Raw genomic sequence first — 143,092 nt, 5'->3', positions numbered from 1 at the left:
ACATAAAGTTATAAATGAAAAAATTCGATACGATATTTATTTTTCTATCGATTTCTCCTTTTGATATTGGATCTTTGGTTGAAGTACCCGACCAGTGTTTTATTTGGGGTAATTTCTAGGCTTCGAATAGCGTAGACTTTACAACGCCATTGACCTTTAAATAGATAAAATTGATGGTTGGGTTTGGGTCCTTTCAAGGTCAAAGATTTTCCATTCGACTTGTTCACTTTCCTATGAAAATCGGACCCGTAGACAGGCCACGTACGGCCGGCGCTTTTTCAGAGGTCGCTATGCCTCGGCTCGATGGCCAGCGTCACCAAACTCACCATCGCCAAACACCTGACAATCGAGTCGTTGCCTATGTACGGAGTCATTAGCACTTTCGCCTCGCAACAAGAGGAGCCGGGTTTGATCCCAGCTTGTGGCCCTGGGTGAAAACTCATAACAAGAGGGCCTTCCCAAGGTTTTTCGATTTACCCATTCCATAAAAAGTAGTAAAGGCTAATTGTGATTGTAGGGAGCCATTGGTTGAAGGACTTTCCACAACTTCCTACGTATTGAATCCCAGCCACTTTAATTTATGGCATTGTAAGATTCGAACGGTCCTGACAACAGTGCCAGCTATACAGTATAGCGCTATCCTCGCGCGTCAGAAAACCGAGCAACGATGTCATGCATTACCACAAGCCTTCTATTTTGGAGAACCAAGGTGGACGAAGTATAATGTACTTGTAAAAGACGTCGGGAAGCAGAAATGGATGATGGAAAGCCCAAAATTCCGGTGAATAAAGGCGTCAAGTGATGCCTAACGGTCCATACCAGGAACCAGGATGAAATAACCATCATCACTATCCCCATTATGATTGAGTCCAAACGAATCAATGGCATTGTGAATGGCAAGAGCAATCAGACTATGATGAGTGGAGTTCACGGCTACGATATCTAATTCCAACGGTCTCAAAGGTAAATTGCTCTTATTTCGAGTTCGGTTGTCCTTTGCATTGCGAGGGCAATCGTTTAAAAATAATTTATTTCCTTTAAGGTACACTTTAAGAAATTACCGTAAATTCCACGGTCAAGTTACCCGCGTTCGACCGATTACCTAGTACAGAGAATCGCAATCGCCGTACAAGGAGGCAATGCAGAATCGGTTCTGAACACTTTTCCGCCGGGCTCCTCACTCGAGGAATGTTGGTTTTCTCTACCATCATTGCTTATATGTTGATTTTAAATAATATTTATTCGCACTGTATTTTGATATTGTTTCACTAGAATTTTGTAATGATATACTTATATTTTTAGGTAATATTAGAATTATATATTATATTACATTATTATTATTATTCAAATAACAGGTTTATTCTCTAAATTGCTTAGTATCTAACAAATAAAACCAGCATGTCAACTATAAAATCGTTTAATTTATTAATATTAAATTTCAAAAAAAATGGGAGCCAAGACTGTTTGCAAATAGCCACAGTTGCAGAAGAAGTTTTGTCTGAAAATAAAATAATTGTTTTATTTTTCACAGAGGGTCTTGTAATAATTACCAGATCTCTACTTTTAACAATCTTCCCTTTTGATCTCCAATTTTTCATTCAATAGACTAACCTCTTATTAAAAAAAAATATCTACCTTAGTTCCTAGTACCTCAAAAAATCAAATTAGAGAAAAAAGTGAAAAGGACAGACTTTAAATATACCAAATAATAAGTGAGAAAACTACACTATTTTAGTAAACTATAGGAGAGATATTAAAGAGTGACAAATGTAGAGAATGGGGCCAATTATAAAGGTACTTGTAGCTATATTTTATCTGTGAAACCATTTTTAACGGAAAGATAAAGTTTTTGTTTTAGTCACGTGTCCGGCTGTATCGTAAAATCTTCGATTTGTGCCGCATCTGGTTCAGAGGTGGTCGGTTACATTCACAGAAATAGAAATTACAAGCCTACTGAATCTAGATTATCTTTGGTACAGATGACGCAATGTCTGTGAAACAAACCGTTAGTGAAGAAAGAGAGCCAGTAGCATACTTATGAGTAATTATGTTACATATGCTGTCAGTAACGCTCTTTTTCTGCGCTAAAGAGAATTAAAACTTACTTACGAAATTCTACTGGGCAAGAAAGATTGGCCAATTTGGCAATAATACACATTGAATCAGTTGAAACGGAAAAGTGTGACTATAACGATGTTATTAATACATTTGTTAAATCGAAATGTAGAAAAAATTCAATTTAAAATATTCGAAAATAAATGTTACATTGTTATTTAGCTCTTTATTTGTAATCCTTTTAATCTTCTAGTCAATAATACTATATAAATATATATATTATATTAGCTTAAATCAAGGGTGTATTTATTTTTCCTCATGCCAAAGCAACTTAGCTGACCTAACACGGTTATTAAGTTTCACTCAGTGAGTTATTGAGTTAGTTTAATCCAAAGAAACGCTTTAATTAAATACCGTCGTCAGTCCAGTCTAAGTCGAGAAGACAATAGCATCAGAGAAATGATTTTAGCGACATGTTAAAGCACGGCCAACTTTGATCACGCGCTGTTCGAAATTCCGCGAGCAAGGATTTTCCCCCCTATAAACTGTACTATAACGTGTAGGAGTTCAGCGCCACGCAGCCACGCTCGGTTTTTATATTTACTTCAATGTAAAAACTATTCTAAAAATAATATGCCGCTAGGGGCGCTCACGTCATACACATCTTTTGCTCATAGGTTAACACAGAAACGTCAACGAATGAGATGGCCGCTGTAGCGCGAGAGATCAAAGTTGGCCGTGGTTAAAGTAACGTCTGTTCGCGTCATTACTCGAGCACTTGTAACCTTTGTAATAGTAAGTAAATTGATATTCTATTTTCGCTTCTAAATTATAAATCATGATTAAATTACGAAATATTTTTTCTTAAAAGTATTTATATTGTACCTTGATTTTAACTATAACTTATTTAGCGTATATCATGTACGCTATGTACTAACGTCGTAAGTTTATATACTCTTCTTATAACAATAGCAGAATTTTTCAATCTTGGTGCAACCGAACCGTAAAGGTCCGTAAATTGGGGTCGACCGCACTAATTTTATCACATGTTTTAATTATTAGCGTAAAAAAAGGTATATATACTTTCATTTGTTTTTGTAATATCCAAACATTTAATTAGTTGTTTCGTTCGAAGTGTTAAGCCATGGGTGACTACACTAAAAGTAAACAAATTTAACTCAATAGTTTAAAAGAAAGACCCAGCGCCGTAACCTAGCCTTAAAATTTGAGTAGAGCACTAGTAGGGCACTGTTTTTAGTATGAGCGAGCGAGGCGCTCCGCAATGTATATTTTTAAATTGATGAAAATTAGAATGTTTTAATCTGTCGTCTAATGCTCAATGGGCAGTCGATCAGAGCCTGTAACGAGTGACGGGGGCCCCGTTTGTGTTAGATTTACTGCAAGTTTGCACTCGGAACGAGCGCATGGAGGCGACCATGATGGTTGCGATGGTTCGACAAATATTTCACATTTATAGTTATTTATATTTTTTTTAATTTATTTATTTATATTGCTAATTGCTAATTTTTTTGAACGAAAAAATTAAATTTTATAATATTAAAATAAAAATGCGTTCTACTGAAAAACTTTAATGATCAACAAAATATCTGGGTAGGGCACTTTCCTCAGATTTCAATTTCATCTCAAAATTCTAGGTAGGGCACTTAAAATTCCAGGTAGGGCACGGCCCGAGTGCCCCCCCTGGTTACGGCCCTGGAAAGACCACAGAGTCTGAGATCGAGTCAATAGAAATTGAAAAGTCATTTATAGCTACGCCACAACCAAATGCGACATAACACTACCATTAGAAATGTTTAAATGTGCAGACACATATATTAACTAGTTTTTAGAACAATCCGAAATAGACAAACTAAAATTAAACTATCCAAAATGACCGTGCCCTTATAGTCCGTGAGCCAGGTGCCTAAAATCGACCATTCGACAATAAATCTTCTGACCAAAGGAAAATATAATTTCTGTGTAAAGTAGTGTATCAGGAGTCAGGAACCGTTTGCCGGCGCCCTCTAGCGCCCAGCTGTTAAAAATGGCGCCCCATTAAAGATGGCGTTGGAAACATATCTTCAAACGTTCGTATCTCAGTCGCCTAATATTGCAGCTCAACGTGCAGTACCTTAAATTACAGATATTAATATATTCTTCAATTTATGTTTTGTACATATTTATCGTTAATAGATTAGTTTGTCTGTTAAATTCAAAAAACCAAATTTTTACTCCGTTATACATCTACGTTTGGCTTCCCCAGTACTAAACAGCGCCACCTAGATTTTTATTAACGAATACAATGTATTCTGTATCTAATTATCTTTATTTTAAGGTATTTCACTAGTCGCTAGTGTACTTATTAGTGGTGCTACGATAATAAAAGTCAAAGGGGGATGGCCGAATTTCGCTTTCGCGACCCGAAAGAGAAGCCATCTGAAACCTTCCAGAGAGACGGCGGAAAAACTATACGGACGGGTCTAAGTTAAACAGTTTTAAGGGAGGTTTGGACAAGTACCAATCGGACATTTGAGGAGTGTAGTCGTAAAATTACGACAATTATAGGGGGGGGGGGGGGGTCGGAGAGGTGAGACAAAAAGGAGTTCAAAGGGCGTGGTTCGTTTCGCAGCTCTTTTTGCCAAAACTAATATTATTTTGAAAAACTATTACACGCGCAGATAGTCTCTCATAGTATGTGTCAAGGTTGGGGTCATTATTTTAGTAAACCTTTTGTTGTGAAATATAAATATTATGTTTAATAAAAGTTAAGTTTAATAATGTTAAAAAAATATAGAAAAGAAAGTGGACAGCGCAGAGAAACATGCGTACTTTGCAATATAGAATCGCCTTCACAGGAGCTTACCCGCCCTCAAGACGAACGGTCATGGAAATCTCTTTGTGGTGTGGCTAAGATTAGGAACTTTGAACCGCTCCTTCGCTTAGCTAATGACGACACAACGCTATTTAGCGAGATATACTACCATCGCAATTGCAGAAACAAGTTTACGTCTAAAATAACTTTAGGTAAATTCGAAAAACTAAATCAAGACCCATCAACTTCGGCGGAAGTTGACGATTCGAGACGTTCTTCGAGGCAAGGTCCATCACACTCTCGAGTTTATGAAAAGGTTTGCATATTTTGTCATAAAACGTCGAAGTATATTAAAGGGACTAACACTCGAGAACCGCTAATACAGTCTGTAGACTTAAGAGCAGACCAAACGCTCAGAAAGACGGCAATAGAACAATGTGATGAAAGACTAATAGCGATAACCTCACGAGACATAGTGGCTGCAGAAGCTCACTATCATAAGTCGTGTTACAAATACTATACAAGCTGGAAACCAAAAAATCAAGATGCTCAACTGGATTCAGAAGAGGCAGATCGATACAAAAGTATTGAAAACAAAGCTTTCGCGGAACTGTTTCACGATCTACGCCATGAAATATTCGTAAGAAGACCAATTTGTTCTCTGCATGACCTTACCAAAAGGGTTATATTATCTATGGGTAATAACGGAGTAGCTGATCATGAAGTATCTGACTCGACTAAGAATAACCTGCGCCGAAAAATTGAAATTGAGTTTGGAGAGTCCATAATATTTTTTAACGTTAACAGAAGAATTTACGTACGACAAGACTGTCTATCGCTTGACTCGCTCTCAGAGTCGTACGTTCGTTTAATGTTAAATTACGAAGCGAGAGTGGAAGCGAAGGAATCGCTATCTTTAACTCGCGGAGCAGCTTTAGCACTTCGAGAAAACATTAAAAATACTGTCCAAGAACAAAAATGGCCTCCTCATCCCAAAGAACTGTCTTCGGAGTACTTAAATATACCTACAAACCTTACCGATTTTCTTAATAATTTGATTGGCGGTAAAAAGTTAACGTATTCGGATCGTATCTACAGGGTCTCCTGGTCGATAGCCCAAGACATTATTTACGCTGTTAGTTCCGGCCAGGTAAACACGCCAAAGCATATTCTACTTCCATGGGTCGTGAAAACGTTAACAGGGAATGTTGAGTTGCTAAAAATAATCAATCGACTTGGCCATTCTTGTTCCTATTCAAGGCTAGAAGAAATAGATACATCATTATGTATCGAGAAGCTAGATAATTTCGAAAGAGAATTAGTACCGCTTTCCTACAAAATACACCCCAATGTTCCTACAGTATTAGCATTTGATAACATTGATCGTCAGGAAGAAGTTTTGAGCGGAGCCGGTACTTCCCACCGCGTAAATGGAATAATTGTTCAACGTCAATCTCTAACGTGCAATCCTTCGTTGCCAATAACCAATGTAAGTAAGAAAGACAAGAAACGTACTATTCCATTCTACGATAACCCTCTTGAAGCTTACGTAGTTTCTAAAAGAAAAGGCCCTCCTCCTATAGTCCCGAACGATCATTCTGAGCGCACAATTGTCGCATCTAATCAAGCTTACTTTCGAGATTTAATTTGGGTTATCTCGAGAAATTCAAATTCGCCAGATCAAAAGCTAAGCTCTTGGACTGGATTTAATATTTTAGTTCGAAAATCAATGTTAGTGACGGCTGATTCAGTAGGCTACTTGCCCACAATCAACGCCCCAGCAACAGATATGTCGACAGTTCAGGAAATCGTGCGCTACTGTCTTCGTATTAAATCTACTTTGAATCTGAAGAGCATAGCCGTGGTCTGCGACCAAGCGCTATATGCGAAAGTGGCGGAAATAGTTTGGATAAACGAAGAAATGTTTAAAGATGTAACTTTGATGATGGGAAACTTTCATACAATATGCAATTTTATGTCTGTGATTGGCAAAATGTTTGGTGATGCCGGACTACGTGATCTGGCCGTGGAATCTGGAGTTATAGCTGAAGGCTCCATTACTAAGGTACTGGAAGGTAAACATTACAACAGATCCGTACGTTTTCATAAACTTACCTTTGAAGCGTTAATGAGACTAGCTTGGAAAGCTTTCGTTGTGTGGTTTGAAAACGAAGGTCAGCAACCCGATAAAATGCAAGAAGCCACGAATGTATTCCAAGAACTTCAGATGGACCCATCTCCAAATACCTACGAGTCTATAGTAGTAAACGAGTCCTGCGAATTAATTATTAATAAATTCATTGAATTTATTAGTATCTTGCGAAACGAGAGAGGCCCTCTGGCAAAATTCTGGATGACCTACGTAGATATGGTTGCCATTTTACTACGACTCCTTCGGGCTGACAGAGAAGGTAATTGGTATCTGCATCTATCCGCGATCCGAGAAATCATTCCATGGATATTTGCCATGGATAAACCTAACTATTCTCGTTATTTACCTGTCTATTACTGCCAAATGACTCAGTTCAATAAAACGTTTCCGGAATTGTTTGAACATTTTTACGACGGCGGATTTTCAGTTCAGCTTCGGCCAAACAACCCGTTTGCCCGAATCGCTATTGACCAGGCTACCGAAGAGACAGTTAATAAAGATACTCAAACTGCTGGTGGAACTCGAGGTTTTAGTCTCAAACCTGGAACAGTTTCCCGTTATTACCTCACTGCCGAATTCAGAGCAGATGCGTTGAGACAGTTGAGAGAACAAATCGCTCTACAAGAACCAGGAATATCTCACCCAGATTTGGGAAAAAGTCGAATAAAAAGGGATGAAGAAGACGTTTCTTCTATCGTCGAGTTACTAGAGAGTAACTGGACCAATCCTTTTGGCGGCGTTGCATGCGACATCGTAAGTCTTTCTACTGGTGCGGCAGCAACGAGTGAGGTTTCTAAAGACCTTCTTTCCGCTGGGAGAAAAGGCGAAGAAGCTTACCAATTATTTTTGGAAAATCGATTGAAAACCAGAACCGGATTTCACGACCCCATCAAAAAGCTAAATTTAAAAACATTCAGCTCGATGAAAAAGAACATTTTTAAGGGAAAAAATAAAGACATTGTTCTTAAATCTGACCATAGACTTTTCGCAAATATGGTTTTAATAGCTGATAACCGAAAACTTAATATGCAAGAAGTTTTTAGTCATCCATTGGGCCCTTTGCCCTGGACTCTAGCAAATCCGGATGGCACTCTCAAAAAGACCAACAAAGCTGCTCTGGGGAAGTATCTAGAAGACAAAGTAGCTCCAGCTGAAGTAATACATTCAACGAATGCTTCACTAATTGATGCAATGGCCCTTATCCAGAAACTTCAAGGGGAGAACCATACGTTCGAAGAGCTGTCCAACCACATTTTCAAACAAATTCTTCACGTTGCTAAAAACAGCAAACGGATAGACGTAGTATTCGACGTCTATAGAGAGCGTTCTATTAAGAACGCGGAGAGAGTAAATAGAGGATCTGGGGAGAGTTTGTCCTTTAGCCAAATTCGACCTAGTCACAAAATTAAAAACTGGAGGCGCCTTTTGTTATGTACCGAAACCAAAAACAATTTAATAAAATTTTTAACGGAAAGCTGGAAAGATCAAAATCGAAGAGAATTGCTCGGAGACGTAGTTATGTACGTCACATGCTTAGACAAATGCCTTAAAATAACAAAACACGATATAAAAGAGATCGAGGAACTGGGATGTAGTCACGAGGAAGCTGATACACGCCTTCTTTTACACGCTCAACACGCTTCCAAAAATTATTCAACTTTAATATGCATTTCCGATGATACCGACGTTCTGGTTTTATTTCTCACTTTCTCCTCTCAGATAAAATCAAATGTTTTTATCAGAAGAGGAACTCGGGCTCGCGTGAGAATGGTGGATATTACAAAGATATCCAACGCTATCGGAAATGAACTTTGCGAAGCTCTACTTGGTTTACATTGCTTTACTGGATGTGATACCGTAAGTTCAATGGCTGGTCAGGGGAAATTGAAAGCGCTCAAAATTATTTCCAAAAATGAGAAGCTAAGGTCCGTCGTTACTGGTCTTGGAGACAACTGGAACATTTCTGAAGAAACAGTAGCGGGAATAGAAGAGCTAACTTGTCAAGTGTATTGTAGTAACACAAAAATAAAAAAAGTCAATACACTTCGATATCAAATCTTCAAAGCTAAAAAGGGTAACTTGGAATCGGGACAGCTGCCACCTTGTCTAGATACATTACAGCAACACACTCGTCGAGCAAATTATCAAGCTGGTATTTGGAAACGAAGCCTTGAAAATTTTCCTGATATTCCTAACCCGACAAATGGCCATGGTTGGATATGTGACGAAGAAGGAAATCTGGAAATAAATTGGATGACAGGTTTACCAGCCCCAGAGACGGTTTTAAGTCTTATGGCTTGCAAATGCTCCAGAATATGTAAACCAACGGAATGTACATGCATTTTAAACGGACTGAAGTGTACATCAGCGTGTAAATTGGCAAACTGTTCGAACGTGGTGGATGATGTTGAAGTCGATTTCATAAGTCATGAAGACAGTGACTCATGCAACAGCGATGAGGACTAATTAGATTGTACTTTAAATATTATATACTGTATATTCATAAATTTAAAATATATAATATATTTAAAATTTCGTTCCTAAAATGGGTGTATTTTTTTATTTTTCACATTTCAATAGAGCGACATTCTGCCATCCCCCTTTGACTTTTATTATCGTAGCACCACTAATAAGTACACTAGCGACTAGTGAAATACCTTAAAATAAAGATAATAAGATACAGAATACATTGTATTCGTTAATAAAAATCTAGGTGGCGCTGTTTAGTACTGGGGAAGCCAAACGTAGATGTATAACGGAGTAAAAATGTGGTTTTTTGAATTTAACAGACAAACTAATCTATTAACGATAAATATGTACAAAACATAAATTGAAGAATATATTAATATCTGTAATTTAAGGTACTGCACGTTGAGCTGCAATATTAGGCGACTAAGATACGACCGTTTGAAGATATGTTTCCCACGCCATCTTTAATGGGGCGCCATTTTTAACAGCTGGGCGCTAGAGGGCGCCGGCAAACGGTTTCTGACTCCTGATACACTACTGTATACAGAAATAATATTTTCGTTTGGTCAGAAAATTTATTGTCGAATTTTCACCTGGCTCACGGACTATTATAGATTTCTATAATTATAGGCTTCGGGCTTAGAAAAGATAGCGCCATCTACTTTATTACCAGTCAACTATTTGTTGAAAATAGATACTATATCAGATGACTTTTGAATATGAATGTTCATAAGCTGAGACGTTTAGCTTTTATATCAAGATAATTTTGAATGAACAGAGTGACAGCTTTCACACATTCGATATAAAACTCAGTCGGTAGGCGGCGATACTTCTGACCAAAGTTTAAACTACGCACGACGCCTATAGTAAAGCCCAGTTTTAAGTAGGAAGTTCTAGCTTTCAGAACAACATAAATACGGCAGATTTACAAACTAAAAAGTCCAAGAGATTTGTTATTAAAATAGCGATAAATTTCAAAAATTAAAAGATGGCAGCTATAGCTGAAAAGTTAATTGGGCGTAAAATCTGAAAAACAAAACTTTTGATTTAAGTTATAGACTATTATAAACTTGGTCTATGGACCTAGCTAGGAGCAACAAACACAAGGAGAACGCAGCTAGCCTTTAAACACGCTAACTCAGTGTTGTGTACTCATTGGACGAGCCTTTAAGCTGAACGTTTTACGGGCGGGGAGGAAGACAATTTCCAAATTTTCCCTTCCGACGGCAGCAGGCGCTAACCTTACCTCCCCTTTTTGGATGCGCTCCTTTGTAAAGGTTTCTCTACGTTACTAGCTATAGTTATTAACATAAGCCTATCATAGCGTCCCATAAGTAAGCGCTTGCATAGAGCCCCATGTTTAAGGCATTGTCCATGCGAATGAACGTACCACGATAGGGCAGTAGCTACATCTAAAATATTATCTTACTTGGTAGAGCAGCCACGCTCGGGTTGATAAATGCCACACAAAACGCGTCTAAATCTCGCATTTGAAAAATAAATACCTTCAGAAACACAACTCGTATTTCTAATAGCCAGATTTAGGTTCTGATGAATCATTTTGCAAAAATAAGTCTTAATTTTAAGTTTTAAAGTGGTAAAATTGTGAATTAGCCTTGGCTGCGGTGCTAAGGGCTCGCGGCGGAGTTTTCTCCCGCGTGGTTCTAAGTTTAAAAACGTTCGCGCACGGCTTGCGCGCATCGATTTCAGAAATGCATAGTTGAGTATGTAGCCACTAGGAGGTGCAGATTTTGAATACCTACCCCTTAATAAACGGGTATGTGATCGCCAAACCTTGGACGAATAAATACCAAACATTTGGTCTAGACCTTTGCTTATGGGGACCTTATGATAGGCTTATGTTATTGAAGATAGAGAGCGCGTGCTAGACTCGATAAAGATTTTGATGTTTGAAGCCCACGTGGGAAACGGGCGTGCCAATAAAGTATTAAAAAGCTTAAGCAATTGACGTAGAGAAAAATATTATATACTTCAATTTTTTTATGGTTTTATTTTATGGAAATACCTACAATCGAAACATAAATTTTTATTTAAATAGATATTTCTATAAAATAAAATGAATAGAAATAAAATATAATATGTAGCTCTTTCGTCACAAGACACAGCCTTATTAGTAATTATGTTTTTCGCACGTGCGATTTGGACGCGCGCTAGAAAAACCTATATTCCTCGGATCTGAGGCGCGCACTCTAAGACTTGATATGTAAAAGTTAAAGACTGTCCGTTCGGTTACAGTAATTTCTTAGAGTGTAGGTCCTACGAAACGTTGTATTACCAAAAAGAAGCCGATACCTTCAACTAGGACGGCGGTTGTAGTTCTGGTAGGACGAAGAAATACAAGACAGTTCACCCAGCGTCTTCGAGGTTGATTAGGAGAGCTTGGCTCGCGGTGGTTACTAAGTCGTCAAAATCCTAAAGTCTCCAAGTCAAGGTGTCTATTTCAATTGGTGCGCGAAGGGAAAGAGCCAGTTATGCAAGTGGTCAAGGATATAACTAAGCCAGGAAAAGGCGGCTCCCGTCAAGAACCGGGTTGTGAAGGAAGTTGTCAAAGGAAACGCGCAAATAATTTACGAAATGGACGATAATAGTGCCAAGACCTCTCCCAAAGTCAATTATCGATTTGTAAGCGCCGACGGTGACGACGACCAGAACGACTTAAGTAGCGGTGTCACGATGGTTACTATCTCCAAGGGTAAAGGTGTAAAACAGAAAATGACGATAGTCATGATACTGACGAGAAGAGACACATGAATCCCAACCAAATGACGAACATTATACATAAGACTGACTAGGCTGAAGCCTATTGGCCCACTAAGAGCCGACGCCAAGCAGGGGCCCATGCATAACAAGATTGAGGGGGAGGTTGAGGGGCCATGTGATGAATATGATGGGTATGAGACCAATGATTGCCATCTGTGGCCCGAATAATATGAACAACATGATGAAAATGAAGATGATGCCAGCTATGATCATGCAAATGTGAAATAATCAAATGACCCAAGGTAGTCCTTGGTGAGGGGTCCACGGCCGAATACGGACATGCAAGTGCTACCCAACATGAGAGGCATGCACCTCAACATTATTTTCATGAGAGGCAACCCCAACATATGATAAACCTGACGAAAATGATGAATGTGGGTGGAAGAAGGTATTCCAGAAAAACGAATATGTATTTCGGAAACCCAATGAATGCTAGCGGTTCCATAATGATGTCCAGATCACCTAGTTTGATCTTTCTGCTGATGAGATTGATATGGCCACACATGACGTCATCTTTAACCTTTCCTTCCAGAATCCCCATAAATAGCTCGTTATCGGCCAATCCCCGACGCTTGGCCACGGCTGACCTAGGAGCTACTGGCACAATAAGATAGCCCGTAATGGTATCGTACTTTCATAAATCGGGAGAAGAAAATCAAAACGTTGGTACGTGGTTTTCTTTATTGGCTGGCCCTGTTTTTTTGAATGAGGTTATTTGCTACGTTATTCTCTTTGCTTATCTAAATCGACTTTCGAAAATCTTTCAAATAGAGATATATGATACATAAACGGCCATTATTCACTTAAGGATTATCGCTAAAACAGAAATGTATTTATTTATACGTTAGGGAGAATAGCCACTTTGAGAAGATCTGCCGGCCCCATGATCTAGTTTCTCTTGGCGTCAAAGGGGCAAAGGAAAAACGTACCCGAAATCGCGTCGAAAAACATAAGCTCTAAGGAACCAATGAGATACGAAGCTAACTTAATTTCTTAGGGGGAAGGAGCTTACTTGTCGATCATGAGGGGATTGGAAGCCACTCTCAAAATGCTCTCAACAATGTCATTCTCCCTTAGTATAAAGAAATACATTTTTGCTAAAGCTAAAGTGGTAGAAACCAATTTTTAACATCCCGCCTGCGTCTAATAGCGCGTAGATAGATACACCAAATCGGGGAAGGGTATTTTTGGAGACAAATCTGTTTCCTTCGAGAGAGCTGGCGCTGTACTTAACGCTTTTTATTTCAAGCGTGAAACGTCGAGGCACCAGAAAGGTTTCCTCTCACAATATAGCTGCGAATAATTATAATAGCTAAGACGCCTTCCAACCCGGACGTTTGCAGCGTGTAGTTATAGACACATTCTACTTTGAGGAATATAATAAAATGGACGATCTAGTCACAGACTACAGCAGTAACGTCGATTCGTCGACAAAACCTGATTCAAAGGGCAGTTTTCTCGTGGACCCTTTTTGCGATCCCGAAAAACCGTTACGAATCAGTTTCCAGGACGTCTGTTCCGCGGCTTACAAAATTAAAGATGGAATCAAGAAAACACCCTGTTCGGTAAGTACGCCGCTTTTCGATGAAGTTAACGATCTTACTGAAGCTAGTATTTAACTCGTGTCGCTTTAATAGCCCTCCCACATGTCCGCGATTGTGGACTGCGATATCTATTTCAAGAAGGACTTCCTACAATACACAGGAAGGTATTCCTTATGCGCTTATTATCAGAGCTAAGTCGTAACCAACGATCTCGTTATTTCAGTTTCAAAGAAAGGGGAGCCAGGTATACCTTAATGAATCTGAATGAGGTATATATTTGGTAATTTAATATTGGTGGTAAAGAGTGACCTTGTTTTATTTCCAAGTCTCAAAGACACGTGGGGGTTATCGCGGCGTCGGCTGGTAACCACGCTTTGGCCCTGTCGTACCATGGTAAAACCCTCGGGATTCCCGTCACTGTCGTGATGCCCATAGTGGCTCCTTTGATGAAAGTTCAAATGTGTCGTCAGTACGGAGCCAACGTCATCGTCAAGGGCGCTCATATCGGTGAGGTAAGTTTCGAGTTTTCACTTGTTAACTTGACCAGAACGATCGATATACGTTTCGTGATGTCATTTACGAAATGATTTGGCAGTCCAATAGTTATGAAATATCGATGAAGTAACTAAAATAGTTCTTTTGCCATTTCCTTTTTTCGTGGGCGCTTGTCATTGATAATAGGCCAAAGATTACGCCATGATGCTGGTGGGAGAACACGAATATGTTTACATTAACGGGTGAGTATGGGCTATAATTTGCGATCCCTTTCTGGAAGCCTTGACACCTGTCTTTCCATTCTATTCATCGCTGCAAATGGTTAATTTAACAAGCGCACGTATACTCTCGGTCGATAAAGTTTTTTCTTTGCCCTTTTACCTTCCCTTAATCCTGTCCGTAATTAGATTTTTTCACTGAGATCTTGACCTTTTTACTTTGGTTTTGTGTCTGGCATTGTTGAAGATACGACCACCCTCACATCATCGCCGGGCAGGGTACCATGGGCTTGGAGATTATTGAGCAAGTACCCGACTTGGATGCCGTGATTGTTCCTATAGGGGGAGGTGGTTTAATAGCTGGCGTCTCCTTAGCCGTCAAGAATCTCAATCGGGATGTCCTTGTCATTGTAAATGTCGTATATTTGACTTATTAATGTTACTCTTAGACTTTATGGCTTCATTCCGACAATAGGGCGTAGAATCTGAGAGATGCGCGGGTTTTAAAGCTGCCATGGAAGCCGGAAAACCCGTAATTGTCTCGGCAAAATCGACACTGGCCGATGGTAAATCCTGAAAAAATTATCGGTGTGGTTCGTGCGGGGGGCTTTAATTTTAACAATTTCCGTTTGTACCTTTTCCGGTTGCGCCAGGACTGGCAGTTCCCTTGGTCGGCGTGAACGCATTCGAGACGGCTCGATCTCTGATAGACCGAATCGTTGTCGTCAAGTGAGATATTTTATATTCGGATTGTCGTGATAAAATCCATCATCGACCGCGGCTCAAATTGCTGTTTTAAAATATAACTTCATAACGCTTTGGATTAGTACTATTATTTGCTAGCTGCTGCGATTCCCACAGCTCAACAAACACGTGCTCTAGAACATTTTAAACTGTTATCTTTGGAATTTGGTAGATACAATTGTTTTTTTTTTTTTTTTTTTTTTTTTCAGAGAAGAGCACATAGCGTTGGCCATATTGCGTTTGGTAGAAATGGAAAAGGCCGTAGTGGAAGGGGCGGGAGCTTGTGGCCTGGCCGCCATCTTAGCCGGCCTTTTACCAGAGTTGAAAGGCAAAAAGTTGGTTAAATTCTAATAGATGTATCTATTTCAGTTGACCACTATCTCTTTTAATTTGTCCCAGGGTGATCGTTCCTCTTTGCGGGGGTAACATTGACACCACTGTCCTTGGCCGTTGTCTAGATCGGGGTTTGGCAGTCGATGGTCGACTAATTAAGTTTACCGTCCGCTTGAGTGACCGACCTGGAGGCGTGGCCGAACTGACCAGGCTTATCGCTAATTTAGGTGTCAGGTACTTAATATGGCCTTTTTACTTAACTCGTATACGGCGTAACAGACAGTTTCGTGTTTATCATTCCAGTATAAAAGATATGATACACGAAAGAGCGTGGCTTCGATCGGAGATATTTTCAGTCGAGGTAAGACGTCTCTTCCCACCAAAACAAAATTTAAAATTTCATTTTCATAGTTGTTCGGCCGAAAAGTATATTACATTTGAAAATTTATTGATTTAAGAGTTACTATACAACTATTATGTTACGTGCACGCGCGAACTGTATGTTTTAGCTCGAAAATCAATATCTTAACGTCAACGTAACTTTTCATGTATAACACTATTTGGAATCGATAATACTGAACAATTTGACAGGCTTTTGAATGGTCCTACAGTGATGATTTTGAAACTTTACTACAGGTCAAGGTGGTATGCGAAACGAAAGGACGGGATCACGCCAAGGAGTTGGAAAGAGCGTTGAGATCCCACTACGACCATGTCCGATTTGTCTGCGCCCCTGTTAACGAAGAGTCGGCCCTCTCTTTTTAAATCTCACTCTGGAAATTCGTTTTCTATCAATTGCAAATATTGAGTTGCTAAAAATAAAGAATATTTCAATTTCCCGATGTTAAAATTGAATCAAAACAGTTGGGCATTTTTAAAAAAATGTTCTCAGCTCATAAGTGGCTTTTCAGAGAGGATCTGATAATACCGCTCTCGTGTCCGCTCTGATTTTTGTGATTAATACTAGCTCATATTAGCTCTCGCTCTAGACTGTCTAATTATTTTAGCGAGAGATGGGCTCTTCTTTGAGCTCGGCTCACTTACATATTTAAAGAGCTCTCAGCTCCCGTGGCGCCGATCCCATGGGGGCGGCGGGGCCGAAGCCCCCATTTAGAAAAATCAATGGGGGCTTTGCCCCAATTGGTAAAACCGCCGATGTAAAAGGCCGATTACTTTTAAGCATCCGTAGCAATAAAGTGTGGCCAGCAGCCTCATTCCAAGTTTATTAGTGAGCTTCGGCCCCTATTGGGAAAAAAAGCTATCGGCGCCACTGCTCAGCTCTTCTGATCTTACAACCAAGCGAATATTTGGCGTGTTCCGTTACCTCTCATTAACAACTAAATAAATTATCCGCTCAATTTAACTGCAAAAACTCCAACTGGCTCCAGAATGAGCGGAGCCCACCCAATATTGGTTTTAAAATAGTTTTCAACGGGCATTAGTTTTCAGCGGAAAGTCAGCAAATACTCCGTGAAATGAATTTTGATCTACTAGTAACTTTCAGCCTTGAAAGACTTAATTCGAGAATTCCATGTTGATTTTGTTCGTGCTCAAACATTTCGTCCAGAGGTTTGCAAACTTTCTCAACCAGTAATTTAAATATCGTTATTTCTAACGCTTCATTTGAAATTCATTTATTAGCCCGGGCGCTCGCGTCGAAAAAGTTAGACCGACATCAACCAAAGGTATGAAAGTTTTAGGATCATTACAGGTTTTATAAATTTTATGAGTGCCCAAGGAATATGATGAAGTTTTAAAATGTAAAAATCAAGACCTGTTTTATCAATTATTTGGGCACCCAAAAAGTTTGGGGACCTTTTTTGAAAATGAAAATTTTAAATCAATACCGGCTTTATCAATTATATGCGCGCCCAAGAAATCTAGGGAAATTTTCTAACAATTTTAAATTTAAAAAAAGACAGGTTTTATCAAATTTGTAGGCATCCTAACAAAGAAATTCGCGAAAGCATGGTTTAATAAAAAATTACGAGTGACTTTATTAACCAAATATAATATAATATAATATATATATATTATTATTATTATTATTATTATTATTATTATTATATACCCATTTTCAAACGGAAGGATTTACGCTAAACCGTAATAATTGCAGTATTACTAGACTATTGTGAATAAAGAGTGAAATAATGAAAACTACTATTGTACAATAAAACGAGATTTAATGAAAAGACCGCTACGGCCGTTTCGACGTCCAAATCGACGTCGTCGGGTCGGCTGGCCGATACAATAGACCGTACGGTACTTTTCATTAAATCTCGTTTTATTGTACAATAGTGGTTTTCATTATTTAATTCTATACACTTAAAGTAAAATTTAATAAAAGTTCTGCTACTACATGGAGGTTAATCAAATAAAATCACTCGATACATATACACAAGACTATATGCATTTTAATACCATTATACTCATTATTATTCTAAAAGTCTGGAACTTTTATTACAAAAGGAATTTTTCTTCCTGGTAGAAAAAAAAACAGTGAATTATTTTTCGACACCGCCAGAGGTCCATAAGGCAGACTAGGCAAAGTGCCTAGAGCCTACGATTCCATAAAATAGGGCCTACGTAGGTCCGAAAAGACGGTAATTGAGATTTTTGCCTAAGGCCTACTGAAGGGTTAAAACGGCGATGCAGAGGTGAGAGTGCTGAAATAACCATCCCAGTAGAAGAAAGTCGATAAATGGCCATTTTTAATAGTTAATTAGCCCTCCAACTTGACCACTTAGCAACAACAAACGGACAGATTTTAGTTCCCCATATAGAAGCTTTTCGCCTTGAAACGTCGTTGGGTCTTTAAAAGTTAAGTTAATTTCGGAATATTAAAATACCTTAAATTATTAAAGTAAGAAATTATGAAATACATATTAATATTTAACATATTACGTCCGCTAATATGCCAGTATTAATTAATAAAACTGTTTTTTATTATTTTTTCGCTCCATTAACAAAGTTTATCCAGTCAAGCTCGTAGCTCGATATTGGGCGTATTAAATTACGCTTGAAATTATTAAAAATAGAAAATGTTGGAACGACTTATGACTTTTTCTATTATCCGCGACTTTTGAAACAAGGACAGAGATGCGTGCTCTTTATTATTATATAGGTCTAACAATTGTAAGTGGAAAAAGGTTTTGTCGTCGCGCATGACACTTTCCCACGGACAGAAATCGTCCAAATGTAAGGAAACCGCAATTTAGGAAATTTTCGAGCTTGTAGCGTTGTACCAACGCGCTTAGATTTTTCTATCTCTTTCCACTAATTAAAATTTGATTAGCTCGTAGCCGCAAGTACCAATGCTCGATCGGATCTGGAAAACGTTCAATGTTTCCATAAAAAACGTAAGATTTTAATCAGCGAACAAAAACCGATCGTCAACGTCAAAGATTTAATTGTTTTTGGCAGAATCCTTTTACTAACATGCCCGTCAAAGCTGACGGAACTTTAGGCGAGGCTTACGGATTGGAATTCAACTTGTTGCAAACTTTGGCTGATACGTTAAAATTTAAGTGAGATTATTTTCCTCTATATTTAGTAGGGCATTAGTAGAAGATATCTAGTTTTTTCAGGGTAAACTTTTTCGCTTCCGTCGACGGGGAATGGGGGAGGAATTACGGTAACGGCTCTTGGAGTGGCGCTTTGGGTATGGTACAAAGAAATGTAATTACTCTTCGTTCAGATCCTAACCTTCTAATGGTAAACCTCGCATTCAATTAACCTTTATTTGTCCACAGCAATGTGATTTCTCAATTTGTTACTTATCACCGTCTCATAAGCGTCTTCAATGTAAGTTTCAATATTCATTTTTGGTATTCTACCTTTCACGATATACTTATTGTTTCTTCCGTAGTTTTCGATTTCTCTGACCCGTATTCGGACGACAATATTGTCTTCGTTACTAAAGCCCCGGATTTGCTAAGCACAGAAGGGATATACTTCATGAAACCTTTTACTTTCTGGGTACTTTAGTCTATTTTGAAATAAAAATTAGTGTCTTCGAACATAGGTCAACAGACTCGGGCTCACCCGAGCTCAATTTGAGACCGAGCTCAGTATTTTAAATATTGTGAGCCTGAGACGAGACCAATAAGATTTCATGTTAAAACCGAGCCCGAGCTGAGATATTGTGGAACGCGTATTGTAACTAATGAGCCCGAGCTTGAGCCCCCGTTAAAATACAAATTACTTCGAGCTCGAGCTTGAACCCATTTCTTGATTCACATTACTTGGGGCTCGAGCCCGAGACCGTTATTAAAAATTAACGTACTAAGAGCTCAACCTTGAGCTCGACATAATACTTGAGCCCGAGCTCTAGCCTGATTTTGGTAGTTTTCATATCTGAAGTGAGCCCGAACTCAACTCACGATTATGATTGAGCCCGAGCCGGAAACCGATTTGAATACTGTTTTCGTATCTGAGGATGAGCTCGATCTCCTTCCAATTCGTGATATTGCTTAGCCCTAAGCCCACGTTCGAAATTTATTTTGGCAAAAAATGCGTTAGAAGCTAGCGTGGCCTGCACTCTTAAAAAGGTTAGGTTTTTTAACCCAAAATGGGTTAAAATTCAGCCCAAACCTGGGTCCGTATTTACCCAGCCCAAAATTTGGGTTGTTTAGACTCAACCCATTAAAGGTTAAAAATTCAACTTGATTTTGGGTTGAAATCTACCCCGCCTTGGGTTGAAATCTACCCCGCCTTGGGATGAAATCTACCCCGCCTTGGGATGAAATCTACCCCGCCTTGGGATGAAATCTACCCCGCCTTGGGATGAAATCTACCCCGCCTTGGGATGAAATCTACCCCGCCTTGGGATGAAATCTACCCCGCCTTGGGATGAAATCTACCCCGCCTTGGGTTGAAATCTACCCCGCCTTGGGTTGAAATCTACCCCGCCTTGGGTTGAAATCTACCCCGCCTTGGGTTGAAATCTACCCCGCCTTGGGTTGAAATCTACCCCGCCTTGGGTTGAAATCTACCCCGCCTTGGGATGAAATCTACCCCGCCTTGGGATGAAATCTACCCCGCCTTGGGTTGAAATCTACCCCGCCTTGGGTTGAAATCTACCCCGCCTTGGGATGAAATCTACCCCGCCTTGGGATGAAATCTACCCCGCCTTGGGATGAAATCTACCCCGCCTTGGGATGAAATCTACCCCGCCTTGGGATGAAATCTACCCCGCCTTGGGATGAAATCTACCCCGCCTTGGGATGAAATCTACCCCGCCTTGGGATGAAATCTACCCCGCCTTGGGATGAAATCTACCCCGCCTTGGGTTGAAATCTACCCCGCCTTGGGTTGAAATCTACCCCGCCTTGGGATGAAATCTACCCCGCCTTGGGATGAAATCTACCCCGCCTTGGGATGAAATCTACCCCGCCTTGGGATGAAATCTACCCCGCCTTGGGATGAAATCTACCCCGCCTTGGGATGAAATCTACCCCGCCTTGGGATGAAATCTACCCCGCCTTGGGATGAAATCTACCCCGCCTTGGGTTGAAATCTACCCCGCCTTGGGTTGAAATCTACCCCGCCTTGGGTTGAAATCTACCCCGCCTTGGGTTGAAATCTACCCCGCCTTGGGTTGAAATCTACCCCGCCTTGGGATGAAATCTACCCCGCCTTGGGATGAAATCTACCCCGCCTTGGGATGAAATCTACCCCGCCTTGGGATGAAATCTACCCCGCCTTGGGATGAAATCTACCCCGCCTTGGGATGAAATCTACCCCGCCTTGGGATGAAATCTACCCCGCCTTGGGATGAAATCTACCCCGCCTTGGGATGAAATCTACCCCGCCTTGGGATGAAATCTACCCCGCCTTGGGATGAAATCTACCCCGCCTTGGGATGAAATCTACCCCGCCTTGGGATGAAATCTACCCCGCCTTGGGTTGAAATCTACCCCGCCTTGGGTTGAAATCTACCCCGCCTTGGGTTGAAATCTACCCCGCCTTGGGTTGAAATCTACCCCGCCTTGGGATGAAATCTACCCCGCCTTGGGATGAAATCTACCCCGCCTTGGGATGAAATCTACCCCGCCTTGGGTTGAAATCTACCCCGCCTTGGGTTGAAATCTACCCCGCCTTGGGTTGAAATCTACCCCGCCTTGGGTTGAAATCTACCCCGCCTTGGGTTGAAATCTACCCCGCCTTGGGTTGAAATCTACCCCGCCTTGGGTTGAAATCTACCCCGCCTTGGGTTGAAATCTACCCCGCCTTGGGTTGAATTTTAATCGCGTGATTGCCCGTGCAGCTAGGTAGGTAAATTTTCGACCTGATAATTTTCGTGTGCCTATATAAGACCAAATGATTGTCCCTCTTAGATATGAATCATTTAAATGATCCATGGAGAAATTACAGGAATAAAATTTCAGCGGAGACCACACATGGACTAATATTCCTCAAGATAATTACTGTCTTGAGCTTTCGACCCGCAGGTCTCTTTTAAACTAAACTGTAAGAAACCAATTTTCTTATATATATCGTTTCGTAAAAAAACCTACAAATTTATCAATTGTTAAAAATAAAAATAAATTTTTTTAACGATTGATAACTTTTTAGGTTTTTTACGATACGATATATATAAGAAAATAGGTTTCGTTCAAGTTAGTTAGACAAAGACCCGCGGGTCGAAAACTCAAGACAGTTTTGTCATGAAAAAAACCTTCATATCTAAGAGGGACGTTTAATTTTTCGTATACAGGGTGTCATTATTTGATCGGCCCAGGAAGTTTTCTCAAAATCTATACTTTCTAGAAATTTTAAATATTCAGTATGTACGTTCTTGGGGAGATCGTTATTTTTTGTAAATTTCAGAAATATCTTGAAATTTTTCACGACTTTAGAAGTGTTAGGTTTTGAACGCTACGTGGTAGTACCAGCGTGTTTGTTTTTCATGACTAATTATTTCAGTGACGAAATGTCCGATTTCCACCAGACCAATTCCATTGAAGGTTTTCGAGTATGCTCTACAACTTGCTTATTGAAACTTTTCGTCTACCACGTAGCGTTCAAAAACTAAAATTTCAAAAACCGTGAAACATTTCACGATTTTTCTGAAATTTACAAATAATAACGATCTCCCCCGAGAGAGTACATACTAAAAATTTCTATGTCCGTTTCGTTGTATTATTTTTATGCATTTTTTTTGTATTTTCAACACATTTTATTTTTAATTATTAAAGTAACAAAATATGTACTTTTCAACAAATATGAGAATCGGTAGGAATAAGCTAACCATTGTTGAAAATTTTGAAACCAAATGAGATTTGAAAAAATTCTATTTGGATTTCAACCCAAATTTGTAACCTAATTTTGGTTTAATAAAACAACCCAATTATTTATTCTGATAATAAAATAGAATCACGTGGGCTTAGCAATATTTATCCGCATTTGTCTTAGCCAATAAGATTATCCCTTCCGAGCAAGCACGCGCCAATTTACACAATATAACCGTTGAATTTTTTCAAATCAATTTCTTTTAAGATCTATTGGGCTATTTTATAAATATATTGTGTGACGAAACATCGAGCTCGAGCTTGAGCCTTTAGTAGTTTTAAAACATAGTGAGACCGAGCTCGAGGCCACCATTTTATTTGTAAGTAACTATAGTGAGCCTGTGCCCGAGATCACATGTCGAATTGCAATTGTTGCGAGCCCGAGCCCGAGCCCTAAACCACCCGTCAATTTGTAAATATAGTGAGCGTGAGCCCGAGACTGCCCATATATTTATAACTAAAGTGAGTCAGAGCCCGAGACGGTTTGTAGGTTTTAAATCTACTGAGTTCGAGACCTCACATCGGCGGGGATATTTAGATTGCGAGCTCGCAGTGGCGTAGCTAAGACCCGCGAGGCCCCCCCGCAAAACAATATTCGGAATTTTATCCGGTATCTAGTATATACTTTGCTATGAAATTAGGGGGCCCCTAAAACTCCGGGGCCCCCCGCACTGCCATCCGTAAGCTCATATACGAATTCAGTGAGGTGAGCTCGAGCCCAGCTCTTACCGTTGACCTATGTCTTCGACAAGTTGATCTATTTTGGTCTGTGTAGCTATGGATTTTGTGGGCCGCAGTCATCGTTGTCATCAGCCTTTTCGTGACCGTGACTATTCGAAAAACAGAAACGATTCGCAATTTTCCCATCGCCTGGTTTATGCTAAGTACTCTTCTGAGACAAAGTAATTAAAAATCTTCGTAAGTGGGTTACTTTTGATGGGAACTGACTCAAAGTTTCAATTAGGTGATGTCTGCGCGCGGAAACTTCGTGACGTCCACTACGTCACGAATCGAGCCATTCTCTTGAAATGGTTAATCACCTGCACCTTCTTCGCTCTTTTCTACGGGTGTTCCTTGACGGCGACAGTCAGCGTGGCTCCCAAAGATCCCGTCATCAAAACGATCGTCGAGATGGCCAAAGCCGTTTCGGAAAAGAAGTATGTCGTGGGGGTCGTGGAAGGAACCTTTTACTACGAATTAATTTCGGTAGGCTGCATCCCGTTTTACGCGGTTTTTTTGTGGAGCATAATATATACATTCCTCATACGTTCTAGAACGCGGAATTGGAACCCTTTACCATCTTTAAGGATAACTACAAGAAAACGTTCGAAAATATGGCCTTGAAACAAATTTTAAATGAAAGGTTGGCCTATTTGACACCCGCCAAAGAGTTCAAAATAGACGCCTGGAGCAACAATTATTACAGCCAAGCGCATATCATCGAAGAACACGCTTTCAGCGGAGACATTGCTATCGCGTTTAGGAAGAATTTTACACATTTACAGAGCTTCAACAGAGTGTAAGTTATTAATTTGATATTTAGATTTTCGCAATCTCGTTATTCCAAGAATGTGTTTATTTCAACTTAGGGAGAATGACAATGCTCAGACGATTATTAGCATTGTTTCTAATAGGTATCAAGATCGAACACTAAGCTCCTTCCCCTAAACAGGGCCGGACTTAGAGATCCTGGGCCCATAGGCAGATAAGGAGTCTGGGCCCCCTTTTCACGCGCTGCATTTACTCTTATCCCTGGAACTAGGCTGTGCCTGAATTTCCCTGATTCAGTGTAGAAGTCTGAGCTCTACGGTTATATATTTTTTTATTCAAAGAAGAAAGGGCTGATATGAGTCTGAGAAGACCGCGAGCACGGTGAAGACACCATCCGATTAATCAGGGCGAGATATGTGTAACGGCCACGCCAACGGGGGGATGCGTGGGGACACGTGGGGACACCCGAGGCGGAAGTATTCCGACCACCCGTTGGGGGATTGGTGGTCGTCCTCACACGGCCATCCACAAACTCTGCCTCCCGGACGCCTGGGATTACAGGAGTGAGCCACTACTCCCGGCCCTCTACGGTTATATTACTAAATAAAAGCTCTTAACAATCGTCGACTAAATACGCGATAATTATGCAACATTGCGATTTAAGGCTGCGTCCGTAAAATGCCAGGCAGAAAATTTGGTAATTTTAAAACCAAATCTTCTACCTAGGAATTTATGCCTTCGAATACAGTAATTACGGTCACTGGAGGGCCCTTCCAAGGATGGGCCCCTAGGTCACGACCTAGGTTGGCCTAGGCGGAAATACGGCACTGCCCCTAAACCAATCAAATAAGCGCGGTATTTCATTGATTCACTAAAACTGACGTACGCCCCCCCTCGTGAATAATTTGACCATGATACCCATCAAGGCTTGTAATGTCGTACATGGCACCTAGGAGCAACAAACACAACACCCCACACAAGGAGAACGCAACCCGTCAAAAGTCGTGCATTTTCTTGCGTACAGTTTTCATTGGTTAGACGCTTTAGGGCCTTCTGCCGTCGGAAGGGGAAAATTCAGAAATTGTCTTCCCCATTTCCGTAAAACATTCAGCGTAAAGGTTCGTCCAATGAAATTTGTACACAACACTTCGTTTTCGTGTTTCAAGGCTAGCTGGGTTCTCCTTCTGTTTGTTGCTACTAAGTAATTTTCACTGATTTTGTTTAAATTCGGGAGATAAATAGACCTTTATGTAACTTGAAATTTGCCAAAAGGAAAAGTTTCGACGGGCTTTAGTTTTGCCATGGCAACCAAAAATGATATTGATTACGTAAAATCTACTTTTCCCTATGGAAATTAACATGGATAAATCGCAGATTTTAATTGGCCCCCCTTTAAAAAAATTTAAATATTAAAAAAAATACATTATATTAGAAATATTGTACATTGGGTAAATTCAGGTTAATTTGCGTAAATGCGTGTAAATTTAGGAAAAATAAGCAAATTGGGTAAATACAAGTAATTTTGGTTTATATATTATTTAAAATGGATAAATGCATGTATATTTCGGTAAATATTAGTAAAATGTGTACATTACGTCAATGCAAGTAAATTGACTAAATTTTGGTTATGGAAGTAAAATTGGTAAATTCCGTTAAATTGGATGAATATGGGTAAATTCAAGTGAAGTAGCAAAATTTTGGTAAATGCCATTAAATTGGCTAAATTTGGAAAACTTTACTTTACCCAAATTTTGTTTATTTAATGGCATTTACCTAAATTTATCCACTTTACTTGAGCTTACCCAAATTTTTCCAATTTAATGGCGTTTACCAATTTTACATCCATAACCAAAATTTAGTCAACTTTACTTGCATTTACCTAATTTACACATTTTACTAATATTTACCGAAATGTACATGCATTTATCCATTTTAAATAATATATAAACCAAATTTACTTGTATTTACCCAATTTGCTTATTGTTTCCCAAATTTACCCGCATTTACCCAAATTAACATGAATTTACCCAATGTACAATTTTTTTAACATAATTTATTTTTTTAATATTTATAATTTTTTTCAAATTTGCGATTTTAAGTAATCCGAAACATTTTTGGTTGCCATGGCAAAACAAAAGCCTGTCGAAACTTTTCCTTCTGGGAAATTTCAAGTTACACAAAGTTCTACTTATCCCGGAATTAAAACAAAATCAGTGAATAGCAGCTCGGGTCGTCTCCTCATGGATTAAACACTAGTGTTTAATCCATGGTCTCCTTGTAAGTGGATGTCCGCTGATCGTCTCGACATAGTTATTCTGCCTAACATTCATGGCTATACAGTAGGCATAGTTTTATTATCAATAACTAACGATTTGGGTGATTTGTAGTATAACGATGTTATCTGAAAGCGGCGTTCTGCTCAAATGGGAGGTAACTATGATGTATAACATGAGTCAAAAGTCGATCAAAGAACAACATGCCGTGGAAGCGCCAAGTACTTTGATTCTTACGCAAGATATAGAAACGGCGCTAGAAATGTATTTTGCTTTAAACTGTTTTGCGTTGCTGGTTTTTCTCATAGAACGTTTACACCATAAAAAACGTCGACAGGAATGGTCACTGAAAACTCGCCAAATATCTAAGAAACGAAGAAAAAATAATACTTTGAAAAACCGGAAACGAAATAACCCTTCTAGCAGTATGATCGGAAATTATATGATTAGTTTTAAAATTGTTAAATTAGTTTGAAGATATATTATAACGTTCGATAATTAAATAAAGTTTATTCTATTTTATGTCTGTTTGATTTTTTCGGAATTTTTTTAATGTTTTGTTCGAAAGAGAAGTTGAAAAAAATGACGAAATAAAATGTTTTACTTGCTAGTCCCGACGCTAGATGGCAATAGCTTCTTGTAAATAATTTTAAAGAATTTTTCTGAACTCTTTTGCCAACTTTTGTAATAGTAAAAATGGCGACCATGGCTTCGTTTCACAACAAGCTTCAAAATTTACAAGCCCGCTTAAAAGCTGAAAATGAAGCTAAAAGTAAGGATAGACTTCCTAGAGATTTAAATTTAAACCCTCAAAGTCCTCGACATACTCCGAGACCCATCATTCGATCCCGTAAGTTTAATATAATATATCGAATTTATGTTTTCGGGCCTTGGCTACTCTTGTTACTTTGCTTTGTATTTCAAGAATTACCAATTGAAAAATAACGTTTCGTTAAACATCTACGTTAATTTAAATACAGGGGAATTGCGGTTCCGTAGTTTATATGGTACTTAAGCGATTTTCAGTCAAATCTTAAATTCAAGTGCAAAGTAACTGAAGTCACTTGATTCTGGGTCAACTGTTTGTCCTAAATCAATTGGCTCTTTTGTGTTGTGATTGTTTTAGTAAACCTAGGAGAGTTTGGTGCACCAGGACGGCCAGATAGGTCTGCCATGAGACGAAATCTACCTTTTAACACTCCACCAATGAGGCAGCTTCCGGAAAGGTATTACTTGACTTCAAACTAATAATAAGGTTAACTCGTCACTTTGCTAACTTCACGATTGATTCAGAAATGAATGTGATTCAAAACTTCAAGAAATAACCAAACAAGCAAATATTTTAACTATTGATGGCAAGGTGATTACCAAAATCTAATATCATCATCCAAAAACGAAATACAATTTGAAAAATTTTTTTTCCAGAAATATCACTCTGATATAAAAGATTTAGAGCATATGGGAGAACTTGGCACAGGCACTTGTGGTCACGTTGTTAAAATGATACACTTAGCTTCAGGGAAAATTATGGCTGTAAAGGTAATCATTTAACCTAAACCTTGAAGGAAAAGGGTTACTTATTTCACTTCTTTAAAAGCAAATGAGACGATCTGGCAATAAAGAAGAGAATAAACGAATAACAATGGACTTAGACGTAGTTCTTCGTTGCCACGATTGTCCTCACATTGTCCAATGTTATGGCTACTTCATTACGGAGTCCGATGTATGGATTTGTATGGAACTAATGTCAACCTGTCTAGATAAATTGTTGAAAAGGCTTCAAGCCCCGATCCCCGAACCTATTGTAGGAAAATTAGCAGTATCTGTAAGCCTTGTTTTAATCATTCCAACTAATTATAAGTAACCTTCTTTAATCAAAATATCATTTGTCTATTAGATTGTAAAGGCTCTTAACTACTTAAAAGAATATCACGGTGTAATTCATAGAGACGTTAAGCCCTCAAATATATTGCTGGATGAAAATGGAACTGTCAAACTTTGTGATTTTGGTATTAGCGGTCGCCTAGTTGATTCCAAAGCCAAAACCCGCTCAGCGGGATGCGCTGCCTATATGGCGGTAATTTATCTTAGCTATATATCTACATGTAATATCAGTTATTAAATGTTTGGTAATTTTACTCTAGCCTGAACGAATAGATCCTCCCGATCCATCAAAACCTGATTATGACATTCGCGCTGATGTTTGGAGTCTGGGAATTTCTTTGGTAAATTCTCTAGGGATTAGAAAAAATATTTATAGAAGAATTCTAAGAATGTGCAATTGTTGTCTTAGGTGGAATTAGCTACTGGCAAGTTTCCATACAAAGATTGCAAAACAGACTTTGAAGTTCTCAGTAAAGTTTTGCAAGAAGACCCTCCCAGATTGCCCCTGGAAGGTGGATTCTCAATGGATTTCAATGCTTTCATTCGAGAATGGTACTGATTATTCCACAAGTCAAAATCTCTGGGCATGCGGTCTATGGAGAAAAAGTTTCTTTACAAATTCTAGGCATCTGCGATCTTTCATTTTTGGGTTTCGAGCCGAGCTTCGAGTATGAAAAATTTCCCTTTTCGAGTATCGAGCCAAGCTTTAAAATTTTTTCTAGCTTTTGAGCTATTATGCTTAGCTTAAAAAGTGGTTTAGAGTACTCAAATAATTAGGCTTTGCTTAAAAATTTCAAGCTTAAAAAGGGGGATCCTAGTACTCAAATAATCAGGGTTTCAGCTCTATCACTAGGTTTTACTATTTCTTCATTAAAATTATATTTACTGCCACAGCTTTTACGTTTATTTAGAGCCATATTTGTGAAGTCTTAAATTAATAACTGGCCATACAAGGGATTACAACAAGAAAATAGTGGACTGATGAACCACCAAACAACTGACTATAGAGTGTTGTCGTCTGAAACCCTGCGACGTCACCATTGTAATTTGCCTATTGATAAAAAACGGTAACTGTCATGCCACTATTAACACTACAGCTATGACGTTACAAGTTTTCAAAATCGTATCAGACGACAACACTCTATAAACAGCTAAGGCTGCCTACGTTATGAAACTTATGGTTTTAGTTTCGTTTTCTACATTTAAAATCATTGACCAATCAGAAACGACTACCCAATAAGAAATCTTAAGCCGGGATCAAAGGGATTTTTTTTTAGTAGCCATTTTTAAAAGCTCGCGAGTAGTTCCTTGGTAAGAATACTAGTTTCAAGTACTCGAAAGTTAAGCTTATTCCTCGAAGCTCGATCGAGTAGTCCCACAAAATCAAGTACTTGCACATGCCTAACAAATTCCCTATAAATACAAACAGATCTCGAAATATTAAAGATAAAATTTATGCAAGGTGATGTGAACAATGATGCCTACTATAGTTGGCATTGCAACACCTTGTTTTCTCCATCAAATGATTATTTGATCATGTTCCCTTTAATAAACAATTTCCACTTTAATTTTGCAGCTTAACGAAAAACTACAAGGATAGGCCAAAATATGGGAAACTTTTGGTTAGTATTTTCTAAGTTTTTTTAATTAAATAAATATATAGCAGGCTAAGCCAGCGCTAAAAAATGTATAGGGAGACTATGTTGGACAGTAACTGTAACTATTGCGCATAGACATTTCCTGACACTTTTTCTAGCGCCTGCTTAATCTGTCTATTCTGTTAACGTGGGTTTTAAGTGTCAAGACAGCAATTTAATATTTTTTTTAAATTGCGGTATTAGCATCAGTATATAAACAAATGACCATTATGCTACAATAAATATATAGAGGGCGCCACAAGGCGTGAACTCTTTATTCAGAAATTTTTAAAGGGCAGAGCTGAACCATAGACGCTAGTTCCATGGTTGAATTGGAGGGGGGTTACAACTAAATTTTACTTTATGGTCTGGCCATTAGGGACCATTTGTAGGAGGGCCTCAGACCCCAATGCCTACCTGATACTCTAAAAAGGACTATTAGAAGTTCACTTAGCCGCTTAATAGTCTTTAAACTATAATTCACTTGCTACGTCAACTTCTTGCATTAACTGCTAGGTGTTCCTATGGTAACTGAAGAAAGACTATTGGGTATCGCCGGCTAGAGAGAGATATACAAGACTTAATTAGCCTTTTCTGGTTACATAGAGCCATATAGGGGCTGACTCGCGCAGTTCACGAACTGCTGGATTTTCGTCTGCTAAGCAGACGATTTGCTATTGGTACTGGCACGCTTTAGTCAATTCATGCTTTTAAGATGGAATTTCAGACTATTCCTACAACAAGTTCCGAACTGTCTGGGACGTTTCGGTGACGTCATGGCTCAGTTCCAATTAGTTCTTTAAAGATTCCAGACTTATGAATAGTTTTCACCTAGCATCGTAAGAAAGCCTCGCCTTAAAATAGCCTTCTCTACATTATTCTACATCAAAGATAACGAGGCAAAATAAAACTCGATGCTGTTTGGTTAATAATCACATGACCACCATAGGCAGGTTTACAGGTTTTATTTTAGCTGCAATAGAATTACACCCTTTTGTAACAGGGCGGCTCACGAGGAGCTCAGCGTCTTAATGTCATGGCCAACTTAAACTCGTTACCATATCCACGAAAAATAAGTCACACCCACGAGCAACATACGAAATATAAAAAAAAGCGTCTGCTAAGCAAACGAAACTACCACAGGGTTTGAGCTTCGCGCGTTGACCGCTACGTGGTTCTGTGTCTGTACTTGCTTAAGATAGATATTGGTAATTACGTCACTTTTGATGACATAAACACCGCAAATTTGTTAACTCTGTATTATAAACTCGTGCTAGTGTAAATACTTTATAATAGTGGTGTGCTGACAGTATTTAAAACTGATCGGCTGTTGATTGGATTTATTTCGCCGGTTCAGGAGCATAATTTTATCCAGAGGTACGAGACTGCTAATGTAGACGTCGCTTCTTGGTTCGCTTCCGTCATGAAATCCAGCCAACCGCCTCAACAACGGAAAAACAGTTACCGCAGTACAAGCTCAACTATGGTCACTGCCAAAACTGATCCAGCCAATTAGGGAAGCAGGAAGACGGGGGGGGGGGGGGACGACGACTGGGAGGAAAAAAATACAAAAACAATTTAAGCGGTTTGATTTGCCGTTTATTAATCATGCAACGATAGGAAATAACTTTTGCGTTTTCTAAATGATTATTTTCGAAATAGGGAGGGACAGGGGTCAGTTTTAACTAACGGATACTAGGCGTGTTATAAATAAAAAAAATCAATGAGAGAGTGGTGACGAAAAAAAAAATAAAAAAAGTATACTTAAGAGGAAGCCTCTTAGCTTAAGCTAATTTTTCGCGTCAATTTGAAATTGCGCTCGGAGATTTTTCTCGCAATCCAGTTTTTGCGATAACTGATTTTTTTTAATATGTAAATACAGAGTTTATAAAATATATCATGTACAAAAGTGAGAAAAAAAACAACCGATGTAATTCTGTGTATGTATATACATGTATCTAGCTGTTATAGAGAGGAGATTAAATGTAAAATCTGGAAGTATGTCTCCTATTTCCGCTAAACTTGGTTCAAATCGAAGATCAGTCTTCCATCACTAAATTACAAGGTTAAACAATGGTAATGAACGTCACCGTGACCTTGGTCCTAAGCTTCTTTCGCCCCCCTGTCTCAAGTTTTGTCTAATAAGGGAAAGAGTTTCCTTCCCCTAAATTGTCATCCCCCTTTTAAGCAAATAAATTGCATTCCTGGTTAAATGCAAAGAAAAGATTTATGAAAGTTTTAAATAGATACTATTTGAAATTCGCCGTTCTTAATCTGTAGAGGAGACGTTTACGTTTTAAAATAATTTACTTCTTCCTCTACTCCGTCTGCCCATTTATAGGCTTAAAACGCGTCGATGACTCACGTAGTAATTTTTCTTTCTTTTTAATTAGACCGATAAAAGAATATTATAAGCTCTGCCAGTCTTTTATCGAATAGCATAATATTATTTTAGCGCTTTTCGTTGACTCCCAAGTGGGTTACAATTTATAGCGTAGTGTCGTCGCTGTGGCCGGTTATCGTTGGAGCCGTACGACTTACAGTACCCGTACATCTCTTTAAATTGGCCTACAAACTCTCGAATAAACTACGGGAAAACTAGGAGGCCCCGAGAATGCGTTCTAACCCTCTCGCCGGGTTTTTAAGAAAATATCGTTTTGCCTTTTGCGCGACTAAGCCCCCCCCCCCCTCCCCCTTCAGTTTTTGGGAACAAGAAACTCGATTGTATATTTACTAGGGTTTTTTAGGTCATAATAGTTATACCGAGTATCTCTATATTTTTTCTTAATTTTGCTGTTTGGATCATTTCCCCTTAGGCTATCGAAGTTAAAAAATACCCGAGTTTTCTCTTCCAATGATGAGATGGATTTTATCCATATAAAGCGTTCTACAAACAAAACTCTCCGAACTGGGACTGGGATTTGTAAAAGTTTTTTAGGGGGAAGGACTACATTAGGAAATTTGTTTGATACGTATTGTTAGGAAACGCGCTATTTTTCTAGGAAAGTTTCGAGGGAGCATTTACGTATTATCATATTTGGGCACAGTGATGTTATCTAAAAGCTTAGGAATTTAGTTTCCTTATCGGTTTATTCCCCCGGATTAGCTCATCATCAATTTTATCGGCAAAAAACGCATTCCGTAAAAATGGTTTTGAGAACGCCCGATTTTTTTCTGTCGAAATATATATATTTAACCCCCTTAAGTACTAATATATATGGGGAAAAATTAAAAAAGTTTTCATTAAAACAGTACTATCTTATTAAATATTTGGGAATTATTTGCTACAATCTTTAAAAAGCTCTTCTGTTGATTTCATTAACGATATGACCCGCCTATAGTTTGTCGATGGCAATACCCGAGAGAGCTTAGGAACCTTAAAGAAATCAAGACATTTGGGTGGTCTGTGGTAATATGAGAGACCCACGTGTCACGCATCAATGGCGTTGTTGGATGCCGAATAGTTTTATTTCCGCAATGGTATTGGGAATCGAGTAAGGCAACGTCTTCTTAGTCTTCGAAATATTCCAACAGGAACGAAGTGAGAGGGGGTAGGCATCTTTCCCAATTTTTCGGAGCTGGGAAATTTATTAGTTTGGTTGGTAAAATCGTAATTTTCACGAATTTTTTGGCCGTTCGCTAGCATTCCGCCATCTTCTTTCGTCCTTGTTTATTGAACTCCGAAAAGGTCTCGTTCACCCCCCCCCCCCCTGGGTTTGGAACTCTGAAAGTACCGACAGCGCCTCCGTTTCGCCAGCACCTGCATCACCGCCCCCTTTGTTTTTTTGGAACTCTGAAAGCTTTCCCAAACACCTGTCCCCCCCCACATTGTTTTTGAAATTCTGAAAGCTTTCTCTAGCATCACCCTCGGGTTTAAAAAAAAGGAGAGGATCTTCACTATGCCCCTGTTCTCCAAAATGGGCTCTGTTTTGAATTTCGAACACCCAAATCCATCGTTTTCGTAAAGGACTAGGGTTCACGTTCTTCAGTTTGAACTCACCAGTCACCAGTGGTGGTGTAGGTTAATAATTATTATCGATTGTGGGAACCCATTAGACTATTACTAGTTCAGTGTCGTAGTGAGGGGGGCAACCACCCGGGCGCCCGTGACTAGGGGGGGCCCCAAATCATTATGACTGATAATGATTCTAAGGTGTTTTGCCCTGAGCGCCAAATATCCTCGCTACGCCACTGTACTAGTTTAAAGATAATTTAACATCGAATGCGTTCGCTAGGGTAGACACTGAATTGGCATTCTATTAAGACGGACTAGTATACTCACAAGGAGACGACCCGAGGTGGTTCTCACCGATTTTGTTCAAAGTTGAGGGATTGTTAGACCTAGATGTAACATGAAACCCGTTAAAGGGAAAAGTTACGCTGGGCTTCCGTTTTGCCATGGCAACCAAAAATGTTTTTGACAACATAAAATGAGAAAACTCCAATAATTCAAAAAAAAATTATTTTTAAAAAAATTGTAAATTTTACATTTTTGGATTACTTTGGACAAATAGGGGGGAATAAAAACCATTTTGGGTGAAATCGAGCTAATTTGAATAAAAAGGTCGAAATTTTAGGTAGAATACAAAATATTTGTAAAACTTATGCCGTGATAACTGCCATATATTTTCGCCGATAAATCTTAAAATTTCTACATTACATTATCTGAACGATGTAAACAGATTTTTAGATTTCGATAGAAAAACGACGCCATTTTATAAAATGGCGGATACAAATATAAATCATGGTGCAATAAGTTAGGTAATTTGTATCCGATTAACCTGAGATTTTCTACGTTACATTATCTGCCCGAATGAATTCGTACTATAGATTTCTAAAGAAATCCGACACCATTTTGGAAAATGGCGGATATCAATAATAATCATCGTGCGATAAGTTCCGTAAATATACGTCGATTAATCAGAAATTTTCTACGTTTCATTATCTGCCCGAGTTAATTAGACTTATGGGTTTTCCAATAATAATCCGACGCCATTTTGAAAAATGGTGGATATAAATGTAACTTATGATGCGATAACTGCCGAAATTATTTGCCAATTTACGTGAAATTTTCTACATTACATTGTCTGATCGAATAAATAAGCCCCTTACACTGTGATAGAAATATGACGCCATTTTAGAAAATGGCAGATATCATAATGCGATAACTGCCGAAATTATTTGTCCAATTACTTGAAATTTTCTACTTTACATTACCTATTAAAGATAATTAATCCGATTAATTTTCATAAAATTCGAGGCCATTTTGAAAAATGGCGGATGTCAAAATGTCTCACGGTTATATAAGTTCCGTAATTATTCGACGATAAATCTGAATTTTTCTGTTTCATTAAGTCCTTTCTATTTTGAAAGAATTCCGGAGCCATTTTGCAAAATGGCGCATGTCTGAGAAGTTTCGTAATTATTCGCCAACTATTCTGAAATTTTCGATTTCTGAGCGAGTAAATTAGTCCTATTTCTTTTGAGAGAAATACGCCGTTTTTCAAAATATCATAAGTTACATTTATATCCACCATTTTTCAAAATGGCGTCGGATTATTATTGGAAAACCCATGGGTCTAATTAACTCGGGCAGATAATGAAACGTAGAAAATTTCTGATTAATCAACGAATATTTACGGAACTTATCGCACGATGATTATTATTGATATCCGCCATTTTCCAAAATGGTGTCGGATTTCTTTAGAAATCTATAGTACGAATTCATTCGGGCAGATAATGTAACGTAGAAAATCTCAGGTTAATCGGATACAAATTACCTAACTTATTGCACCATGATTTATATTTGTATCCGCCATTTTATATTACACTTGGTATAAACATGAATCTAAGTTTTATTTTAATATGCAAGTACATCAAATTTTGCCCATATGAATATGGTAAACCTAACCTAACCTAACCTAACCTAACGCCAAGTCAATTCACATATGGGCCCCTTCCTATTTTATTAGACAATGTCGTCAAAAAATATAATGCCGTCAAAATGTTACGCTGTATTTTTTTCGACATATCGACTCGTACCGATGAGATCTAAAACCGCGCAATTACCATATATTTGGAAAATAATGATTGGGAGAAAGGGGAATCCATATTTTTGGGAATATTGATCGTTGGGAGAAATGGGACTCATTTTGTTTTGGGAAACTTGATCGTTGGGAAAAATGGGAATACATATTTTTGGGTTAAATGAACTCCGGTTCTGAGAAATGGAATTGGGACAAATGGGACACCATGTTTTTGGGAGAACTGATAACTTTGGGAGAAGGTAAAATTGGGTTAAATGGGAACATACCATTCATTCGGGCAGATAATGTAACGTAGAAAATCTCAGGTTAATCGGATACAAATTACCTAACTTATTGCACCATGATTTATATTTGTATCCGCCATTTTATAAAATGGCGTCGTTTTTCTATCGAAATCCAAAAATATGTTTACATCGTTCAGATAATGTAATGTAGAAATTTTAAGATTTATCGGCGAAAATATATGGCAGTTATCACGGCATAAGTTTTACAAATATTTTGTATTCTACCTAAAATTTCGACCTTTTTATTCAAATTAGCTCGATTTCACCCAAAATGGTTTTTATTCCCCCCTATTTGTCCAAAGTAATCCAAAAATGTAAAATTTACAATTTTTTTAAAAATAATTTTTTTTTGAATTATTGGAGTTTTGCACAGGGGGGGGACCCTTAGAATTTGTAATTTTCGCATGTTATTTTACATAGACTTTTTCTCATTTTATGTTGTCAAAAACATTTTTGGTTGCCATGGCAAAACGGAAGCCCAGCGTAACTTTTCCCTTTACCGGGTTTCATGTTATATCTAGGTCTAACAACCCCCCAACTTTTAACAAAATCGGTGAGAACCACCTCGGGTCGTCTCCTCGTCAGTTCTTGCAACAGTAAAACTTGGGAACAGTTGCCAAGTGTTCTGTTAATGCCAGCGTGTGTTCGTAAGTTAAACTACTTCGTCTCCAACAATTTACGCATGAGGTTTGTATTCGCCATTATATTTAATTAGCCTTTTCCGTTTACATAGAGCCACGTAGCGGCAAACGAGAGAAGTTTGTAAACTACTGGAATGCTAAGCAGACGATTGGTTTTAATTAAACACGAATCGTCTGCTTGACTGATCAAAATCCAGTAGTTTATGAGCGTCTTGAGTTATCCGCTACGTGCCTCAATGTAAAAGCTAATTAAGAGTAAATCAAATGTTCGTAGTGTAATTTTTATATTTTACATAGTAGGGAGTAAATACGGCGTGTTGTTTTTAACGCGTCGTTTTAATTTAAAATGGCTGAAAATTGAGGCGAGAATGATTATCAAAAGAAAAGCGACTCTTTGTAAATGGTAATGAAAAATTTCTGCTTAATCGCGTTCGAGCATCTAGTTTATTGCAGACTAGGTAGTTTTATGTTGAGACGAAATATCTTTGGCATTTAATTAAGATAACGAACTGTTCGTCCATAAATACGGCGTCCCCGGCAAAGTTTTCGGGGAGGGACGCGATGATGGAGAAACTTATGAAGAACAAAGGCATCACACAGAAAATGTGTTTTGGGATCCCGTAGAGAGCTGAGGAGAGGCAAGTAGTGAAAAGCCACTTGTAGAACTTCAGTTTTTAGGGCCTATCCGTCGTGCAACGCGAAAGTTACGTCACAGATAGCGTGGGCCGTTTTGAAGAAGAAAAAAGAACGTTATCACTGTAGCTACGCATAATTTCTTCTCCATCTTTTTTCGTTTTTCCGCCGCCACCCTGAGAGTGGAAATCATGAATCTCTTAAAAAGCTTTTAAGGAAACGGGAAGTCGCTGTGGTTATTGATAAACCCAAAGCCTCACATCCTTCGCATTCGTTATTTTTAGGGCTTTATCCATATATGCAGAATATGTAGAAATACACGTACTACATATTCAAATATGGGTTAGGGCGTATACGAGAGTCAGTTGGGACAAATTTAATTCCCCCTATCTTGTGAAAATTTATTTCCCTCTTTCTTGTGAAAATTTATTTCCCTCTTTCTTGTGAAAATTTATTTCCCTCTATCTTGTGAAAATTCATTTCCCTCTATCTTGGAAGATAAGACGAAGCTATGACGTAGGGGAAGTGAGTCTTCATAAGATAGGGGTAACGAAACTTTTGGAATCGATCGACACATAATTACAATTTCATTAATTAACCGCAGATATTAACTAATGTTAAAGTAGGGCTTGTAAAAACTGATAAAACTGCTCTTATCTCGTTCCCTTTTCGAGCGTTTCATATTTGACGTATTTTATCGTCACGATTACAATATGTCCTAAATGTTTCGAATATTGCGAAATTTACAGATCGCATAAGCCGCCCTCTAGGATTGGTCAAGTGGCTGTTAACATAGTTTGCATGCCACATGGGGACTACTTCTTTTTGGCTAATGCCGCTAATCTCAGGCGTCTCAGTCAAGGACAGAGATTTTACCGTCTATGAGAGAATCCGTTGGGTCAGCCAAGTTCAACATTCCATACAAAAAATAGTTTATCATGAGCATTTTCTGTCGAAAAAAAACAATAACGCATCACCAGTCGCGAAAACTTTTATAGAAATATTTTTACTTTCTTCAAAATGCGCGCCTTTTCAAAAAGTAGGCCATTTTGATGTAAACAATGCTGAAAATCCTACCTGTGTATTCAAATTTGGAAAAAAAATTCTAACAATTTTTAAACACCGCCCTGTATTACGTCAGGGGTGAGATCGACCATTACGTCATCGTCGGCGAAGCGGAAAATAGAGAAAACGTTCGAAGCGAGCAGACGAAGCTCTCGCTCGCTCATTGCCAGGTTCACTCGCAAATCCATCAACCGTACAGAATTATTTAAATTTTAGTTTTATTATTCTCGATTAATACTTAATTCATTGTACTATGGCCGAAAACAGAGCAACCAAGTCCGGTCTCGCCGCAGAATCGCACAGAAAGGTAATATATTTTCAATAATATTTTGACGGTATTTCGCTCATTTTTCCTAGTCTGCGGGTGGAATTTTTACTCTGGAAGCCGGCTTGTTTTTGAAATGGGGGATTTTCAAGAGGGTTAGGGTGCGGCTTGTAGCGTACGTTGTATTGCTCTACCGTTATTTGCAACGTTTTACTTGTGTTGAAACGTTTCACGGTAATTTAATGCCTTTTGAAAGAACGATTTCCATCGTTCGAAATCAATGACATTTCTTTATTTTACATTTACCTCAAATCGAATTCGACCCCAACAACGCTCAGCCCGTCTTGTTTTCCCCATTTACATGTACACATAGTATATGTAGGTCAAATTGGGTTTACAAATTTTCTATTAATATATACCCAAACATTTTTTAATAATTTGGTAGTTAAATTTGTCAGAACTACTTTGACCTATTTTTAGAAATAGAGGAGTGTTTCCTTGGAACTACTTGTTTATATTTTATAATGACAGTTCAAATGCTTGATGCTGAAATTAGAGCTAGCTGCCCCATTACATTTATAAATAACCTATCATATAATTAAAAAAAAACCTTAAAAGTTATAATTAAATACCGTTTTACTGTTTGGGTCCATTTTGGGAGGAGGTGGGAGATAAACATTTTTGCTTTACCTTTTAAGATGTTTTGCTGCTGAGTTTCATTTCTATCCCTTTTTTTCAATAAAAATCTCTACAGATCCAATCCAAATATGATACAGAATTGGCTGGTGCTATGTTAAAATGGGTACAGGAAGTGACAAATATAGATTTTGACACTGATGGCTCCATGGAAAATTTTCATAAGCAATTAAAAGATGGCACCATTTTATGCAGGTAGTAAAAGAACTTGGTAAAATTAAGAGCGCATTTTCATGGTTAATTTATTTTAAGGCTTATAAATTCACTCCAACCAAACACCATTCCTGAGAAAAAGATAAATCAAACTACCATGGCTTTCAAGTGTATGGAAAACATAAACCTTTTCTTGGATAAGGCCAGGCAACTCGGTGTACCTGCTGAAGAAACATTTCAGACTGTTGATTTGTGGGAAAATCAGAATCTCAACTCTGTTTGCATTTGCCTACAATCCTTAGCCAGAAAAGTAACCAAAATTCAAAGTAGTTTTTAAAGGCCAATTTTTACTAAGTAGTAAAAAATTATCTTTTAGGCTTCCAAGTTCGGACTGAAATCCTTAGGCCCCAAGGAAGCCGAGGCAAATGTCCGTCATTTCACGGAAGAACAATTAAAAGCTGGACATACCATTATTGGCCTTCAAAGTGGAACAAATACTGGAGCTAACGCTAGCGGTATGAACTTTGGAAACACGCGACACATGTAAAAAAATCATAAAAGGCCAGAAATAGCAAAATATTCCTATTATAATGTTGCCAAGCACTATCTGACTTCAATTCAAAGGTGAGAGAGGGTAAAAATTTTGATTTTACCCTTTCTTTGTCATTCGTTGAACTGTTGGGTAACCTTGGCGTATATAATTCAGTACTTTTTCCTTCATTTAACACTAAGTTTTTATTGTGAAACAATCAAGGGGCCAAAAATGCTTTAATCTGTGTTTGTATATTTTTTTAATATTTTTATATAATTTTATTGTTGTTGGGGCCAAATTATTTTTTCTAGCAAATTTGTTCCTTTTGTTAAATGTTTTTGCACTAATTATGTTGATATAATTCAAATTTCATTTTTTTGGACACTTTTTCTACACCTTTTGCATTAGAGGGACCACAAAAAATTCATCCTAAGCATTCCCCTTTATTAAATATTTTATATTGTCAAAAAAAAAGTACTAAGATAAAGAGTTTAACTTTTGGAAATGTGAAGAAATTTTTAGCTAAGTTGTTTTGTGTATGAATTATATATAAGAAAAATGGCAGAATCTTCGCAATACAATCAATAAATTTAATACATAAAACTAATTAACTAATTCCTTCGTTGAATATTTGGTAGAAACATTCTACTACTTCGTTTCACACTTTCACTAAGTAATTGCTTCACACTAGGGCGGAAAGATGGTGGTAAGAGCTCTTCTTCTAAGGTGCATTCAAACTCTGGGGGTGCCTTTTCTTTAGATATTACTCTTCTTTTCACAATATCAATATCGAGTTTGCATAAGTCGTTTAACTCTGGAAGAACTTTCGGTGATGCGTCAAAGTGAATCAAAAAGTAACTAGAAGAGCAACATAAAATGGTTAACTGATATTTGAATTAAATTCCCCATTTTAATACCTTCCTTTTGTATGATTTTGGCTATGAGCTCTCATTCTGTATGGAAGGTCTTTATCAATTCCCAGATTTTCAATTTTTCTTATGATACCCTTTTTATTCAGAATAGCTTCCCCTGCTCTTTTCAATGTAGATTTAATCTCCGGCTTGCGTAAAAATGACAAAAGTACAAGTTTAATTTTGTTTTGGAATCAAAAATATGAAAATATTACCTTAGTCATTTGACGCAAAATCAGGGACAACTCGTAAGAAGGCATGGCGAATGACAAGGCTTATATCACACCAAGTTAAGATTTACTTAAATTCCGGTAGAAACCCTATACGGTGGAAAATTTAGAAGTACTATATATAGTCAGACAGTTATTGCTATTAATCTAAAATTATGGGCACAAAAGCAACCCTGGGCGCTTTAGATTTTCAAATTATATGGGAAATATATTAAGCGACTTCTATAGAAGCCGCCATACTTGTTTTGTTTTTCCTATGTCGGAGCCATAGAGATAGAAAAGAAGTAGAGGGAAGATTACCGCGTTAAGGCACCCCTGTTTTGACCGGGAAAATTCATCCCCCCCACGCATGTATGAAAGCAGAGATGGGCAGAATTTGCAACGCCATCTATCCTTCCTTTGTTTATAAAAAATGACAGTTGATTTTCAAAAAGTCATAATGTATTTCATTTCACCGCGCGTCGATGGCGCCACGTAATATACATTGGCGAAAAGGGGGTCGGCACTCGCGAACAGCTTCGCCAGATACAATAGTGCCTCCAGTTATTTTCTATCTCTATGGTCGGAGCCGCCCGGGTATCAAAGGGTTTGTAACTCATTGAGTTGGGAATACTAATCTAGAGGTCCAATAAAAACGTTGGATTTCAGTTTTGAAAAATAGGAATACTGCCATCTGCTCCCAAATGACGAGAACACTTTATCATTCTACCCGTGGCGCCGTCTATCTCTCAATGGTTTGTTGTATTATTTCCCGCTTAATCTCTTTAGCTTCCCCAATTCACCTGTCCTTGTCTGTACAATTTTTTACCTCTCCGAGGGGACAAAGTCCCCTAGGAGGGGTTATACAACCACCGTGTCTGTCTGTCTGGCCTGCGAACGCGTTCGCATTTTCGGTGCAAAGTGTAATCACTGCGTACGCAGTTTCTCGAGATCTCTGCGTTCGCAGTTTCTCGAAGGGTTGGCAAAACCACCGTGTGACGGTGAGCGTTAACGGATTCATTTGCGGTTTGGTTTGGATGGTGTTTTTTCGCTCACCGTCGTGACGGTTTGGTGTATTACGTTTTTGTAATGTTTATGCGTAGGTTGTGAGTGTTGAATTTGTTGTATTTGTGTTCTGATGGTTGTGCATGTTGAATCTGTTGTGTTTATATGGGCGTTTTCTCTCCAACTTCTTCTTAATGACTTTGCATCGGGCGGGACTTGAACCCGAGACCTCCTGCTTGACAGGCGGACGTTCTACCACAGAACCACCGACACTTGTTACGCCTTATTGAAAATTAGACCTTCAGCTTTATCGGAAGCGTATTTAATAGAGTACGAAATTTTGGTTTAATTGAAATAGAATTGAAATTGAAATTATTGCATCGAAGAAATTCTAATTTAGCGTTTCTCTATTGATTAAAAACAAATGCGCCACCCAGGTTTCGAACCCAGACCATTTGGCTTGGCAGTCGAGCGCTCTACCACAGAACCACCGATAGCTGCTTAGGTTCACTGAAATTAAGACACGCATCGTAAGCATAATAGGTAATAAAGTCTTTTTTTATTAATAAATTTATGAAGGCCTAATCTGGTTTTTTTACGAATGAAATTTTAAAGGTTAAATCTTGTTTTAGCGCAGTCAGCCGAGATAAGAGGGTTAAAGGGTAGACCCTGTGGGTGGTCCACTTTGTTAGTTTTTTGTTATTTATTTACGGGTATTATTAACGACCTATATATAGTTGTGTTAATTCAAAAACGATAATTTAACGTTTATTGCTTTAAGAGCTGGCGGTTAGTCAAGTGGCTCTCTGTGTTTTGTTGATGGTAAGGTTTTTGCTTCTTGTAAATATATTTGGTGTGGATATTTGGATATCTACGATTTCTAACGCAGTCAATGATTTCCTGGGTGTGCGAGTCATTATATGATATTGGAAATTGGACGGCATTGGTCTTTTTCATGCGGTATGTGTCACAACGTCAACTGGAAGTCTACGAGTGTTGAAATAAAATGAGCGTTAAAGATGCGGCAAGTATTTCGTAAGCGAGAAAAATACAATTACCATCTGTAGATATTTCTTTCATTAAAATTTGCTTAGTATTATATTCAACTGATAAAGATGTACTGTAAAAAGGGTTAAATTCAATTGTGCATTGTTTTAGTAAGTCTAACTCGCTGTTGTAACTACTTAATTTATAATATTCTGAATAAATTAAACTCGATTGTTTCGTCTCAATTATTTAAATTATTATTAATATTTTATACCGGGCAGGGTTTGAACCGATAATACGTTTTTCGTAAATAACTCTGAATTGCGGAGATATCTTTGGGGGTCGTGTCGAGAAATTAATACCACTAGGGACCATTCTTCCGAGGAGAGGTATATTTTGGCTTGTCAACTTGTTTTTATACTGTTCCGCTTAGTTTTTTTATTATCCGTATTATTTCCCGTCTCATCAACCCCTCGCTCCCTATGTTTATTTTTTATCTATATCTCTGTCTTGTGTTGGTAATCTTGTTTTGTATTATTTTGTTCTATGTTTGAATGCTCGGTGTACGTAATATAAGTGCGTACTCAGGAGCTCAATAAGTGTATTTCACTTTCTCTATCCTGACAATAAAGTATTATTATAAATAATACGCGTTTTCCGACAAAAAGATTTTCTTTTCAATAATAATGGGTCATATGATAACGTTTTCTGACTTTTCTCATCATTTTAGAGGAGACGGCACATTCGTAATTTTCAAAAACTTGTTTCGCGGGGAGCAGATTTGATTGGATCTCTAGATTAATATTCCCAACTCAATGGTGTAACCATAGATATAAGAAATGTATATAAAGGTCTAGATAAATTTCGGGGCGTCTAAGCCTAACATAAAATACGGAATTGACACCTAGCAGACACCGAGGAAGGCACGTGACCAAGAGCGCGAGCTCTCTTAGCATATTAGTACTAAGTGCTTGACCTTTCCGCAGGCCGTAGTCTTTAGACACCATCTGTTGGTGACTTTTGGTATAATTTTTAAGCAGGAGACAATGGCTCTCGCGATGATAGCACGAGCTTTTTTACCGATAGATAGCGTCTTATAAGGATAGCCTGCAGAAATTACGCGTTTCTGCTAGCTGTCACCTCCGTATTCACTCCCTTTGAAATATTTTAACTACGGCAACTAATAAACCTGTTTAGCGGCTTTTGCCAAGCCACGGCCAACTCGCGTGGAAGTTTCTAATATATGTTAACCTACGAACAAAAATTATCTCTCGGCGTCAAGCGCCCCTAGCGAAAAATTATTTTTAGTATGGTTTTTCATCGAACCCAACATAAAAACGAGCGTGGTGCTGAACGCCGATAGTTTATAGCGGGAAAATCCTTGTTCATGGAATTTCGGCGAATGGGTTGGCCGCTATTGCACGAGTATCAAAGTTGGACGTGGCCAAACAATGCCTCAAGAAACCATGTCCATATCGTGTCTGCTATTTGCTGACGACATTTTGCAGCTGGCCAAGTCCGCTACAGATCTGCAACATTTATTGGATCACTGCTCAGATTTTGCAATAGCTCAAGCCTTAAAGTTCAGTGCTGAAAAATCAAAAATTCTCATATTTTCAAGAGCGCTTGGAGTGGTCGATACAAACCAACCTACTCAGCAATTTCTACTCCAGAGTATGCAAATTGAGGTTGTTGATGAATATACCTATCTTGGAGTGACCTTCTGCGCTAAGGAAAATTACATGGAGGTCTACGAGAAGAACCTGCTGACCAAAGCTACAAGACTAAGCTGGGCAGTGCGAAACATGGCGGGAAACAGTTACAACAGATATACAGTTACTAGAACCCTTTGGAAATCTGTTGCAGTACCTGTTGTAACATATGCTAATGAAGTGCTCAGTTTATCGAAAGCAACTGTTGCAGCACTAGATACAACACAAAGAAATGTGGGACGCTCAGCACTCTCAGCCAATGCGGCTATAAAGGGAGAGATGGGGTGGAGTGACATGGTGGATTGTGCGAGTAAACTTAAATACCTTGGCCGCCTAATGCTGATGCACCACTCTATGTTGCCTGGTATACTCTTCAGAGCCCTACGTCAAAGAGGTTTTCAAACTCGATTATTCAAGCGTATTGATCAACTTGACCGCATTTATGGAGGTGGTACCAAACGGAACACCGCAACCAATGAACAACAATGGAGCGCTGTCGTAGCAAAGGAAGTCACCAAATCGGCAGAGATGATCTGGCGGAGTGTAGTAAATTCCAAGGTTAGCCTCTCCCTGTATAAGTTAAAACCCAATCCCCAACTGGAAGATTGTTACGATGGCTCTTGGACTAGTGGCCTACTCTTTGATGCCAGGTCTGGAGCTTTACTGACTGGGGAAAGACAGAGTCGTCTCCTAGGTACTCTACCTATGTGCAGGTTATGCAATGCTCCACTTGAAGATCTCTCGCATGTTATACTGTATTGTCCTCACATGGAAATAGATGAAGACGTCTTCATGTGGCGTGTGACTAACCAGAAAACAGATTTGGCTGACATCTTAGGATTCAGTGGCGACCAAACTGATCTCCCAATGCTCAAACATATATTGACTATCTGGAAGAAAGGGACTGGTAGGCGCTGGAAAAATAGCCAAAATTGATTGCCCAGTATTATTTTAAGTGCTGGTAGTTAGTCGCGTCTCCCTCAGTCTGCCTCTCATCACTTTACCAGTTTACTACTTTCCTTAATTTTTTGTTTAATATTTGTTTTCGTTTCTTATCTCTTTTTAAAGAAAAATTAGTGTACTTTTGGGTTTCTTGTTTTTTTTTTGTTTATTTTGTTATTATTATTTTTGTTTTTTTTTCTGCTAATGATTGTGCTCCCGCATTTTCTTGTCGGTGATGCCGCTCCGTTTCGAAGGAGTGTACGTTTGTACGATCAAAAAATAAACCTTTAACCTTTAATGCCCCTGAATTCCAGGGTTGCCAGATTCCAAGCGCTGGATTATCGTATAGAGTTCCGATTTTGATCGTACTAGATTAAGAAGGATCGTACGGCTGACAACAAATCAGTTAAAGGGATCCATCACAGAGGTTGGGGGGTTGAATTAGATCTACTTTTTCATGGGGAAAACGGGGGGAAGGAGGGGTTATCACGCGAGAGTGTACAATTTTTTGAGTGCGAAATTCGGTCCAGTGTGGCGCCACTTTCCGTTTTCGCTTGGGAACGTCTTCGGTGTGTCGATCCGGACAGTGCGCGGCGATAGAGACGATTCACCACATTATTTTTGAATGTCGGGCTGCTAGAGGTCACCGCCATTCGTTTTTGGCGTCGCTTACTGCAGGTGACTTTATCCATTCTGTATCGGGTCTCCGTATGGCCTTTTCTCGACGTGTGTACTCTGCTCCGCGCCTTTGGCATTCGATAACTTTACCGAGTTCAATAGTGTTGGTTTTTGGTTTTTTATTTATCTTCCTATCACTGTTTGTATATGCTTTTGTTGACTAATTCTGTATGATGCACATGGTGTGAAGGCCTACGCTGCCATATACACCAATAAAGTCTTTCTTATTTTTGAAAAACAAAATTGAAAACAAAACAACAACGTTGGCCATTTACACCGTACGCGTGTGCCACTCGATTGTGTTCCTCTAGTAAAAAGTTTTTTGCGGATGTGTTTCAAAGGATTTTTTTCAAGATTATGGAAAATACGGAGTGCACCTGTTCCACAAATTGTTTAAGTGGACGTAAGTGCCCATGTAGGGAAAAAAAATTATTTAAAGATAATAAAAAAACAGTTCGTCCATGGTTAAACCTTTTATGTCGTATACTTTAGCGCACCTTTATGTACGAAAAGCGTGATAAAATATTTTAGAAATATTTCCGATTCGTGGCCCCACCAAACCACAGGAGCGTGTTAGCAAGTGGGAGTCCGGAATCTGGCGGATAACCTTTGCTAAAGATCATTGGTCACCGCAATATTTAGATATATATATATATATATAAAGGTTTCCAATCTAAAGAAAACAGTTTTTACACGTATCATACTTTGGATCGTATTTTATCGTAAGACCTCATTTTTGCCGTACGATCCAGCCTTCGTATCGTATATCGTACCAAGGGTTCGATTATCATAAAAATACGATCCGAATCGTACATCTGGCAACGCTACTGAATGCCAAGTCCGATAAGGGCGCCCTCTTTTCGAAAAGATGAGCGCCTGTAAAGATACCCCACAAGCAATGCGTGCGTCTGAGCTATGGTGATGAAGAATATCTTGAGGGGCTATAAAATGGGATGGGCAAAAGAAATTATATTAACCCTTGTATTATGCAGACGATTACGTAAAAATACAAGAAAATATATTAAAATGTTAATTTGTTGAAATTTTATACTGTTATCAAAAATTAAAAACTGAAAGCGTTAAAGTGTGTTATCATTCATTCGGAAATTCAGATAGATCTCTCATAATTGTATGAAAACGATAATGAAGATAGGCACCATGACATTTTTTTTGATGAAAGTGTGTTTCTCACTCTAAATTTAACGCGATTGCAGAAAAAAAAAGAACTAAGAAAATTATTTTAGAGGGAAGTGTTAGAGATTCGGAGGTATTCACGAGACAAAAATGTTATCAAAAACCAGTCATCAGCAGACAAAACGGCAAAGATTATTAAATTTTACAGGCTCGAACAATACTATTAAGTTCTAATATCTAACCAGTATGACGTTGCTAATCAAAAGGACATTTTACAAACGCAGGCTCCTAGGTATAAGGTGCATAGTGATTTTTCTTCAAGGATTTTCTTATCAGCTAGGAGAATATCCCAACGCACATCGAACGATATTGTTGTTCCTCTTTTTGTTTTCAAGAAATTCCGTGTAATTTCGCATTGCTCAACAGAAATTTGGAAACACTTTAGTCGCTTGACATAACGATTTTGAAAATATGTGTTCAAGAGCGATTTAAGAGGAGACTTATTCACTTTCCGTTACCATTACCTAGCGAACTGGTATGACCTTCGTTTTCTTTTAGGGGTCATCTAAGGGATGTCCATACATTTCTTTTGGTGGCAGCTTACACACAAACACCTGAACGCAATTTCCAAGGTACATGGATAAGCATCAAGCATGGTTATGAAAAAGAATTGAATTGTTCGAAATAGTGAACCATGTTTTATCCCACTTTCTCATGTACATAGTTTAAAATTTATCGTTTTCTAGATCGATCATACGTTTTTCCATAATTTAAAACGCTATCTGCGACACAATTTCAGTGGAACCCACTTTTGTATAGGTTATGTCGAAAGTTTCATGACGAAAATTGAACGATAATGGGATAAAATGATGCGGTGTACGGGAGATAAGTATGTTTAGTAAGTGGCATGAAAGGCTTGCAATCCACAAATATTAGTTCATCCGAAAGTGGGGAATTGGGGATAAGTATAACCCTATTTCAGAACACCGGTAATATCTATAAAAACTAAATGAATTAATTAAAAATTGACGACTAGTTTCGCCGATCCGTTCGGACGCTTCATCAGGTTTGTTAATATCGCTCATCTCAATCCTTTATTCTTTTTCAATTCTTATACTGTATATCTTAATAATTATATTAAGGGCATTAACCCTTTAAAACATGTTTGGAAAAGGAAAGATGTTTTCTCCTCAAGTGCGAACCCGGCTTGAATTAAGAGTATGTCGGGCTAAACTTATTTTTCTGATGCAATTAATAAGATCGATAAAGAGCTTATCTAAAGTCATTTTAGGAAAGGAATCCCAGATAAAGTATCCAGCCCTTTACAAGCAGGGACTATATAAACTCGCAACGACGGATCTTGTCACTCGTATTACGAACCAGAAACAGACAGCTGAGGTAAGTTCGGCCGTTTTAAATAACTCGCGTATTACACATTATTAAAAATATTCAAGAATGAGCGCTAAATTTTTCAATGGCGCTTTTGTGAAGTTCGAAAAGCCTTTACATTTTCCAACCTTATTTACCTACGTAGTTGAATATACATCTGCGCTCGTTTTCTAACAAGAGTGCGGCACAAGGCTAAGCAACGTCTACTATATTTAACACATTTTATACATTATAAATCTCGACAGGCAGCTGTTTGTAGAAAAATTGGATAAAACATCGAGATTAATAAATTTATTTATTCGACTCTCGCCAGCCTGAACGAATGCGATGATAAACATGAAACAATTCAAATATTTCTACGTCTTGGTCATTCTGCTGGCCGAATCGGTTCTGAGCCAAGACCCCGTACAGTGCGCCGAAATACAGGAAACGGAAAAGATCGACTGCCTTCCCGCCACAGACTCTCCCTCCGCGACGGACTGCGCGGCCAGAAAATGTTGCTGGAAGGGGTCCGAAGACAATGTCAAGGTTCCATCATGTTTTTATCCGCCCAAATATCCCGGATATAAAGTAAGTGTAAAAATGGAACAAGAAAGCGGCATCCTCGCCAATTGCCAACTGAGTGAACGGACGAATCATTCGGGGTTCCCCGGTGACGCCGAGAAAATTCGATTAACCGTCGAATACCTGACCGCGGACATGTTGCGAATTAGGGTAAGCCTTCTCTTTCGACACGGCACATATTTATTTGTTTTTCAAAGGATGGAATAAAGCTATTTTCACTATTTTGTAGTTGACGGATCCCGATAAGAAACGTTTCGAGCCTCCAATTCCTGAAATCCCCAGGTTTCCCACAGTTACGAAAAATGTTCCACGGAGCTACGAGGTTATTTTGGGCTCAAATCCCCTTAGCATCAAAGTTATCAGAAAATCAACCAATGAAACAATGTACGCGTGGAAATTAATTAGCGTATTATAGAAATGGCAATTAATGTTGCTTTAAACTAGACTAACCACTTCTTTAATAGTTTCGACACAAGCGTCGGGACTTTGTCGTTAGCTGATCAATACTTGGAAATTTCAACTCGTTTATCAACGAACTACCTGTACGGAATCGGAGAGCACAGTACTGGTGCTGGAATCATGCGTGGTGGTGTGAAGCAAACATATCCCTTGTTCAATCGTGGGGAATTGGTTCGAGCAGTAAGAGTCTTTTAATTTCGTAAAATATATAGCCTTGAATAACATGATACCCGTACATTGCAGCTTGTGTTAGATATCCTAGTTCAATTTTGGGATGCGAAACTTTCACTTACCCTTGTTAGATATTTTCACGAACTCGTGAAAATGCGTAAATGCGAATGCCCACGCCTCTCAACGACATTGTAAAGAGACGAAAAAATTCCCGTGTACGCATTTTCACGAGTTGCCGAAGCTGTCTATTAAAAATATCGTTAGGCCTTATCATTTAATAGAGGGTACATATCAAAGCTATGTCTTTTAGTTTTACTACTAAAACAGCTTTGTACACTTCATTCATAAATGTATCATTTATTTCGTGTGACTTTGTGTCTCGCAGGGGCACCCTGGTTTTAATCTATACGGATCTCACCCGGTCTTCGTCAATCTAGAGAAGGATGGCCAAGCGCATGGTGTCTTTCTATTAAACAGCGCTGCTATGGGTAGACGAACATATCACTGGCTTAAAATAAGTCGATTCTGAGAGGAAGTGGGTTAAATTCCGTTATCCTATCTTGTGAAGAATCAGGTCGTTTTGCCTTAAGCTTAATAGAGTGCGAGAGAAGCTGACGGAACAGACGACATTATATTGTAGGGTATGTGAATCTTCACAAGATAGGGGGAATGATATTTTCACCCACTGACTTTTGGACTTGACCTATTAAAGGGACTTTCAAGTGAGAGCTGTAGGTGGGTTGAAGTCCATTTAAAATACGTCATTCGGTCGCCGTTCGTCGCATTTACAAAGTTACACTCTGATGACGTTTCAGTGACGTTTTTTTAATAGAATTCCAGCCCCTCACACCTCCCTTGAAAATTCCTTTAAGTAGCGGTAAAAAATGTCTTCCTTGGGAAATAATTTGAGGGTCTTTCCGCAGATATCGTCACTTACGAAAGCCCTCTTTTAACATACCGAGCAATTGGTGGAATCTTCGATTTCTTTATTTTCTTGGGACCCCAACCTGACTCCGTTGTCGCTCAGTACACCAGCATCATTGGTCGACCATTTTTCCCACCGTACTGGTCTCTGGGCTTCCACCTATGTCGTTACGAATACAATTCCACAGCTGAGACGAGGAGGGTTTGGAAGCAGAATGTCGATGCTGGACTCTATTTTGTAAGGTCAATTTGCTGACACAAAACTGGAAACCAATTTAAATGCGTGTTTTCCATTTAGGAAGGACAATGGAGTGATATTGATTACATGGAAGATCGCAAATGCTTCACTTACGATAAAGTTCGTTACGCCGGTCTACCGGAACTGGTACAAGAAATCCATGACGCTGATATGCATTATATGATGATAACGGTAAGTTAACGTTGCGCAGAAACGTGCGTAGAAAATCTTGTTGAAAATTATTATGTATTTTCTAGGACCCTGGACTAGACGCCACCACTGCACCGGGAACGTATTTACCAACGGATGAAGCCAGGCAACTCGACTTATTAATCAAAGACGCCAACGGAGACGTTCTAGAAGCACTGGTAAATTAAGTGGGACTCTAGAAGGTACTTCTTCTATTCTCAACGTACTTTATCCATTTCCGTAGGTCTGGCAACCAAGAACGGTTTTCGTCGATTTCAGCAACCCAAAGGCGGAAGATTATTGGATCCGTCAATTCAAAAGATTGCACGATGAAGTACCTTACGACGGATCTTGGATCGTAAGTTATCAGTACAGCTTTCTATCACCGACTAACTTTTAAAATCTGATAACCTACTACTTAGGACATGAACGAACCGTACAGCTTTATCAATGGATCCCACAAAGGATGTCCCGAAGGCAATTCCTTCGACTATCCACCTTACGTCCCTGGTAAAGACATTCTTTTCAACGGCACCATCTGCCTGAGCGCGAAACAGTACATTGGCGAACACTATTACGCCCATAACTTGTACGGCTTCCAGGAAGGGATCTACACAAACAAGTACGTGCTTTTTCACTTGTTGGACTGATAATGTTGACGAAATTCAACACTGGGGAGCTTACAAACACGTTATTCTCGCAGGGCAATGGCACTGATTATTAAGAAGCGCCCCTTCATTCTTTCTCGATCGACATTTCCCGGTTACGGTAAATACGGAGCTCATTGGTTGGGCGACGTTTATTCTCGCTGGGAGTACATGGCAGACTCCGTCGAAAGTAAGAGTAATTTTCTTTTATGAGAGCGCAAGCCGTAAGATTAAACCTAACTTTATCGACGCAGGAATGATCAGTTTCAACCTTTACGGAGTGTCCATGATTGGCACCGATATTTGTGGATTTACTGGAAATACCACCTTCGAGCTTTGCATGCGATGGACCGCTCTTGGAGCATTTTACCCCTTCTCTAGAAATCACAACGACCGAGACACCATCGTAAGTTCGTTCGACATCCAAGCACATATTCGAACCAAAACTAATTGGGGTTCCTTAACGAATACAAGGCACAAGATCCGGTCTCAATGGGTCCCCAAATGATCGCTCTGCACACGAAAGTTTTCCAAACCCGTTACTATCTCCTGCCTCATCTGTATACTTTACTTTACCACAGTCACGCCGACGGAATCCCAACAATTAGACATCTCGCTTTCGAGTATGTTTGCGCCAAATGTTCAACGTACGTTTACATTTGTAAAGATTTATACAATTTTTCTATAAAATTTCTAGGTACCCTACAGACTCAAAGACGTACAAAATAAAGAACACTTTCCTCTGGGGAAGGTCTCTCTTGTTTATTCCCGTATTGGAAGAAGTACGTTTTTAAAGAAATATATAATGAATAGGAGACTTTTTGTTAACATTGACGTGTCAACAGGGAAAGACCAACGTGACGGCGTACATCCCTAAGGGTGTCTGGTACGACTATTACAGTGGGGATACCATCCAGAACACCGGCTCTGAAATCACCTTCGACGCCCCCATCGATAAGATTAACATTCTAATTAAAGGAGGCAACGTTATCCCCGCACAAGATGCCGCTACAAGAATCGCCAATAGGTAATTGATTTTGTTGTCCTTGCGTTACTCATGGGAAATATCAATACTTAGCAATTTATTTTCCAGCCGAAAGAACAAGTTCACTTTACATGTCGCACTGGACGAAAATGGCGAAGCCAAGGGAGATTTGTATTGGGATGACGGCGACGCAATTGGTAATATTTTTTTTTAAATTATAATAGTTGTTGCCTAAAATTAAAATAGAATATGGAATATTTTTTGTTTTATAAAACCAAATATACAAAAGCTGTTCGGGTCTGAGAAGACCGAAAGCCAGCGAGATATTGTATTCAAATAGATAGTTCCTCGCGTCATGGAACATTAGACGATAGTTTGCTGATTAAACGTTTTTCTGGTATTTCAGACAGCGTTACCGGGTCAAAATACAATTTTATTACTTTCGACGTTCGTAACGTAAGTGTAGATTACGATTCAACCAAAAGTAAATAGATATGTTTATAAAAATAGACATGTTTACGTCTATTTACTTTTGATCCTACGTAATACTACGAGGTGATTAATATTAATTTGGCCCCGTTTTATCTCCGTAGCATACCTTGAATATTCGTGTTGTAAATAAAGGTTACGAAACGGAGATGCTCTTGCAGAAGGTTCTGGTTCTCGGAGTTCAGAATCCGGTTTCGTACGCGATGCTGAATCGAACCAGGGTTCACTACAGTTACGATCTACAAAGCAAGGTAAATTGCGTTTTCAAAATGACTAAATTTGAACCTATTTACTTACTTTTCTCCAATGTCATTTTATAGGCTCTTAAATTTGATTTAAACGCTGGTCGTTCGCTTCTCGAAGATAGTACTCTGACATGGTACGAATAAGTGAAATGGTATATATGTTATTTACGAGCAAATCGTGATATAGTCAAATCGTATTTTTCATTGACGCGCATTTTCACCCGTTGTTAAGTTTGTAAATAAATTGTTAATTTTAAAGAAATAACGTAGTCTCTATATTTCACGACTATCAATATATAATGGAGGGCAGGATGGGAATTTACAATCCAAAATAGGTTCAGAAAAATTAAAATATCGTGGACCGTCCTTGTCAACAACAATAATAATTAACTTTCAGGGGGAACGTTAGTTAATTGCGAGCGGCTACCAAAAGCGTGGCGTAATCCATTAATTAGCAAATAAAGCTCTCTGTATTTAAAAAAAAAACTGCCGTCAGTTCAGTAGCAAATATAGAAATGACACTAATTAGGAGGATACTTTTCGCTTGTACTGGAACAAAAGGTCGAAAAATGTGTACACATTTTACGCTTAATGAAACTATTTGCTTGTTCTGATGGTGATAATTACTCTACACCGTGAACTATTCGTGGGGCTACACTTTTTACTCCCCCTTAAAAGGATAGGAAATGGAGTAAACTGATAAAATTGTCTGCTTATCCAGAATTTATCTACTAAAATGACCACATGCAGCCATTTTGGGAAAATCTATCTACCCAGACTCGAACTATTCGCCATGGCCGCGTCAAAATTCTGAGAAGGAGTTCTTCTCTTGAGAAGAGTTCTTCGTGAGAATTTTTCTCCCCGTGAGAATTCGCTAAAATTCGTCAAATGTAAAAAGACTTCTAAAGATGGCGGCTTACGAAGTTACGATAATCCCACGAACTTAGTAAACTAAGCCTTTGACAATAAATATTATTTTTAGACGATTTCACGACAATATATGAAGGAAGGAAAGATTTTATTTATAATTTGAAATTAAAGGTTTCGTAGGAAATTAACTAACCATTCTATATTCTCTGAAATTAATTTTCGTCCACAAAAATATCATAATGTTTATTTTCAAGTAAACTTATTAGAATATTAGCTGCCATTTTTATTTGTATTTTAAAAGAGAACTCGTGAGAAGAGATGACGTCACTTCCTGTGAGAAGGACCGTCAAAATTTTGAGAAGTGAGAATTCTCACTATCAAGGGAAGAATTCTTAGAATTTTGACGTGCCCCATGCAAGAATCGGAGTAAAATGACGTCGTAGAGTTACTGTTCTTAACAGTGCGGTTTTAAAATCTTCGTAGGCCCTGGGCCCTAACAATAGGCGTCGAGCTTAGAAAATATGGCGCCATCTACTTTAATACCTGTCCACTAAATGTGTGAAGAAATAGCAGACGACTTTTGAATATGAATGTTCTTTAACTGAAACTTTCAGCTTTTATATCGAGATAATTTTGAATGAGCAGACAGCTATCACGCATCACTGGGCCTAGTGAACATTGTATAAAACGGCCCTGTCAGAAGTGCTGCCCCCATGGGCACCCGCCAAGGGCGTATTTAAGGGGGGGGGGGTCAAAACCCCCCGAAATGCCTAATAAAAATCAGTGAAACTTCCGTCAGCACCCCCCCTTGAAATTTTCCGCCAAAATCCCCCTGAAATAAAATCCTGGATACGCCCTTGGAACCCGCAGAAGGGAAAATACCCCCACTTATATGGGCACTAATCCCCCTTTTGACTAATTTTTAAGACTTCCCCCTTTGAAAACTTCCTGCGGGTCTTCCCTTGTTGCCCCCTACCGACCGAATTTTAAATTGAACGTTTGAAAGTGTCTGCTTAATCAAAAATTATGTCTTACTACAGCTGAAAAATTTAAATACGAAAGTCGTCTGCTATTTCCGCGTACATTTAGTTTACAGGTATTTAAGCAGATGGCGCTATATTTTCTAAAGTGAGTTCATAAATTTACTCCATATAAAAAATAATCAAAATATGGTTTCATATAGAGGCCTGCGCCGATCTGATATGGGTCGGCGGCGGCGTTTGACCCAAAATATACCGGCGGCGGCGGCGGCGTCTTCGGCGTGGTCAAAATGACTGGCGGCGGCGGCGGCGTACGCCGGCGTTTGTATAAATTTTAGAGCTATTTCTTGTAGCGACAGTTTAAAAAACACGTGACCAGAAGGGATAGGGCAAATAAAAACTCGTACTAGTCCTTCCAAAGAATTTGGCTCAATTTGTAAAACATTTGTTTTAATATTTTAATGTGCGAAGTACACTAATTAGTCCATGGTCTTTCCGAGGTAGGCCACTGGCCTGACGTCAAACGACAACCAAAATCAGTAGCGGCGCTAAGGTTTTTTCACAGGTGGGCTTATTATTTTGTGGCCCCTAAGAATTTTGTGGCCCTTAGCGGGAACCTTGGGTTGGCCATATTTCGCAAAAGTGGTGAAATCGGCTGCGTTCAACAACTATCAACGGAGAAAAACCGCTGAGTTATCGTTGAGTTCTTTTAATCAACGCTACGTCACAAAAATCTAAAAGTTGTTGTACGATTTCTGGTTCGCTGACTTAACGAACAAAATATCGTCTGCTACCCCTCCTTTAACTTTGTCGAATGACGTCACGACACCGATGAGCAACGGAAAAACCTGCTCCTCCGACCGCTGACTTCGTTGAGCAACATGACGTAGAAACCGGAAGTTAAAAAAAGCGTACAGTAAGCTCAACGCTCAGCGCTGAGTCCGCTGAGTCCCGCTGAACGTAGCCATCGAAAAAACCCAATATTTTCCAGCAAGCGAGAAGTGCAAGGTCGTTTTATATTGTTGCGGCTCTCGTAGCGTTTACTGGACCCCTACTGACCTTGTATCCGACCTGGAGGGGACACGTATTTCCCTAAATTCCCTTAAGCCGCTTTCTTTTCTTTCTATTGGACATTCAACTTTCTCTCAATTTCCGCTCCCTTCCTCCCGAATCTGTCTGTTAATGGTCTACTATCTTCTTGAGTAAACAAATTGATTTTGAAAGATTTGTTTTCCAGAAATACGTTTCTTAGCAATAATACAAATTTCTAGAGATAAAAAAATTCATAAATTTAAATATGTGGCCCTTTTAATATAAATATGTGGCCCCTCTCAGAAATGCAGGGGGGCTAAAGCCCACTTCAGCCCACCCTTAGCGCCGCTTATACTGACCAAAATTATCCGCAGTTATGCCGGGTCGAAATTCGGCTGAAGGCTCGATATTGGCTTTTTTATTTTTTTTGGTCGTGCTCCACGATAACGCTCTGCAGTGGCGTAGAGAAGGAGGGTTCAATGTAAACCCCCTGGGCCTACCTTGACTATACTAAATTGACACCCCCATCTCGACACCCCTCTTAATATTAACATTCTTGGACCCAATCTGAGGAATTTCTGAGCCTTCCAATCAGAAATAAATCCGAGTTACGAATAATATCATTTTTGCTGCCGAAGGTTATCATCGCACGGTCCACATACATATTGTTATTTTGATGTTATTTTCCATTTAGAGATAATTTAAGGTATTATGATGTGATTTTATAAACGTATTGGACGTCTAAAATGCAGTATATCAAATGCTTCATTTATTGAATTTAAAGTAAAAAATTATTATCAGTCTCGGATTGGCCATAGAGGTAACCTGCCCGATGGCGTGGATCCAGTGGCGGAGCTTGGGTTAGTAGCGCCCCCACGCCGCGTAAGATTTTGCGCCCCTATATATATATATATATATATATATATATATATATAGATATTAGTGATGCAACGGTTCCATGTTTTCGGACTATCTCGGTTCCGGTTCTTAAATTTGCGCTAGGTCGGTTCCGGTTCTGGTTCCTAGCATTTTTCATTGTTCAACAAAAATTATGTAGGGTACGTGACGGTACTTAGACAAAACTACATCGAATATCCAGTGGCGGCGCCAGGGGTAGGCTACGCAGGCTACAGCCTACTTTTATTTCGCTTGTAGGGGCCCCAAATCTAGATGAAGGGGCCCCGAACAGCCCCCTAAAATGATTTGCGAAACTAGAAATACCAAAATCCGAATTAAAAGCCTGCTGTTTTTAAGTTGCGAACACTGAACAGTGTTTTCTAATATTTTTTGGAGCGCAGCCTTGATTCGTTGTAGTTGCTAAACTAGCTAAGTACTTCAAAAAGTGTGGCATCGTTAGACAGATGATAAATTGCGCGGTTTTCCGACTCTCCGAGTCCCTATTTCCAAAATAAAGATAAAATAAAGCGTGGCAACAGGCAAGTGTTTTTGCAACAATTGTAAGTGAAAATCGAGAATGCTGTTGGAGGATGTTGCCCATATGTGCATTATTATGCTCATCGACTAAAAAAAATAACTTCCGAGTTCATTTAAACAGTCATGTACATTTCTTTTGTAAATTATTAAAAATAAACCGGTTTTGTCACAGTTTTGTTTAGTTAGTGTATGTAAAGGGGGGGCCCCAAATTAAAGAATTAAGTAATATCCTGGCGCCGCCACTGCGAATATCACATTATATGTTACTTTTAAATTTAAACAACCCGTCTCCTAATTAAGCTCTCCAACATAGAAATGTAAAAACGTGTCCATCGTGTATCCTGCTTTATGAGCTAATTCTAAGTAGTAAAACTTAAAGTAAAGTAGAGTAAATCTCGTAACGCGACTAGATAATATAAAAAGTCTCCGGCGTGTACCCTGCGTTATGAACTAATTCTTCGAAGAGTAAGTCAAAAATGAAGTAACGTAAAACTCGTAACGCATTTAAATAAACTACTCGTGTTTAAAGACTGAACTACATCAAATTTAAACCAGTCTTTACCTACTTTTGGCGCCAACTATAAAACTTACTCACTTTATAGTCCTCGAAAACATGCAACCCAAACCTCTTGCGCCCCCACGCAGTTGCGTACCCTATATTGCCGCCCCTGCGTGGATCCCATCATCCCATGGACCGTTCATGAAGTGGGCCTCCGTAAACATGGTAGCGTTATAGTTGTTCAAGCTGGGACCCTTTGTCTCCTAGCAACCTAAAAATATTATACCCAGTCCGCCAATGATTATAATAATGCAATTTTAGAAAACATATCGATAAACGAAGCAACATTTAAATTTAAAGATAATTAAAATGTGGATAAGCCTTGGTTATATTAGTGACTCTCTCTATAGCCAAGATAGCAATGCTGGAATATATTGACGCTAAGTGAAAATGCTATAACTCTGCGTCGACCGAAATCCTAGTGGTATTAATTTCTCGAGATAACCCTTAAAGATATATCTCCGCAATTTAGAGTTATTTGTTAAAAATGTTATCCCAGTTCTATCCCGCCCGGTATAAAATTTTAATTATAATTAAAATAATTGAGACGAAACGACCAATTTTAATTTATTCAGAATATCATAAGTTAAGTAGTTACAACAGTGAGTTAGATAATGCACAATTGAATTAAACCCTTTTTACAGTACAAGTTTGTCAGTTGAATATAATACAAAGCAAATTTTAATGAAAGAAATATCTACAGAGGGTATTATAACGACCGTTCGCTTTTTGGTTTATAATTTTAACGGAATCGGGCCGATTTTAATTAAACATGAGAAGCCACCAACGGTCGAACATTTACAAAATACACATAAACTTGGTAGAAATAACCGTTTTTTAATTAAACGATAGTTTATCGAAATTTTGTTAAAAGAATATTCCCTAAGGCCGCGCGATAAATTTACGATAATAATTTCCCGTCGCCGTTATATCGAAAATTTAGTTGATTCGGGATTGCCAGAACTTTAATGTTGTGGGCGAGTGATTAGAAAATAAAATGGCAACCAGAATTATGCAAAATTATAAATGTTTATTTTTATTCAAAACAGTCTATGGAACGTTCTAGATTTAACTTTCATCAATAACCCAACAATATATATCCCTCCTACGTAATTGTACAGAACTGGTACTCAAGTGTCTAAGACTAGATTTGTCTTAGTTCATCGTGATTGAAAAATAAACCAAAACATACTTACACTTAAGTAAATATCATAAATTATACTGAGTAATTTTAACTAAATTCAAACTACCTTACTATAAACTCTTGTCTTAATTAACAGCTGAGAGCTGTTCGCTACTAATTACTTCCAATCTACAGGTTGAGTTGATAATTTCAAGGGTATAATTAGGTTATTCCAATTCAAAAAATAAAAACAATCAATTTTATCTTACAGCTGACTTGAGTTAGTTCACAATTACTTTAACACTTTCAGTCTTAAACACGCACTGTTCATACACTTAAGTCCATTCACTCACGTTCCAAACGCGAAACACAATTTAACTCTTTTCTTGACCGAAGACCGAACATACTAATTAAAACCGAAAAGTTACCTCATAACTTTTGACCGACACCAGGACCCCGTCCTGTAGTAGTTCGTCTGACAGCCAAGAACTAAGAAAGACTAAATCTTCTTTAGTGACGGCAACGGCTTTATATACGTTTATTTGGCGTTTTTTAGACCCGTCAAGATTTGACTAAAGTTCGAAAAATTTAAGAGATTATATTTTTTACCCGGTTTGATTGATAGTTCTCCACACGGTGGCGCTATATTATTACTTTGATATAGTTTCCGCGGGAGTTTTGAATAATTATCATTCAATAAACAATATATACAGATATTGTATTAATCCGTTTTGTTCATAATCATAATTGTTCCTTTACTTGAATATTTTCCCTAAGGAAGTCAATGGCTCGGCGGTGAACTATCCGCATTGTAACAATGCGACCCGAGTTCAATTCCTGATCGCGATCAAATTTTAAATTAAAATACTAAAATATTTAATTAAATATAAGATTAATATAATCTATAAATATTTAATTAAATATAAGATTAATATAATCTATAAATATTTAATTAAATATAAGATTAATATAATTTATAAATATTTAATTAAATATAAGATTAATTTAATTTATAAATATTTAAAATGATGTAGAAAAAATTATAGTACCTAGAGTGGTTAGAGTACATCTCTTCCACGAGGCAGACCCGGGTTCGATTCCCGGCCGGTGCCAAAAAATCGCAAATTGATACTAAGACGAATACCGTGTACAACTGGTGGAAACCCTGCCATTGGACGTTGAGAGGTAGCATTACACTCAGCACTCGGTCCGTCCCAAAGTCATTAAGAAGAAGTTGGAGAGAAAACGCCCATACAAACACAACAGACTCAACATCCACAACCATCATAACACAAACTCAACACTCACAACCGTCATAATACGTACTCAACATCCACAACAATCATAACACAAACTCAACAGTCACAACACGAAATCAACATTCACGACCTACAACATAACAATAACGAAAAGGCCAACCAAACCCAACCGCAAATCAATCCGTTAACGCTCACCGTCACACGGTGGTTTTGCCAACCCTTCGAGAAACTGCGTACGCAATGATTACAGTTTGCTACACAAATGCGAACGCGTTCGCAGGCCTGACAGACAGACCCACAGACAGACACGGTGATTGTATAACCCCTCCTAGGGGACTTTTAGACTTTGTCCCCTCGGAGAGGTAAAAAAGTGTATAAAGAGAAAAAGGAAACGGCGGCGCGCCGTTCTTTGTATCGGCGGCGGCGACGGCGGCCTGCGCCGATTTTCGAACAGTCGGCGGCGGCATGATCGGCGCTTTCAAAATTAACGGCGGCGGCGGCGTTTAGCGGCGGCGCAAGCCTCTAGTTTCATATGAGTTCCCCATATGGAGCAGGGTATGGAATATAATTTTTTAAATTTTAAGGCAGAAATGATTCCCTACTCCGGTGCATTTAGTGTAGAGCAAAGAGAGTAAAGATATTTTCCAAGACGACCTAAATATCCTGACGAATAATTCGTCAAAGTATTATTTTGTTGTATTGGTCGAATTCATATACCGAAAAGGAGTAAAAAAGTGTAAGTATAAGTTTTAAATTAAACAATTCGCTTTTTTTGGTAGAGATAATGTTTATACCCCGTGACCTATTCGTCAAGGTCAGAGTATCGGGGCTACACTTTTTACTCATCCTCAAAAGCAGGAGTAAAGAGAGTAAACCGATAAAATTATCTGCTTATCTAGAATTTACCTAGTAAAATGGTCACAGGCAGCCATTTTGGGAAAAACATTTTTCGCCGACTCGAGTTATTAGCCACCACAGAATCGAAGTAAAGTGACGTCATATGGTAACTCTTCTTAACCTACTCCCAAATCCCAGAACCAGCGAAAAGTATCCACCAAACATCCCAAATACACCGACGTTAACGGTAAAATAAAAGATGACGGTGTAAGCGAATAATTTTCGCCTACAGTTAAATTTAGATTCGGAATAAACATCCGCTATTTGCTGAGAAATTCGCACCCATTTAAAAGCTACAGAGAATACTTCATATTTTATTCCGTATTCTTTGCAGCAGTTTGCAGTAAAACTAAAAAGTGTTTAACATGTGCGCAATAGGCAGTTTTAAATATACCTCCCCCACCCCAAGGGAGGGATTTCATTATAAATTTCTGACGCCAATCGAACTTCTGAAGAAACAGATACATAAAACAGACGATTATCTTAAATCAGATATTTAGATGAAATTTTACAAAATATTTTTAATTGCTTTATGTACATTTTGATTTTTTATTATATTTCGCTCCAATTTATTTTCTTTGCGACTTCTTTTGGCTTTCTTCAAGTTCCGCCTCCTTTTGGTGAAACTCGGCGGTGGTTTCTGCTAACTTGAAAACAATATCCAAGAGTTAAATTAATAGGATGCGGGTGCCATTTGCTCAAACGTAGAAGATGCGGATCTATTTAGTAACTAACCATATCCAATAACAATTCAACTTTCATCTTTAGAATATTATTTTCTTCGGAAAGTTGCTCATTCTGTTTCCTCAATTTAGTTAAATCCTTGTGAGAGCGAGTGCCAGCTGACGCGATAAAAAAGTTAAAAAAATTACCCGTCTTTATTGAGAAGGATGAGGGAGGGGGGAGATTTTATATAGATTTCCTCTAAAACGAATTCCGCCTACACGGATACGAAGTCCACAGTATGCGCCCTCTAGCGAGAAAAATGCGAAGTTTCGATCGAACGGCAAACGAGATTACGAGAATAGCACGCTTACATTGCTCATGGTTCCTTTCAGTCGGGCTTTCCAACTACGTTTTTTCCTATGAGATATTATACTGGGAATCTCTCCGCCTTAGCTTCGAGCGCGTAGAAAAGAGCGTCTGAAAGGACGTAGGGTACCCTTCGTTGCTTCAATGCTTACCAAAAATCCATTGCCCATCCGCAAAATTACATTCTTGATCGCCGAGGTGCAGTTTAATATCTCCATATTCAATACCGAGCTCTTCCACATTTCCTTCCAACTCTCTTCTGACCGTAGATTGAGATGATATTTTTCTCTGAGGAGTTTTTTTCAGTGAAAATTTATTAGAAAATAAAGGCATTTTAAACGCGTTTAATTAGTCGCTAGTCTTGTAGTCTAAATTTCTTGAACATGCGTGGAAATACTAATTCCATAGAAACTAATGTATGACGTGGAGAAGGGATTCATTTTCACGGGATAAATCATTCACCCTCCGGGTCTAAGCCAAAACCATAGTCGTCTGTATACTATAATGCCAAAACAAACGCGTCTACCCATTCCTATCTCCTCCAATCAGGTTTCTCAAATGATCGCGAAGGCGTAATCTAGCGTCAAAGCGACGGTTTATTTTTAAATTTGCATCCTCGAGGCCACCTAGCGGCCCCCACGCGTTGACCACTAAAGATTTTTTATCTTCCTATGTTTTTTGAGTAGTTTTCTCGAAGATCCGTTGCGGATAGCGGATTAACGAAGCGCTTAAATAAATTTTTCCCCCGTTAATTAAAAATTATTCCGTTGAGGATGACGAAGTTTCACGTAAAATAGTCGAAATAAATCGTAAGTTAGTCGTTTTTTGTTACATTTAAATCACCCTTTATAACTCAATACTTCGATTTTGTCAACTGTATAATTTAATTGTAATTCTAAGCCTTGGTCTTACGCCGCTTTATTCTTTGATAATCAATGTGATAAAAAGCGCTCATGGCCAACTTGCCAAGGCGTGACGGTGACGTGTTATACTTTTCACCTAGGCTTACCTCCAACTTTTTTTATTAGTCTTGTATAATTATACTTGTTAAAAAAATTCATCTTTTTAAAATACTTACCTTAAAGTGTTTCTGCTATGACATGGCTTTGGTAATCAGGTCCATAATATTTTGTCTCCATAAAGGACTTTTATAAAATTATGAATTGAACAATTATTAATTTATTATGGAAGGATCTTTCAATCCATTAGATTGCTATGTGCATGAAGGTAATGCTTAGGAATGAAAGCAAAATGCATAAATAGCTATTTTGTGTTTTTCTTAACAAGTTTTTAAAGTTAGTGCCATGCGAATTAAACAAATTTCTTTTACCTTTTAAGTAATTTTAATTCCAAAAAATCATTTTACAAATTATACAAAAAAGTAAATATTTAAAACTTGTTACACCTTAGAGACAAATGTTTCTTTCCTATTGAATTGTGAAACGCACAATAGTTAGCAACATGTTTTTCTTCAAATTCTTGCTCATTTATCGAGTACAAATATCAGCCATACTGTTGCTTAACCACTTAAACAAACCCGCTATTTTAACTCGGAAATACTTTACTATTCCCGAAAAAAAGCATCCCTGAGATAGAAACCCACTAATGACGGCATATGCATTAAGAACCGATACTCCATAGCAATACTATTATGAGACAAATAGAAGATTAAACTATGATTAAACCTATATGGGCCCTCTTTTATATAAAAACATGATTTGGGCCCTTGTTTACTACTAAAAAAATTAAGTGCTACCAAGTGTGCATTTCACTTTTGGACAAAAAGGGGTAATAATATTACATTGGTTTTCCAAAAAAATGAACAATAGATTATGGGTGATGAAACAAAAAACAATTTGGATAATGACCTTGTTAATAGCAAATACCGGGCGCGTTAAACGCATAATTTTTTGGTTGGAGGTTCTTGTAAATCTTTGCTGTTGTTATTGTCCACAACTTTAGCGCTATCTTGACTTGATTCGTCACTGGCTTCAATTTTATCTGACGAACTGCTCGATTCAGCTTCGTCATTTAAAATTTTAGTTTTTGGTCCAGCACCGTTACTTTCTTCATTGTGACCTTCGCTGTTACCATTGGGGGTAGCTGACAATTGGGGCGCATCGTGGCTATTATCTGAATCTGATTCAGGGGTTTCTTTAATAACCGGTGCTGGCATATTGTCCAATAAGGCTGGCTTCATATCGCGAGCGAGGTAATGGGTCCACAGGGTCAGTTCCACTTTGTGGGGTGTCCATTTAGTTTCTGAATCTAAAGCAAAATTTGTTAAATTATAGTATAGAAAAAATTTACATTGTAAGTGACTAAGTATAAATCACCAAGTTTTTGGAGTTTTTTGCTACAAGCTTGTATCTGTTCCGCATAATTCAGGTATTCCACTATCGTGTAATCTATAGCTTCAATTCCTGGAGTTCCTAACATACTTTCATCAGCCATATATGGAGCGTGTTCAGGAAAACCAGCAGCTAGTACAGCTATAACAATATGACCACGCATTTAGTGTTAAAATTAAGACAATAGTTTAAAGTGTCTTCAAAAAATATACCGGATGCAGTTGCTGGACCTATTCCCTTTAAAGTGGTTAAAGCTGAGATAGCGCTGGAAAGATTTGGAATTTTTCTGAAGGCTTTTTTGGTTATGTTTTTCACAGCCGTTTCAGTGTTGATTTTCACTAAATCAATCAATCGCGGGCGGAATTTTCCTCGCTAAAATTAGTAATATAAAAATTTAGTGTCAATGCGCCCAACATTCTGTCACTCTCAGAACATCAAAAAAGAATGCCGTCGTAAAATTAAAGACTGAACTAACTGGGGCTTTTTTAAATATGCCCCTGAAAGTTTGCTTCGTTGCTATTCTGGTTTCACGGTGGTCATTTTTTATATTAGTGCTAAGGCTGCACCCCGAAATTTGACCATTGAAGGGAAATGGTCAATTTTTCTGAAAAACTGTTCTCTTTTGGGATGTTCTGGAGAAGGTCGCTCCTACCATAAGTTTCCATTTCATGATTTGGACTAATTCTTCATGAGTCAGTTGAGGATCTTTCCTTGCCCGAATAAGTTTTGGTAATTGTTCTTGATACCTGCGAAATGAGTTAAATATCAGACTAAAGCTTTATAATTAAATTGAAAAATAATCTTTCATTGAGGGATAGCCGTCTCATCGCGACAAAGGTCTAGTATATCTTTGTGCTGAAAGGAGCGAATCGGCGGAGGGTGGGATGCGGTTTTATTATTATTACGATTAAGATAACGGGTGTGTTATACCAGAACCTATCAAAATTTACTCGTTGCAGAAACAATTTTAATTCGTTAAAATATTATCATTAGCTATGTTTTTCGGCAGTTTTCCCCATCTTCCCTCCCTCACCCACTCGAGACTTTAAAAAAACAACGGAGGAGGGGGGGGAGGTGAGAGTTCCGTAGATTCGAAAGTGCCGAACGCCTACAAAGATCGACCGCCCCACTCCACACGTGGCCTCTAGGACACTTATTGATTACCACGTGATGCGAACTTTCAATTAATATCCCCCGCCAAAGGTTCAAAACTTGACCGTCTTTTCTGCATGTTTTCACCCCAGTCGCGCTGCCACCGTTTTCGCCGACGGTCGGCAAGGAACCACCAGCGGCTCTGGGCGAACAAAGCGACGGTGAACGGCCTTGGGTAGAAGCTTTTCGATTTTTGTAACTTACCAAGTATCGAGCCTAATTAGTTCGTCCGGACCTCCCTTTTTGGTTCGAAGGGCCGCTTTAAGACTTAAAACGTCTTTGTAGAGCGACAAAACGTAACTCCACTGATTCGGTGCCGCTTTGGTGAAAAAAGCCAAACTAGAGTCGCCGGAATCAGCCATAGTTGGGGACTTAACACGTACGCGAGAGCCCCGTCAGCCGGCGGAGAGGACAATGAAACGTTTCGCCAGTCGGGTACGCTTCTCGCTAGATGGCGGTGGGCACGGCTAACATCGACCGTTGAATGGGGCGGGGATTCGGGTATAAGGGCCGCAAAAACAGGCTTTTCGTTCGACGAAACTCTGGGAAGCCTTTGCAGCGTCTATGTTTTTCCGAGGAAAAAAACATGACGGGCGTAAAAGTCCCAGCGGGGAAAAAGTTCGATTAATGTAGCGCGAAACAGGAAAAGAGGACTTTTTTCGCATTCGCTTTAGATTTTTGGCTTTATAAAAACCCCCGAATATCGTCTTTCCACGCCAATTAATGATAAAATAAAACAGAAACGTGAAACGAAATAAGTTTTCCCCAGCCTTAGTAACAGAAATTATTTTTGCTCGCGAAAATCCCCTTCCCTTTAGCTCGAAAGTGTATGCCTAGTTCTAGTATCTGCCGGTCGATCTAGGTGCGCCGACACACATATCTATTCTTGTATTCTAGCCACAAGTATAATAGGCTCACGTACCGCGGCTGTACGCTGGCGGCCCTGCTAGTCGCGTACATTGCGCCAGCGTCAGCTAGCCAGCCTTCACTCGAGTTGAAGTCTTCGGCGCTTGGAACTTAACCGAGCCGGGGAGGGGGGCGTCGTGATGGGGGCCAGCATCCGGTATTCTGCGGGGCTTTGAAAGGAAAATATAAAATCTGGTTCTGGAGGTAGTGGGCCGTTTCACGAAGCTGTGCACACTCATCGTATCGTAAAGCCAGCGCTGGCTGCCGACTCGCTGCGTGCGTGTGTTTGCTACAGCTACATGTAGGCCACCGAAAAAGAGCCGAAGAGAGAGAATAGATAAAGAAAACCTTATGGTGTTTTTGTTTGAAAACTTAGGCGCGTAACTTGTTTTAAAAACCGCGTTCGACTTAATTAACGCTCCAAAGAAGCTTTACATTTTACGCGACAATATACATTTTATCCGAAACGAGCGTTTTCTTACTGAATATTTAAAAGGGGGATATATATTTTTAATAAAAATAAAGAAAAATCCATAGCACCATGTATTAAATTATTTCTACGAAACCCGGCAAGAGGAAAAAACACTCGCTCGCTCGCTTACTAAGGCGTATTTTATTCAGAAACGCTTCAAAGAACAATGGCTCGTAGCTAATTGCTCATTTTCGATGATAAAAATAATTGAATTTTGTTTTTTATCCATTTGTTGTTTATTCACCCCATAATTGCCCATTTATGCTAAAGATTTATCTAGTAAATATTAGATCTATCATGTTTTTATAGTTAAAATATTTAATTAAATTTTATTATTAGACTTGATATAGAATCAAGCTTTATTTCCATTTCTTTTAATATCATTTTAGACCGTTTCTACATGGAAGAGAACTCTGATAATATATTTAACTCATTCATTTCGTACCATAAAGCACCCTCTGAAAATTGTAAACAATTTATTTTTAACGTTTTTACGAATTTTTCAAATGGAATAATACATTCTTCATTATTTATTTCAGATGTGGTTCAACTAGTCAACGAATTAATTATAAAAAGGCAACTGGAGTGTCCTAGAATTAGATCTCTCAAAAGCCTGAACACTAGTTTCTTTTCTCATCTTTTTCAAAATATATTTGGTTATCAAGTTCCTGGTAAATATTTAAAAGTTCTTCACAAATGATAGAAATATAAGGTCATATCCAATTACCTTAATAAGGAGGGAGGGGGACCAGGAATATTCCCTTCCCTTGCCAAATTAAATATGATGGGAAGGTATAATGGTATAAAACCTATTTTATCCCCTCTTTCCAGCCCTTCCTGTTATTGATTGAACCACCTGAATAAACTCATTTAAATTTTTTTATTTTAATTAGTTTTTAATTTTAGATGCAGTTAATAATCCAACTAGCAAAGAGGAGGATATTCATAATGCGCAATCCATCATTGACACCTTATCATTGGATATCTTGAGTATTCCACTCTCTCACATCACTGGAGAAGATATTGTAGACCGAAACCATGCGGCTGTATACAACCTTTTGAGGATTTTTAGAGGCTACCTCGCAGTTACTGAACAGAAAAGCAAAAATTCTGTAGATTCATTTTTCACCAATTCCAGTATTTCTTCCATCCCTTCAAAACATTCCGTACGAAAAATTGATAAAGTATGTGATATCTTCAAATTTCAATTTTCAAATTATTGACAAATTTTCATGTAGAATGCAGCAGAGAAAAGTTACAAACCGTCAAGTTCCTCTATTAGCTCAAGTTATGTTAGTCAGTCATCATCTGAAAATACGTCCAGTGATAAAATTTCATCAAAAACTGTAGTGGTAATTAATTACTTTTGTAATTTTAATTATATATATATATATATATATATATATATATATATATATATATATCTGTTTCCTACTATACTCTGTGTCAAGGTTAAAATCGTTGTTTAGAAGCTAAATGATACTAATATGAGGGTCCTTTTGAATTTTTGCCATGGAAAACCGTTATGAAAATGATCTTGAAAATTGTTTTATTTTTATTAAATTGTAGAGTCAAAGTTCTGAAAATTCTAAACCTGAATCAGTTCAACGAATAATTCATTTAAAAAGTGAAGATGATGATCTATCATCAGTAGATGATCAAAATTCTAAACCATTGGTAAAATGTTTTGGCGTAATAGTTATTGCAATTCACAATTTATTTATTTTGGGCTTTTTATTAGGATAAACTGTACAAAGAAGTTTTTAAACCAGTAACAAGGAGAACAGTTACGCCTATTAGAAGATCAGGTAGTTTAATTTATTTTCATTGTAAATTCTTATCAGGGTTTGTTACTAAATGACAACCAAACAGTTTTAATCCCTAGGTGCTTAAAAGGCAATACACCAATAATACGCAAGAAAAATGTTCTCAAAGAAGAATCTCAGCCAATATCTCGTGGATTTATATCTGAAATCAACGCTGCATTACCAGGAATTGAGTTATCAAAAGAAACCAGAAACATTATGAGAAAGCAGTGTGTTGATCACCTTAAATTTATGAGCAATAATATTTATGATCTTGAAAATAAGAAGAGAAAAGCTCATAAAGAAGTAAAAAAACACTGACTTCTTATTTGTTTAGTTTTAAATTTTTATAATTATATTTTTAGCATGAAGATGCCGTGTTAAAACAACGTAAACTTTTGGATATGGCCAAAAAAGATGCGGATAAAGAGCGAAAAGTAGTATGTATTCATATTTTATCAGTTTGTTTAAATTCCGTGGTGTTATTTGTGTGGTAGCTTTGTAGAAAATTATTTATTACTAGCAGAAGTATGTAAAATGTATTAGAGAGAAGTATTCATCTCCAGGGTTGCCACACTTCAGGGAAAAGTCAGGGAGTTTTAAAATGGGCCTAAAAAGTCAGGGAATTTTAAGAATTGGTAAAAAGTCAGGGAATTAAATTTTATCTTTGCACTTTTTGAAGGTAATTTAACTCTAGATCTATGACAAATTCCACGATTATCATTTATTTCCTTGCAAGTTTGGCTAATTTTTTCAACATTGCAATAACCTTTTTAGTGAAATATAACTTCATCCAAATTTATTAACTTCTGATAAAAGTTAAATATAAAAGAAAAATTTTGGCCTTAATAAGTGAGGGAAAATCTGTTAAAATGGTCAGGGAATAGTCAGGGAATTTGAATCTGAAAATTTTGTGGCAACCCTGGTCTCCCAATACAGCTATTATTATTTGCTTAAAAGATGTACCTAGGCCGGCTCCCACTGTTTTTGGTTTGGTAGAAAAAAAATGTAGAGTTTAATTACATTATATAGTGATTTTCTAAAACTATTTCATTGGGAAAATATGGTTTCCTATGCAGTTTAATTTTTCCATTTTGTATTGTTACTCCGAGATCTATTCTAAATTTTCAATTGTGATGTGGTGTATGTTCCTGCCATGGGAATAATTAATCTCTACAATGGTTCATGTTTCACTTTTATGGGATTAGGAGGATTTTTTTGCGGGATATACTACTGGTAATAGCAGAAAATCTATGCATTGTGCTATATTTGTTTTTGGGATTTAATTTAAAGTTTGTAAAAAATGTTTTAGAAAGCTCAGAACCTCGGTTACCTCACCTGAAAGCCCAAAACCACTAAATTCTTTGGCGGGAGTTTCAAAAAATTGTACTCAAGAATGTAATTATTTATACTAGGGACGACACAATTTTTAGAGCTGCTCCCAATCTCCCTTATGCTCAAAGAGTAAACTCCTTCCAATTAAAAAAAATTAAATCAGCTTGGTATCTTATTGGTTCCTTAAAACTGACGTCTTCCGATGTTATTTGACAGGGTTGTCACACGTCAGGAAATTAAAAAATTGGGCTAAAAAGTCAGGGAAAGGCCAAGAAATTATTAGAATTTATAAAAAGTTAGGGAACTCAGTTTAATCTTGACACTTTTTTTTTAGGTATTTTTATTCTAGATCTATGGAAAATCCTGCTTTTATTATTTAGATACTTGAAAGGTTTTTTAACGTTGAAATAACTTTTTAAGTTGATTAAATTCTGATAAATGTTATAGTTGAAAACTGTCTAATTTTGGCCTTAAAAAGTCATTGAAAATATCTTAAAATAATCAGTGAAAACGGAATTTGAATCTGAGAGTATTGTGGCAACCCTGTTTAAGCACATACTTGTGGCGATTTTCTTTCCCCCTTTTGTGTTGGCAGTAATGACCGCGGATTGTTAAACCACTTAACTCTGGTTAGGGTGTTTTTGCTTTCAGGTTAGGAGAAACAACTATATAAAGATAGAACTCATGGGCGGGTTTGGTCAATGATATTATGAGCCACCAGCAGAATAACACCCAAATTGAGGCCGTTCAAAAATCAGTACTGCAGCGCCACAACGAGACTTTTAGCTAACAATATTACAATAGACGTTTCCATAATCTCCCTTCAAAGTCAAATATGGATTTGTGCTACAGTGACTGGTTTTTCATTATACTGCCAAAGTTGTTGTCAAATGTTTGGCAGCAACGTACGGCAAGGGGGGAAGCCAATAGGGGGAAATTTTATGGAAAGAAGTATTTTAAAATATATTTGGTGGCAGAATAGGCCTTTACATAAATTCGCTATGACTACCCAACTTGTTCTTGAGATAGTGCAGTCAAGCATATGAACGAATTCATTAACTCTCTTTAGTGGGAGAGCTGGGTAAGCATTATAGAGCTGAGGAAAAAAACAGTAAACAAGAGGGACACGTTATAAGTAAAAGACGACGCGTTTCTCAATGTATAAGACGTGGCTACTATCGCTTCCCAGGAATGCTACAGTAGTGCTTTTTGAAGGTTATCATTTTTCCAAGTGCTCAAACGTTTATCCCTCAGGCCCCTATTTCGTTGACCAAACACACTTTGCTGTTTTATCTCTAGCCAAAAAATAAACAACATTTACCTGAACTGAACTTGGCCAAAACGATCGCTTATTTGGCAGCACTGCAATGTTTAGCAGACAATACTCTTCCCCACCCAAAAATGCGGTTATATTTGAATGTTTGTATACTTTTAGCATTAAACTTTATAGTTGGTACTTATTTTAATTCACTTAAATTACAATATTTATAATATTAATTTATTTTTATTAGAATTATATACTTAACTTATTTTCTAATATAACCAAAGTGCTAAAGTATTAAAATTAATGTTTATTGAAAGGCAGAAGCTAAACAAGTCAAGTTAAACAGAATAAGGATTCAATCTGTATTAAAAGATTATGACTTAAGAAAAGCCAGAATGAATAAATATTACAAAAACTATACCTTGGGGCACCGTAAGCGTATGTCTGTAAAGTCTAACAAAGAGGAAATGGTGAGATACTGACATTTATAAGTCTAGCTCCGTTTTATTTATAGAACTTTGATTTTAAATATCTTAAATTCTGTTTTAGCTTTTGAAAAGTGTACTGAAAGAGCGCTTGGATCTTCAGAAAGAGGACCTAAATCGTCTTAATAAAGAAATGAGGGAGGTGGAAGAGGAGCAAGTGGTGAAATGTAGACGCGATGCCAATGCCATGACAAATTTGTATCCTTGAAATATATTTGAATTTTTAGGGACTTAAGTAAATTAACATAGTGAACCCCTCTGATAGAGGTTTTGATATTTTGTTGTACGTTTTTCTTAATTTTAAATTCATAGTTACGAGACGCAAATGACTTTATTGAAAGAAGGAATTGATAGTAAAAAGGAATCTTTCAATGTTCGTGTGAAAAGTCAGCAAAGAGTGAGTTCTCTTTCATATTTTTCCCCCAGAAGAGTTGTTTTTTACTCAAACTCTTGTCGATTTGTGATTTGTACTCAAATATCATAAAATAAGTTTGTAGAAAATTTCACTTTACTTCGAAAGCTCTCAAAGTATTCAGAGTAAACGATTGTCTTCTGGTGTTTAGTTTAGTTTCCAGTTGTGTCATTTGGCACAAACTAGGGCTTGTTTAAATATTTCGATATAAAGCTAATAATGCTTTGCACAGTGCTTTCTTTTGTCATTATAATACGTCGAAATTATATTAATCGTCTTTATTGTTTACGAAGGCTCTGGAGGATTTTAAAAGGGAAACGAGGTTGAAAATTGAAAAAGAGGTAGAGCAAATTCAAGACGATTTGGAAAGGAGGGATGATTTTCATTTTAGGGAAACTGATGCTGAGAGACTCCGACAGTCTTGGAAGTAGCGTTTTAATTAATCGTTTATAATAATTATTAGAATTTTGAAAAAATTCTGTATGTATATAAAAAAAATTAACTTTTAAAAGTTGAGTGGTTCTTTCCGCTATACACAGATGGCGCCAAGTGCGTTGGAACTATTAAAGTCAATAATTTAGAACTTCAGAGAAATCTGGTTATTTATGAGGGTTTTTTTGGGGTTGTGGTATAAGCCTATAAGGAGCAGCCTTGAAAATAAACTTGTGACCGACAGACTCCTACTTAAAAATAATTAGAACGGAACGCTGATCTGCAAATTGGAGCGGGAATGATTATATTATAATTACATTTTTTCTTATTAATGATTATTAACTGAAGAAATGAAATAGGCGCTTTAATAATTGCCGCCCTCTTTTTATTTCCTCCCCTACGCGCATGCGCGAGTCGCGCGCAGGGTTCGTAAAAATGACTCAAATGTCGGAATTTGAAATTGATCCCAAAATATCAGGCCAATAATTTTTGGAAAGATATATAAAATATTAAATATTTTGTCTTAAAACATTAATTTATTCTACAAAAATGATAAGGAAAAATCTGAAAAAGTTTCTTTAAAGGTGCGACACGACTTTTGGCTGCGACCAGATTAACTTCAATTTTCCATCGGAAGTAACTGATCGAAGATAGACCGCTGTGGCATAGCCCTTTTCGCTGGCGTCGCAAAAGGCCACTAGCGTGCGCTCGATGATTTTTACTTCTTCAGTTCCTGTGACATGATAGTATCTTGGGACTCTTATTTTCTCCAGATTCGGTAGGTCTTTACACCAGTTTGCGAACTTCTTGGAAATATCTTCGGGCAGAGGTTGGTCCCATCCCATCGTATTTCCATTTTCGTCTCGAACGTTCCACAGCTCTTGGAAAAGAAACTTCCCACGAATAGTAAATGGAGCGATCAGCCCCAAAGGATAAAAAATTCGTGATATTGACTTAAGACAAATCGTTTAGTATTAACATTGTCGGCAAGAAAGTTCATTAGCTCATGGGTATCAAAAACAAAACAATCATCTTCTGGGTTCCAGGTTAAACCCAATATTTTACATTCCCGATCTTGATGCTCTTCTAGGTGGAATGTATGATTGTCCATGTCGCCTTCTCCCCAGCGTTCTCGAAGCTCTCTGGAATTGGATCTCCACTTTCGTAAATTCATGTTGGCTTTACCGAACAGTTCTTTGGTTTCCACGGATAAGGAAAAGTAAACTCCGTTCTTTATCGCTTCAGCGGCTCGAGGATATGATTCTTCGTTCTGCTCAACATGATAACGCACGGTTGCTGCTATAGAAGAAATGGACTCGACGTAACTCCGAACGGAACGCGAGTGATTTCGTATACTTGGAAATTTGATTGTTCTTGAATATTAAAACTCCATAGAAAACGTACCGCGCTTCGGTCCAATGGTGACAAAGATATTTGGAGGAAAGCACGTTCGATATCCGCGGAGAAAGCAATTCGGTTTTTTCTGAAGGTCACCAGCAAGTCGAACAACTCTGGGTTCAAGTTGGGTCCCGAGGAAGAGGCGTCGAAAACTATTCGAACTCTCGTTGTTTGGCTGGTGGATCGGATTACTTCTCGATGAGGTATATAATATATCGGACCCACGGTATCTTCTTGTGGATTTTCTACGGGTTGAATGATTCCTTTGGGCCAATTGTTCTTTTAGGATTTCTCTATAATCTTGAAATAGAATCGGGTTACCACGAAATCTCTTAAATAAGTTTAACGTTCTTCGTTTCGCCACGGTGAAATTGTCTTCAAGGTTTCCGTGATCAGTTTTCCATGGAAACTGGACTTCGTAACGGTCTGAGGTGGAGGTTACCGTGTCCTCGAACTTTCGTATGATGTGTGACGTCGCTAGTTCTTCTGATGTTGAATTCTCCTTGATTCCGATAGAATCCAACTCCCAGAAAGATCGAACCTGGGTGGTAAGAGGATCTTCTGCAGAAATTAGTAAAGACGTTTCTTGATTTACCTTCGGTGTAAGTTCGGAAATAGTCGATTTGCCATGGATGGTCCAACCCAGAATTGTTTCAACGGCCGCCAGTCCTTCTGAGAGTCTTTCCATCTTCGTGGTGGCCATCGTATAATACCAGTCCGCTCCGATCAGGACTCCCATTCCAGCTTCTTCACCTGACGTTAATCTCCCGCCGACATCAGCTAACTCCAGACTTCTTTGTCGTAATTCTGCAAGCGACACCGTCGGTACGGAAATTGATGCGGTGCAAATCGAGGGTACCACTAACGCTTCGATAGTAGCTTGACGCTCGCCATCTCTTACGTTTTCCAAGACAAATTTTACTTTCTTCACATTGTTGACTTGGCCTTCGGTTCCGAATTTGTGGACCGATAACGTCTCCATCCCGATGGCCTTCAATTTGAGCTTCTCAACAATGTCTTCACGGATGTATGTTCTTGTACTTCCACTATCCAGAATACATCGTACTAGATAGGTCGGGCCAGAAACTACCTCGGTAGACGTTGCTATCTTCGCTGTCGCTGTTTGTAGAAAGACTTTCCCCAACTGACTTGTGACAAAGGGTAGTTGTACTGAATCTGTCGCTGGACGAACTTCTTGGTGAGCTTCATTCTCGTTGTCCCGGAATTTTTTATTCTCGCTATCGACTTCGCAAACAGATACGTGATGATACTGCTTACATTTCGGGCATTCTTTCTTCTTGAGACAGTTCCGAGCGAGATGTCTCTTTTCCAGGCAGACGTAACATCTTCCTTGTCTCCTTAATGACCTTCGACGTTCTTCAACAGTAAAACGGGAGCACTCTTCTGGTTTGTGGTCGTACTGCCCGCAGAAACAGCACCCTTTTTTCCTTTCATTGCCATATACTGTTAACGTTGCAGCTGATGGTAAATCTTTGATGGACCTGTCTGACTTCTTCCTAGTATTTGAGAATTGTGGTTTACGTGATCTTTCAGCTTCGTAATCAACCGTCGGGCAAATTGTGTGATCTCTTTCCCGGCATTCAACTTCTTTCCGCAGGAATTTCAGGAGCTCTTCAACATCAGGAAAACCGTTACCAGTATTTCTGCTGAAATCAACTCGAAGTTCTGGAGGGAGATTTCTCATCATGATACGAAACAACAGTGCGCCGTACGTTGCCGAATCTTGCCCCAATGATTGAAGACTTCTCACGTGAATCTCGACTTCGTCGTAAAATCTTCGCAACCCTGATAGGTCCGATATTCTTCTTACTGGATGAAGGTCCAGCAGTCTGTTGTAGTGGTCGTTGATAATCGATTTCGAGCATCCAAATCGGTCCTTAAGAATCGTTATTGTTGAATCGTAGTTCGCCGTGCTGAGCCCCAATCCATAAATAGCTCTCGCCGCTTTTCCTTCCAGAAGACTCTTTAAGTAATTTAACTTGTTGTTTTTCGAGATTACCGTTTCGTCCACGTCGTGAACGGCTGACGAGAAGGACCCCCAGAAGTCTTGCCACCGCTCAGGATTACCATCGTACTTGTCGATTTTCAGAATTGGTAAGTTGATTTGCTTATCACGGCTGGCAACGTTCACCTTCATCGTATCTTCTTGTCTGATTTGTCTCGACGCTCGGACCTTAGCGTTTTCGAACTTGCTTAAAAAGGCTAAAGTATCTAAATGGTATTGCGCCAATTCGTTCAAAGGTGTAAGATCTTCAATCTGGTCACTTCCCATAGGGTTCCCATCTTCCCTAAAATGCTAGCATTGCCTTCCAATTCGTCCAAGTCTAGGAGTACGTTCTTCATGGCTGCGTCAATGTTGCTTATCGCTTGCTCCGCTTGAAGTCGAATTCCCTGTTGTCGCTGCTGCAATCGATCCCATTGCGTAGCCATCCTATGTAACTGCTAGAAATCACTTATTCCGGAATATCTTCAATCAAACGTATTCACGTGTTCCCGGGTTTCGGCACCAAAAATGAGTAGATTTTATCACGAAATAAGTGGCAAGCAGCATTAAAGCGAGAACTCTTGGGTTGAGATTAAAACAAAGTGAATTTATTTACACTAATTACATTGAACAGGTTGAAAAGTTAGAAATGGCCATAATCGTAATTTATCTGGAGCTTATATACAAAGAATTATTAGCGCCTTTGATTTTTTATCGTAAGTCGAGATAAGAATTTTCTTTTATTATTTTTTACCGAGATAGTTGCGACATGGCTCTCCGTTTTTCCATAATAAACAAAAGCTAGGCGCTAATACTTTCTAAAAGACAAATTTGGTTAAAAAAAACTGGGTTAAACAAAAAAAGCCAGTTTAATCCAATTAAATCCACGGTTTTGGCCTTATGTTATTGACAGAAATATCCCGATTTTTTCCAACATTGATCAATTCTGACACGCAAAAAGCTTTTTCGAGTTATAAATTACTCGCGTTATTCTGGCCGTGGTACTTTCCTGTTTTATTTTTTTTTATACTTTTCAATTAATTCATAAGTATCATAAGTAACAAAATATAAATAAGTATGACAATTAGGAAACTGATTATTGCGCAATCAAGGTTTATTTCGGCTGTTTCATGGCAAAACTTAGTAAACGCCGATTTTGAAAATTTCGAGTTGGTAGTAATCTCCTGTACACAGGCGGAATAGTACACCTACTGCGAAAAAGTTCAACCCACCAAAAGAATTCTAATACCAGTTTAAGCAATAATGTTAGTCAAAATAAAGGAACTGAAATAACTCAAATTTAAAAGAAATTGCGTCGACGGTGCGACCATCAGTAGTAGGGTACTACTACCCATGCTGGTTTTGTCACCTGTGGACTTTGGCCTAGGGCACTATGATGATAGACCTCCGGTGGTATGGTCTCTGTTTCTAGGTCCACCGGGCTATAAATTCTGACACACTGACTTAAAGATCGATTGTGTATTAGATACCCTGATATATAACTATATTTTGTATTTATTAATTTCCAGTAAATATTAAGAAGCAATTTTAAGTGCTCCTGGAAGTGTTTTTTACCTTCATTAACGTCAAATATTGTTAGCACAGCTGAATATGTTGTTAGCCTATTTTTAGTTTTAAGTTTCATAAAAAATTCATTGGTTAAATGAATAGAGTCAATTCTATGCTTAACATGTACGTTTTCTGTTGATTTACTTATAAGTTTGTCGTATTTTACATTTTCCAGCCACAAAATGGGAACAAAAATGTTTAGGAAAAAAGTGCTTTTGGTCCTAATAATAAAAACGCGTATTCAGCAATCTTTATCCTTTAAAAACTTGGAAAAATATAAATTTTTTATTTGCGGAACAATTTCTGGTTGAATAAAACGATCCCGGCATATTTGAACAATTTTACAAATTAAATAAATTGTCAAAATATCAAATGCAAACTAGTTGGTTTTTGCGTCGTCCTCCACCAGTTTTGAAACTCGCGCTACTAGCTGGCGATACCGGTGGCGCCATCTCTTATCGGGATCCAATGGGCATTTATCCGCCGAAAAATTATTATAGCTTTTTGAAAGAGACGTCTGTTAGTAGACAGGTTAAGCCTTGGAGGAATAACGTAGACGTTATTCCTCCAAGATTAAGCCAGTACCCGAAAATGAGTAGGGGGAACTTGTAGGATTGTTGACGTACAGCCTGCCCTGTATAATAATCTGTTTAGATTACCTACAGTTAAAAAAAATAGAAACTAAGTTTTATCACAAATGAAATAGGTATATTGGACATATAAAGAGGGGGGAGGCAGTCAAGAGATTTTTCTAAGAACCTTGCACTGCCCGTTCCTAACTTCGAACTGGCTTATCAGTGGCGTAGACAAGGGGGGGTTTCCGGGTCCAGACCCCCCCCTTGGGCCTACCTTTGACGGTACTAAATTTCCACCCCCTTCTCGACCCCCCTCTTAATATTCACGTGCTTCGACCCCCCCACTGGACGAATTTCTGGCCACGCCACTGTGGCTGACATCGAAAGCTTTTCGTCTTTTGTAGAACAGGTCGCGCCATTTATGGAATTATGTCAAACTAATATTTCTAATATCACACGCACCTTCTACAATTTTTCTCTACATATTTTCGAGCCATTATCTGGCGCTGGCTTAACCTCTCTAATATTATACTACTGACCTCTCTAATATTATACTACTGAGGAAGATAAAATTATTCTGAATTCTGAGTGTCGGTGTCGAAAAAACGTTCGCTGGGACAATAGGAAGTATCATACTTATGGCTATTACGTTACTTCTGTATTTATATAATGTATATCAATGTATTTGGAGAACGGGAAACATAGTGGTGAGTTGAAACGACTTAGTTTACGCATTGAAAGCGAATTTATCCTGTCCGGGTTTGTTCGCGTCCTAAATCTACATGGCATATTGTTTTCGTCGGCCAAATTGGTCCTTTGTCAAAACGGGCTTTGACCCCACCTTTTAGACTATTCTTCAGAGGTTGCTTGTAAACGCGGTAGAAATTGTTTCCGAACAGATTTTGGAATATGAAAGTTCGAAATCTTTCTTAGCCTATTTAAGCCTCGTTCCCACTTGGCGAAAAAAGCAGTTTTCGCGCTGTAAATTTCGAAATCTGGTATTTTTCTTCTCAATCCTATTTCTCATTGGATTTAGTAATATGTCGTATTGTTCTGGACGCATTCGAAAGAACTTACAAAGCAAATCAAATTTTAATTTCTTAATCTGTCAAATTACTCACTTGAAAAACTTTCTCGTTCATTTCTTGAATAAGGTTCTTGAAATAGCCCTGTTCGTGTCTTTTTAGAAATATATCTCTAATCCAAAAACGTCTTTGATTTTTGAAGAAATATTTATCATATATTGTATAAACCAATAAGATATTAAGTAAAATTAAATTTATTTTATTGAAATTCTAGCGATATTAGGCGTAGCGTTTTTAAATATTCGCGCCAAATGAGAACCTACCCCCTAGTGATTAAAAAAATCGCGCAGAAAAGAACGCAAAGTTTTTTTTTGTTTACTAACTTAGTGCCCTCTGGCGGTAGAAATTTGATGCAAATACCAAATAATTTGATAAATTCGGATTAAAATCGACAAAAATCAATTTTTTTTAAATAGAATAGTCGGTTTTTCAAAGTTCACTATTTGGTATTCTAGAATTTTAAAAACTAGAATTCGATTTGTCTGTGCGAATAGTTTAGTCTAAAAATGACCAAATAATTTTTTAAATCGAATAATGACGAATACTTTGCACAGCCCTACGAAAAATTAATTCTTCGAAATATTTCGTAAAGTGGGAACTAGGCTTAAGGCTACGCTTTCGTATTATATCCGAGAGGCTTAAAATGGTCACGAATTTGCCTATTTCCGCAGCATCCTTCAATTTCGGCGGTCGAAAGTGATTAACGCGGAAATCTTGGCGGCAAATAATAAAGAACGCGGCGAAGGGGGAGAAGCGACGAAGGTATCCAGTATCAAAGCCGAATAAGCCGCTGATTTCGGATAGAGAGTCTGGTGCGGATTTCCAAAACCGCAAACGCCCTTCCGTACAGGGCCTTTCGCGTACAATTGATTAGGCTGCTCAATCGGAAACTCCCTGTACCGAATCGTATCCTCGCTTATTTCGATTTATCGAAGCGTTGTCGAAAGCGACCGAGTTATGGAAAGAAGAGTTTCAACATTTTGTCTTATCGTTCCTGGATGGCGGGCATTGGCCGGGGTTACGACGGAATATTTGGACTCCGCGTTCGGGGCTCCGACTTTCGAAGTTCTCACTTGGTCGCGAAGGCGAAGGTAGCCGTTGATTGTCTTTTAAATGTCAGATTGTAGCTTTAGTAGCCTAGATGACAAAAAAGATTTGGGAGGCTGAAATCCGGGAGTTAGTCGGCGAACTCGATTAGGTATGCGTGCCCGGGTTGCCATAGTGACGGTTATGGGGCGTAGGCCCGCCCTCTCGCGGCCGACTTCCCGGCCAGACTACAATCCTTTATCCCCGGATTCGCGGCTCCTCATTATCCCCAAATGAAGGAAACGTTGCCCCCGTAATAAAAGCGGCCCCCTCCGCTTAAGGTCCCCTCCGCGATGCTTCATTCGTTTGTCATAAGCTTTGGGGCAATTTTCGCTCTTTCCGGCCGCCTACTCGAGGCATTTTAGCAAAACGAGGAGAAATTAGCCCGTGGCTTCCCCCTTAATTGCTTCAAATTTTAAAAGAGCACCATTCCGTGAAAAGTTCCACATTCTTCGCGACTCTCAGCGATACGAACTCGGAGAACTTTTCCAGATTTCCTACGACATTTTTTCCAAGCCGTACTCGCAGTTGGTTATTTGTTAGCAGTTCTTCGATCATTTGAACCAAAGTTTCCGAAACGTTAATTAGTAGTTAGAGCGTGTCTTACGGATCGCGAACTTTGTCTAAAATTGCTCGAGGAATATTTTCAAAGGTCTCCTATAGGAATACGGTTGCCAGTTAAGCTCGCCTGATTTCCTCAGAATTTTAAGGTTCGCGTCTTCGTGATGATAATAACGCTCTAGGAATTTCTCGGTTTCGTTCTTCAACTTTATATATCGAAAGGTGGAAGCGTATCTCAAAAATTAGTCTTCTCTATTTTAAGTCAAACTTTTCCCTTTCAAAATAAATTTTCCGACATAAATCAAAATCTCCTCTAGCGCTTACAAATAATTTTGTACATTTTGGACTTGCTCATTAATTAGATATAATTTATTTAGTAAGGTCTCGTACTCTTTAATTTATTTCTTTCGTTCGCCATCTAATGTCTAAGAATCGAAGCTCAGTTAGGTACTATTTCCCCTTAAGGCTTCGTTCGAACCAACTAGAAACTTTCGATAGTAATTTGAGTCTACGAATTGAATTTTCCCGGCGAGTTAAATTGCTTTCGCAGACGCGGATTGTATATTAAGAATTTATTCGGAGGGTTTACTGAGAATCAGGAAATAGATTTATTTCGACTCGCTTTTTATTAAAAATTGAAAATCGACCGACCGAAATCGGAGCCTCCGAACTTTACGCCGTTGGCATACTGTCACTAAACTATACCATTTAATTTGATCGTATTATTTTAAAACAAAGTTTGTTTAATTGAAACATTTTTAGTGTTTTTCCTGCCCCCCCCTCCCACTTTCAACCGAAGTTAAATCTTTAGTTTTTACGATTCTCGAGTTAATCTCTGTTTGCAGTTTAGCCTTTTAAACTAATTACTTCGAGCAATGTTTGTACCTCGATAAGACCGCGCTTGGTCGACGTTGAAACTGGAGGTTCCCTCGGATAGGCGCGCGGGGTCGGCGTCCACGTGTGGCCCCATCCCCCCCCTTCAATCGGCCCTGAACAAACACGGAGAAAGACGAATTACCGTCGACGGACAGGGGGCAAATCTGCGAAAAGAGACACCACGGAAATAGAATCTCTCGTCAACCAATCCCGACTGCCTTACCGATTAGCAACCATTCCCTCCGCGCTATTCACTTAGCTTGTAATTTCCGAAAAGAGATTTACTTAGGCGAGAAGCTAACTCCGTAGCGAAGTTCGAAATGGGTGGCTTAATAGTGTCTCGGTGCGAGGTTAAGCTGACGCTGGCAAATAACGAGGGAATGCCGAGTTCCCTTTCATCTTTCGTGTCTTGGCCGGGGACTTTTGCGCGGAATCAATGCCCGACTCGTGTTTGCCCAGAATTTCCCAAATAGTTCCTATTTGCATGAAACGTCCCCTTTTTTCTTCCACGGGGATTCCACGCTCGACGGAACGCAGACTTTACCTTATTCACTCCGATACGAGGGGGGGGGGTTGGTTATCTTGTATTTTTGGATAAAGAACACCGACTCTTTTAGGATGTACGTTTGATATTTATTCGTTATTTCGCAGAGGTTGGATATATCTATATACAGGGTGTTAACTAAGAAACGATACAGAGCTAATATCTCAAAATGGGTTTTAGATACGAATTTGAAATTTTAAGGGTGTATAAAGCGTAAAAATTAAATTAAAAAACCTGTGATGTCTAAGAATTTCATAATTTAACGTTGGCGCGCATTTGTCTAATGGGAACCATTCCCCTACCCCTAATGGTTCTCGAGATAAATTTTTAATGACCTTGAACCAATGGTTCAAGGTCATTCTAATTTGCAAATTTCAAATTTCCTCATTAAAACTAGTTAGTCATTATCATTATTCCCTTTACGACCTTCTTGTGTTTGGTATAAAAAATTTCAGGTTCCGATTGGTCACACGTCGGGCTTCAGCCATTTTAACATAAATTTTGATGGGGAACACTTTTCTAATTGGAACCAAGTGTCTATTTTTTATGGTTCTCGAGATACATTTTGAATGACCTTGAAGAAATGGTTCAAAGTCATTGAAATTTTCATTATTAAATGACCCCCGACACGCTTTATACACACTTAAAATATCAAATTCGTATCCAAAACACATTTTGAGTTATTAGCGCTATATCGTTTTCTAGTTAAAACCCCCCTGTATATATATATATATATATATATATAAATGATATATATTTTAAAAAAGTAAACAGACCGTTTATTCTTAGTAGGCATAATCCCTGAAGATTCCGCTTTTGAATAGCTCGAATAATATGGTTGAAAAATATTTATCTAAGCTCATATAGATGGCGGCAGTTTCGCTCTCGGCGCCACTCCGATTTTGCCTACCCTCCGAACTTGTTTTTCTCTCTCGGTAAATGGTGAAAGGTCAGGCCCGTTTTAGAATCTTGGGGAGGTTCCCTCTTTCACCGAGAGGGGGCCGAAGAGGGAAAAAACGCTGTTGTATTTTGCTCATTGCACCGGTAATATTGTTTGTTATTAACTTAGGGTTGTTAAGCTATAGCCAAGTGCTAATGAAATTCCTCTCTATCTTATCATCCTCGGGCGCAGAGTCCTTTAACTACAGTCCAAAATGACTTTTACTCTCTTACCGCGTACCGCGTATAATGGCGGCTAGTGGGTACGGTTTGCGAAAGGGGATAGGAGTGTAGAGGGTATTAATGGTTTACTTTCTTTCGTTTTCCAATAAACGCCTTGTTTTTATTTTATTTCCTCGACTAGGAAGTGAAATCGTGACTAGACCTCAAATGAACTTAGCTATTTCTCGCAGCTTTTTAAAACAAGCTTGGAAATTTGAGTCGCTTCTTTCTTTAGTTTTACATCGCTTTTGTAATGCGAGCTTTCCCTTCAATGGTATTAGCGGATGATACGGGAGATGATTTCCCGTTTCGATGCTCCCTTTGAAGTTATTTTAAGTTGTTAAACGCAGTCTTCACTTTTACGTTAGACTAAAGCTAAGTTCGCACTGCGCTCACTTTTAATTACCAATTTTTGTAAAACCATATTCAATCCCAACTTTTCTGTCGCGGTAATAAAACTGATATCAATTTTCCCTTTCATATTTTGTTATTAGATAGAAGACGAAGAAATACTTAGAAAAAGTTCGTCGACAGAAGTTTTGTAGTGCGAACGTACCTTAATTCTGTGTAATCTCATTTTACGAAACGCTAAATTCTACTAAAAATTAACTTCCATTTTTAATAACGTTTCTAGTACATAAATATAATAATAATCATCATCATCTAGGCTAATAGCCAAGGCACCACCATAAGACGAGAGTCATCTAGCATTTTTTAAAGGGAATATAACCTCTGGTATTTCTGTCGCCCTCCGAGGGTTCCAATATTGTCCGCCGCCTCCCATGGCTTTTCACACCGGCGGCGCTGATCATCGCTGATTGTGAAGGGAATAAAGGAAATTGATGGGGTCTTCCATAAAGAACGCGTTGGAGGTTCTATTCCCTTTAAAGGGAATATAACCTGCAAAGCAACCTTTATGGAATACCCCTTCTATTTTTTCAAATTACCCTGTACAGTGGCGCCAAATATTTTTAAAGCCAAAGGCAAGAGCGGCCAGACCCGCAAACGTTAGTGTTCCACACCAAATACGTGAGGATATATTCCCTTTAATGCCATTAACTCAGGTGGCCGGGTTACAATGCGTAGGAGGGTGGTGGCAAGCCCTTTATGCCACGCGAGCCAACAGCTCACTACACTCACTAATACCGTTAACCTCAACACGTTTTGAATGGAAGGGGAAAACAAAATACTTGGGGGAAAACCCCTTTACTTATAATACATATCTGCATGTATGAATTTCCCCCCTAAAGATTCTTCACTGAAAGATTCTTCACTGCGCTAAGTACTGCATTTGGGCTATCTACGAAATTTTAATTAACCTGTTTTTTATCAACTTCTGACGCTATTAAAGGGAATATAACCTGCAAAGCACTCTTTATGGGAGACCCCTTAAATTTTTCAAATTTCCCTGTAAAGTGTCGCCAAACATTTTTAAAGCCAAAGACAAGAGCGGCCAGACCCGCAAACGTTAGTGTTATATTCCCTTTAAGAATAAACGAAATATTAATTAACATAATGTCATTTGTCATTTGACTTCTTATACATGTAATAGTAGGCCTCGTTCGTCCCTACACGAAATCAACATCGTTAGTTTATGAGTTACCACACCAAGAACGTATTTAGATTATCGAGAACCTATGCGTTTATCGCGCAGGCCCAGTAGATAGATCTACTACCTCAGCAATTCTTTCAAGTGGAAAATCTCCATTTTTACAATTATATAGCGCCACCTAGTATCGCTTCTAAAGACGTTTCCTTTCATCTTCCGAGAAAAATAATATAATCAGTTAACGGAAAAGTTCGATTTAAATACTTTTATAGTTCGTGCGGCTTTAATATAAACTGAATTTAACGATTAACTTTGTCAGGGGAAAATTGTTTTAATATATTATAAATAGTTATTTCTATAAAGTAACGTGGCCTTCTTGTTTTATGTGGTTCTTACGTCACAGTCTCTTACTTTTACAAGTCTACGAGCGCTCGCTACAGTCTCCAGAGGAATATAGGTTTTTCTAGCGCGCGTGCAAATCGCGCGTGTGTCTGGTGCAACATATTATAATTTTTACTTTTCATTCATTTTATTTTATAGAAACAACTATTATTAAGTGAAGAATAAAGATATTGAAAAACAATTATTGGACAGATGGCGTTAGTTTTTCTCGTAACTTTAACACTCTCAGAAACCTAAATACGTTCTTGACTATAATTAAACTTTTATCTAAAACCTTATCCTTTGAATAACACACTGTAATTAGGAAAACGTTTTTAAAAAAAAGGTTTGGGCAGATGGCGTTAGTTTTTCTCGTAACTGGAACATTCTCAGAAACCTAAATACGTTCTTGACTATAATTTAAACTTTTATCTAAAACCTTATCTTTTGAATAACACACTGTAATTAGGCGAACGTTTTTAAGGGCTAAAAATGTGTGTGTGTTTTTTTTTTACTTTTGCCCATTGCGATTTTGTACCGTAAACGATTGCAGGGGGTAGGGGATAAGGTTGATTTATTTTAATTACGGCGATGCCCTGATTTTGAAACTCGCGCGCGCGCACTCGCCTTTTGTTAGCTAAGATTTATCGTAGCTGAGGGAAATTAACACCGCAACCGCGTCCTTTCCACGCTGATAAATTTAATACGGTCGTTCTAATTTGTTTATACTAGTTTTAATTTTAGTTTTATATTTCGTTCTTTTATTACAGGGGCGGTGACTCTTACAAGGGGTATCGTCAATCCAATTAGAGTAAAACGCCATTTCCCAGGTAAATATATAGCGTTTTAGTCAGCTTGGAAATAGCCACATCGATATATAATTTTAAAATACTTGTGTAAACGAGTAAAAAATTATACGATGGTGTACTTTTCGAGTTGAACTTTGGCTGTCCAATACAGATATCCCGTAAATCCAGATATTCCGTATATACAGATTTATTTTTTACGTACCTGCAAATATGGCAAAAAAAACAGCCACGAAACTCGTATTCAGAACGGCGCTTATATTAAAATTGTTTACGCGTCTCACCATTTTCGATAAAAATGCTAATCGAGTGGGGCCCTGTATTCGAACCCGGTTTTATCAACGCAGACTGTACCGTAACCCCGACAGCGACGTAACATTGAGATGAACTTTGACGCTGTTTAAGTTGGAATATACAAAATGGAATATTGTTAAGAGGGAGGATGGTTGCGAACGCTAGATTTTTGTAGAAGTTTCAGATTGCGGGCTTTCAACGTTTTCCTCTTTATTTTTGGCTAAAGTTATCCCGACTCATTACGTTTTGAAGTTGGCGACTGGAATCGGAAAACAGGATGAAAATCACGTTTCTCCAACCGAAAGAAACGTGCTCTCGTATACCTCGCAATCTTCCACCACAAATCTATCGGCGAACGTTTATGAAGACGTTTTGACGAAAGTGGCGGATAATTAAATTAAATTCTCCCAACATACTCCCTATTATATCGCAACATTCTAATAGACCCATCCAACCTTAATATCTTTAAACAGATGGCGCTATGGTGCTCATTTAAGAAGACCACTCGGAATTATAAAGTCTGTAATTTTAAATTTTGGTTCGTTCTTTGTTTCGAGAGATGCCAATATAATCCAAGAGCCCAGGACAAAATAAGCACGTGATAAGGTACGCGATGGGTCAAGGTATTTTGTAATTAGGTTAGTGATTTGTAACAAAGAACTGTTTGTCTTACGGGTCAAAGTGGGGGCTTTCTGGAAATACGAACCACGTGACGCCACCTCCGGTGACCTTGAAAATTGATATGACCTGATATTGGTATCATTCGATTGGTCTCAACGTGCTCTTACCAAATTTCGCTAAATTAACCTTCAAATATGAACCAAACGGCGTATAAGTTTAAAAAACTAATTTCGAGCCCCTCCCAAATTTACATGTATAAGACAAAATTACTTTTTTACATTTCGAATGAGAGTGTTAAATCACACTTAATTTCTCTTGAAACACGTCTTTCAAAAGCTTGCGCAGTTGCTGGCACCCGAAGCCACCATAAATGTTTTCCAGTTTAGAATTGCGAATTAATCATGTTTAGAGTATCATCAGATCTTTACAGCACCAAAGTAGAGGTCGCAATACTTGATCGAACCACGGAAACGGAGGACAGACTTACATTTGAAGCAATATCAGTTGGTGATTATCAGATTATGTGGCTGCAGAATATGACAAGGATTGGTATAATTTCCTTTTAAGATTCATGAAATGCAACAAAAATGAAATTTATTGTACTTCGCAAAAAGACGAATGTGTCGTTCCTTTGAATTGTATTTTGTGCATTTTACCACCACCAACGAAGGGAAATATACAATATTCATCTCGAAGGAAGGCTGACAAGCTTAAAATAGCAAAGGTATGCATAGATAATGCACAGGCCTTTTTTCAGGTCAAGTAATTGTCTTTTAATACCTAGCTGATTAAAAATTACGTTTGTCTTTAAAAATTTGTTTTCCACGGAAATAAGGTTTTTCATATTTTCATGCCTTACATCTTAGATATCACAAACAGATTACACATCAAACGATTGCTTGTTTATAAAGCAATCTTTAAATACAGAAGAAGAAAAAAATCGGAGAATGATTTTATTCAGAATTTCCTCTCAAATTTGACCCCCCTTATTTTCAAAATTATGAAAAATACCTTAATATTTAAAAAAAAAAACGTATAAGATAGAAAATTTTCGTTAACCTTTCTGAAATACGCAAGTTTTAAAGTACGAATAAATAATGCACAGCCCTTATTTTAAGTCAAATCAGTTTTATAAGAGCTGATTGAAAATTGATTTTTCTCGAGAAAATGAGTTTTCCATAAAAATAATGTTTTTCACATTTTCACGCCTTATATCCCCGATATCACAAACAAAATACACATCAGACGAAAGCTTATTTGTAAAGCAATCTCAAAATATGAAAATCAATAAAATCGGAGAACGAACTTTTTCAGAATTTCCTTTCAAATTTGACCCCCCAAGTTTTAAAAATTTTGGAAAACCGTTAAAGATAGACCATTTTCATGACCATTTCTGAAATCTGCACTTTAAAGTACTTTGGTTTTGAACCTTTCATGACATGCCGGGAGTAGTGGCTCACTCCTGTAATCCCAGGTGTCCGGGAGGCAGAGTTTGTGGATGGTCGTGTGAGGACAACCACTAATCCCCCAACGGGTGGTTGTCATACTTCCGCCACGGGTGTCTCAACCCTATCCCTAAGTATCCCCCCGTTGGCGTGGCCGTAACACATATCTCGCACCTGATTAATCAAATGGACGAGCGGACTGAATTGTCCCACCCATTACAATCGCTCATAACTAGCTTCTAAAAAAAAAAAAAACCTTTCATGACATTAGTCATAGATGTATAAAAGATATTGGCCATAATGCTTGGGCGTACGATTATTGCACAATCGACACTCTAAAAACGCGGGGTATTTTCAAATGGCTCTAGTTTCGGAACCTCTTGATATTTTCGGCTAAAACTTCGTAATTGCCCATCAAATAGCCACAATTTATAGAATGTAAAATTCCATTACAATCGGTTGACCCATGGTGGCACGAGTAATTCGAACCGACGTGGAATGACCCAGAAGAGAGAATAGAAAAGATTTGACTGGTTAGGTCGGAGTCCGTTGTCCCGACGTCCCTTATATAGCGGGCTCCTCGGATGACGCTACCGGTCTCTAACCCAATTGGCTGGAGAAGAAAGCCCACCAAGAAATCTTTGCGGACTCACTGTGGTGCAATAGTAAGCGTCACCGGTAACTTTACCCCACTCTTACCCTTCGGGTCAGAGGTCGCCACTTTCGGAGAATTCCGAAGGTGGACGACGCGAGCGAGGATGAGTCATCCCTACCTTCCCCAGCAGCGATGGCCCAAAACAACGAGATAAATCTCTGAAGTAAAGGGAAAGGCTGTTAGAGACAAAGAATACATTTGCGGATGCAAATGCGGGCTTTACAAATTACAAAAGAAATAATTATTCAAAACTTGGTATAATTTTTTTTTCAATATTAATTTTATATTTGGGTAATTATTTCTGAAATCGACAGGGTTTGTTGCTCGATAGTGGCGGATTTCAACCAAACTTTTTTGTGGGTTTATATAGCACTCGTATGGAAATGTATGAAGCACGTGGGCCCTAATTGAAAAATTTCAAAAGTTATGAATTTTTCAAATTTGACTTTTTTGAATAGATTTTGCGCACTGTCTTCATATTATATTGAATATCTCAATTGGTATTAGTTTTTTAAATACGAAATTTGGTATCCCAGGCTAAAAGGACCATCTAAAGTCGATATTGAGGTCAATTTTTTATAGATGTTATAGTTTTTGCAATATGAGCTCATTAGGGGGGTAGTACTTGATGTTTGATTCAGAAAAAGGGTCAACTGGAAATTCATTAAATATTTTAGCTAAAAGCCTACTGATAGAGAGAAAATATACGTTAAAATAAAATTGATAGTATCTCAATTATTAAGGTCAAAATATATTTTTTAAATTTTAAGGTTTATTCATTTTCACACCAAATATTGCTAATAAATTAAACACAAGGTAGGACTTATCATTTATTTACACAAAAAGGGTGTGCTCCAAAATTGATGAAATTTTATATTATCTCGGCGCACGGATATTGCTTACCGAAAAATTTTGTGGAGGTGAAATAAAAATTACTGGAAAAATATTAAAGTTGAAACAATACATTCAATAAATATTTTTTTAAGATAGTAAAAAACTAAAGTTTTTTTTTCTATTTTGAGAAAACCGATAAGACTTTCTTCGAACATTCTTCATCAAAATAATAGTGTCTTCCCCTAGGGCACGTTGGACGTTTAACCTCACACAGAATTTTACTCTTTGGAATATAGTGTTCGTCTTTTCTATTTGGCAAAATTTCACCAGAGACATATATACCTGTAGCGCGTGACAACAGCTCAAGCGCGAAGATTATCGTAAAATTTCATCAATTTTGGAGCACACCCTTTTTGTGTAAATAAATGATAAGTCCTACCTTGTGTTTAATTTATTAGCAATATTTTGTGTTAAAAATTATTTTGACCTTAATAATCGAGATACCATCAATTTTATTTTAACGTATATTTTCTCTCTATCAGTAGGCTTTTAGCTAATATATTTAATGAATTTCCAGCTGACCCTTTTTCTGAATCAAACATCAAGTACTACCCCCCTAATGAGCTCATATTGCAAAAACTATAACATCTATAAAACAATTGACCTCAATATCGACTTTAGATGGTCCTTTTAGCCTGGGATACCAAATTTCGTATTTAAAAAACCAATACCAATTGAGATATAATATGAAGACAGTGCGCAAAATCTATTCAAAAAAAGTCAAATTTGAAAAATTCATAACTTTTGAAATTTTTCAATTAGGGCCCGCGTGCTTCATACATTTCCATACGAGTGCTATATATACCCACAAAAAAAGTTTGGTTGAAATCCGCCACTATCGAGCAACAAACCCTGTCGATTTCAGAAATAATTACTCATTTTTAACTCGCACCAAAGAATTGGTGAGGCATCGCGTCAGCTATCCTTCCCAAAAAGATCTTCGAGAGGCGATGCTTTAGTTCTTCCTCGGATTATTAAAATAAATGACGTCGGAAAGATAATGGTCAAATAGGAAACGCGTGTTGTCGAGAAAAGTTATGAGTCACGCGCAGTAGCGCGTAAATTTTCTAATGAGCTTCCAGAAATCCTTAATTACAGGGTCAAAGTAGCACTTGTTTGGTATTTATGGGATGACACGACGGAGTTAAGACTTTTCTAACGAAGGATTTTCCCCTCGTTGTTGTCTTCGGACTTAATACCGGGATGCGAATCTTTTAATCTTAATTGTTAGACGAAGAACGGCGATATCTTAATCCCCGACAAAGACCCGATAACTTTCTTCTCGACCCCTTCCCCCCCCCCTCCGTCAATCTCCCTTCTCAGCCACTGAAGCAGAAACGACGAAGATTAAGATTCCCTAGAAGCAAATTAACTAACTACTCGCTTCTTCGCTTTTGTACGCTATTATTTTTGATATCTGCTGACCCTATCCCCCCAATAGATGTTTAAAATGAATAAAAAGTAAAAAAATATAATATGTTGCTCTTACGTCACAAATCACGGTTTTTTTTTGTATATTCTTCGCACGCGCGATTTGCACGCGCGCTCGAAAAACCTATATTCCTCGCGACTGTAGCGCGCGCTCGTAGATTTGTAAAAGTAAGAGGCTGTGACGTAAGAGGCAACATATTCTATTTTTTACTTTTTATTCGTTTTATTTTATAGAAACATCTATTTAGATTCATTTGGTTAAGATCATGGGTTAAGATTGAACGCTATGTACATTTTTGTCTATTTTTGACCTATGAACGCCTGTAGAAGTGTTCTGCACGCCGAACTCGCGTGTCTTGGGAGAAGCCTAGCTCCCCGGAATTTTAAACATCACCTAACAGCTCCGTAGAAAGCGTAGATCGGCGTTATTGTAATAGAAAACATTGATGCGGAACTGTCAGTTGAGGCTCGTGTCGGGAGCCAGTTTTGCTCGTAATCGCGTGTCGCGTTTTACCAGGCCCGTAGCCAGGATTTTTCAGTTGAGGGGGCCTGAAAAATTCCTAAGGGGGCACGCTCAGTGGCGTACCGAGGGTTTGTGGCGCCCGGTTCAAAATGTGTATATGGCGCCCCAATTAAAGTAAATTAGGAACAAGTATTCTTTACACACTACTTTAATTATATTGAAATAGAAATGATTTAAACACGATGAATTTACTGGATGCCTCTACATCGGCATCTCTTTTCCTTTTCCGATAATAATCGTCATTCGCTTTACGTTAATACATTTTCTACTAAAACACTTTTATTTAATGTTAGGAACTGTGTCAATAATAGTCCTGTTTTTAAAAATTTTAACTTTTTTTTTTTTATAAATAGGACTATTACTGACACTGTTCTTAACTTTTACCGTTTGTTGTATTTTACCAAAACTAACGTAAAAGGCTTAGTTTTTTTTAATTACTAATATGTAAGGCACATTGAATAGTTCTGCTATCATAACTTTTATAATAAACGATAATCATGTAACAATAGCACAAATATGAACTTACTTTTCAATCGATTGCCCCAATTTGGGTTTTGTTTTGATTGTTTGTTACGAACTTTAAAAATATTAAGTAACAAAAACTGACAACTAATAGATTCTTGATAAAATTCTTTATAAAAGTAAGAGACTCCTTCTGTTAAAAAACTAGAAATCTCCAAAATGGCCTTTCGATATAGACTACATTCTAAATTGACGATTTGGACTAATTTCACAACAAACAAGTTGCTTTTCTTCCTTACTTCTTACGTCGTTGGTTCTGTTCTACAGATAACTTAATATTATATACTGATTAAATTGCCAACGAGATCGAATAAAGATAAGTTCCTTCTTCGACAGTGTTTTTTTAAAGCCGTTGTAAACTGAGAACTACGCGGAGGGAATAAAGTGAAATACGCCGCCATTAATAGTTGGATAACTAGGATACAACTGAATACACGACGACGACGAACATTAGCAGTTAGGCTACAGTGCTACGGGAAATTAACCTTAGTTAGTATAGTCAAATCAATATTTGTACCAGATTACGTCCCATATTATTGTTTGTGCTACAGCTTAAACTTTCAACTGGGCGCACGTGGAAGGGAACTAATATAGTAAAGCGAGGTACACGAAAGTTAATAATATATGTTGTACAGTTGGACTGAACTAAATATAATATGAAAATAGGACATTGATTTTGTTTACTTACTTTGAAATTTTTCTAGGGGCAGAATAATATTTTTAAGGGGGTACCGAGACTTTTTGAGGGGGCCAGGCCCCTTCAGGCCCCCTCGCTGGCTACGTACCTGGGTTTTGCACCGGGACTTCACCTTGATTTTATTCCTTAACGGACGTAATCTTTTTGCCACGCCACGTTGGTTGGATCTTTTGTATCCGGGATCTCTCGGCGACGAAGGGGGGGTCAGTAAGCCGCGACGTAAAACCCCATAATGCGGGGTGGGGAAGGCCTCATAAAAATATTTTTCGTTAAAATAATGAGGTCGTAGCGTCCCCTAGCTTGTAAATCCGCGACGGTTAGTATACCACCAATCCGCAGGGGGGGGGGGGGGGGGTTGCAAAAGTAGGGGCTCGCACCCCGTTGGTGGACTAGCCCCCGTAAGATGGATGGTTTCTACGATTTCCGTATCGCTTTCCCCGGGTTGATTAAAATTGATTTATAACCATCTAGGCCTTGGCCATCATAAAGAAGCGGCCGGGGGGGGGGGGGAGCTAGCTTTAAGGGTGATTGCCCCCTTTGCCCTCCCCCCACTTTTGATTGGTCTTCGAGCTGGACGCCGAAAGGTCCGTTATTAATGGCAGCGAGCGCAACCTCTTCCCGGCCTAACAAGATGACGCCGGGCTCCACAGCCTCCGGAACGGGTCGCGCAACTTCGTAACCTCTTCCTTTTCCACCGGTTTAAGTTTTTTAGTTGATGGGGTTCGGGATTTGCTGACGGGGTGCGTACCTTCTATCCCCTGAAAAGGCTGAAATCCGGGGCCGCCGAAGCTTGAGTTTCTCCCCGAGCCCTGTTTGCTTTAGTCGAACCTCGACTTTTTTCTTCAACAAAACGAATGGGTAACTGGCAGCGCTGTAATAAGCCAAGCTGTCATTTCTTTTTTTTGCTCCCGTTTTTTTAGTTTGTTTGATCAAGTAGGAAACGTTTTCAAAAACAACGTCAGTTACGATTGTGGGGGACGAGTTTAAAGTGAAATCTCAGTTACAAATGATGAGGTTGTTTTTTCCGGCAGTTTTGTTTTTCTTTTATAAGTGACTGTCAGACGTACAGGGTTGTTCAAAATGCATTTTGAAAATGCAAAACGCAAAATACAATTTAGCATTTTATATTTTGTGGGTTTGATATCTGAAAAATGTTTTTACTCTAATACCGTCATCGCAGATCTTGTAGAGAATCTTGTAGAAAAAGTTCCGTCTGCAATTTACTCCCAAGTAATCTTTTAGATGGCGATACTCAGTTACTCACTTATTCGTACAGTGCCACCGCTTTATTTCCCACGCTGGCTGAGAGGATGGTTTCAAAATCTCTACGTAATTAATTAGTAATTAATTAGGAATAATTATTTACTAATTAATTATGAATAATTATTTACTAATTAATTATGAACACTTATTTACTAATTAATTAGGAATAATTATTTACTAATTAATTAGGAATAATTATTTACTAATTAATTATGAATAATTATTTACTAATTAATTATGAACACTTATTTACTAATTAATTAGGAATAATTATTTACTAATTAATTATGAATAATTATTTACTAATTAATTATGAATAATTATTTACTAATTAATTATGAATAATTATTTACTAATTAATTATGAATAATTATTTACTAATTAATTATGAATAATTATTTACTAATTAATTATGAATAATTATTTACTAATTAATTATGAACACTTATTTACTAATTAATTATGAACACTTATTTACTAATTAATTATGAATAACTATTTACTAATTAATTATGAACACTTATTTACTAATTAATTATGAATAATTATTTACTAATTAATTATGAATAATTATTTACTAATTAATTATGAATAATTATTTACTAATTAATTATGAACAATTATTTACTAATTAATTATGAATAATTATTTACTAATTAATTATGAACAATTATTTACTAATTAATTATGAATAATTATTTACGAATAATTAACAAACTAACTGTTCATTTGTAAAACCATTTTGCATTTAGAAAAACCATTTTACATTTTGCATTTAGAAAAACCATTTTACATTTTGCATTTAGAAAACCCTTTTTACATTTTGCATTTAGAAAAACCATTTTACATTTTGCATTTAGAAAAACCATTTTACATTTTACATTTTGCATTTAGAAAAAACATTTTACATTTTACATTTTGTATTTAGAAAAAACATTTTACATTTTACATTATGCATTTAGAAAAACCATTTTATATTTTACATTTTTAATTTAGAAAAACCATTTTACATTTCACATTTTGCATTTAGAAAAACCATTTTATATTTTACATTTTTATTTTAGAAAAACGATTTTACATTTCACATTTTGCATTTAGAAAAACCATTTTACATTTTACATTTTGCATTTAGAAAAACCATTTTACATTTTACATTTTGAAAAACCATTTTATTTTTTACATTTTGAAAACCAATTTTACATTTTAAATTTTGAAAAACCATTTTACATTTTACATTTTGAAAAACCATTTTACTTTTTACATTTTGAAAACCAATTTTACATTTTAAATTTTGAAAAACCATTTTACATTTTACATTTTGCATTTAGAAAAACCAATTTTCAAAATGCATTTTGTATTTTTCATTTTGAGTTATGGAGAAAGTATTTTGCATTTTACATTTGGCATTTTGAGCTATGGAGAAATAGTTTGCATTTTGCATTTAAAAAAAAAAGCATTTTGAACAACCCTGCAAACGGATTTAGCTCCGACCTCCTAGCTGGAGTAATTTTTGCCTGACGCCATCTATATTCAGATGGCGGAACTATGTCACTATTTGTTCTTAGTTTTCCGTTCGCTTAGAAAAGAAATAAAACATTTGTCAAATTGGAGATTTTGAAATTTACTACTACTATTTCTTAATTAAAAAATGACAACTCGTCGATCATTTTTAGTGACATCTTTGGGGTCACTTTCGCGGCTATGACAGATTAAAGACTTTCGCGCTTTGCTGGTTTCATTGTTGAGTGTGGTCTCTATCGAAGGTCCTTGGCGTCGTAGCTAGATGGCTTTTTATGGCTATTGGTCGGCCGAGAGGGAAGGCTTCGTCGCTTTTATCGCCTCGCTTTAGCGTCAGAGCCCTCGGATATTACGTAGCACGCCACGACGGGACGTGATGACACTCAACGGGAAGGGTACCGTACCAATGCAAGCGGATTGACGTAGTTCCCCGCGATTTTCCCCGTCTTTTCCGCGGGTTTCAATCATTTTCCAAGAAAACTTATGATAAATTATTAGCGGAGTTACGTAAAATGTATTCGCAAATGTTATTCGCGTGAAAAATGTACCTTCAAAGGCTCAAGATGATTTTTAAAAATAGTGAAAAAATCGGAAAAGTAAAAAAATGAAACATATAAATTACTTTTTAGGGGTTTTTAATGTTTTTAACTTTTTATCGATATAAAATGTCGAATATCAATAAACATACTACAAAACATTAATAGTGTTACCATGTTAATCAGTTTAAACTAGTCTAGAGGTTTAGTTTTACTTTCAGATTCGAAAAAATTAGGCGAAAATGCCGCTTTGTTTAAATTTTCAAACAATATATTAAACTAATCATGGAAAGAAAACTTCTTTTTATTTTTTTCGGAAAAATACGGAAAATCTTCCGGAAAAAGGGCCTGGGTCATTTTCCGGAAAATTTTCCGACTTACAACACTAAAAAATACATTGTTGATGAAAAATAGTTCGGGGCAAAATACGTCGTACATTGATTTTATTAAATTATTTAATCGGGAAAATATGGTTTATAAATACGTTAATATCCCTAGGTGGCGCAATAATCGGGTAACCTTTTGAGTCAAGATGAGGAAATGTGTTCCGAGCCTAGATAGTAAGAGATATATTATTTATCTCTGATATTAGTCAATTTTAAACAGCGTTTTGGTTAACGTTACGTTACGTTAAATTGTCGGAAGTGCTGGAGTTTTACTAATACGGTGCGACTTTTCTATGAACTTAGGCGGGTTTTTCTGTTGGAAAGACTGTCCACACTGCTCTATTGGGAAAAGATGGGGAAGAAATGACCAGAATTTGATGTCATTTTTATACTCTCTCCTGGCTTTTTTTGAAGTATCGGCTTTGCTAAATGGAACGTAACGTTATGGAGAGGGTTTTCGTCGTTAAAAAAGTCTTAAGAGTTCCGTTTTATTTTTTCGTGCGCCCTCTCAATTTAGACCGAAGAAATAGTCTGGTTTATATCGCATTAATCAATGGTTAAGCGTGGTCAAGAGCCTCCCACTTTCCCCAAATATTTCCTATATTGATTAGTTTCATCTTATCCAACCACCAATTTCGCGGTGAACAAGCAACCTCGTTTTTTAATACCGCTATACTCGAATCGATGTGGTTGGCCACCGCTATCTCTCATCTATTCCAGAATAATGATATATTTTCTCCACGACCAGTATGTGAAAAAATAGAGAACGATTATCTATACCCGGAAAAGATTTATCTAACAAGTAACGGAGCCGGACGAAGTATTAGGAAATTTATTTTTTTATCGATTTCTCGTACGCGTTAGATGTACGGTAAAATTACTTAATCTCTCAATATATTAGAGATTATATATAGGAGAGATAGCGTATCATTAGAATGTAGACGCAGCTTCACTGTGTACTAACTAATCTCCTACAAGTTTCCTCTACACGTTTTTAAGGGCTGGCTTAACCTGCCTAGTGTGGCTTGGAAATTTTAGAATTATTGAGAAATATTGGTGATATTGATAAATATCAGCGATAATGACAAATATCAGCGATATTGACAAATATCAGCGATATTGAGAATTATCAGCGATATTGAGAATTATCAGCGATATTGAGAATTATCAGCGATATTGAGAATTATCAGCGATATTGAGAATTATCAGCGATATTGAGAATTATCAGCGATATTGAGAATTATCAGCGATATTGAGAATTATCAGCGATATTGAGAATTATCAGCGATATTGAGAATTATCAGCGATATTGAGAATTATCAGCGATATTGAGAATTATCAGCGATATTGAGAATTATCAGCGATATTGACAAATATCAGCGATATTGAGAATTATCAGCGATATTGAGAATTATCAGCGATATTGAGAATTATCAGCGATATTGAGAATTATCAGCGATATTGAGAATTATCAGCGATATTGAGAATTATCAGCGATATTGAGAATTATCAGCGATATTGAGAATTATCAGCGATATTGAGAATTATCAGCGATATTGAGAATTATCAGCGATATTGGGAAATATCATAAATATCGAGAAATATCAGAAACAATCTCAGGAAATATTGGGTAACCCAAAAATACAGAAATACAAAGTAAATACTAGACATATTTGGAAATCAGAAATCTGGTGTAAAATTTCCGTAAAGTGTCTAGCGGACGAAAAATGGAAGATTAAAAATATTTTAATTTGTACAACAGAATTATCTCGGATAAATATTTTCCAATAAAATAACTCGATGGAAAATATTTGAAGTTGACCAAAAATTACAGTAACCAAGGTTTCAAACAAAATGGCGTGGGGCACTCTAAATGAAACGCAACCGCTCTATATCCGTGGGGGAAACCTAGCTAGTAGTTGCTAGGTTGTGGAGTGTTTTAATAGACAAAAACATTTATGGTCGCTTTTAATATCGCCATTAAATAACGGCGCGGATATTCTCGGATGTTATTGCGGCCGTTTCTCCGTGAGAAAAAACAGCTGTAATATTCCCCACACGCTCTTGTTTTTAATGGAATTGAACTTTATTGAACCCGTAGATACCTCAACAGTTTCGCACCAACATCCAGCTTATGGGGTCTGAGAAAGTTCATTTATTTAGTATTTTATTTTTCTGTTTATCGATTATTTTGTGAAGTTGCTTTATTATTATTTATTGACGCGTCGTGTGTCGTAGAAAAACACAGAATTCGGAAAATAGGAAATTTGATGGATTCGCTATTGATTTACTCTAGTATACTAGAGAGAGTATAAAACTTTACTAGGATGGATCAGCTAATGTAAATGCCCTCTGAAACCTTTATGTTCTAAACTTCCCAATTTGACTAGTTAAAAATAAAAGGGTAATACGCTTTTCGGACAAAGCTTTAAAACGAGGATTTAAACTCCGTTTTGAAAACCAAAATTTTTTTTATTCTGAAATTTGTAAGAAAAATAAAGTTTTATAAGCAGCGTCTGAAAAGGGTACCAGCGGATCAAAAATTCACGACATTCTAGAAAAGCTAAATCTTCCGGTAATTTGATCTTTATTTTGGAATAAATATTCCCTTTGTATTAAAATTATACTCGAGATTGACAATTTCAGTCAAAAACAAATATTTAATTTCGGTTTCGTTTTATGACTGAGCTCTGCAGACTCCCAGACCCCAGGTTTTGAGTTTCCTCCAACGTCATACCCCTTGGGCTTGTAGACAAACGTGAGGAATATTGGCTTTAATCAGTACATTTCTTAAGCCTAACAAACAGTAGCTAATATTTGAGACGTTTTTGTTAACCCAATACTGCTTCGTAACCCTCTGTCGCAAATACATATGAAGAACAACTCAAGAATATAAAAACTTAACTCTTTATTGTGATTATTTTTTAATAATTATACATTGAAAGAGTTCGTTACAGATGACAAGTAAACTGATTATTTTGAGGCGGGTTTATCCCATTTTATACAAAAATAATTCTTAAGTTTTATACACATAAGATAAGATAAGATGGAGTTAAAAAATTATTTTTCAAGAATAGCTTTTTCTTACGACGGGTCCGCAACACCCTCATTAATATTAAAATAAAATTATTAGCAATTGAAAGGGATAATTAGGGGTAGATGAGATGCGTCCGAGCTATTGGAAATGTTTTGGAATGAATGATGCATTTTTAGAGATTATTTTAAAAACTAAAATGTATTTCTGCTATACATCATAAATGTCCCAAAGTAATTTCCATCGATTTTCCTCGCCTTTTCACTAATTGATGTGCATATATATCAGACCAATATATATATATTTTAAAACCCTTTCCTTAATTTTTAACTTTGAAACTGTAAAACTAAACTGAGAAAATATACGATTGTAAAGGGGTACGCCTGAAGGTCCTAGTTTTACATACAAACTACTTAAATTTAATATAACCTTAAACGCGTTCTTCACGGAGGACCACAAAAATAGCACCGTTTTTTCCCCCGCGAAGCAGAACCGAAAATAATAATCAGCTAGGCTAATACCCAAGGCACCACCTTAGGCCTAAGTCATCAAGCGACTTTTAAAGCCATTAATTCGGGTGGCCGGGTTACAACGCGTAGGAGGGTGGTGGCAATCACTTCAATACACGCACTATTACCGTTAACCTAGCTACAAGTTTTTATGGGAAGGGGAAACCGAAGAACTCGGGGGAACCTAATTACCAGAGGTTATAATAAACCAAGTTTGTAACTAGCTTGCATAGTACCAATAATTTATTTGTTTATGCTTAGGGAGAAAAATTATAATCAGCTAGGCTAATACCCAAGACACCACCTTAGGCCCAGGTTATCCCAATCCCCCTCATGTCCGCTACTAAAAATGATAGATTACAAAATTCATACTCTAAAACGAATAAAATATTTTTTATTTTAAATTTAGTTTAATTTATAGTTGCAATGAACATAGCAGTCAATATATAAAAACGTATGTTAAATACCGCCATTTCATATTTAGCTTACTTAATATTTGATCAGCTTATGGTTATAACTTCAAGATTCAAAATTATGAAAAGGTTTTCCGTCTGATAAATATGCACATCAATTAGCGAAAAAGCGCAGGAAATCAACGGAAATTATTTTAAATAAAATAAAAATATATTTTAGTTCCTATGCCAAAAATTATATCTTTAATTCTAAACCATTTTCAATACTCGCGCCTTGGCAATACCAAGTCAACTACCCCCCCCCCCCCGCCTTTATTTTCCCTTTCATCCGCTTTGATAAAAGCATTTTTATTTTAACGCACCCTAGGCACCCTACGAGCAGAAACATTCGACGGAAGAGGCGAAACGAACTCACTCGGGTTAGTACTGTAGCACAAGCCGTTGCTCCAAGCTACTTTTGGCGGCGACCCAGTCACCATGGTTACGAATGGGATTCGAAGGTCGTTAGTCTTCAAGGTTTCTGAAGATGGCGCTGCTCCCGTTCGGGAGTTAAACGGCCACACCGCGGAAATAGGACGAGGAAAATTGACGAATATGATTGGCAGAAACTGATACCACGAGGTACGGTAGGGGAGGAGCTATTCGATTTCCTCCCAGATTATTCAAACATCTTTAAGAAAGCCAAACTGTAAATATTTATTAAAAGTAACCAAGATTGTCTTTTTATATATTTATATACAGGGTGTCCACTAAAAAACGATACAGAGCTAATAATTAAAAAGCTATTTTCCTAGGAAATTTAAATTTTCAGATATATTAGATGAAACAACACTCAATGACCTTGAACCATGTCCTCAAGGTCATTCAAAAACTATCTTGAGAACCAATGGGTTTGGAGACTCCGTTCCAATTAGAAAGGTGTGCGCCATCGCATTTTATGTCCGATGTAAATTGGCCAATAAGAAGCCGAGAAAATAAACACCAAAAACAAGAAGATCACATATAAAAATCCTCAATCACTAATTATCAACATTAAAATTTATTTCAGTTAAGCTCAGATTAGGTCGGTTTAAATAAATTTGGATCTAAAAGGGGATGGCGAACGTTTTTCGAATTGGAACCAACCTTCCAAACCTAACGGTTTTCGAGATAAATTTTGACTGACCTTGAAGTCTTGGTTCAAGCTAAACCGAATTTTAATAGCATAAGATCTTACCAGATTGAATTTGTCCTGAAAATGTCGATGCCGTAGCACAAATACTTTCTAAATTATTAACACATACGCATGATCCCTTGGACATTTTTATTTGTGACCTTCTTGTTTTTGGTGTTTATTTTCTTGGCTTCTTATTGGCCAATTTACATCGGTTTAGAGCCACTTGGACATAAAATGCTATTGCGCACACCTTTCTAATTGAACGGAGTCTCTAAACCCTTTGGTTCTCAAGATAGTTTTTGAATATCCTTGAGGACATAGTTCAAGGTCCACGCCTAGAAGTAACTAAGAACTATGACAATTTTATCTTCTGGCACCATGAAATTATACTTCTCTATCTGAGGGAATGGACGCTTCAATAAAAGATACTCAGTTTTTACTCCGCTCTCCAAATTCATCTGGGAAGGAACTATTTCCGGTCGGTAGGTCGGTTAAACGGTTAGAATGGCTAGCCAAAAAGTCATATTTAAGTCAATTGGAGACGCGTTTTTGCCCTCATGAGAATTTTGCGTCAGATAAGAAATGCGTCGACTCGCGTGTATAAGGAACATACTAATGTTAATTTTCGATAATATATTTCAAGGTAAAATATATAATGTTACTAAAACTAAGTATAAGAAGATAATATTATTATTATTATCATCCTCTTATGGTATAAATAATCAAAATTATACGGAATATTTTTATATTACCGGGCAATTTTAAGGCTTCTCATGGAGGCAGAGTTAATTCATTTTGTATAAAATTGTCTTTCGGAAAAAGATGAAAACTAATTCCTTTAGAACTAAACGTATTACTTTTGCAGTACGGTATGCAACAAGTGTTTCCTTTTAACAAGGTAACTTTTTTGGCATGTTAAGGCTTAGGAAAAAACCGATGTTATGTTCGAGAAAAGTTTCCAGCTTTCTAATATTTCAACAAGCACTATATAAATAGTAACTTATGGGTCCTGGCTGTCGGAAATATTACTTCTTGGCAATTTCTGGGAAGATGTTTTATTTAAGGGCCTATTGACTGACATTTTCATATCGTCATGGAAAATAGAGTCAATAAATTAAAATTTATTAATATTATTTTTTATTGTAAATATTATTATTCAATTCAAAAAGTGTTTATTTCCTGTATAATAACATACAAATTGAGTACTTTTTATAATTATACAGGGTTGTAATTTTTGGGTTTTATATTAAACATTTGAGTGAACATATTGTTCTTGTCGAGTTTGTAGCAAAGTAAAGCAATATTAAGAAGTTTTTTTTGCAGAGTATTTTTAAATTTTGCTTTTGAATTTTCAAATAAATCTATGTCGCTACATATTTCATTACTTGCTATTAGGATTTTGGATAATGGATTTTTAGATTGGAGCTCTGCCACTTGAAATAACCAATTCAGTCTTGTATTAATTTTAGACGCTCTGAAATTTATGCTGTTTAAAAGGCTAATGCTATCTACCCCGCCATTTAAAAGATTGTATAAAAACATAAATTCGTGGTAACGAAGTCGATTAGCTAGTTTAGGAAGATTGTATTTTTCCAAAGCAACTCTGTACCTATAATTTTCAACAGGATGAAAATTCTGGCAATATAATTTTGCAAATTTGTTCCGTATACTTTTCACAATATTATGGAGATAAAGACTAGCGCCGGACCAACACTGACAACAATATTCAATTTTAGTCCTCACAAGTGATATGTATAATAATACGAATTTTTTTGAAAACTTTAGTTTTCTTGCAATTTTAAGAATAGCGTATAATCTTCGGGTACAATCCAGTTTCAAGTTTTCTATATGTAACGAGAAATACAGTTTTTGGTCGAAATAGAGCCCTAGGTCTTTAACAGAAGTCTTACGGGTTAAAATAGTTCCGTCAATTTCGTATGGGTAAACTATGCTGTTATGTTTTCGTGTAAAAGAGATAACTTCCGTTTTGGTACTATTCAGAGGCAGACGATTCTGAATCCCCCAGGTATTAATTTGGCGGACACTGTCGTTAGGAATTCGGCAATCACTCGTAGATTTTATTACATAATAATTTTTATGGTCATCGGCGTATGCTTTGATTTTACAGGTCGTGTTCGCTTGTTGTTTTAAATCATTTGTGAAGATTATGAAGAATAGTGGTCCGAGACAGGAACCCTGAGGAACGCCTCGGTTGGAGATATAAGAGACATTCGTTATGGTGCCGTTGATCTTCATAAGATTTCGACGATTACTCAGGTAAGAAGATATCCAGCTCCATATTGCACCGCCTACTCCATATTGCTCGAGTTTATGAAGAAAAATTATTTTAATAATTATAAATTATAATAATTCAGTCAGCGAAAGCAAATTGAAAAAATTATCTTACCATTTTTGAATCTTCGTTCAGAGGGGTTAAAAATATCCCACTTTTGCAATTTCTAGATGGCGCTAGTGACGGATTTTAGGGCGTTTTCATTTTGAAAAGTATAGGATCATGGCAGTAGCGTTCAATGTTATCGCTCATAGTTCTTAGTTATACTTCTATGCGTTCTTGATCACCCGAGGTGATTTTCATAGATTTTGTTTAAATTCGGGGGATAAGTAGACCTTTATGTTACTTGAAATTTCCCAAAAGGAAATGTTTCGACTATTAAAAAAGTTAATTATGATTAAAAAATTGTACATTGGGTCAATTCAGGTTAATTTGGATAAATGCGTGTAAATTTGGGAAAATAAGCCAAATGGGTAAATGCATGTACATTTTGGTAAATATTAGTAAAATGTGTAAATAGTTCTTCTTATAAAGTAACGTGGCCTTCTTGTTTAAATGTTGCTCCTACGTCACAGTCTCTTACTTTGACAAGCCTACGAGCGCGCGCTACAGTCGCGAGGAATATAGCTTTTTCTAGCGCGCGTGCAAATCGCTCGTGCGAAGAATATACTAATAAAGCTGGGTTCTGTGACGTAAGAGCAACATTTTAACAAGTTGGGCGAGACCACTTTTTATTTTGTAAAATCAATTATTAGGTAAATCCAAGTAAAATTTACTAAAATTTGGTTATGGAAGTAAAATTGGTAAACGCTATTAAATTGGATAATTTTGGGTAAACCCAAGTAAGGTTGCTAAATTTAGGTAAATGACATTAAATAAGCAAAATTTGGGTAAATTTAAGTAAAGTTTACCCAAATTTATCCAATTTAATGGCATTTACCAATTGTCTTTCCATAACCAAAATTTTGTCAATTTACTTGCATTTACTTAATTTACACATTTTACTTGCATTTACCTAATTTACACATTTTACTTGCATTTACCTAATTTACACATTTTACTTGCATTTACCTAATTTACACATTTTACTTGCATTTACCTAATTTACACATTTTACTTGCATTTACCTAATTTACACATTTTACTTGCATTTACCTAATTTACACATTTTACTTGCATTTACCTAATTTACACATTTTACTTGCATTTACCTAATTTACACATTTTACTTGCATTTACCTAATTTACACATTTTACTTGCATTTACCTAATTTACACATTTTACTTGCATTTACCTAATTTACACATTTTACTTGCATTTACCTAATTTACACATTTTACTTGCATTTACCTAATTTACACATTTTCTTTGCATTTACCTAATTTACACATTTTACTTGCATTTACCTAATTTACACATTTTTACCTATTTTAAATAGTATAACCGAAATTTTCTTGTATTTACCCAATGTACAATGTGTTTAACATAATTTATTTTTTAATTTTTTTTAATTTTTCAAAGGGCGGACCCTAAAAACCTGCTGTTTCTCTATGTTAATTTCCATAGGGAAAAGTAGATTTTAAGTTATCAAAAACATTTTTGGTTGCCATGGCAAAATTAAAGCCCGTCGAAACTTTTCCTTTGGAGAAATTTCAAGTTACATAAAGTTGTACTTATCACCGGAATTTGAACAAAATCGGTGAAAATCAGCTCGGGTTGTCTACTTGTAAGTGTTTCATCGTCTGTGATACTGGGATGGTCGCGTGTCGCCTTATTTGAGGGGTAAACACTTTCCTATGAGAAAGCTGTCGGCCATGGATTAAACACTAAAGGATGTTCCACGGCAAAGTCCTCGTTAGCTAGGTGTTATTTTTTGTTTTTCTTCTATCCAGGGGCACCGGATATGAGTTTGTAGCGCCATCTGTTATTTTTTGAAACTTTTATACCGTGATTTTTAGAATTCGTCTGCTATTTTTTCGATACCATTATTTATTTGAAAGCACGTGGGTTTGTTTGCCCCTGGATAGAGCGGAGATAAAAATAAATTTCCGGTTTTTCGGACTCGCGCCGCTAGGTGGCTACGTGACAGGGCATTTGTGTGTTTTTTCGCCCGTGGAACATCCTTTAGTGTTTAATCCATGTGTCGGCCCCCTCCCGCAAAAGCCGCTTTACAATTTCTATTAGTTTCTCGGGTTTTTGTAACCGCGCGCTCAGAAAAATAGTCCGCTATTATTTTTATTTTCAAACCATGTTAATTATTGTTTTAGATTATATAGATTAAATTTAAATTATAACTATAAACATAAAACATATAATACACTTTTTTATTTTTTATTACGCAAAATATACCACAAAGGCATTTCGTCATTATATTGTAAATACTTTCGTGGTGCCATATTCTCAAGGATAATAGCTAATTATCCTTGCATATTCTTAAGCCTAAATGTAAAAGTTAACAAACCAAGGGTTAAGCTAGGATCACCGTCATTCGAGCGTAGGAAGAGAGAGAGAGAAACATATCCCAGACTACCTCTATAATCCCGAGAAGAGTGACGTTGCGGTCTCGTGATTTATGCGCGTCTTTATTGGTTCTCGCTCGCGGGAGGGAAACTTGAATATATTGAGCCCCTCAAACAAGGTAGCAAGCGGAAGGAAAGGTATAAATTATTTTGAGAGCTACACTCTCCCGTATTTGCTCTTGATACTGGTGAAAGTTTCTCCATTAAGTTGTAGAACATAATGTATAACTTTAGCCCCAACTTCCATCTCTGCATATTTTGGGTTTATCGTTGAGGGTATAGAGTTGGATGGATTGGAGCGCATATTTTGGGTTTATCGTTGAGGGTATAGAGTTGGATGGATTGGAGCGCATATTTTGGGTTTATCGTTGAGGGTATAGAGTTGGATGGATTGGAGCGCATATTTTGGGTTTATCGTTGAGGGTATAGAGTTGGATGGATTGGAGCGCATATTTTGGGTTTATCGTTGAGGGTATAGAGTTGGATGGATTGGAGCGCATATTTTGGGTTTATCGTTGAGGGTATAGAGTTGGATGGATTGGAGCGCATATTTTGGGTTTATCGTTGAGGGTATAGAGTTGGATGGATTGGAGCGCATATTTTGGGTTTATCGTTGAGGGTATAGAGTTGGATGGATTGGAGCGCATATTTTGGGTTTATCGTTGAGGGTATAGAGTTGGATGGATTGGAGCGCATATTTTGGGTTTATCGTTGAGGGTATAGAGTTGGATGGATTGGAGCGCATATTTTGGGTTTATCGTTGAGGGTATAGAGTTGGATGGATTGGAGCGCATATTTTGGGTTTATCGTTGAGGGTATAGAGTTGGATGGATTGGAGCGCATATTTTGGGTTTATCGTTGAGGGTATAGAGTTGGATGGATTGGAGCGCATATTTTGGGTTTATCGTTGAGGGTATAGAGTTGGATGGATTGGAGCGCATATTTTGGGTTTATCGTTGAGGGTATAGAGTTGGATGGATTGGAGCGCATATTTTGGGTTTATCGTTGAGGGTATAGAGTTGGATGGATTGGAGCGCATATTTTGGGTTTATCGTTGAGGGTATAGAGTTGGATGGATTGGAGCGCATATTTTGGGTTTATCGTTGAGGGTATAGAGTTGGATGGATTGGAGCGCATATTTTGGGTTTATCGTTGAGGGTATAGAGTTGGATGGATTGGAGCGCATATTTTGGGTTTATCGTTGAGGGTATAGAGTTGGATGGATTGGAGCGCATATTTTGGGTTTATCGTTGAGGGTATAGAGTTGGATGGATTGGAGCGCATATTTTGGGTTTATCGTTGAGGGTATAGAGTTGGATGGATTGGAGCGCATATTTTGGGTTTATCGTTGAGGGTATAGAGTTGGATGGATTGGAGCGCATATTTTGGGTTTATCGTTGAGGGTATAGAGTTGGATGGATTGGAGCGCATATTTTGGGTTTATCGTTGAGGGTATAGAGTTGGATGGATTGGAGCGCATATTTTGGGTTTATCGTTGAGGGTATAGAGTTGGATGGATTGGAGCGCATATTTTGGGTTTATCGTTGAGGGTATAGAGTTGGATGGATTGGAGCGCATATTTTGGGTTTATCGTTGAGGGTATAGAGTTGGATGGATTGGAGCGCATATTTTGGGTTTATCGTTGAGGGTATAGAGTTGGATGGATTGGAGCGCATATTTTGGGTTTATCGTTGAGGGTATAGAGTTGGATGGATTGGAGCGCATATTTTGGGTTTATCGTTGAGGGTATAGAGTTGGATGGATTGGAGCGCATATTTTGGGTTTATCGTTGAGGGTATAGAGTTGGATGGATTGGAGCGCATATTTTGGGTTTATCGTTGAGGGTATAGAGTTGGATGGATTGGAGCGCATATTTTGGGTTTATCGTTGAGGGTATAGAGTTGGATGGATTGGAGCGCATATTTTGGGTTTATCGTTGAGGGTATAGAGTTGGATGGATTGGAGCGCATATTTTGGGTTTATCGTTGAGGGTATAGAGTTGGATGGATTGGAGCGCATATTTTGGGTTTATCGTTGAGGGTATAGAGTTGGATGGATTGGAGCGCATATTTTGGGTTTATCGTTGAGGGTATAGAGTTGGATGGATTGGAGCGCATATTTTGGGTTTATCGTTGAGGGTATAGAGTTGGATGGATTGGAGCGCATATTTTGGGTTTATCGTTGAGGGTATAGAGTTGGATGGATTGGAGCGCATATTTTGGGTTTATCGTTGAGGGTATAGAGTTGGATGGATTGGAGCGCATATTTTGGGTTTATCGTTGAGGGTATAGAGTTGGATGGATTGGAGCGCATATTTTGGGTTTATCGTTGAGGGTATAGAGTTGGATGGATTGGAGCGCATATTTTGGGTTTATCGTCGAGGGTATAGAGTTGGATGGATTGGAGCGCATATTTTGGGTTTATCGTCGAGGGTATAGAGTTGGATGGATTGGAGCGCATATTTTGGGTTTATCGTTGAGGGTATAGAGTTGGATGGATTGGAGCGCATATTTTGGGTTTATCGTTGAGGGTATAGAGTTGGATGGATTGGAGCGCATATTTTGGGATTATCGTTGAGGGTATAGAGTTGGATGGATTGGAGCGCATATTTTGGGTTTATCGTTGAGGGTATAGAGTTGGATGGATTGGAGCGCATATTTTGGGTTTATCGTTGAGGGTATAGAGTTGGATGGATTGGAGCGCATATTTTGGGTTTATCGTTGAGGGTATAGAGTTGGATGGATTGGAGCGCATATTTTGGGTTTATCGTTGAGGGTATAGAGTTGGATGGATTGGAGCGCATATTTTGGGTTTATCGTTGAGGGTATAGAGTTGGATGGATTGGAGCGCATATTTTGGGTTTATCGTTGAGGGTATAGAGTTGGATGGATTGGAGCGCATATTTTGGGTTTATCGTTGAGGGTATAGAGTTGGATGGATTGGAGCGCATATTTTGGGTTTATCGTTGAGGGTATAGAGTTGGATGGATTGGAGCGCATATTTTGGGTTTATCGTTGAGGGTATAGAGTTGGATGGATTGGAGCGCATATTTTGGGTTTATCGTTGAGGGTATAGAGTTGGATGGATTGGAGCGCATATTTTGGGTTTATCGTTGAGGGTATAGAGTTGGATGGATTGGAGCGCATATTTTGGGTTTATCGTTGAGGGTATAGAGTTGGATGGATTGGAGCGCATATTTTGGGTTTATCGTTGAGGGTATAGAGTTGGATGGATTGGAGCGCATATTTTGGGTTTATCGTTGAGGGTATAGAGTTGGATGGATTGGAGCGCATATTTTGGGTTTATCGTTGAGGGTATAGAGTTGGATGGATTGGAGCGCATATTTTGGGTTTATCGTTGAGGGTATAGAGTTGGATGGATTGGAGCGCATATTTTGGGTTTATCGTTGAGGGTATAGAGTTGGATGGATTGGAGCGCATATTTTGGGTTTATCGTTGAGGGTATAGAGTTGGATGGATTGGAGCGCATATTTTGGGTTTATCGTTGAGGGTATAGAGTTGGATGGATTGGAGCGCATATTTTGGGTTTATCGTTGAGGGTATAGAGTTGGATGGATTGGAGCGCATATTTTGGGTTTATCGTTGAGGGTATAGAGTTGGATGGATTGGAGCGCATATTTTGGGTTTATCGTTGAGGGTATAGAGTTGGATGGATTGGAGCGCATATTTTGGGTTTATCGTTGAGGGTATAGAGTTGGATGGATTGGAGCGCATATTTTGGGTTTATCGTTGAGGGTATAGAGTTGGATGGATTGGAGCGCATATTTTGGGTTTATCGTTGAGGGTATAGAGTTGGATGGATTGGAGCGCATATTTTGGGTTTATCGTTGAGGGTATAGAGTTGGATGGATTGGAGCGCATATTTTGGGTTTATCGTTGAGGGTATAGAGTTGGATGGATTGGAGCGCATATTTTGGGTTTATCGTTGAGGGTATAGAGTTGGATGGATTGGAGCGCATATTTTGGGTTTATCGTTGAGGGTATAGAGTTGGATGGATTGGAGCGCATATTTTGGGTTTATCGTTGAGGGTATAGAGTTGGATGGATTGGAGCGCATATTTTGGGTTTATCGTTGAGGGTATAGAGTTGGATGGATTGGAGCGCATATTTTGGGTTTATCGTTGAGGGTATAGAGTTGGATGGATTGGAGCGCATATTTTGGGTTTATCGTTGAGGGTATAGAGTTGGATGGATTGGAGCGCATATTTTGGGTTTATCGTTGAGGGTATAGAGTTGGATGGATTGGAGCGCATATTTTGGGTTTATCGTTGAGGGTATAGAGTTGGATGGATTGGAGCGCATATTTTGGGTTTATCGTTGAGGGTATAGAGTTGGATGGATTGGAGCGCATATTTTGGGTTTATCGTTGAGGGTATAGAGTTGGATGGATTGGAGCGCATATTTTGGGTTTATCGTTGAGGGTATAGAGTTGGATGGATTGGAGCGCATATTTTGGGTTTATCGTTGAGGGTATAGAGTTGGATGGATTGGAGCGCATATTTTGGGTTTATCGTTGAGGGTATAGAGTTGGATGGATTGGAGCGCATATTTTGGGTTTATCGTTGAGGGTATAGAGTTGGATGGATTGGAGCGCATATTTTGGGTTTATCGTTGAGGGTATAGAGTTGGATGGATTGGAGCGCATATTTTGGGTTTATCGTTGAGGGTATAGAGTTGGATGGATTGGAGCGCATATTTTGGGTTTATCGTTGAGGGTATAGAGTTGGATGGATTGGAGCGCATATTTTGGGTTTATCGTTGAGGGTATAGAGTTGGATGGATTGGAGCGCATATTTTGGGTTTATCGTTGAGGGTATAGAGTTGGATGGATTGGAGCGCATATTTTGGGTTTATCGTTGAGGGTATAGAGTTGGATGGATTGGAGCGCATATTTTGGGTTTATCGTTGAGGGTATAGAGTTGGATGGATTGGAGCGCATATTTTGGGTTTATCGTTGAGGGTATAGAGTTGGATGGATTGGAGCGCATATTTTGGGTTTATCGTTGAGGGTATAGAGTTGGATGGATTGGAGCGCATATTTTGGGTTTATCGTTGAGGGTATAGAGTTGGATGGATTGGAGCGCATATTTTGGGTTTATCGTTGAGGGTATAGAGTTGGATGGATTGGAGCGCATATTTTGGGTTTATCGTTGAGGGTATAGAGTTGGATGGATTGGAGCGCATATTTTGGGTTTATCGTTGAGGGTATAGAGTTGGATGGATTGGAGCGCATATTTTGGGTTTATCGTTGAGGGTATAGAGTTGGATGGATTGGAGCGCATATTTTGGGTTTATCGTTGAGGGTATAGAGTTGGATGGATTGGAGCGCATATTTTGGGTTTATCGTTGAGGGTATAGAGTTGGATGGATTGGAGCGCATATTTTGGGTTTATCGTTGAGGGTATAGAGTTGGATGGATTGGAGCGCATATTTTGGGTTTATCGTTGAGGGTATAGAGTTGGATGGATTGGAGCGCATATTTTGGGTTTATCGTTGAGGGTATAGAGTTGGATGGATTGGAGCGCATATTTTGGGTTTATCGTTGAGGGTATAGAGTTGGATGGATTGGAGCGCATATTTTGGGTTTATCGTTGAGGGTATAGAGTTGGATGGATTGGAGCGCATATTTTGGGTTTATCGTTGAGGGTATAGAGTTGGATGGATTGGAGCGCATATTTTGGGTTTATCGTTGAGGGTATAGAGTTGGATGGATTGGAGCGCATATTTTGGGTTTATCGTTGAGGGTATAGAGTTGGATGGATTGGAGCGCATATTTTGGGTTTATCGTTGAGGGTATAGAGTTGGATGGATTGGAGCGCATATTTTGGGTTTATCGTTGAGGGTATAGAGTTGGATGGATTGGAGCGCATATTTTGGGTTTATCGTTGAGGGTATAGAGTTGGATGGATTGGAGCGCATATTTTGGGTTTATCGTTGAGGGTATAGAGTTGGATGGATTGGAGCGCATATTTTGGGTTTATCGTTGAGGGTATAGAGTTGGATGGATTGGAGCGCATATTTTGGGTTTATCGTTGAGGGTATAGAGTTGGATGGATTGGAGCGCATATTTTGGGTTTATCGTTGAGGGTATAGAGTTGGATGGATTGGAGCGCATATTTTGGGTTTATCGTTGAGGGTATAGAGTTGGATGGATTGGAGCGCATATTTTGGGTTTATCGTTGAGGGTATAGAGTTGGATGGATTGGAGCGCATATTTTGGGTTTATCGTTGAGGGTATAGAGTTGGATGGATTGGAGCGCATATTTTGGGTTTATCGTTGAGGGTATAGAGTTGGATGGATTGGAGCGCATATTTTGGGTTTATCGTTGAGGGTATAGAGTTGGATGGATTGGAGCGCATATTTTGGGTTTATCGTTGAGGGTATAGAGTTGGATGGATTGGAGCGCATATTTTGGGTTTATCGTTGAGGGTATAGAGTTGGATGGATTGGAGCGCATATTTTGGGTTTATCGTTGAGGGTATAGAGTTGGATGGATTGGAGCGCATATTTTGGGTTTATCGTTGAGGGTATAGAGTTGGATGGATTGGAGCGCATATTTTGGGTTTATCGTTGAGGGTATAGAGTTGGATGGATTGGAGCGCATATTTTGGGTTTATCGTTGAGGGTATAGAGTTGGATGGATTGGAGCGCATATTTTGGGTTTATCGTTGAGGGTATAGAGTTGGATGGATTGGAGCGCATATTTTGGGTTTATCGTTGAGGGTATAGAGTTGGATGGATTGGAGCGCATATTTTGGGTTTATCGTTGAGGGTATAGAGTTGGATGGATTGGAGCGCATATTTTGGGTTTATCGTTGAGGGTATAGAGTTGGATGGATTGGAGCGCATATTTTGGGTTTATCGTTGAGGGTATAGAGTTGGATGGATTGGAGCGCATATTTTGGGTTTATCGTTGAGGGTATAGAGTTGGATGGATTGGAGCGCATATTTTGGGTTTATCGTTGAGGGTATAGAGTTGGATGGATTGGAGCGCATATTTTGGGTTTATCGTTGAGGGTATAGAGTTGGATGGATTGGAGCGCATATTTTGGGTTTATCGTTGAGGGTATAGAGTTGGATGGATTGGAGCGCATATTTTGGGTTTATCGTTGAGGGTATAGAGTTGGATGGATTGGAGCGCATATTTTGGGTTTATCGTTGAGGGTATAGAGTTGGATGGATTGGAGCGCATATTTTGGGTTTATCGTTGAGGGTATAGAGTTGGATGGATTGGAGCGCATATTTTGGGTTTATCGTTGAGGGTATAGAGTTGGATGGATTGGAGCGCATATTTTGGGTTTATCGTTGAGGGTATAGAGTTGGATGGATTGGAGCGCATATTTTGGGTTTATCGTTGAGGGTATAGAGTTGGATGGATTGGAGCGCATATTTTGGGTTTATCGTTGAGGGTATAGAGTTGGATGGATTGGAGCGCATATTTTGGGTTTATCGTTGAGGGTATAGAGTTGGATGGATTGGAGCGCATATTTTGGGTTTATCGTTGAGGGTATAGAGTTGGATGGATTGGAGCGCATATTTTGGGTTTATCGTTGAGGGTATAGAGTTGGATGGATTGGAGCGCATATTTTGGGTTTATCGTTGAGGGTATAGAGTTGGATGGATTGGAGCGCATATTTTGGGTTTATCGTTGAGGGTATAGAGTTGGATGGATTGGAGCGCATATTTTGGGTTTATCGTCGAGGGTATAGAGTTGGATGGATTGGAGCGCATATTTTGGGTTTATCGTTGAGGGTATAGAGTTGGATGGATTGGAGCGCATATTTTGGGTTTATCGTCGAGGGTATAGAGTTGGATGGATTGGAGCGCATATTTTGGGTTTATCGTCGAGGGTATAGAGTTGGATGGATTGGAGCGCATATTTTGGGTTTATCGTTGAGGGTATAGAGTTGGATGGATTGGAGCGCATATTTTGGGTTTATCGTTGAGGGTATAGAGTTGGATGGATTGGAGCGCATATTTTGGGATTATCGTTGAGGGTATAGAGTTGGATGGATTGGAGCGCATATTTTGGGTTTATCGTTGAGGGTATAGAGTTGGATGGATTGGAGCGCATATTTTGGGTTTATCGTTGAGGGTATAGAGTTGGATGGATTGGAGCGCATATTTTGGGTTTATCGTTGAGGGTATAGAGTTGGATGGATTGGAGCGCATATTTTGGGTTTATCGTTGAGGGTATAGAGTTGGATGGATTGGAGCGCATATTTTGGGTTTATCGTTGAGGGTATAGAGTTGGATGGATTGGAGCGCATTCTAAGAAATGGGGGTATTGTTTCAAACCGTTTTTACCCTATTTGTACACTTTTTCATGATACGAAATTTGACACTGTTAGGGGTGTTTGATGACCCCCTTTTCGGTGCCATCAAACCCCGTAATAACGGTGTTGGTCCATTTGATCGAAAAATATGTGATCGACAGTCGATCATTATACGTTGCAATTGATCGAAATTCCATTTGATCGAATCCCATTTGTCATTTGTTTCATAAGATCGAACCTTCAAATGACCGAATACTATTTGATCAAATTCAAAAAGTATTTATAGTACCGAATGTCAATATGAAGTGCAGAAGGAATAATGATGGAATAATTCATTGCTTAAGTGCAGAAGGAATAATGATGGAATAATTCATTGCTTAAGTGCAGAAGGAATAATGATGGAATAATTCATGGCTTTAACTGTATTAAGCCACAAAGATGAAGAGATTTTTACTTTATACACTATATGATGGAATTTTTTATGACATCGACGATAACGGCCCGTTGTTTTTTATATATATAAATAGGGTCAGGTTAGGTTAGGTTAGGTTAGGTTGAGGTACGCGCGCCGTAGGCGCGTATGCACCGTTGCCTTTTCGATTTACTCCCAAAAACTAGTAGTTTTACCCTACAGTAGCTTTCGATCAAATTTCTTTCGATCAAATGCCATTCGATCAAATGGAAATTCGATCAAATGGGACCCGTTCGATCATTTGGGAATCGATCAAATAGACTCAAACCGTACTAACACCTTCACGATATATTTCTTAAAAATATGGCGTAAAAAATGAGATTTAAAACACTTTCAAAACATTCTTTGTTTGTGACACCAAATATTTCCGATAACCGTGTAATAACACACCTTTAAAAAGTCATTTTGCACCTTGTAAGCGTTAATTCACACCTTTAAAGGTGTTAATACACCCATTTCAAGAGTAAAATCACACCCGTGAAGGAGTTCAAAGCCCTTTCAAAGAGTTATATTACACTTTTAAAGGTGTAACTGCGCACTTTAAAAAGGGAGAGTGCACTCGTTAAGAGTTAAATATAACCTTAAGAGGTGTAAATAAGCCATTTTAAAGAGTAAAATCACACTTTTAAAGGTGTAAATGCGCACTTTAAAAGATGAAAATTGCACCTGATGAGAGTTGAACACACCTCTAGAGGTCTACAAACGTTCTTTTAAAGAGTAAAATCACACTTTAAAAGGTGTAAATGCGCACTTTAAAATATGAAAATTGAGGTTTTTAAATCAATTGTTTTATAAGCCTATTTTGCGTGTTAAGATCGCCTATTTGTTACCATGACGACGCATTCTTTTCGCGTCAAACCTCGAGCCAATGTATTAGAAATGTCTGTTTGCGTCTTATACTTGACGCAGTTAAGCCCGCCTTTTTCTTGACGCGCTTTCGTATCACCGTCCCAATGGAACCTTAGACATTGGGTGGGGTGGCGGAGTGGTTAGCACTTTCGCCTCGCAGCAAGAGGAGCCGGGTTCGATCCCAGCTTGTGGCACTGGGTGAAAACTCGGAACAACTCCTTCCGCGTAAAGTTTGCAAGCTCTCTCTTCGCTGGTTTAAGGGGTTTTCCCCCGAGATCTTCGGTTTCCTCTTCCATAAAAACTTGTTGAGGTTAACGGTAATAGTTAGTGTAGGGGGCTGTTGGCTCGAACGCGTGGCATGCAGGGCTTGTCACCACCCTCCTACGCATTGTAACCCGGCCACCTGAACTAATGGCATAAGGTGGTGCCTTGGGTATTAGCCTAGCTGATGATTTAATTCTTCTTTAATTCTACATTTGTATACCTCTATAGTTTCCTGGTATAACTAAAGCAACGCAACAACGAACCGTCTACACCTAAGACGTAATTTAACTGTGACAAATAGCAACAATGCCCGGGCCTTATTTACCGAAAACCAAGCTCGTCAAAAAGTATTCTTATCTGCTAAAAAACAGAAAGACGGAGATATTAAATATGTATAAAAAACTCTCTGATTATTGATAACTTAAGAACAAAATAAACCTTCATCCCATTTTTCTGTGAGAGTGATCACCCTCGATGAAGATATTACTTAAGGCGTAATGGCTGATCGTCTCGGACCAGCTCTGTGATATAGAATTCAGGGATGTTGATACGCTTTGCGCGATGGTGAAATTTGGGGTTATGGATCATTTCATTGGCCCAGGCGTTGTAGATTTAATGGTGTTATTTAACTGTTAATAAAGGGCGTATTAACACTTTTAAAGGTGTGATTTAACTGTTAATAAAGGGCGTATTAACACTTTTAAAGGTGTGATTTAACTGTTAATAAAGGGCGTATTAACACTTTTAAAGGCGTGATTTAACTGTTAATAAAGGGCGTATTAACACTTTTAAAGGTGTGATTTAACTGTTAATAAAGGGCGTATTAACACTTTTAAAGGTGTGATTTAACTGTTAATAAAGGGCGTATTAACACTTTTTAAAGGTGTGATTTAACTGTTAATAAAGGGCGTATTAACACTTTTAAAGGCGTGATTTAACTGTTAATAAAGGGCGTATTAACACTTTTAAAGGCGTGATTTAACTGTTAATAAAGGGCGTATTAACACTTTTAAAGGTGTGATTTAACTGTTAATAAAGGGCGTATTAACACTTTTAAAGGTGTGATTTAACTGTTAATAAAGGGCGTATTAACACTTTTAAAGGTGTGATTTAACTGTTAATAAAGGGCGTATTAACACTTTTAAAGGTGTGATTTAACTGTTAATAAAGGGCGTATTAACACTTTTAAAGGTGTGATTTAACTGTTAATAAAAGGCGTATTAACACTTTTAAAGGTGTGATTTAACTGTTAATAAAGGGCGTATTAACACTTTTAAAGGCGTGATTTAACTGTTAATAAAGGGCGTATTAACACTTTTAAAGGCGTGATTTAACTGTTAATAAAGGGCGTATTAACACTTTTAAAGGCGTGATTTAACTGTTAATAAAGGGCGTATTAACACTTTTAAAGGCGTGATTTAACTGTTAATAAAGGGCGTATTAACACTTTTAAAGGCATGATTTAGCTCTTAAAAGATGCGTCATAACTGATTAAAAGTGCGTTTACATGTTATTGGAAATATTGTTTCAGAAACTGTGAAGCGTGCCTAAAACGGGTTTAATTGTTTGGTTAATTTGTTGAATCTGGGTTCGACTCATCAAATTGAGTATTTGTAAATGGTGTTAGAACGGTGTGAAACGAATCCCAATTTCTTGGAATGTTCATCTTATTTAAACATTTGTATAATATTAAGTCACACTATTTTTACACCATTAAAGAGTAACTCCGTTTTGGAAGTGCTAAAACGATGTGAACGAGGTGTAACACTTTCTTAACACCTTTTAAAACCCCCTATTTCTTAGAGTGTGGGAGAATAGACCTGAAGTTATGCAAATCTAGAAGAGGCCTTGCTGAGAGCATACATCGGCGGCCCCGGCCTCCAGTCTCCAGTCTGCGGCCTACGAGACCTGAAACCCGCGATTTCTATGGTGACTGGAGACCTGGAGACCGGAGGCCTCTAGTCGCTATGGAAACTGGAGACCTGGAGACCGGAGGCCTCTAGTCGCTATGGAAACTGGAGACCTGTAGACTGGAGGCCCAACATTCCAGTGGAGACTTGAGGACCGGAGACTGGAGGCCCAACATTCCAGAGGAGACTGGAGACGTTTTGCCGACCTATGGCTGAGAGTGATCTTGAATACTTCAAAACTTTAAATTAAGAAAAAAACGGATATGACGAGACAGATGGAGAAGCGATCTAAACGTAACCGATAATTTACCATTTACCCTGGTTACCATGGGTTTTGCCGTCGTAATTGTAACGCTATTTTTTATAATATGATAGGAACTTTTGGGTTTCCCTCAAACGTGTACAAAGGCGGGGATCTCGGTGCTCCAGCAAACTAAAAAACTGGGGATATGATTTTAAATGATCGAAACAGATTTTAATATAACAACTTAACATTTAAATGCGATTAATAGTTGGATTCTTAATACAAAACAGTACTATTCATTACCCGACAATCCCAACCCATGTCAAAGTATCAACATCCTTAAACGAAAAATGACTGAGACCTGGCGCTTGGAGTTCGCCCTATGGTAGGGCTGGCCTTGATCTTTATCCATCTAACGGGGAGCATCAAACACAGCACCCCACACAAGGAGATCTCTTTAGCGTTCTCACGCGAAGTACGAGTGGCATGATTATAATCAGCTAGGCTAATACACAAGGTACCAACTTAGGCCTAAGTCGTCAAGCGACTTTTAAAGCCTTTAATTTAGATGGCCGGGTTACAATGCGTAGAAGGGTGGTGCCGAGCCCTGCATGCCACGCGCGCTCTAGGGGAAACCCCTTAAACCAGTGGGAAGAGAACTTGCAAACTCAACGCGGAAGGAGTTGTTCCGAGTTTTCACCCAGTGCCACAAGGTGGGATCGAACCTGGCTCCTCTTGCTGCGAGGCGAAAGTGCAAACCACTCCGCCACCCCATTATTTAGGTAACCATTACAGTGATCTAGTCTATTTTGGACCTACTAGCGCCTGTAGAAGTGTTCCAGCCGTCTCGCGCTCGCTCATTCCGGGAAAGTATAGGAACCATCGCGAGGCTGAGAAACTTTCGATGTCGGGGAGTACAATTACGTTAAATTAAGAGTAAATGAAGCGATAAATGAGACGTAGGAATCGACAATTAATGGCGCGACTTTAATCTACTTAATGTAAACTAATAAACCGTCCACGTCCGTACAACGCGGTTTTAGCCATACTTTAAAATGATCCTTCGTAAAACGTAATTTATTAAATTTTCCAAAACGAATGTTTAACTTGGCAACTGCGCCAAGAGTCGAATAAGCGAGAGTGAGTGGCTGAAACCCTAATTAGCGCCTTAAGGGAACTCCTTTGAAATTAATTCCAGTGGAAGCGCGAACTTTGTTTACGTCATAGTCATAGTTAATTGTTATTCCTGGCGGCGAATCTTCATTTATTCGAGAGCGTCTCGGACCGATCCGGCTGGATCATCTCCGGAAAGGGTACAGTCTGCGTCGCTCCACTCACCACGACCACCCCAGACACTCTTCAGATTTAGAAGTTGACAGTGTATTGATATCACGGACTCTCTCTTTCCTCGGATATGACAATGATGAAGCTTAATTTGTTTTAAACAAAGACGAGCCCGCGTACACTTAGATCAACAGACATCATTTTCACACTCTCGCCTGTCGCCTGACTCCGTTTTCCTTATACCCTTTATCAAAGCCGGGGGGGGGGCACCTTATTTAGAGTTTATTATCCCCCCCGATTATACTATTCTTAAAATCTTCGCCTCTAGCACTTCATTTTCGCTTTGCTAATGTAAACACGTCAAATGTTTTAATAGCGTAAAACTCCCCGATTTTTTATATTTATGAAATTCATATCAATATTAAAGGGGAACGGCCAAGCTTTTCCAAATATGGCCTTATTTCCGTATCAAAAGATTAACAAGACGTTCAATATACTAACACGTACCTTTTTTTGTCTTGAAAAAATAGCTTTTGGCCCAAAAAGTTTAAACGAAAAATAACGCCAGGTGTTTGGGTTTGAATTTTCGCCGCCATCTTAGGGGCTGCCGCCAGCGCCCCTAACCCCGTATGAGCGATTTGCGAACTATACTAACTTTTAAAATCGCGCAATTTAGGCTTAGGTCTCTTATAACTGGAACGCGCCGCGCGTGCAAAACAGTTTTTTCGCGTCTTCAGCAGCGCGCGCTTTTACGTTGTTTTCCCGTCTCACCGACTTCTCACCAGGTGTCGCGGCGGACGCGCGCTTTTCAATTTCCCGAAATTTCTTTATTTTATTAAAAATTAACCACTCAATATTTTTTGACGCGGTTTTCGTCATAAATTTTAGTTTTTAACGGGCTATAGGGCTATCTAACTGGTTAAAGCTTGACCGTTCCCCTTTAATAGAGTATTTCCGTATGAAAAATATTCAAAATAACTTATAATATTATTTATAAAATCCTTCAGAATGATTTTAGCTACAGGTTGGAATTTCGAATCAATTGGTATGTCCACTGTGCTATGAAACTCATTACTGTTAAATATTATTTTTGATTATAAAGAGCATTTATTTATTCCTATATTTCCCTATAATTCCTTTATTATTTGCGGTATGTTCTACAGGATGTCTGATTTTGCCCGGAAAGGTTTTTTATTTGAAAAACTATAATAGCTAGAGTTTTGTAAAGGTATACTTATAAAGTATGGAACTATCTTTTTTCTAAATTCCAGAAAAAATTAAAAATATTTTCATGTTTTTCAAAAATGTATGTTTTGACCGCTGGGTGATAGACCAAAACCGTCAATGAGAAAATTGTAAAGCATACTTGAAAACTTACAAATAAAGTTGTTTCGGTTGAAAACGACCGATTTTCCACAACCCTATAAAACTTCTTTAAATTGGTAATTTAATCCTGTAATTATCCTATAATTTTGAAATTTTTATCCTTCAATTCCTATATATTTTTTAGAACATTGACTGGAAGAACTGTGTTAATTATAATTAAACATCAAAACCATTTATCTATACATCACGTTTTGGGGTAAAATTCTAAAAATATCGTAACAAATTTAAAATTGTAGCGGTTATGATCTAATTGGACTATTTTAAGGGCCACACCGGCGTTTTAATTAATTCGGCCCGAATTTAGCACGTGGTATCAGATACGAGCAATCCTATTCTGGAAACTAGCGCGTGAAACAGGTAAAATTCAAACGCCGGTATGGCCCTTTAAATGGGTTTATTTTATTCTGAATTACAGTTTTACAGAAACGCTTTCATCCGTAATTTGAGCGACTTTAACAATTCCAACATTTCCGAGTTAGTCCACTGGCGCGAAAATAGACCCCACCCTCTCGCTTTGAAAGAGAGGATCCAAGGATAATTATACAGCTAAATATTCTGGGTGTTTACTAAATAATGGAAAATTTAAAGTGTAGACGAAATACAAAGCGATAACTCGCTGTATGAAATTTTATTTTTAAGTAACGGTTAGTCTTGGTGGAAAATTCGGTTACATATTTGATAATGTCCAATAGCAATAGTTGGAATGATAGGCTTTGATGTTTCGCTTCGTGGCATGATTTTCGATCTCAATTTGCCAGTAGCTAATCGTATTAAGGCGTTACTCGAACGCGACTACACGCATTGGGAGGTCATTGCCGCTATAGCTAGTGCCGAATTTAGGCCGTAGCAAATCCCAATTAGTTACCGCCAGCTCGAAACCTAGTTTCCCCACGAGCTGATCGCCGCGAATGCTACAACAAAGTACCCGCTGCCTTCGACGAGAAGCCCACTTCCATACATCCCTTAACGCCATCTGATGACGAACTCTGAAGCTTCCAACTCGCTAAATTAATTCGCCGCCGCCGCTTCGAAGCGTGCGGCGTTAAAGTAGATCCCGGGATATTTATACGGTGGACAGTAACCGGAGGAGAATGCGCGAGTAATTCGTTTCACTCGCGTATTTGAATAACTCGGGGTCCATAATGAACTCATTTAGTGAAATATTTTATCACTCTTTCCTCGTTGGCGTTCCCTTTGAAGGGGGGACTTCCTTATGGCCACCCTCCTCTCAAATTTCACTCCTCGTGGCCCCACAGAAATACATTTGAATGCGAATTCCCTTCCTAAATATACAGCCCGTTGCTTTGACCGCGTTAGATGGTCTAGGCCCGTAGAAATTCTCAACAGTCGCGCTATGTTTGGCCTATAAGGACGCGTTTTAATGATCCTCGTGAAAGACTGATGTCTTACATTTTGCCACTGGGGTAGAGTCTGTCTTGCCTTCTGTAAATAGTAGAAAAGCACCTTTTCGTGATTTGTTGTACCATAAATAAAATGAGTGGAATGCCAGAAAACGGGTCAAAGCTCCTAAAACATCATTTAAGTATTTTAAGCTAGACGGTCGCTCTAGTGCACGCCGCCATGTTGTGTTTGCCGCCGGTTTTACCCAAGGTTCATAAAAGAAAAGCACCGAGCTTAACCTGTCTGCAAAGCCACGTTCACACTAGAGCCTAAAACCCAGTTTAGGTCGGTTTGTATGCCAGCTTTGACCGCCGACGATAATTCTTGGTTCACACGTGCGAAATCTATTCAGCCCGGTTCGCTTATAGCCAAGGCTTAACGCCATTTCAAATTATGACTAGAATTTTGAAAATACTAAAATGTATCCCAAAACAATTATAGTTAATCATGTTTACTATACATACAGTAATATTATTGGACATTATTTTGAATTTTATTCCCATTATTTTGGAAAATACAAGCAATTTCCCCGCCTTGTCGTTTTGAAAGCGATTCTAAGCGAGCGGACTTGGACGAGTTGCTTCCCGAACCAACACGAACCGATTTCTCACGCTGGTTTCGAAAACTAGTTATCTAAACGAAGCGATTTAAGGGGTAAGTGTGAACGTGGCTTTAGTAGCAGTGTATTTCTAATTTTTTACTAAGTTCCCTCTTTTCACAGTGGGGCCATAAATATAGAAATTATAAGAAATAGTACCACCTGGTAGCGATTTTGTCAACTATTTTTCAGGGAATGTAATCGGCTGTGCTCACTTGTTAACGATTTGAGGTTTAGCATAAAAATGTTTTAAACATTAAAATTTATCCTTACTTTTAGAATGGGAACCCTTAAGAAAATGGTTGATCAAATTATGGAAATTTTATCAAAAGAAGTGGTATTTGATTGAAATATAATTTAATCAAATATTTTTTTTATAAATTTTTGATACGAATTTGATTAAATCTTACTTGATCAAATGTCATTTGATCAGAATATGATAACATTTAATGTGATCAAATACCGTTTGATCAGAATTTTATCAACGTTTTCTTGCTCAAGTAACATTCGATCAGAATTTGATTAATTTTTATTTGATGAAATACCATTTGATTTGATAAAATTTTACTATTACTGATATCAGAATGTCATTAGAAATATATCCCTTATGAAAATGGTCGATCAATAGATGTGTTATATGATCGAAATATAATATCATCAAATATTTATTATCATTGATCAAATCTTGCAGTTCAGATTCGATAAAATTTTATTAAAAAAAATGTTTGATCAAATTTTGATGAAACAATATTTGATCAAATTTTGATAAAAATATTTGATCAAAATTCGATCAACCGTTTTCGTAAGGGAATATAAAATTAACTATTAAAAACACTCGCTTCGTCTCAAGAGATAATTCACAAAAAATGGCCGCCTTAGAAAGCTTGTTGAGAAAACAGTACGCTTAACCTGTCTTTCGAATTCCAGCAAACATTTTCTTATTACTATCGGATTGGCAAACCAATAAGGAAATGATACTGACAAAGACTACTAAATTTATCTTTTGTACTACTAATTAGTCCATGGCATAGGTGGTAGTTAGAAAGAAATGAATAGGAAAGGCTACAAGTGTCACACTTATTTTTACTTATGGTTTAAGTTAATCGCATTTAATTTTTTTTAATAATTTTTCTACCTAAACCTGTTTTTATTATTTTCTAAAATACCGCTAACTAAGAGAACGAATTAAAAATTTGCTAATTCTTAAACCATAAACCTTTAGAATTCTTAACTAAGCCCTTCCTGGGATTCCAATACCATTCATACGCAACTTCGTAACGTATAAAAGCTCTTTCTTATATACGGAGTTGCTGGAACTCTAAAACGTATTGGCTTATACCATTCATACGCAACTTCGTAACCTATCAAAGCTCTTTCTTAAATACGGAGTAGCTGGAACTCCAAAGTGTATTGGCTCATACCATTCATACGCAACTTCGTAACCTATCAAAGCTCTTTCTTATATACGTAGTTGCTGGAACTCCAAAACGTATTGGCTCATACCATTCATACGCAACTTCGTAACCTATCAAAGCTCTTTCTTATATACGTAGTTGCTGTAACTCCAAAGTGTATTGGCTCATACCATTCATACGCAACTTCGTAACCTACCAAAGCTCTTTATTATATACGGAGTTGCTGGAACTCCAAAACGTATTGGCTCATACCATTCATACGCAACTTCGTAGCGTATCAAAGCTACGTTCTATACAATTTATGTTTATACGTTACAGAGTTGCTAGGGGGAGCCCGGGAATTTCGACTGTTGATAGCTAGCAATATCGATTACCGTATTTTTTTGGGGGGGGGGGGGGGGGGGGCTTGCGTCATCGGAAATGAAGAAGAGTCTACCTTTTTGGCTTGTTTTTCGTCTCTAGCCTTCCGCCCTGACTGGGATATTATGTATCCGGGGATGCTTATTTTTCCAGTCTCATGGCCTTCTTCCCCCGCCTTGTTTTTGTTGGGGGTGGATATCGTCCGCCTCCCCCTCTTGTTTTCCCCCGTATATTAGCTTTTCTGCAAAGGCGGCAGAGTTGGGAAGATGGGCGGAGGTGCTGGCTAATGGAGGATCAATATTGCTGACAAGGCGATGTTAAGTACAGCGCTAGCGATCAAAATATATCGGCAACGAGGAGTACCTTTTATTTTATACTGCACGCCCGGTTAAGCTTACCATCCTCATTACCAAAAGTTGCGTTTTTATGATCTTTGTTTAGTACGCCGTACGTTGCCCTCCTTTCATACGCGGGCTATCAATTTTTTGCGGTAATTATTCGGATGACTTCCCTCAAGATTGTTTGCAAAAATTTACGTTATCAAAAATGTTTTTATTTCTTTGAGACGATCAGTGACGTCAGTTTTAAGCAAGGTTGGCACTTTTTGGATTTTTTTAATAAGAATCAAATCAATCGATTATATTTTTTCGACTTAGTGTTTTTTGTACAATCATAAGTTAATGATATCATTAACTTATGGTACAATTTATGGCTCTTTCATTGTATAATTAACGGATATTTTACTTTTATCAGTTAGCTTATCTTGAATTAAAGGAAATATAAGTTAAAATTAATTATAATTTAATATTTTAGTTTATTTAATATGTATTTTAATCCTTTAAAGGGAATATAACCTGCAAAGCAATCTTTATGGAAGACCCCTTCAATATTTCAAATTTCCCTGTAAAGTGGCGCCAAACATTTTTAAAGCCAAAGGCAAGAGCGGCCAGAGCTGCAAACGTTAGAGTTGCACACCAAATATCCTAGGTTATATTCCCTTTATGAACCTATTTTTGACCAATTTTTATTGCCCCATTGAAATACATTGTGTGATTTAAATCAACGATTTAAAAAAATCACTTAATTTAAATCATCCAACCCTTGTTTTAAGGAACCCATGAAAGTAGAAATTAATACGTTCTTTTTGAATTTTTTGTTTGTGTTTGTATCGCTACATCGTTACTCCATAAATGTTACATTCATTCTCTAAGTAGAAATTAATACGTTCTTAGTGAATTTTTTGTTTGTGTTTGAATTGCTATATCGTTACTCCATAAATGTTACGCTCATTCTCTAAGTAGAAATTAATACGTTCTTTTTGAATTTTTTGTTTGTAATTTGAATCGCTATATCGTTGCTCCATAAATGTATTTTTTTCGCCGTATTATATTACGCCTTAAGTTTCATATTTACAGAAAATGGGTGCTTTGGTAACATAATATACCTTTTGGGTTTGTTGCTATGGTTACTTTAGAGCTATTTCGCTTCCAATAAAAGACGCTGTTTTAAGGTTTTTCATGTTATCTTTAGGGATAAGTATACATCTACGCGTATATATTCGCTAGTTCAAGACAGTTTCCAATTTCGCGTTATTCTCGTCAAATCTCGAATGTATACACCGCATCGGGGCTTTACATTTACTGCAACTAACGGTGTAAAATATAGAAATTATGCTTCGAAGGCGGTAACAAATAATTTGTAACTTACTCTTTAAAGGGAATAGCACCGCAGGTATTTGGTGTGGAACACCAACACTTCCAACATTGGCCTCTCCATTATATTTCTTTAGATATTTCTGCCGTTAATTAGTGAATTATGGCTCAAATTGTTTGAGGTTATAGTCCCTTTAAAGGGAGTAAAACTTTCCTTGTTTGGTATGGTGCGCCATAGCTTCTCACTTTTCTCGCTCATGGCGCTAGTCTAGAACGATAGTAGAAACACCCAATTCTTCTTTTGGAGGAAGCGTGCCCTCCCTGAAGAGGTTTTATCTCTTGAAACCTTTATTGTTTCATATTTAGTGTTTATTTTTTAAATGCACCCTTAATTATCATATAAACAACAATATCCGAGCTATAAATTCAGGGTTGCCACAAAATTTTCAGATTCAAATTCCCTGACTATTCCCTGTTTTCCCTGACCATTTTAACAGATTTTCCCTGACTTATTAAGGCCAAAATTTTTCTTTTATATTTTACTTTTATCAGAAGTTAATAAATTTAGATGAACTTATATTTCAGTAAAAAGGTTATTGCAATGTTGAAAAAATTAGCCAAACATTCAAGGAAATAAATGATAATCGTGGAATTTGTCATAGATCTAGAGTTAAATTACCTTCAAAAAGTGCCAAGATAAAATTGAATTCCCTGACTTTTCCCTGAATTTTTACCAATTCTTAAAATTCCCTGACATTTCCCTGACTTTTTAGGCCCATTTTTAAATTCCCTGACTTTTCCCTGATTTCCCTGTTTTCCCTGACGTGTGGCAACCCTGAAATTAATTATTGTCATTATAGTTTGGATATTTATTCAAATATAATTTCTTAATAATGAGGTACGTGGTTTTAGATTCACGAAAGGCGTTCTAGTAGGTATGAGAAATTGAAGTACTACCAAATCGGGGATACTTTTAATAGGATAATTCCTCAAAAACTACTGTATTTCACACAACGTATAACACGCGGTTAGAAAAATGAGGGGATGGAATTATGTATTGCCCCAAATTCCTGAAAAGGTTATACTCCCTTTAAGGTGAATTACTATGTTGAGGCAATTTTTCATCCCTCATGCTGGAAAATTAAGCACCTGGTGGAGGTTAACGTTAATAGTGAATGTACGGAGCTGTTGGCCCGCGTGGCTTGAAGGGCTTGCCACCACCCTCCTACGCATCGTAGTCCGCCCACCTGAATTAATGGCTTTAAAAGTCGCTTGATGAACTAGGCCTAAGGTGGTGCCTTGGCTATTAACCTAGCTGATTAGCCCCTTAAAATCCAATCAGCGCGGTATCTCATTGGTTCCCTCAAACTGACGTTTTCTGACGGGATTGAAGCAAACCCCGGTAACGTTTTTCTTTCCCCCACCCGTGCCTGAGATAAATTTGACCAAAATAGTCATTCTCCCTAAGTATAACGCCGACAAACCCACCGACGACGGACAATAACGCCGTCGCAGCAGCGCTGACACCATTTACATCACTGCACCTAGGCCGACGAATGTCTACGAAGAAGGTCCTTACGCCGACGGAGGTCTACGCCGAAGGTCCTTACGCCGAAGGTCCTTACGCCAACGGAGGTCTACGCCGAAGGTCCTTACGCCGAAGGTCCTTACGCCGAAGGTCCTTATGCCGACGGAGGTCTACACCGAAGGTCCTTACACCGAAGGAGGTCTACGCCGAAGGTCCTTACGCCGACGGAGGTCTACGCCGAAGGTCCTTACGCCGACGGAGGTCTACGCCGAAGGAGGTCTACGCCGAAGGTCCTTATGCCGACGGAGGTCTACACCGAAGGTCCTTACACCGAAGGAGGTCTACGCCGAAGGTCCTTACGCCGAAGGTCCTTACGCCGAAGGAGGTCTACGCTGAAGGTCCTTACGCCGACGGAGGTCTACGCCGAAGGTCCTTACGCCGAAGGCCCTTACGCCGAAGGAGGTCTACGCTGAAGGTCCTTACGCCGAAGGTCCTTATGCCGAAGGAGGTCTACACCGAAGGTCCTTACACCGAAGGAGGTCTACACCGAAGGTCCTTACACCGAAGGAGGTCTACGCCGAAGGTCCTTACGCCGAAGGAGGTCTACGCCGAAGGTCCTTACGCCGAAGGTCCTTATGCCCACGGAGGTCTACACCGAAGGTCCTTTCACCGAAAGAGGTCCTTTCACCGAAAGAGGTCTACACCGAAGGTCCTTACACCGAAGGAGGTCTACACCGAAGGTCCTTACACCGAAGGAGGTCTACGCCGAAGGTCCTTACGCCGAAGGAGGTCTACGCCGAAGGTCCTTATGCCGACGGAGGTCTACACCGAAGGTCCTTACACCGAAGGAGGTCTACGCCGAAGGTCCTTACGCCGACGGAGGTCTACGCCGAAGGAGGTCTACGCCGAAGGTCCTTACACCGAAGGAGGTCCTTACGCCGAAGGTCCTTATGTCGACGGAGGTCTACGCCGAAGGTCCTTTCGCCGAAGGAGGTCTACGCCGAAGGTCCTTACGCCGAAGGTCCTTATGTCGACGGAGGTCTACACCGAAGGAGGTCTACGCCGAAGGTCCTTACGCCGACGGAGGTCTACGCCGAAGGTCCTTACGCCGATGGAGGTCTACGCCGAAGGTCCTTACGCCGAAGGAGGTCTACGCCGAAGGTCCTTACGCCGACGGAGGTCTACGCCGAAGGTCCTTACGCCGAAGGTCCTTATGCCGACGGAGGTCTACACCGAAGGTCCTTTCACCGAAAGAGGTCTACGCCGTAGGTCCTTACGCCGTTGTGTTCCGACGCCGAATGATTTTAGGTCGATGCGCAACTACGCCGATGCACCTCCGCCGATGGCAGTTTAGCCAGTGCCAGATTAAAGACTGTGCCTACTAGGCACTATCCTATGGGCCCCACCAACAGAAGGCTTTTTTGTGTACATGAATAAAAATAAAAATATTTAATCAAAGGCCCCCACCAAAATCGGCCTAGGGCCCCATCTTCAGTAAATTCGGTACTGAGCTGTTTATTGCAGATTTTGTTCAAAGTCGGGTGTAATGTAGACGAATATGAGATATGAAATTTCCCAAAAAGAGACGTTACACCCCCCATTTGATTTGCCATGGCAACCGAAAATATTTTGACCACTTAGCTTTTAGTGCTAAAATTTTAAACCATGGCTGATGTAGTACATCAGCCATAGTTTAAGATTAATATTTAGTCTTATAAATCCAAGGGCAAGGTTAAACTATTTTATAACTAAAAAAACTTTGATTTTTTCTTTCACTTTAGCCGCGTTCACACTAGACACTTTGGAAACGTTTTAAAACCGTTTCGAAGGTGGAATTGTAAAATATTGGTGTCAAATGTATTTATCGTATGCCTATTAATACAGTTGACATCGAAAATGTTTAATTTTATCTTTCGAAACCGTTTTAAAAAGTTTCGAAAGTGTCTAGTGTGAACGCGGCTTTTTTATTTATCATAATATCTTATTTTTCAAATATGACCTTCAATCTACTTAAAACCAAGGCAATTTTTGGGCAATTCTAAGTTTACCATAACTTCGAAATAACCTTACCCAAGTCTCAATGGCAGTGTTATGTAATAATAATGTGGTTAAATATTGTTTCGGTTCCATTCTGGGCAAAAATAATGTACATTTTAAAGTTCTCACATTGAAGGAATCTTCAGTGTTTGCAGAGTGAAATATAAAGGAAGTGTTATCTAAATATATTTTAAAAGTATCTTAATTAGTTTGTGTTCACTTGTTGAGTATGGAAATAGGTGAAAATTTTCAATTTGGCCAAGCTTTAAAAAATTTTGTTTTAAAATTTTGGTTGCCACTCCATTTTTTAACTGGCATTTTTTTTGGATTTCAATTTAACCATCGCTTAAAAAGAACCTCGCCCAATGATTGGCTGTGTAGGGTTATAGTAAGGTAGTTAAGTGTTTTTGGTATGGAATAATTGTGATTCTGGGTAAGAAATTTGGATATTTTAAAGTTCTTGCCTTGAAGGAAGTGAAATCTAAAGGAAGTTGTATCTTAATAATATTTAAAGTTATCTTTATTAGTCTGTGTTATCTCTTTAAGTGTTGAAATAGGTAAAAGTTTTCAATTTAGCCAAGTTTTTCAAATTTGAGTTTTAAATTTTGGTTTCCACTCCATTTGTTTATAAACTAGGGCTAATTTTTTGCAATTCCAATTTAATCATCGCTTAAAAAAACCTCGCCCAAGTCTGAATGGCTGTGTAGGGTAATAAATAGGTCTGGTTAAAGAATTTTCATATTCTTTAGTGTTTGCAGAGTGAAATCTAAAGGAAATTTTATTTAAATATGTTTTAAAAGTATCTTTATTAGTCCATGTTCACTTGTTAAGTATAGAAATTGGTGAAACATTTCAATATAGCCAATTTTAAAATTTTTTTTTGAAATTTTAGTATAGTCATTTAATTTCCAATACCAATTGTATTCTGCATTTACTAAAGTAATTATATTATTTAGATTCCGTATTCTGAATGAAGACTTTCAAATAAAAATGTTCTGGCTGAATTAATTAAAATCAAGGAACAAGAAACATGTAACAAGTTCATGAAGTGGATAATTTTGAAGAATATGAACTGCATAAAGCAGCAGAAAAGTTTACAATTTTATTTCTTTTTAATTTACCGAAATATAAATGGTAGCTAATAGATTTTAAATTATTATCTTTAATAAATGTAAAAATTGTAGAAGGTTTTTTAACAATATATTACTTGTTAAACGAATAGTAAATTTGTTATAAAGGTATGGGCTCATTGACGCGTTCTTGTTAACTCGATTTATTTCTCGCATTGTACACCATTTTTTTTAAAAATAAATCAGTATTTAATCCAATTTTTTAATTTAAGTTTTCAATTACTGTTAACGCAGCATTTTTATTCGGTCATGTAAAATTATCCCATAGTAATTAACTAATATTTAAACAGGGTTTCAACCAAAGATTTTTATGAACAAATCATTTAATTTAAATTTATAACTTAATCAAATTGATTCTAATTTAGGTAACCCTAAGGACCTCGGTCCGAAAGCTCCCGAGTGATTTTAATTAAAATAAGCCATGAAGTAGCAGATCTTTTGTTTTTAATAATTATTAATTTAGTCAACCATGGTCAAAAAAGAAAATATTCATAACCCTTATTTATTTTTGGATAGGCCTATAGCAACAGCATAATTCCTTACAAGGCTCAATAAACACTTTACCGATGTTCAACGTTGCTTAGAACGTTTTAAATGAGTTGAATTAACGTTTTCAATACATTGTACTAATAACGTTTAGTTTGCGTTAAAATTAACGTAGTTAATATTTGGTAGACCATGATAGAGTAATTAACGTTTTATTTGACGTTCCACGACACGTTTTGTCAGCGGACATCGTCAACGAGTCACTCAACGTTTTCCCCTCAACTTGAATTTAACGGTTTTCGAACGGTTAATCTACGGCATTTTCTACCCGGGAAGGCTCGGAGAAGTGCGAAAACAGAAAAGTTGGATCGAAACCATAATAGGCGAAGTGGTGAGTGAGAAACTCAAAGTTCTGAATAGAACAAGGCAGAAGGTACTCGAAAGTACGGGAAGCTAGTCGACTCTAGGAGCAAGTCCGAGAGCAGATATGTACAATATGTGCACAAATAACGGGGTTCATGAGAGTACAAAGGAACAACAAGTGAATAACACAAGCAAAATCCATCGATGACTGAATACAAAGAGCCGAGAGCAAGAGATATACCGGGTTAGCGATCTAAACTGTTGATTCATCAAGTTCATCAGAAAGGAAATCATTATCGGCTGCAAGGTTCCTATGCAAGGATACTATTAACTTATAATTGGAAAGTAGAAATTTCATTAACTTAGCAATGTTATTATTGTTTAACACGACGTTGCCAGCGTCATTAACAAGGGAGCACCGAAAACGGTCAGTAAGCGGGCAATTCTTCAGAAAATGCGTGGCATCCGCATTGTTTATGTAAATAGGAAAATCGGGCTACAGGTCAGAGCTAGCGAACACCAACTTTATTTAAATTGCTGGTAAATAATTTAAATAAATGTTTAAGGCAATATCAGGAATGGTATACCTTCGAGGGGTCGGACATTCAAAGAAATCCCGTTCACTTTCCAAGATTTCTTCAAAATCCGGAAATTTTTAACAAAATCTCAAAATCCGGCAAGAAATCCAAAATTCCGACGCTAAATCTCGAAATCCGGAAAATTTGCAAAATCCCGAAATCCTGAAATCCGTCGAGAAATCCTGAAATCCGACGAGAAATCCTGAAATCCGACGTGAAATATTGAAATGCCGCGAGAAATCTAGAAATCCGACAAGAAATCCTGAAATCCAACTAAAAATCTCGATATCCAACGTGAAATCCCAAAATCCGGGACAAAAGTTAAAAATCTGAAATCCAACCAGAAATTTTGAAATCCGACAAGAAATCCCGAAATCCAACGTGAAATATTGAAATACCGCGAGAAATCTAGAAATCGGACAAGAAATTCTGAAATCCAACGAGAAATCTTGAAATACGACGCGAAATCCTGAAATCCAACGAAAAATCTCGATATCCAATCCGAAATCCCGAAATCCGGGACAAAAGTTAAAAATCCGAAATCCAAACAGAAATCTTGAAATCCAGCGAGAAATCCCGTACACATTTTTGGTGAATATACGACCCCTCGGGTACGTTGGTTTAGTCCCGAGTCATAAAAAATGTTATTCGAAATCAGATATAATATATTACACCTTAGAGTAAAATAATAAGTCCACATATTGTATAATAATTACTTATACGTAGTAATTATTATACAATATGTGGACTTATTATTTTACTCTATTTACATGTATAAGTGCTGTCAATATTTATATTAATATTACACCTTATTGGTTGAAATCTTCGTTCGTATTATCTTTAACTACTAAAGTCAATTTACACAAACCCACATTAATGCGCCACTTTGGGTCGTGGTTCACACGCTCCACGAAACGTTCAAAAACCAAATTTATTTTAATTTAAAATATAGATTTAAATATGACCAACACCTTGTGAGATGCGTTTTCTCCACAATCACAGGTAACAATCTACAAAGTAACCTTGTCCTTATTGTTTTGATGTTGCTGCTGCTTCACGGGTGACGTTTCGATGACGTTTTTCTACGAAATGCCCTGGACGTAAGAGTAAATTAGACGAGGTACCTTGTTTTTAAGAATAAACTGAACTGAACCTCTACGTATTTCGTGACGAATGAGCTGCATAAAAACAAGTTCAGCAAGCGTAGCTTATTTTATAGAAAGGCCTATTTAGAAGAACGGGAAAATATATGTAAATATCATACGTAACATTTTTTTTTAAACTTTACTTTTATCAGAAATTAATGAATCTAAATGGACTTATATTTCAGTAAAAAGGTTATTACAATGTTGAAAATTTAGCCAAACTTTCAAGGAAATAAATGATAATCATAGAATTTGTCGTAGGTCTTGAGTAAAATTACCTTCAAAAAGTGTCGAGAAAAGCCCTGTACATAAGAGTAAATTCGACGAGGTACCCTGTTTTTAAGAATAAACTGAACTGAACCTCTACGTATTTCGTGACGAATGAGCTGCATAAAAACCAGTTCAGCAAGCGAATCTTATTTTATATTAAAGGCCTATTCGCGTGTGCGGATATGTCAACTCGTTGGTGCGAATAAGGCTTTAGTTTTAAGGACAGGGTCAGGGTCTTTGTCGGGGAAGCGATCCCAGGGCGCAGCTTCTGCCAGTGGTCGACTCGCGGAGGGATTTGTCGAAGCGTTATCATTCTAGTGATACGTCTCCTTTAATTTGGGCCCTACGCGCGTTGTCGTTGATAACCTCGTTAAGCGCGCTAAATGACGAGTGAAATGGATTTTAATATCCCGTCTCGATTAGATTAAACTCCCATTTTCCGCGTCTCTCCCGTCGCCATCTATATATCGCTCCGGAAACAAATGAAACGAATTGTTTCATTACGAATCATTGAAACCGACGTATAGCCTCTTTCAATTTTCACGTCATTCTGATAACCGCGTTTCCCTTTCTCTTTGTCACTATACCGACTCTCGATACTCGATTTTTAATGGCCCAGAATATTTTTCGTTTATTGTAAGTGAAATATGCCCATGTAATTTCTTATTCGCGAGGACAATCCGAGGATTCGGTCGTAGTAATGATTCTCGGAATAATTATTTGAGCTATGATTGCGCCATAACTCTCGTATTTAAATCCCAGCATATTAATGCTTAAAGGAATTATAAATTTAAATGACCCGTGTATATAAGATTACGCTTCTGATAAGGTTAATGTGTACATTAGGGCTTTGTCTTTCGCATCCCGGTACTACTACGTTACGCAATTTAATTTTTTTAAATCGTGTTGAATATTTCCCGAGCTATAACGAAATTTAATTATAGAGCTCTAGGTTTGCTCAGAACTGCGTTGTAGAGAACGACTTCCAGTAGCGTTCCCTGGCGGATTAAATGATAAAAATAGTGATTTTTTTTTAAATGCCGAGGACGTCATTAGTTTGAACAAACTGTCCTTTTTAATTGAGTCCTTTGAGAAAAATCGTCGGATCGAATGATGAAAGACTGGGAAACGGCGTCGGTAATGATCAGAAATTGAGTTGGCCTGAAGTTTGATTCCTCTTAACTTCTTCGCGAATTGTTTTCCAAAAGCTATTTTCTCTCGAATTCCGCGAAATTTATAATTCGGTACGATCTCTTTGAACGTATTGATTCAACGAAATTCCTCGGGGGAAAATTTTTCTTTCGCCGTTCGGAGTATGTGGGCGGTTTTGAGTTAGATTTGTAACATCATTTTCCTATAAAATATATAAAAATTCGTATCTGTTCTATATAGAAATTAAATTATATATTTTTTGGTAATAATTCGGTTGTACTGTAATGTTTAACTTTATATCAGATTAATTTCTATAAAGTCGTATTTTTCACCGCCAAGAGACAATAAATTATTGTGATGGAATTCGACTTTCTCAGCGGGGAATATTATTAGAAATACATTTTAGCTAGTATTCTCGTTTTTAATAGAATGTTTGTTCCAACTATCATCCCATTTCGTTCGTTTACTTTGAAAATGAAGTTATACTCTTTAAAAAGGTTTATTTTCAAACCTTTAAGAGGTTTTTCTTGTCTCATATTTAACACCTTCACAGGTTTATAAAAAAAGTTATTCTACACCTTTTATAGCATTTTTCTTTTTAGGGTGTTTATTTACACTGTTTGGGGTGCTTTTGTCCTCCGTTTTGCTTCCTACAGTTTGTGGTATGAAACTACTCCCTTCAAGGTTCTTAGCTACTCCCTCTAGGGTACAAGAATACTCCTTATAGGGTGCTAAACGACTCCCTTCAGGGTGTTACACTACTGCCTTAAGGGTTCAACAGTACTCACTTTAAAGTGTTAAACTCGAGGGGCAGGTCACTTCCATTTTGGGTGCGTCATATTAAAATAATTAAATCAGGGTAATCAAGATTGAAAAATCTAATCAAGATTAGAAAATTAATCACGATTTAATCGATCTAATCACTATTTAAACGATATTTAATCATTCTAATCATGATCTAATCATTTTTATCAGATTTAATCATTCTAATCATGATCTAATCATTTTTATCAGATTTAATCATTTTAATTAGACTTAATAATTTTAATCACGATTTAATCATTTTAATCACGATTTAATCATTTTAATCACGATTTAATCATTTTAATTAGATTTAATAATTTTAATCACGATTTAATCATTTTAATCACGATTTAATCATTTTAATCACGATTTAATCATTTTAATCACGATTTAATCATTTTAATCACGATTTAATCATTTTAATCATTTTTATCACGATTTAATCTCTTTAATCACGATTTAATCATTTTAATCACGATTTAATCATTTTAATCACGATTTAATCATTTTAATTAATTAATTAATTGGTCGAATTGAGATTTTAGAAATAAAATGAAAACCAAAGTACGATAATTTAATATTAATTATTAATATTGATGGTTCTATCGCAATTGTGTTTGATTCTCGTTCTAATTTCTAAACGCGACTTAATCATACTAATCACGATTTAATCGTTTCAATCAGGATTTAATCATTTTAATCAGATATAATCGTTTCAATCAGGATTTAATCATTTTAATCAGATATAATCGTTTCAATCAGGATTTAATCAGATATAATCATTTAATCGTAATTAAATCAGATATAATCATTTAATCATAATTAAATCAGATATAATCATTTAATCATAATTAAATCAGATTTAAACAACATAATCATGATTAAATCAGATTTAAACAACATAATCATGATTAAATCAGATTTAAACAACATAATCATGATTAAATCAGATTTAAACAACATAATCATGATTAAATCAGATTTAAACAACATAATCATGATTAAATCAGATTTAAACAACATAATCATGATTAAATCAGATTTAAACAACATAATCATGATTAAAATGAATTTATTCAAAATAATCACGATTAAATCGGATTTAATCTTTCCAGGGGTGCGTCGTTTATCAAGAAAGTGACCTTTAGGGTACTAAACAACTGCTACACTCTACCGAGTGTTATATCACTCTATTTACGGTGTAATATAACACCGTTTATACACCCTTTCAAATTTTAAATTTTGAACAAGAAAGAACCCTTAAGAGTGTTTTTTGTTAAATATATTTTAGACCCTTAATATACTATTAAAAAATAATTTTTTTAAGAGTGTAGGTAGATGAAAAAGCTCGTAAACAAGGTAATTTGTCCTTTTAACGTAGCTATGACAGTTATGGCCCCTAGGCGTAGTGCGATTTTGAGGAGCCCTTCGAGACCAAACGCAAAATGTTACAATGTGACAATCATCCCGTTTCGAGTAGGAAAAAATCGGGAGTCCAAGAGCGCGTCAAAAGTCTAAGAATTCTTCCCGTTATAGTGAGAATTCTCACTTCTCACAATTTTGACGGCCCTTCTCACAGGAGGTGACGTAACCTCTTCTCGCGAGCTCTCTTGGGAAGAGTGAGAGTGCCTCCGAGCATTCTCACTTGGACGAAAAAGGGGGATTTGATAAATAAAAATGGCAGCTAATATTCTAACAAGTTTACTTGATGCTGAAGAAAATAAACAATATAATATTTTTGTGAACGACAATGAATTTCAGAGAATATAGAATGGTTAGTTAATTTCCGATGAAATTAAATTATAAATAAAATGTTTCTTCGTTCATATATTGTCGTGTAATCGTGTAAAAATAATATTTATTGTCAAAGGCTTAGTTTACAACGTTCGTGGGATTATCGTAACTTCGTAAGCCGCCATCTTTAGAAGAGTCTTTTTCTCACGAAGAACTCTTCTCAAGAGAAGAACTCCTTCTCAGAATTTTGACGCGGCCATGGCGCGCAAGAGTTATTTTTTAAATTTTTATTTAATGAGTGTGCATTCCAAAAGTGACATCTGTAGTTTGGCTATTAATTTCGTATTGTAATTGAGAGGGTAATTAGCTAGCGTACTCTTGTAGTATTTAGCGAGGTAGAGTAGGGATCAGCCGCAGATGTTCCCCAGGATGGTTTTTTTCGGCGATAACAACGGGCTTATTTAAAGCTTGTCTTCGCGAATTAGCGCGCGATAAAGACGCGTAAATAGGCTCGTCACTTTATCCTTTATTTCTAACCGCTGGGGGAAACGTTTATGTAACTTCTAACTACGAAACTATCGGTTATCTCGTTGTTCGGCTAAAGTCACGTTTTCGGTGCGGGCTACGTGGTCCTAACATCGGTCAAGCGCGCGGGTTAGCTTAAATACCGTTAGACGAGCCCTTCTACCAACAAACCGCCTCCCCCCTTTGGTCGGGCAATCACTCGACGCAAAATACTTCCAAAGTGGCCCGCGTGTTGCTAATTAGGGGTCCTCTTGCAAAATGGGCCACGCGGACCCCGCGGGTCTTCCTAGTAGGTAAGTGGCGCCCTCCCACCACCCGTTCCACTAGCGGTCTATCATGAAAGCTAATGAGTCGGCCTGTTGGCGACACCGGCACCGCCTACCGGAGAGATTTTTAGACAAATTAGAAGCTAATTTCGTTTTGGACGAGACCGTGGCGCCAGGTAATTGCGTTTTCCGTTATCCCCCCCTGCCTCTCTCACTCTCTCTCTCTCTCTCTCCAGCATCCAAAATTGATGTACCCCTGGTACCCGACTCTAGCCTTTTCAACTTTTAGTTTGTTTCGAGGACAATTTTTGGTCCACGTAATGAAAAGCGACGGTAACCCGTTCCGTTATTAGTTTAACTCTTCCGAGAAAAGCCAGTTTGAATCGGAATGACATTTATCCTAGAGCCTTTATTTCTTGTGGGAAGATTGTAATTCATATTTTATTCCTTTCGATCGATATTCATTCTTGAATCGAGCCTCCTCGCGAGAAAGGTAGCGAACCGCCCACCAAAGTAAAACTTATTTTATTTTCTTGACCGTAAAATAGTAAATTAGAAATGACTCTGATTGCTATTGACTTTAATTTACAGTTTATTAGAAAAATGTTTCGTAGTTATCTACATTCCAACATCTAATTAAGTGTTTTTTTACTAAATAATAAATACTTTTTTTACCTTTTGCGTACATTAATCAAATTATTTCTAATTTGTATCTAATTAATAATTAATTTTCTATTTAACGAAGCAAAGAACAATCTCCAAATTTCGCGTAGTGTGAAATTGAATTAATTCAATTTGTATATGATATTATCAATTGATAATGAATTAATTTATTAGCTAATGAAGTTAAGATCAAACTCCCAATTTCGCGTAGTGTTAACGTAGATAATTAGGTGTTTCTATACACGATTGAATTAATTCAAATTTGTATCCGATATTATCAATTGATAATTAATTTATTGATTATTAATTTTTTTATAATTTAATGAAGCTAAAACCAAACTCTTAATTTGGAGTAGTGTGAACGTAGCTTTTGAATATTAAAAGGTACAAAATCGTTTACTTTTCAACGAAGTTAGTTGATCTTTATTAATTTTGTCTTTCGTAAATCCATAAAAGTTAGAGAAACTTCCGAAGATTTTTATCATATTAAGACTTTATTTTAGTCCGCTGTTCGAGTGGATTTTCCTTCACCTTCAAAATATTCATCCCTGGGAACTCTGATAGATATTCCGAGTTTGCTCCCTCTTGACGTCCACTTCGAAAGGAGTTTGCGAGTCCCTAGTTACTGCCGTTACCCCGCGTCTGTCTCTCGGCTCCTGTTTAATTTAGTCTCATCCATCACTACACATTCTCCCTTTTTAAAGAAGGAGAAAAAAAATCCTTTGACCTTTTATCAACATTCTTTTAATCGTGGCTAAGGCTCGTCTCCGTCGCAACAACTCTTATATTGCTTAAACTCAACGCGACCAACGCCTATATCCTTAACTTCGAGTTGAGAACAAAAGAGTTGGAAGCGCCATCTACTCGTCTTTGTTAGAAGAAGAGTCATATTGCGCGAATGAGCCAGTTTTTCTCCTTTTCGTCATTTGCCGTTCCGCCGAGGACTCGAGATTTTATTAAATCACGGACAGTGGAATGTTTTTATGTCGCCCACCACTCGTTCGTGTTTTGAAATATTTATAAGAAGCCGATTAAGAAGACTAGCTAATCTTAGCGGACTATTTTTCGGCGCGTCAGTTTACCGGGAACATGAGGAATCCGCTTAAAAATCAACGTCTTGAGCGGGAGTTGGGATGGAGATTAGTTTTCTTACCCTCTTTTTAAAATAGAAAGTGGGTACCGATGGGAGTTAACCAATTAAATTTAGCTAAGTGGTTTCGCTTGAATGGAAATTACTTTTTTTCTCCATAGAAAAGCTCTTGTCTTATTTTTTCTTCTCGAAAACGGTTCAAATTTTGGGCGTTTTCTGTGCCACTGAAGCAAATTAATGTTTTATTTTATTAAAAGCCACTTTACTTTAAATATCAAGACTTTTTCCGTTTTACTAAATCATTTCTTTATACCTGATGCACTCTAGAGCTGGAGTGCTTCCACGCATGATTTTGACCATGAAAATGGTGATCTTGACCTTCAAAGTGGCGATCTTGACCTACAAGAACTTATCTCGAAAAAATATTAAAATTTTATAATGAAAAATAACTACAATAATTGGTGCGATCTTGACCTTGAATGGTGGTTTCGACCTTCAAAAGGGCGATCTTTATAATTGGAAACTTCAGTGCCCCTGTTTTAATACTGCACAAAAAAAAACTTCAGCACCCCTGCTTTAATACTGCACAGCAATACTAGTTACGTAACAGGGCGTTAGCTTAGTTCTAAAACAAGATAACTCGATAGACACGAAAAATATGAAAATTAGCGGCCATATATTTTCAAAGTTATTGATTTTTTACCATATT

The 143,092-nt window shown here is 37.8% G+C and overlaps 10 protein-coding genes across 14 annotated transcripts; 6 read left to right on the top strand and 4 right to left on the bottom strand.

Moving 5' to 3' along the window:
• Positions 1-12,279: 12,279 nt before the first annotated feature.
• On the top strand, positions 12,280-16,411 carry Srr (Serine racemase). Of its 2 annotated transcripts, XM_090155971.1 has the most exons (13): positions 12,280-12,935; positions 13,643-13,834; positions 13,907-13,977; positions 14,037-14,082; positions 14,140-14,325; positions 14,495-14,550; positions 14,774-14,936; positions 15,002-15,092; positions 15,180-15,255; positions 15,480-15,605; positions 15,670-15,837; positions 15,907-15,964; positions 16,240-16,411. In XM_090155971.1, exons 2-13 carry the CDS (start codon positions 13,655-13,657, stop codon positions 16,366-16,368), a joined length of 1,350 nt encoding a protein of 449 aa, XP_090012097.1. In that variant the 5' UTR covers positions 12,280-12,935; positions 13,643-13,654; the 3' UTR covers positions 16,369-16,411. The 2 variants fall into 2 exon arrangements, with proteins under 2 accessions (XP_090012097.1, XP_090012096.1); XM_090155970.1 differs by lacking the exon at positions 12,280-12,935 and having other exon boundaries at positions 13,458-13,834.
• Positions 16,412-23,548: 7,137 nt separating this feature from the next.
• Positions 23,549-27,134, top strand: LOC149932996 (uncharacterized). The gene is made up of 6 exons (XM_090157219.1): positions 23,549-23,601; positions 23,671-23,797; positions 23,860-24,101; positions 24,170-24,414; positions 26,774-26,880; positions 26,968-27,134. The coding sequence occupies exons 2-6, from the start codon at positions 23,773-23,775 to the stop codon at positions 27,132-27,134; spliced, it is 786 nt and encodes a 261-aa protein (XP_090013345.1). The 5' UTR covers positions 23,549-23,601; positions 23,671-23,772.
• Positions 27,135-27,332: 198 nt separating this feature from the next.
• On the top strand, positions 27,333-32,178 carry LOC149932995 (dual specificity mitogen-activated protein kinase kinase 7-like). The gene is made up of 10 exons (XM_090157020.1): positions 27,333-27,509; positions 27,786-27,885; positions 27,953-28,019; positions 28,085-28,198; positions 28,257-28,484; positions 28,557-28,736; positions 28,804-28,884; positions 28,953-29,095; positions 30,120-30,165; positions 31,538-32,178. Exons 1-10 carry the CDS (start codon positions 27,356-27,358, stop codon positions 31,694-31,696), a joined length of 1,272 nt encoding a protein of 423 aa, XP_090013146.1. The 5' UTR covers positions 27,333-27,355; the 3' UTR covers positions 31,697-32,178.
• Positions 32,179-38,952: 6,774 nt separating this feature from the next.
• LOC149932994 (transgelin-2-like) lies at positions 38,953-41,103 on the top strand. The gene is made up of 4 exons (XM_090157021.1): positions 38,953-39,157; positions 39,870-40,006; positions 40,064-40,274; positions 40,341-41,103. The coding sequence occupies exons 1-4, from the start codon at positions 39,104-39,106 to the stop codon at positions 40,509-40,511; spliced, it is 573 nt and encodes a 190-aa protein (XP_090013147.1). The 5' UTR covers positions 38,953-39,103; the 3' UTR covers positions 40,512-41,103.
• mRpS6 (mitochondrial ribosomal protein S6) lies at positions 41,066-41,879 on the bottom strand. Its single transcript, XM_090157022.1, has 3 exons — positions 41,623-41,879; positions 41,414-41,556; positions 41,066-41,354 (listed from the first exon to the last, which is right to left on the bottom strand). The coding sequence occupies exons 1-3, from the start codon at positions 41,665-41,667 to the stop codon at positions 41,108-41,110; spliced, it is 435 nt and encodes a 144-aa protein (XP_090013148.1). The 5' UTR covers positions 41,668-41,879; the 3' UTR covers positions 41,066-41,107.
• A 7,486-nt stretch (positions 41,880-49,365) lies between these two features.
• On the top strand, positions 49,366-54,639 carry LOC149932992 (lysosomal alpha-glucosidase-like). Its single transcript, XM_090156050.1, has 19 exons — positions 49,366-49,472; positions 49,777-50,177; positions 50,257-50,411; positions 50,492-50,666; positions 51,043-51,145; positions 51,581-51,819; positions 51,880-52,011; positions 52,077-52,187; positions 52,253-52,366; positions 52,431-52,630; positions 52,712-52,845; positions 52,910-53,061; positions 53,130-53,278; positions 53,353-53,437; positions 53,501-53,682; positions 53,749-53,837; positions 54,047-54,096; positions 54,234-54,380; positions 54,450-54,639. Exons 2-19 carry the CDS (start codon positions 49,791-49,793, stop codon positions 54,516-54,518), a joined length of 2,673 nt encoding a protein of 890 aa, XP_090012176.1. The 5' UTR covers positions 49,366-49,472; positions 49,777-49,790; the 3' UTR covers positions 54,519-54,639.
• Positions 54,640-63,029: 8,390 nt separating this feature from the next.
• On the bottom strand, positions 63,030-64,100 carry Cby (beta catenin antagonist chibby). The gene is made up of 3 exons (XM_090156310.1): positions 63,713-64,100; positions 63,264-63,370; positions 63,030-63,175 (listed from the first exon to the last, which is right to left on the bottom strand). Exons 1-3 carry the CDS (start codon positions 63,891-63,893, stop codon positions 63,098-63,100), a joined length of 366 nt encoding a protein of 121 aa, XP_090012436.1. The 5' UTR covers positions 63,894-64,100; the 3' UTR covers positions 63,030-63,097.
• A 97-nt stretch (positions 64,101-64,197) lies between these two features.
• Positions 64,198-74,253, top strand: LOC149932989 (uncharacterized). Of its 4 annotated transcripts, none has more exons than XM_090155617.1 (13): positions 64,198-64,369; positions 68,831-68,908; positions 68,981-69,112; positions 69,348-69,607; positions 69,680-69,793; positions 70,011-70,118; positions 70,183-70,249; positions 70,314-70,552; positions 70,612-70,686; positions 73,163-73,315; positions 73,395-73,528; positions 73,643-73,727; positions 74,036-74,253. In XM_090155617.1, exons 2-13 carry the CDS (start codon positions 68,842-68,844, stop codon positions 74,171-74,173), a joined length of 1,572 nt encoding a protein of 523 aa, XP_090011743.1. In that variant the 5' UTR covers positions 64,198-64,369; positions 68,831-68,841; the 3' UTR covers positions 74,174-74,253. The 4 variants fall into 4 exon arrangements, with proteins under 4 accessions (XP_090011743.1, XP_090011739.1, XP_090011740.1 ...); XM_090155613.1 differs by having other exon boundaries at positions 64,199-64,369; positions 69,348-69,625; XM_090155614.1 differs by lacking the exon at positions 64,198-64,369 and adding an exon at positions 67,102-67,238 and having other exon boundaries at positions 69,348-69,625.
• On the bottom strand, positions 64,939-67,551 carry Amun (protein amun). Its single transcript, XM_090155618.1, has 5 exons — positions 67,268-67,551; positions 66,564-66,657; positions 66,124-66,283; positions 65,897-66,052; positions 64,939-65,828 (listed from the first exon to the last, which is right to left on the bottom strand). The coding sequence occupies exons 1-5, from the start codon at positions 67,423-67,425 to the stop codon at positions 65,455-65,457; spliced, it is 942 nt and encodes a 313-aa protein (XP_090011744.1). The 5' UTR covers positions 67,426-67,551; the 3' UTR covers positions 64,939-65,454.
• Positions 74,254-74,752: 499 nt separating the features above from the next.
• On the bottom strand, positions 74,753-77,865 carry LOC149932988 (uncharacterized). Its single transcript, XM_090157218.1, has 3 exons — positions 75,579-77,865; positions 75,129-75,473; positions 74,753-75,054 (listed from the first exon to the last, which is right to left on the bottom strand). The coding sequence occupies exons 1-3, from the start codon at positions 77,863-77,865 to the stop codon at positions 74,753-74,755; spliced, it is 2,934 nt and encodes a 977-aa protein (XP_090013344.1).
• Between the last annotated feature and the right edge of the window lie 65,227 nt (positions 77,866-143,092).

Source organism: Leiobunum rupestre, chromosome 8, assembly GCF_980474605.1.
Source record: "Leiobunum rupestre chromosome 8, qqLeiRupe1.1.hap1, whole genome shotgun sequence".
Classification (NCBI taxonomy): domain Eukaryota; kingdom Metazoa; phylum Arthropoda; class Arachnida; order Opiliones; family Sclerosomatidae; genus Leiobunum; species Leiobunum rupestre.
The sequence above is the reverse complement of the archived record's forward strand: the minus strand, read 5'-3'. Positions and strand labels throughout refer to the sequence as shown.

Coding starts and splice junctions, on each gene's coding strand:
- Cby (XM_090156310.1), bottom strand. CDS start 63,893: ATGCCTTTATTTTCTAATAAATTTTCACTGAAAAAAACTCCTCAGAGA. Junction 63,371..63,712: donor GGATGGGCAATGGATTTTTG/GTAAGCATTGAA, acceptor TTATCGCGTCAG/CTGGCACTCGCTCTCACAAG. Junction 63,176..63,263: donor TTGAATTGTTATTGGATATG/GTTAGTTACTAA, acceptor ATTGTTTTCAAG/TTAGCAGAAACCACCGCCGA.
- LOC149932995 (XM_090157020.1), top strand. CDS start 27,356: ATGGCGACCATGGCTTCGTTTCACAACAAGCTTCAAAATTTACAAGCC. Junction 28,199..28,256: donor GGAAAATTATGGCTGTAAAG/GTAATCATTTAA, acceptor CTTCTTTAAAAG/CAAATGAGACGATCTGGCAA. Junction 28,737..28,803: donor GATGCGCTGCCTATATGGCG/GTAATTTATCTT, acceptor ATTTTACTCTAG/CCTGAACGAATAGATCCTCC.
- LOC149932989 (XM_090155613.1), top strand. CDS start 68,842: ATGGAAGAGAACTCTGATAATATATTTAACTCATTCATTTCGTACCAT. Junction 69,626..69,679: donor CCGTACGAAAAATTGATAAA/GTATGTGATATC, acceptor ATTTTCATGTAG/AATGCAGCAGAGAAAAGTTA. Junction 73,529..73,642: donor GCCAATGCCATGACAAATTT/GTATCCTTGAAA, acceptor TTAAATTCATAG/TTACGAGACGCAAATGACTT.
- mRpS6 (XM_090157022.1), bottom strand. CDS start 41,667: ATGCCTTCTTACGAGTTGTCCCTGATTTTGCGTCAAATGACTAAG. Junction 41,557..41,622: donor TTTTGCGTCAAATGACTAAG/GTAATATTTTCA, acceptor TTTTTACGCAAG/CCGGAGATTAAATCTACATT. Junction 41,355..41,413: donor CAAAATCATACAAAAGGAAG/GTATTAAAATGG, acceptor TTGCTCTTCTAG/TTACTTTTTGATTCACTTTG.
- LOC149932994 (XM_090157021.1), top strand. CDS start 39,104: ATGGCCGAAAACAGAGCAACCAAGTCCGGTCTCGCCGCAGAATCGCAC. Junction 39,158..39,869: donor CCGCAGAATCGCACAGAAAG/GTAATATATTTT, acceptor AAATCTCTACAG/ATCCAATCCAAATATGATAC. Junction 40,007..40,063: donor GATGGCACCATTTTATGCAG/GTAGTAAAAGAA, acceptor ATTTATTTTAAG/GCTTATAAATTCACTCCAAC.
- Amun (XM_090155618.1), bottom strand. CDS start 67,425: ATGGCTGATTCCGGCGACTCTAGTTTGGCTTTTTTCACCAAAGCGGCA. Junction 66,658..67,267: donor CTAATTAGGCTCGATACTTG/GTAAGTTACAAA, acceptor CTCATTTCGCAG/GTATCAAGAACAATTACCAA. Junction 66,053..66,123: donor AGGTCCAGCAACTGCATCCG/GTATATTTTTTG, acceptor ATATTGTTATAG/CTGTACTAGCTGCTGGTTTT.
- LOC149932996 (XM_090157219.1), top strand. CDS start 23,773: ATGCTAAGTACTCTTCTGAGACAAA. Junction 23,798..23,859: donor AAGTACTCTTCTGAGACAAA/GTAATTAAAAAT, acceptor AGTTTCAATTAG/GTGATGTCTGCGCGCGGAAA. Junction 24,415..26,773: donor TTACAGAGCTTCAACAGAGT/GTAAGTTATTAA, acceptor GGTGATTTGTAG/TATAACGATGTTATCTGAAA.
- LOC149932992 (XM_090156050.1), top strand. CDS start 49,791: ATGATAAACATGAAACAATTCAAATATTTCTACGTCTTGGTCATTCTG. Junction 52,846..52,909: donor CATGGCAGACTCCGTCGAAA/GTAAGAGTAATT, acceptor TTATCGACGCAG/GAATGATCAGTTTCAACCTT. Junction 54,381..54,449: donor GTTACGATCTACAAAGCAAG/GTAAATTGCGTT, acceptor GTCATTTTATAG/GCTCTTAAATTTGATTTAAA.
- Srr (XM_090155971.1), top strand. CDS start 13,655: ATGGACGATCTAGTCACAGACTACAGCAGTAACGTCGATTCGTCGACA. Junction 13,835..13,906: donor TCAAGAAAACACCCTGTTCG/GTAAGTACGCCG, acceptor TCGCTTTAATAG/CCCTCCCACATGTCCGCGAT. Junction 14,551..14,773: donor GAATATGTTTACATTAACGG/GTGAGTATGGGC, acceptor GCATTGTTGAAG/ATACGACCACCCTCACATCA.
- LOC149932988 (XM_090157218.1), bottom strand. CDS start 77,865: ATGGGAAGTGACCAGATTGAAGATCTTACACCTTTGAACGAATTGGCG. Junction 75,474..75,578: donor CACCATTGGACCGAAGCGCG/GTACGTTTTCTA, acceptor TTTCTTCTATAG/CAGCAACCGTGCGTTATCAT. Junction 75,055..75,128: donor TACTAAACGATTTGTCTTAA/GTCAATATCACG, acceptor TTCTTTTCCAAG/AGCTGTGGAACGTTCGAGAC.